The 144,179-nt window shown below is 34.8% G+C and overlaps 2 protein-coding genes across 3 annotated transcripts; one reads left to right on the top strand and one right to left on the bottom strand.

Annotated features, from left to right (window-relative positions):
- Positions 1–86,204: 86,204 nt before the first annotated feature.
- Positions 86,205–132,064, bottom strand: LOC138715168 (3 beta-hydroxysteroid dehydrogenase/Delta 5-->4-isomerase type 2). Of its 2 annotated transcripts, none has more exons than XM_069847731.1 (6): positions 117,505–117,576; positions 107,919–108,026; positions 107,146–107,310; positions 94,992–95,243; positions 91,780–91,938; positions 86,205–87,128 (listed from the first exon to the last, which is right to left on the bottom strand). In XM_069847731.1, exons 1-6 carry the CDS (start codon positions 117,542–117,544, stop codon positions 86,731–86,733), a joined length of 1,122 nt encoding a protein of 373 aa, XP_069703832.1. In that variant the 5' UTR covers positions 117,545–117,576; the 3' UTR covers positions 86,205–86,730. The 2 variants fall into 2 exon arrangements, with proteins under 2 accessions (XP_069703832.1, XP_069703833.1); XM_069847732.1 differs by lacking the exon at positions 117,505–117,576 and adding an exon at positions 131,926–132,064 and having other exon boundaries at positions 86,206–87,128.
- On the top strand, positions 132,034–143,620 carry LOC138715167 (transcription factor E2F5-like). Its single transcript, XM_069847730.1, has 9 exons — positions 132,034–132,188; positions 132,354–132,463; positions 132,925–133,036; positions 136,830–136,988; positions 137,485–137,634; positions 139,546–139,719; positions 140,392–140,560; positions 141,217–141,273; positions 142,947–143,620. Exons 1-9 carry the CDS (start codon positions 132,075–132,077, stop codon positions 143,060–143,062), a joined length of 1,161 nt encoding a protein of 386 aa, XP_069703831.1. The 5' UTR covers positions 132,034–132,074; the 3' UTR covers positions 143,063–143,620.
- The last annotated feature ends 559 nt before the right edge of the window (positions 143,621–144,179 follow it).

Raw genomic sequence — 144,179 nt, 5'->3', positions numbered from 1 at the left:
CACTGCGAAAATTCCGCCACTACTGCAGTTAACAACACTGTCGCCACTAAAACTACCATCATTATCGTCACTATTGACATTACTCTTATGCCACAACTGCCACCACCGATATTATAGTCATTAATATCACCACCGATATTATTGCCACTAATGTCACTACGAAAATGCCACCATGACTGCCGTTAACAACTCTGTCGCCACTAAAACTACCGCCATTATCACCACTATTTCCACAGCAGATATTATCACCACTACTGTCACGAATACCATTATCGTCACTACTATCATGTCCGGCATTATCGCAATTACTGACACTAACGACATTATTGCAACCACTGACACCACCGGTATTATCGCCATTATGCAACCATCGCTCTTACCGACACTACTGCTCCCACCGACATTATCATAGATAATACCACGAGAGGATCTGAGTTTACTAATAAATTCTCGACCTATGTACTCGTAGTTGCGAGAAAATTTATCTAGGAATTTCGGATTCTCGAGTAGCATTAAATTTAATAGAACTATTTTCCAAATGGGACGCGAACACTATAATCTCGATAGAATTCACAAAATACACTTAATGTATTACAATATTGTTAAACGTACATTCAAATACTCGTATGTGTTATTATAAGTCTAACATTATAAATATAAAAAGTAGCCTGATCATTCTCGTGATAATGATTGAATCTTTTACGGACCTATTTTGTAATATTAATACATATTAGTAGTTTTCTAGTTTTATTTTATTTTATTGGGTTATTTTACGACGCTGTATCAACATCGAGGTTATTTAGCGTCTGAATGATATGAAGGTGATAATGCCGGTGAAATGAGTCAGGGGTCCAACACCGAAAGTTACCCAGCATTTGCTCTTATTGGGTTGAGGGAAAACCCCGGTATCTTGCCCCGACCGGGATTCGAACCCGGGCCACCTGGTTTTGCAGCCAGACGCGCTGACCGTTACTCCACAGGTGTGGACTACATATTAGTAGTCCATTATGTTTACAACACAGTATCTTTATTAAATTAATACACCCGTAAACTACTCACTTAATTAATGTTCCTAATATGATACTGAACATTGTAATATTTTTACAATTTTTCAAGATAAAACCTTCTCATACAAATCCTCTAGAAGTGATCTACTGCGATAGTGGATTGCTATTCGTACAATGTAGTTCATTTTGCTCAATTAAAGGGATTATACCTAATAAAAAATCCCTTTAATTAAGCAAACTGAATTATACTTCACGAATAAAAATGTTGAAGTCTGTATCACTAGTTCACTATTGAACGGTAACGGATCAGACTTCTGACGCTGTAGAACTGTTTATAGGTGCATTTTATGTATTAAAAAACATAGTGTCTGTCACGTAGACCTACCTCATTACCAAGCCCCAAACTTTTTTGGTTTTAAAAAACTAAAATTAGTTCTTCTCAACCCATGTTTTAGGTTTTTTAGTATTTTAAATCTTATATTTAGGAATTTATATGATCACGTAATTGTGCTACGTCTGACTCTGATATGCGCCTTTGCTTTTAAAACTTGTTCGATGTTTCTACAAACTGCCATCCTCTGTATACATTATCTCCGAATCATAGGGCTTTCCTTTCAAAGAATGCCGCCTACAATAAGGTATATACCCGGCAATGAATGGCAATATTATATTTCAGCGAGTTTCACTCTTAATATAAATAAAATAAAGATACATAGGTTAAATAAACGAATTAGGTCTCTTTAGGTTCTGACAAGCAAAATAGGCAATTTTAGGCCTTAACCTACGAATTAGGTCCTTTTAGGTCCTATAAAATTAAAGAATAATATACTTCGTTGCTACATAAAACGAAAAAGAAACGGAGAGTAACGATATAGCAACAGAATAGGTTCGAACCTATTATTACATAGTTAGAGATGAGCTTAAACGATATTTTCAAGTATCTGTGACAACTGTAACTGTAACTGTAACATTAAAATATCTGTGACTTTTATTTGTGGTTTTGTCACACCGATAAAAATGATAATGAAATATTAACGAATAGTGAAATATGAATATGATTTCTTTATACATACATGCCCCCAGATCGGTGATTTATATGGGAAAACTCAACAAATAAATTATGTAGAAACACCATTAACAAATAAATACTTACCAATTTAACAATAAGGTGCCAAAAGGTAAGCTCATATACCAAGAAGTTAGGCACTGAATCAATTTATAAGCTTTAAATGGAGTTGGGTATGGAGAAATTGAGGTAATGTGATTATTTCTCATAGTTTTAAGATTCATCCTATTTATATATACAATATGGTGAAGAAATTATTATAAACAGTGAATCAACATAATAATATTGTAACATGTTGAGCCAGGATACATTTAATTAAACATAATTATAGTATTCGGAAAAACATTGGAAAACAATTGCAAAATAAAACACAGTTGTTGAGACAGGATTACACACAAGTAGGCCTACTGGTGACCAATGGTGTTATTATTTAAATAATTTAACCATTACATTACTTATAATAAGTTGGGGCTAAACTAGCACTGAGTTAGTTCCCTTCATATTCCGCTTCGTATACCTTGCATATACGAATTTGCAACAGATTAGGTTTGGTTAGTTTAGGCTCTTATTATGCCTTGTATGTATGATCAACTGCATCTCCAAAACAAAACTCCCTCATAAATTCAACGATTGTCACTTCCGAAATCATTGGAACTCATCAGTGCTAGTTTCAAACGACGTCAAATAATTTACTCGCCGTATTACTTACAATAAAAAAGATCCATTTTAAAACGATAAAAAATAATCACATAACCTCAATTTCTCCATACCCAACTCCATTTAAAAATTATCAACTAATTCGGTAATTATTCAGAAAAGCTACACCAAAGAAAGGCATATTTTTTTTTTCCTTCACTGTCTTCGATGGGATTTATATAGTGGTAAACACGTGGTCTTAGTTTCAACAAAAAAATCGTTTGAGACCTGTAATGCACCGTTGTAGCCAAATTACTTATTAATTATTATCAACATGACATGCGAGAGGTCAGACAAATTACTCTTGAGTGTTATATTTGTAGTCTATCAAGTAGGAGAAAGTGGGGGCTACAACAGTCCACTAGAATATGCCGGTAAGTATCAAACGATACTTACCAAACATATGGTACTGGGCAGTTCTAGTTAAGTAAACACATTTATTTTTATATATATATATATATATATATATATATATATATATATATATATATATATATGCACGTCTTATCTTATAAAATCGCCTGTATCTCGAAACTAAACTTTTATACATTCAATATGATCCATAGCACATAATTTTCATCTCATTGTCTTCAAATTTAGAACAACTTTAAAAGCAGCTTTAAAATATGGGGTTAGCTTGTCCATGTAGAATTAAAAATAGTCTCATAAATGGTCATTAAACATTGCAAAATGTCAAAAGGAAGTGAAATTGGAGAGGAGTACGTCAAGGATGTCCTTTATCATCTATCCTGCTCAACATCTACTTGGAGGATTTATTAAAGAACTGTTTTCAGAACATTGAAGGAGTGATAGTAGGAGGAAAAATAATAAAGTACATAAGATTTTCTGATGATATGGCGTTGTTAGCAGAAGAGGAGATGATACTAAAGGATATGCTACTGGAGTTAAATGACAGTTGTGAGCAGTATGGGATAAAGATAAATGCAAATGAGACGAAGAGCATGGTCATAGGAAGAAAAATACAGAAGATAAACTTGAGAATTATGTGGACAGCTTCAAATACCTGGGGTGTAATATAAGCAGTAACATGAGCTGCTGTCAGGAAGTCAAAAGGAGGATAGCAATGGCCAAGGAAGCTTTTAATGGAAAAAGGAGCATCTTCTGCGGACCTCTGAAAAAAAAATAAGGAAGAGACTAGTGAAGTGCTTTGTATGGAATGTGGTATTGTATAGGGCAGAAACATGAACATTACGACGATGTGAAGAGAAATGAATAGATGCATTTGAAATGTAGATATGACGAAGAATGAAACGTATGAATTGGATAGACAGAATAAGAAAAGAAGCTGTGTTGGAAAGAGTGGGTGGAGAAAGAATGATGCTGAAACTGATCAGGAAGAGGAAAAAGAATTGGTTAGGTCACTCCCTGAGAAGAAACTACTGAAGAATGTACTGGAAGGAATGGTGAACGGGACAAGAGTTCGTGGCAGAAGAAGATATCACATGATAAACGGCATTAAGATATATGACCATATGAGAAGACAAAGAGCAAGGCAGAAATAGGAAAGACTGGAGAAAGCTAGGTTTGCAGTGAAAGACCTGCCCTTGGGCAGAACATAAATGAATGAATGGAACATTGCAAGAATGAGTTTGAACTATTGTGTCATCCATCACATTCACCAGATTTCCATCGAACTATTACCTGTTTTCGAGCATCAAACAGTAATTTGAATATAAGGGAATTCGAGAACGATAATGATGTGACGGAAGTAGTGAATGGTTGTTTTCAGTCAAAACCTTCTGAATTTTATTTGGAGGATGAAAGAAGTTATTGAATCGTGCCAATAATTGTTTTGAGCTAGAAGGGGATTATGTGTTGACAATTTCATGGGTGTCAGTCAAATAATGTCGTTTTTCTGTGAATGTCCATAAATTGACTACCCCTCCCCTAATATGCTTAAGAGGGAGAATGCTGGATTATGTTGTGCATGGTCTTAAGACACAGATTAGCTATCGCGTCTAAGTCATGGCTTTAAATTTCAACGTCTTTAATATAAGTGTATCGCTTATCATTATCGCTCATGTTTGAAACGAAACTTGCTCATACGAGTCTTAGCAACGCGTGGACTAAAATATACTGCATGATGTTATTCTGCACTATAAATTTGAAATAGGTCAAGAAGACTAAACAAACAAATAGAAGCACCTTCAAGGATAAGATTTGACTTTTCACTGGAAGTATAACATTTGACAGTTTGTTCGCTGTGCTACCTTATTGTTTGGGATTCTGTTGCCCCAAAGTTCAGACTTTCGCGACTCCTAATACTGAAAATCTCTTTGTGTTTGTGTGGCTTGTCTGTCAAGCTTTCTCCTTCCACCATTTCTGGGAATTAACTGGCGTCATATCGGAAAACACACAGAGACATTCCAAGTTTACTGATGCCTAACACACTTGGGTCAGATCTCTTGCGAAACTTTCAACCGGCGGCGTAACAGAAACTTCATGCTACACAATAATTTTAGACATATTTGGAGACACGTTACAAAAAAATGTTTAATTTGTGAACGTAAAGTCTACCAGAAAGATTTTTTTCCATTTAACGTTCGAATTAACCTTCAAATTCTAGTTAAGAGATGATTATATTTACAATGACTATATAGCAACGATGAAAAGAAAATGAAAGGGAAAGAAGCAGTCTTATAAGCGCTTATACTGAATGAATGAATGAATGAATGAATGAATGAATGAATGAATGAATGAATGAATGAATGAATGAAACCACATAGCTCACATGATCTGACGTTTCTTTGGTGAGAAATCGTCACTAATTAATTGACTGGACTGACTGACTGGCTGGCTGAATACTGACTGACTGGCTGAATACTGACTGACTGGCTGAATACTGACTGACTGACTGGCTGAATACTGACTGACTGACTGGACTGACTGGCTGAATACCGACTGACTGACTGTTTGTACTGACTGGCTGAATATTGACTGACTGACTGACTGGACTGACTGACTGACTGGCTGACTGATTGACTGATTGCTGGACTGACTAACTAGCTGAATACTGACTGACTGACTGATTGGACTGACTGACTGAATATTGACTGACTAATTGAATGACTGACTGACTGGCTGAAAATCGACTGACTGATTGACTGACTGACTGACTGGCTGACTGATTGACTGACTGCTGGACTGACTGACTGGCTCACTGATTGGACTGACTGGCTGAATATTGACTGACTGATTGACTGACTGACTGGCTGACTGACTGACTGACTGACTGATTGACTGACTGCTGGATTGACTGACTGGCTCACTGATTGGACTGACTGGCTGAATATTGACTGACTGATTGACTGACTGACTGGCTGACTGATTGACTGACTGATTGACTGACTGACTGATTGACTGACTGACTGGCTGAATACTGACTGACTGGCTGAATACTGACTGACTGGCTGAATACTGACTGACTGACTGATTGGACTGACTGGCTGAATACTGACTGACTGACTGATTGGACTGATTGGCTGAATACTGACTGACTGACTGGCTGAATACTGACTGACTGATTGGACTGACTGGCTGAATATTGACTGATTGACTGATTTGACTGACTGACTGACTGGCTGAATACTGACTGACTGATTGGACTGACTGACTGACTGACTGAATATTGACTGACTGACTGCTGGACTGACTGACTGACAGGCTGAATACTGACTGACTGACTGATTGATTGGACTGACTGGCTGAATATTGACTGACTGACTGGCCTGACTGACTGGCTGACTGACTGGCTGACTGATTGACTGACTGGCTGAATACTGACTGACTGACTGGCTGAACACTGAATGACTGTCTGACTGATTGACTGGACTGACGGACTGACTGACTGAATACTGATTGAATTAATTAATGACTAACTGACTTACTGAATACTGAATACTTACTTACTTACTTACAAATGGCTTTTAAGGAACCCGAAGGTTCATTGCCGCCCTCACATAAGCCCGCCATCGGTCCCTATTGACTGACTGGCTGAATACTGGCTGAATGACTGACTGGCTGAATACTGACTGAATTAATTAATGACTGACTGACTGACTGACTGAGATGATAAACAGAGTGAGAAATGAGCTGGTTGGTTACCTAATTGGCTGACTAAGCTGAAAAATGTAATAATAATAATAATAATAATAATAATAACAATAATAATAATAATAATAATACAGCTTGAAATGTAGTATCATCTATTGGATCTATAATTTCATTTGTAGGTGTCTTAATATTTATTATCATTATATGAGAAAGAATAGGAACTAATCGACAAATCTTATTCCCAACACAGACAAGAAATTCTATTATTATTATTATTATTATTATTATTATTATTATTATTATTATTATTATTTTATACACAAAAATAAATTGAGAATTAGAAAGATTTACAGGCAGACAGGCTGCCAAGTTGAGGTTATTTTTGCTGGAGTATGAAGTTTCTGGGCTTTGTAAAATACTGCTTTAATCCTGAGTAATGAATAATTTCGGATAAAGCTATGCTTATGAGTGATTAAGCTAAGTTATTATTAGGTTAGCGATAAGTCGATCAGAGGCCAAAGAAACGGGATTCGTGCACGTCTTGCGGGCTGCATACTTAGTGCCGCGACGGAGTGTTAACACGGGCGAGGTGGTGTACGCGTTGCTAGGCAATGAATCAAGGGATGAGTGCATATAATACTCTCATCCACTTGATCTCCTGACACTGTCATGAAAATTAGTATATTCGCTCGAAGGCAATATATGTATACAATATATACACCCTTTTCCATTGACTCCCTCTGCCTCTCCTTCCTTCCACCCCTAAAACGCACCCCCTCTAACCAATCAATACCCATTTCATAATCCACCCTCCGGCCCACAGTTCGACGTGTTTATGCTATGAGAGAGATTGTGGAGAATGAGAGAGAGAGAACACATATATAGAGAGAATGGAGTGAAATTTTTACCGTAGCACACACTATTTTATGCTAATCCGTTATTGAACATGGCCTGCCCAATCCATGCCCATGGCATTCGGACAATGAAGTCTCCTAAAACCGACGTGTCATCCATCGAATAGACCTGGGCGGTCATCGTTTGCTGTGCATTGTACAGAGCGCATGGGGGATGGAAATTAGAGGGGCATTTATTCATTGAACCACCGGCAGTAGCAGACCAACCCCTTCCAATTGTATCTGTATTTCTGTTATAGTGTTGTGAGCGGTATATTGTAATTAAAGAAATGGAGTTATTTTTTGAAGTGAAAGGATGTGCAAGACTGGGAAGAACAACGAAAGTCGACGCGAGAAAATTATTTGGAATGGAACTACTTCAATATTAAACAATGACATCTGAAACGAAATGAGGACGTTTATTAAGAATTTAAAATATTTTGTGCGAGATCGTGCGTATTTGCTTGGCTTCCGCACAAAACCAATCCGCGGAAAGTCTAAAATTCCACATTCAGTATTCTCAACCTAACACACATAACAATTTCCCTCTTCTTACCGCTTAAGTGACATATTGATTTTACTGCTTTAGGCTTTTAACATATTATTTTTAGAGACGTTCAATATAGTAATAATTGTAAATTGGAAACTTACCACCGCAAATTCACCTAAATTGCACTGTTAATTATTGTTTTTAAATATTTGCAAAAATTAAGTAAACTCTACAACTCCACTAAAGTTACTGCATTCGTGATGCAAGTAACATTAAGGAAGCCGTGAAAAAATCAACAAGATTCCAGACATCATAGACTGAGGGAAAAAAAGACAGACGTATATCACGGCCTGCTGGAGTATAGTAAACATAGAAAATATTTTAAAGCAACAATGTTGAAGATAGATATTTTTGTTTTGCAAATTTGCCTTCATTGTACAGAAACCGAGATGGAGATTTCATTGCAACTAATTAGAAATTCCTCTTTCAGGTATGTAATAAACGATCTTCGCACAAAATAATGTACGATACACGAGCGGTATGTTTTCTTTCAATTCTCGGAAATTAAAAAAGCTCAACTACGTTTCGCTTTTTCAAACTTTTCCTCGAACATGAAAACTTCAACATACCGCTTTTGTAACGCATATTACTATTTAAATATATCTCAAAGAATGTCCAATTACAGGAAATAATTATTTCGAATAGAACTACTCAAGCATTAAATTATGACATCTGAAATGAAATTAAGACGTTTATTAAGAGTTAAAAATATCTATAAACGTCTCTAAAAGAATGTCCAATTATAAACTTACAAAAGAGAGAGACACAGGAAAGTCATAGAATCAAAGTAAACACGAGTACAAGTACGATTATTTAGTCCTGACAGTCGCCAGCAATGTGCGCCTGTGTCAGGCGAGTCCATTAAGTTACGCCAAGGGATGTTCAGGTTAGTCTGTCGCCTGCAGCCAGAGCGATCGGATGTCACGCATGCGGTAAAGCGTTGTGTTTCCAGTGCAGTTAAGCTGTACTGCATTCCTTTACTGACCGCTCGCTCTTATCTCTACTCTGGAACTCTCCCCACTACTCCTATTACTTCCCCTCTTTCGCGTCGCTGAGCTGTCAAGACTAAATAATCGGTCTGTACTAGAAGGAGCAAAAGCATAAAAAGATTAAGAGGTAAGTTAAAAAGCAAAGGGAGAAAGAGAGAAAGAAATTTAATGAAAATAAAAATGAAGAAGAAAATAAGTACAAAATGAGAAGGAAAAAGACAGAACTCAATATCTTATGTAAATTCCTAAAAACCTGGAACAAAAAAGAAATAAAAGTAAAAAAAAATAGACTTACAGGTAGTCTATTATAAAAGTGTCTTTCTCAGATGAAAACAGAAACAAGAGAAAAAAGAAAAAGGAAACGAAATAAAAGAAATGAGGAGGAGAAAATGGCTAATAGTTGAGAAACGAGAAGAGAAAAACATAAAGGAAAATTAACAAAGATGAAAGCTAAGAAAAAATAGCCCTACATGAGAGAAAAGAAGGTAAAATAGAAGATAAAAGAAGCGAAAAGTAAGATAAAGGAGAGAAAATGGGAGCATAACAGAGACGAGAAAAAGGGGAACGGTGATAAAGGAAACGGAAGGGAATAAAAGTGCGAAAATAAATACAAATAAAGATAATGGAGGAAAAAGGAAAACAACGAAGGAAAGAAGAAGACAAAATTGAGAATATGAAGAAGAAGGGCAGAAAGGAAAGAAAAAAGAAGGATTAGAAAAAACTGGTAATGATAGAAGAATGGAGAAGGGGATAACAAAAGTGAAGGAATACAAGGAAGAGAAATAAGAGAAGATCGGAAACAAGATAGGAAGAATAAACGGAAAGAAATAAGAGGAAATAGAAACTAAAGGGAAAGCAAAAACAACGAGGAAGGAAGAAAACGGGAAGATGGTGAAAAAATATGACAAAAAATGGAATATAGCAGATGGAGGAGTAAAAAGACAGTGATACAGAAGAAATTAGAGATAAAAATGTAGATCAAGAAAACGTATGTGAAAAAATAAAGGATATAAATAGAAAGTAAATCAAGACGTTAAAAATGTCAAAGGAATAAAATGAAAGGGAAAAAGGAATTAGAAAAACAGAAGAAAAAATAAAAGAAGCAGGGAAAAGAAAAGAAGATGAAAATGACGTCGTGGAAATAGTGTATAATAACGACAACGGCGGTAAAATGGTGCTATTTGTTTAAATAGTTCAATAATTTAGAAGTCACCCTCCGACACACAGTCTACGTAGTACACTTCAACTTGAACTTCATCTTCGAGTAGTTGGAGGAAGGATCTAGCGCTCTTCGACGTCACATAGCGAGTTGCGTGTACGGGTATGTGTGCAAACTGTACGTATATGTGTGCTCATGTGCGAAAGGGGAAAACTACACGGGCTTATAAGCCCACTAAACCGGAAGCCAAAAGGGAAATCTGCTCTCTCTACCGGAAGTTAGATTTATATTTATTCAGAAAGCGGATGTATTAGGCGTCTCTGGATCGCAATATGTAAGATCTGTGGATCGGAATGAGTCAGTATTATGGTTTGGTCTGTTCGGATGGGGAGCTTTGATCTGCGCTACTCTTTTCAGACTGCTTTGTCTGTACTGGGAAATACAGATTAAAGCAAAGAAAATGCAGACTGTTGTCAGCAACATGTGTTAGCAGGTTAGCCTATTTTATTACTGCAAAGTGGCTTAAATTTTTCAGTGAGATTGTGATTCAACCTCATGAACATATTGTCGGGTCTGATGCACACAGCATCTGTGACTATTTTCTAATTACACCCATTTTAATTGAAAATGACATTTTTATATAGCATCGTTCTATTACACATTTCTGAGATTCCTTGTAAAAAAAAAAAAAAAGAAATTTACGGGAATTATTAAATAAAGCAATGTACAATTGTTTTATTAATTAAATATGTACAATAAGACTACAAACACTTCATCACTTTTCAACATAGTCCCCACTACGTTCAATGTAAGTTTTCCTGTTATACTATGTTGAAAAGTGATGAAGTGTTTGTAGTCTTATTGTACATATGTAATTAATAAAACAATTATTAAGTTGAATAATTTCGAGGGAAAAACTGGTCCGGGGCCGGGCATCGAACCCGGGACCTTTAGTTTAACGTACCAACGCTCTACCAACTGAGCTACCCGGGAACTCTACCCGACACCGATCCAATTTTTCCCTCTATATCCACAGACCTCAAAGTGGGCTGACAACCGTCGAGCAACCAACTTCGAGTGCACACTAAATCCGTGTGACTTAAATTGTGGTTTTCTGTTAACGAACAGTGACGTGTATTATACAAATCAAGATTTCAGGTATAACTCCCTGTAAAGTTGATTTGAATAATTCCAAGGGAAAAATTGTTCCGGGGTCGGGCATCGAACCCGGGACCTTTGGTTTAACGTACCAACGCTCTACCAATTGAGCTACCCGGGAACTCTACCCGACACCAATCCAATTTTTCTCTCTATATCCACAGACCTCAAAGTGGGCTGACAACCGTCGAGCAACCAACTTCGAGTGCACACTAACTCCGTGTGACTTATTATTATTACAGGGAGTTATACCTGAAATCTTGATTTGCATAGTACACGTCACTGTTCGTTAACAGAAAACCACAATTTAAGTCACACGGAGTTAGTGTGCACTCGAAGTTGGTTGCTCGACGGTTGTCAGCCCACTTTGAGGTCTGTGGATATAGAGGGAAAAATTGGATCGGTGTCAGGTAGAGTTCCCGGGTAGCTCAGTTGGTAGAACGTTGGTACGTTAAACCAAAGGTCCCGGGTTCGATGCCCGGCCCCGGAACAATTTTTCCCTCGAAATTATTCAAATCAACTTTACAGGGAGTTATACCTGAAATCTTGATTTGAATTATTAAGTTACTTTTTGACTCTCCCTCATATTTTACTAAAAATTTCAAATTAATGTAACTCTGAAAATATTGAGATTAGGACACATGTCTATGTGAAATTTTCTGCTCAGAATATCTTCGGAAATAAGCTCCGTAAGTGGCGGTAAATCCTCGTGAATCACCCTATATATATTTGTGTACATGTGATGGTATGTGTATGTTTATATTTGTGTACATGTGAGAGTACTGTATATTGTGTATGTGTATATCTGTGTACATGTGAGAGTATGTACATGTGCATATTTTTGTACATATGAGTGTATGTGTATTGTAAATTTATATTTATGTACATGTGAGTAAATACATATGTATGTTATGTGTATATATGCGCGTGTAAGTGTATAAAATAAACCATTATTATTATTATTATTATTATTATTATTATATTTGTGTGCATGTGAAAGTATGTATAAACATACCAATATTTCATACAGTAGGAAGGAATGTGTAACTCCTCGATCTCCCAGCCTAACCTTTCTTGACTCCAACCTCTGGGAAACTTTAAAAGATAACGTGTAAAAAAGTAATCAACATAACCCGGAAGAACTGAAAAAATAGCATCCAGAAAACATCGATTAAATTTCACAACGGGATGATGCGCTATTTCCTAAACAGATGCGACAAATATTTGGAATAAAAACAGTTTTCAGAATTTCCTTTCTTAATTTGGGCGAGTAAATGATTTTTAACTGGTTATATTTGGTAATATTTTACATTAAATTTATAATGTGTCGAATAACTGATAATGCTCGGTGTATCACCGATAGCAAGGTCTCTGCATAACCGGAGTCAGCGAGAGGCTAGACCGAGAGGCGAGATGCCGCGCTGCATTTTTGAACAACCTAACTAGATGGTATTAAACCAGGCTAATAATAATAATAATAATAATAATAATAATGTATTTACACGTATATATAAATTTCATACCTCAAGAATGTAATTCCTTTCATTACTCTAAATTACATAACGATGGCTAAGAAGTGATACCTCGTATCTAAAAACACTATTATTATTATTATTATTATTATTATTATTATTATTATTATTATTATTATTATTATATTATGTTCACAAAATTGGATAGTTAACTAACATTTTTTCCTCAAGTAGAAGATCTTTCAAAGCAGAAACATACTGTATAAAAAGTTTGTTTATTTTGAGAAAAAGTAATTTTTAAAACTTTTTTTATTCACCTGCAAATTTACAGACACGAGGTAGAGGTCTATCACTTCTTAGCCATCTATATTTCGAAAATCATAGGAACATCATTTGTTGATGAAAGCCATCCCCACCTATCACACACAAAAATGTCACATGTTATGCAGTTTCCGTTGCTATTTTCGTAGTCAGTAGGTTCGATTCAGTAAAAATTATCTGATATTATCCAAATGGCAGACGAAAAGTTAATACTTACTCTAATTAATACTATTATGTGGAGGAAATCAAATTTTAATTTATTCCACTTTCTGCAAAGAACATCTCTGCACAAAACTGGCCATAAGCTAGAAAAGTTATGGAGCGATTTGTACCAGTGGCACTGCGTCAGTGGTTGTTTGATCATACTTCACTTGTCTTTCTTTATTGCAGCAACTTTATAAACAACAGCTAACAATGGGACACACACATTTTAGTGGCTTTTATTTGACGCCATTATTATTTAAAAGTAGCATTTACTCATCTGTTCGTGAGAGCGCGTGTTTGTACGTGTCAACCTTTGACTGCAAATTGCTACACGAATATACAATTTTGCGCAAAATGGGCATATTGCACTTCATATTGTACACAGATGAATTTTTCACGTTTAATGATCAGTTTAGTTTGACCTTAGTGTGCTCTCACATCTTTAGTAAATAAATTCGTAATTAAATAGACATCACACACTAATCACAAGAAAACATTACAAATACTTTCAAATTCCAAGTTTCGTACGATATTTACAATTTTAGTTTTATTTTAAAAGGCAGAAAATTTAAATTAAATTCATGAATTATAAAATCATATTTAAGATAGTATTATTATTATTATTATTATTATTAATTTATTATTATTATTTTTATTACTACTACTACTACTACTACTACTACTACTACTACTATAATTATTATCACCATCATCATAATCATCATCATTACAGATACTGTTTCGTAAGTAATGTCGGTTTTGGAGCAAAATATTAATTGGAGTCTTCTGAGAAAAAATTACTCTAATCTTTAAAGTAAAGATCATTACATCCTATGGTCTTGAGCTATCTTTCAGCGAGATTTGTTATTCCGCGACGATACCAGTTTCTGGTTTTTGTTGCGAAGAACTCTGTGATACCCATTTCAACAGCTTCCAAGTTTTAAAAATTTCTTCCACACAGGAAGTGGGCCATGGATCGAAAACATGGTAATCTGAAGGTGCAAGATCAGGGATAGATACCGGATTGATAGCAGTTCGATTCCTCTTAATCCTTGAATTTTGTCCAAGTTTTTTCTAGCTGTATGGCATATTACAGTCTTCTGTTGCAAGATAATTCTATTTTGATTAACTAACACCGGTTCTTTTCTCTCAAAACTTCATGAGCTCGTACTAGCTGTTGAGAATAAAGATCCATTTATAACAAACTCTCAGTGAATTACACCTTCATAATTCCACCAGACACATAGCATTACTTTGGGGCCGAAAAAATTTTGTTTAACGACAAGTTTGGCAGGCTCACGTGAATCAAGCCACTGTTTTGAGGTGTCAGGGTTGCGGTAATATATGGTTAGTACCCATTTTACATCATGTCACACTTCTCCTGATAAATTTACCATCCATGGGATTAGCAATAAGCTGATGACAGATATCCACTCTGCGACCCTGTTCAGGTGTCAATTCATGAGGTATAGATCTATGACTTCTGTATGATTTTCCAAGCGTCTTAATGTAGTGATGTATTGTACAGGGACATCATTTTATTTTCACTTCAATTTTTATTGTACCTGAGTTTTTTAATGTACTTCACTCCCACCCCTTCTACTAATGAAGTTCCAACTGTCCTCCACACAGAACCGAGGCCACATATAGTAAACAGCGCTGAGTTAGTGAGTATAGTACGTTCCAGAAATATGTTCGCGTTTTCCAGTGATGAAAGAGCTTTCAATATTCAATCATATTTTCGCACAGGTACTGTCCGTTTGCCTACATAGCATCCCGATTTCCCCCACCTACTTCTGCTCGCCTCTCTGTAAAAGCTGGGCTGTCTTAGCTCTTTTCTAAAAACATTAATTTCTGTTAGGAATTGGTCGTTTACGTAATATTATACAACTGTTTAAAATAACTTAAATAAAAGGGCCTCGTTAAGTAATTAACTGTCACGTGATTTCCTCCCTTTCTACGACCCTGCGGCATACCACTTGGACGGACAGTAGATAGCACGTCTGAGTAATTTTATCTGTGCGGGTCGGGCAGAAGTGAAGATTGAATTAACAGTACGTAAGGTACTCTTTTATAGAGTAGGTACAGAATTATTTCAACATGAGTTACTAGTACGAAGGACGAAACTGGCAATTGGAATTAGATGCAATAGTCTATAGTGCGATAATATGCACAAAAGAACTGAAGCCTATATCGAAATGAACGGTCACCATTTTAAAAATGTGTTTAAATATCCATATTATGATTATTTTTCAATTTAACTTCATTCTCTATATTGTACGCTAATGTGCTGTAAACAGTATAATATACACTGCACAATGAACACGTTCGCATGGATAACTCAATTCGTGAGTAAAAACACTTATTCTCAATACAGTACTGCATTTTGATTAAACAAAAACCTGATGAAAATTATCGAACTTAAAATCGCAATATTTCCTAGGTTACGTAAATGGATGAACTACTTTTCTTCCCTCCTATACCTAGTAAAGTGATTTGTTTGTGTTTTACGCCAGTATCATCGAACTACAGTCGTGGAAGGGGGTAGCAAACAGTGTTTCCGGTTCTCTAAAGGTATAACCAGGTTAATATTAAAAATGTTAGTAAAAATAAAATGATGTCCCTGTACCATTTGAAGCACCAAATTCTGAAAACCTACGAATACATTTTTGTGAGTTTTCTTCCAAAATCTGCGTGTATTCTCCATATTCTCTACCGTTAGGTCTTCCAGGATTTTATAAATCTTTAATGTCTCCTTCTCCATTATTTAAACGCTACAGCAATGGTTGTGCTACATGCTCACTAACAACACCTTCACTATCGATTTTACATATTACATATTATAATCTTGTTTCCAGTAGTGCTTTAGAAGGACTCTAATCTCGAACTTTATCACATCCATTTTATATTCTTTGTATTAACAATTGACGACTGTCACATGCTCATAATACGCAGTATCTAATAAATAACCATAGCGTTCTGTTCAACTGAGGAAAGTCATTAAATTATTGCAAAAAACAAACTAAAAAACCGACATTACGTATGAGACGACCTAATATTATTATTGTACTGATTTTAGCAAAGCTGTTAATGTTAATATCGATCTACTACAGGCTAAGTAAATGATTTAGGAACTGTGTCAATAATAGAAACTCCAGTATAAAATTCTTTGAGAGTCAAGTGGCCTTGAGGAGACCAAAATATTGTTTATTATATTTATATTTAAAATATTCTATGAAGTTTTATTAATAAAATGACATTTTTAAAGTCGTGTACTTTTAAGACACAAAAATATTTCATGCGTAGCATTTACCTCAGTGGTTTAAGAGACATTTTTGATTCGACAAGTTAAATTTATAATAATTAAATGTAAATCCTTCAATAACAGTCAAAATTTATTAGGCCTAATGATTATATAAATAAATTTAATATTATACATATTATTTTGTAATTTATACAACTCTGTTACGAATAGTTTTTTATTATGTGCAGAACGAAATTCACGTAATTTTGCAAATAATTTATTTTATGCTCGACCATGCCGAAATGTAGTAATTATTCACCTGGTAGCAGTCCTTTAATGCATGTCATTAAAGTACACCTATTCATTAAAGTTCAGGTTTTCGATTATTCTCGGATATGCAATCGAAAGACGAGGGAAACGTCACGGAGGCTGGAAATCCAATACTGTCGCAGAAGGTTATGTTCTGTTACTATAATAATTAGCGTTAATTGTAAATAATATTCAAATAAATTCAATTTGTCATCTCGTTTTTCAATTCTAAATCAATTTCCAGGTTAAATCAAAATTAGTTCATGTTATTCTCTAGATTAAATCAAAGTCAGTGACATTATTGTTCCCGGAAAAAAATCAATACTTTCGCGTCTGCGCACATCTCACAATTTACGAGCTATGCACAAGGTCACTTCCGCTCTCAGGTCAGATACGAATAAAACGAATACTTCTGAATAATTTCAAGTTAGAAATAATATGGTCGAGCATAAAAAGTCGTATGAAACTTGCCTATAATGGTAATTAAAACGCTCGTATGAAAATTATGAAACTCGCTTGCGCTCGTTTCATAAACAAACATACTCGCGTCTTAATTACTATCATTATAGGCTTGTTGCATAATGTACTATTAACAACCAAGATCTCTTGAAAAGTATTAATCGTGAAACACTAAGAACTTATGATACTTATGTGTGACAGAGTTAAATTTATAACTGGTCTTTTAGAAGATCATGAACTATTCATGTGAAAGTAAAATATTGTTTTCTAACCATAATTTTGATTAAGCAGATATTTATTTCAAACAATTTACAATTTCAGCTTTAATTTACAGCGTATCCCCCGGGGTAGACGAGATTGAAACAGTGGGGGAGAATGTATAGAGCTAATAAACCATACCATATTTTATATGGCAATGTTCTGCACTTTCACTTCATTATTGCTATCAGCAGTAGTATTAGGCCCTAGTAGTAATATTAGTATTACTACTAATATATTATTATAATATGAAAACGTCAACATCGAAATCAAAGTCCTGTAACTTAAAGGGAACGAACCCTTTCGTATAAAAGACGTAAATATAATAAAATGAAACAGCTTATCAGGTATCTAACTTTAAATATTTCGGCTATTACACTTGCTAAGAAAAGAACTCTAACATATAAAAAAATATATACCCTATAATTATAACAGATCAGTGGGAATTATTAACCAAACATTCTATAGTCCAGAAACACACAAGATTCAATGCCTACAACACCCGACACAGGCTTTGAAAGTTATTCAGGAGCGGATATTCATCATGGGTTGCTAATGGTAGGTCACTTCATTACTTCTTCTAAAATTAACAAAAGATGTAAAATAATTATAGCATATTATTCTGTAGTTCATCATATCATTCTATTAAATACATAAGTTAAATCCTATTTAATTTGTTTGCATTTCACCAAACTAATACGCATTTAAAATAAAGCCAATTAATTTAATCCCCAATTAAGTCATCACGGCCGTGCCTTGTTAATGTTAGCAGTGACCTTTGTAGCGAGTTCATTTGTTATATTATGACAATAAAATGACGCCATAAACAGAGGTAACCTCAAAACATAGTAAAATAATCGAAAATAAAAAAGATGAATTGATAGAATTTATAAGAAATCAAGAAAGATTGTAAATAAGTAGAAATATAATTCAATGAAAAAAAAACCTTATATCAGAGTCTTCATTAATATTTAAGACAAAACGAGATAATATGAAAGTGAGTACAAGGAAGTATCGTGTAACAGGCAAAATGGAAAGACTTGATGGATTTGCGCTATTCCAGTACCTTCAAATGTAATATTAGACTTACATGATAAATTTATTATTCATATTACTTTAGGTGCCGTATTTTAGGGAACCGAAGATAGAGTAAACGCTTCTTCAATAAATGTAAAATTTAAATAATATTATGAAGTACTTAATTAGCAGTTGGAAATTCTAAATCACCTTCTGTACTATTCAAAATATAGGCTACAATGTGTAAGTATGTTTTGCTTAGCCTAATCCTCGTTTTCAATTTTTTTCGTCCATTGTATTAAAATAATCTTCTCTTTCGTAAATTATCCTCGCCCGTCTTGGTAAGAAATCATAATTTTCAAATATCAAGTCCATCATTCTCCTCGCCATAACGAAAATTATCGTCGTTAATGCATGATTAATTATTTAAATGACAAAATATTGGCCAATTAATTTAAAAATAGTTTAATGAGAGCTTAAAGCCCAATTTAAAGTCAAATTTATTTGGTGAAATCAGCCCTTTGTATTAGAGTCATCTGGAAGCTAATTAGCTAGTCTCCTAAATCGAGACAATTCATCCTGTCTGTGGTTTTCCATGATTTTCATAAAGTGCTAAGAAAAATGTCGAGATGAGCACTAAAAGAAACAGGTCACGAACTGATATCCATCCATGCACACAAATTTCGGAATTTCCCAAAGTAAAGTATTCTGAAAACGAAGTCTTGACTTGAGCATATCGCCTTCGGTACTACTCTAGGACGAGTTTACTCGAGTGTCACTCCCACAGGGTAAGGGCTCAGACTCCTTCCATTGCGAGGACTGCAGCTCCCTCTCCTGCTGTGTAGGCTTTTTAACATCTTCGGCTATTCTGTTCTGTTGTTGTTATGTCGTGCTTCTTTCTCCCCACTTAATGCGTTAACTATTAGGTTACATTCATTTTCGGCTTTGTCCTTCAAATTTCTAATGTTCCTTCACATGAAAAGGTGAAAATTGGAGTGAGACAAGTGGCCAACAGTCTTAGAGCTCACATAGACACTTAATCTTAGTCTCAATTTCCCTTGCAAGGACGAGTTTTCATGTACTTTTAAATGTTTCCCCTCCCTTCTCCACCCCATTCATTCATAAGGAGTATCCCACAACAATGCGCCCAGCAGTAGACATCAGACGTAAAGATCGAGTTCAAATTCAATATCGATATAAGTGAACGGAGAAATGACCTACAGTGGAGTCCCTCCGTTGGAATCTTCTGTTATTGAAACTTCTAATTTGGAAAGTTAGCTGACTCCTCCCATTACAGGAACACCACTCAATACGTTACTGTTAAGACGATCGCTTTGCTCATGCTCGACGTTGACGTCAAAGCATACAGTAAAAAAGAAGAAATAAATTCATTTTCACTTATACTGTACATGAAGATACAAACTTAAATAAGAATCATTTTAGTATTTAAATATATATACATGCAAACATAAGGAGAAGATTTTTTAATAACACATACAATTATTTTCATCAGTATTTGTATTTTTTTGTATGTATGTACTGTATATGTGCTAACTGGTAAAATGGAAGAGAAGGCCTTATAGCCTTAATTCTGTCAGATTAAATAAATAAATAAATAATAAATAACAAATATAAGAGTAAATAATTACAGTGGTAACTCATCTAAATAAAATAATTGTTTTAACATTAACGACAAGAATATTTTCAAGTCATTTAGACTGATACCATTTGATAATACATTTACTCAGACAAAAATTAAGTTGAAACTTGTAGGGAATCTGCTGCGTGGTCCCTACAACGCTTAAAGACAAGTACATCATCCTCAGTAATACATAGTATTAAAACAGTAAATAGTGTTTGTACTCACCCGGTTGCTTACACGTTGCTTACACCGTCCTCTGTCTACGAGTCACTGAGTTCATTGCTCAGAAGTGATTGCATCGCCTAGGGGCGGGCATATAAGACCAATAACGTAGTACACAGTACGTACACATGTATTAAATGACCTTTGTTTGATTGGCTAACAGTTTTTACCCCCATCTATGAACAAAGAAGGGACTCCACTGTATATACTTTTATAGAAAAACAAAGAGTCAAATATGACGGTCCATTTGTTATGTAACAGATTATTAATTGCAAAACATGCAATATTTACACGTCCATAGGACTCTGCTATGTAGATAACTTAAGTTAACTTCATTAATGAGTTAGAATAATGATTGATGATTATGAATTACATGTAGTCAAGCTATCTCTTCCAATATTTATTTTTATATGAATTTATATAATACGTAAGTTTAGTGACAAAAATAACATTTGAGTGTCGTGTAATAAGCTCATATTATGTTTTTTAAATTAAAATAACACGATGCGCATAGTATAATAATTTATCAGTCACGATTTGTTTGTTTTAACAGAGAAGATAACTTTATTTTTGTTATTCTATCTTATTTTTTCACATATATTTTATAACTTCGTTTTACATTTGTATTATTTCAATGTGACAGTAGAAATAAATATTAGTACGAGTACATATGTTTAGAATCCATATCAATTTTGAATGCATATTTTTTGTTATAATAAACGTATTATCGTTATTTATTATCCAACATTCAGTTTGCACAGTTGCATTTATGCATAGGCTTAATTCATTTCAAACACTACGCTGAGAACATAGCCAGCTTTGAAGTAAATTTATTTGACGTATTTAGCTACACTCATTACCATAGTATTGATTGAGATTAGCACCATTTTGCATAGGAAACTAATACATAGGTTTGGTCATGACCTTTATCTAAGGGTCCAGCGTAAAAGAAAACTGTTTAGGTATAAATACCTGTAAGTTTGGTCGCCACAACTTCTTTAATTATTCATTTTACATATATTTTAAAATCAATAATTTGTGTGCCCATCATTTTCCTCCCGGATAGTACCCAACCTTATGTGGATTACCGGCTCTCCCCCTCCCCCCTCCCCGATAACGCATAACAAAATATCAATACGGAGATTGCTGTCGTCTGCGATAGAAGGAACATTTTAGTTGACTTCGAGTTCGTTTTTTTTTTTCGGTTATTATATGCTTATAGCATGGATGAATATATAATAAGATGCGAAACTTACTGAGTTTTCCGTAACACATGCTAGAAGCGCTAATGTAGAAACTGATCTTGCTGCCATCTGTTGAACGGAGGAGAACTTTTTACATCTAGCAGCGCACCAAGTAGCGAAAACAAAAACTAATTACTCCATGCATTTAGTAGCGCACCTGGTGACGAAAATGTTAAACTATGCAGAAAATATTCCTTCCCTCCCACTCTCATCGATATTCTCAACCCAATTTAAAATAAAACATTTATATTTTTATTTCTCACACCATCTTCCACTGAAAATTCTTACCGGAGCCAACAGGATGATAAAAGAGACGATCTATTTTACGCTACCCAATTAAAATATAACCAAACAGAGACAGAAAATAAAGCAAAATGTTAGATAATTGGGATTGTATTATTTAGGTATTTAGTGTACAGCGCAATGGAAAAGTCTGCAAAAACTACTTAGATAGTTCAATTTATTATATTACTATTACTTTACATGTACATTCAACAATACTATTTTTACAACGTCCATAAACATCACTGTTAACATACACTGCGTATACACACACTTAATATCACTTAATGTGCACTCATTATTAAGTTTCTGGCTGCCATCTTATCTTCTCGAGCATCGTCTGTTCGTCTCGAACGAATGGATAAATAGAGAACTCTGGGTAATCTACCCAACACGTAGTTCTAACGTTCATCACTCATGGCGTGTGGCCCTGATCATCTTATTTGAACCCCTTTCCGTCAGATGGTGCTGACCGCAGTTTCGCATCCTATTATATATTCATCCATGCTTATAAGTTGTATTAACATTTGCTATAAGGTTTTTATTATTATTTCATTATTGTTAATATTTATTTTATTATCATTAATTAATTAATTTGTATTACTAACTTTGTATTATCTCCGTCACTGTTGTTCTGTTATTATTATTGCTACTATTATTTCTATCATCAACATTATTATTGATGTCTGTAAAATTTATGTATACTCTACTGGACTGTATCAGAGCATGATCACATGTTCATTTCGGGTATCAACTCAAATGTACCATTTCAAACGTAAATTATGAATAAATTTGAATTTGAAAAAAAAAATATATATATATATATATTTCAGGAACACCGTTTTAGGAAACAAAGCGGTTGCTTATTTTAGAGATCCTGGTAACATCGTTGAAGTTCACAACTGTGGAGTAATGGTTACTCTGCCTGACCATGAAACGATCGGACCGGTTGGGACACGTTATCTGGTTGAGTTTTTCCGGAGTTTTCCCTCAAGAGCAAATGCTGGGTAACTTTCGGCGTTGGATCCTGGACTCATTTCGCCGGTATTACCACCTTCATTCATTCAGACGCTAGATAACCAGCTGATAAAGTGTCGTAAAATAACCCGCTAAAAAACATCGTTGAACCTCAGGATGTGTGTTTCATGCACGATAAAGCACTATGCTTTAAGGAAAACGCAACACAACAGCGGCATTGACTTCTTCGGGAACATAGAATGGCCTGGTGCATCACCAGTTCTTAACGTGGCCGAGCATTTCGAAGCAATATCGAAGGACGCAGTAGAGACTCTGATGATGCAGGAACAAGCACGTCATAGATATTCTCGGAATACACTATTGAGATGCAAATTAAAAATTTTATCACGCTATCACACTATACCCAGAAAGATTGCGTACTGTCCGGAAGGCAAATGGTGGGCACACAAATTTTTATTGATGTAGGATATGTGTAAAAATGAATAAATGAAATAAGTTTATTAACAAGCGTGTTTATATGAGTTTGTTTATACGTTGGACTCCTAGGCAAAAATTTTGACTTATGACTAGCCCGTACTTGATGTACTGTATATGTAGCAATAAAATTTCCCACAGAATAAATGCATCTACCTCACATCACGTATTTCTCCGTGTCAATCTTGACGTGTAACTATACGTTCGTAACCCGTCTTCAAGGACGATTCAAAGCAACCCATTTCCACTACCCATTCTGACAAGCCTGTTTTACAATGTCACAAATATGTTAGTATCAAATGTTTTATAGCTATTTATTGGCTCTATCACTAGCAAAGGCAAGGAAGGAAAGGATAGCCTGTTTTAGGACGATTACAGAAGTTTTGAGCTTTCATATTGTCATAGAAATAAAATCGCGTCAAAGTTTCGGAGCTGTGTGTAACGAAGGATAAGGAAATCCACCTATTGTGTTCATTATCAAAAGGATTAGTTTCTTAATTTCTTTCACCGTGTCGTAAATGTATGTGTGTATACACACATACACACATACATACATACATACATACATGCATGCATACATACATACATACATACATACATACATACATACATACATACATACATACATACATACATACATACATACATACATACATACATACATACATAGTGAAAGAGAACCTAATACTTACTCCACAGAGGTAATAGATCAAGTCACTGCAAATAAATTTTGTCAAATTAGTTTTTTGATACTTCTAACAGTTTCGAGAATACGAAATGTAACGTGTTGCACCGTTGCATAAGGTCATTGCTCCGCAGTGGGGTGAGAGTAATCCACTTCGTAAGACTTGCGAGAGGAGAATATAAACAAAAACGTCTCATCAGATACGTTTCGATCAAATTACGTTCGGTAACTATTGCGAGTAGAATCGTGATTTTTTTTTTCATATCGATAGAAAATCTAATAAATAATAATTTAATTTTCTGGCGTATTTCAATAGCGTGAACGGTTTTTAATTTAAAAACCCATTCATTTCAAGCCATTTAGCAACATTGTAACCAGAGAGAGGAGATGGGAGGAGTTCACCTAGATAGGCAAACCTGAGTACGTTGACGTACATCTGTATTACGAGAAGAAAGAAGAGTATGTTATCGGCGATATTGCCAGACTGCTGAAACTTCCAACTTAATTTTCTACTGAGGACTTTACAAAATTTTATTTATTTATTTATTTAAATTCAAATATACAGAATAAAGAAATATAATTACAAAAACAAACAAAGAGAAATATAAATAAAATAATACAAGCAATATAAAAAGAAGATACAGTAGTATTAACAAAATTTGAGACCGAATGAGCAGCGCTCGTGCTCGGTCGCAGTTCAGATATAATATTAAAATAAAAAATAATAATAATAATATAAATAAATAAGTAAAATAAAATAGAAACTAAAATATAATTACAGCGGCAATGGAATTAAGTATATAATATAATATTAACACTAGAGAAGAATAATATCGCACGTGAAAAGTAGGATTAATATATATTTCAAAATTATAGAATACAAATATAATATAGGTTGATTAATTCATACACATAGGCTATAAATTTATTTAATCAAATTGAAGATATTAACACGTTTCTAATTTTCTTGTTATATGTTAGTGGGTTACATGTTAGAAGTTCTGGGTGTAATTTAGTTAAAGCATTGTACAACCGAGGGCCAAAATTTATGCTATGCTTTAGACCAGCAGATGTGAGACATTTAGGTTCTACTAATGTTGAATTAATATTTCGTCTTGTGTCATAATTGTGTGTCTGTAATACAAACTTATTACGATTTTTATGATAAAATTTTAACAGCGTATACTTATAAATTTGTTCAATATTAAATACATTAAATTCAGAATAAATTAATTTAGTTGGATAATCGAAACGTTTCTTCAAACAAATTTTAATTATTCGTTTTTGTAGTAAATTTAACGGACCTAGATTTATTTTTGTACTTCCACCCCAAACAATTATACCATATTGAATGATAGACTGAATAATGGCCAAATAAACATTTCGTAAAACTCTAATAGGTAAGTAGCAGCGAAGATTAACGAATTTATAAATTGTTTTACGAAGCCTCTTACAAAGATAAGTAATGTGATGAGGCCATTTTAAATTCTGATCAATAATGATACCCAGATATTTGACATACGTGGCTTCTTTCAAAGGTGGACATTTACAACTTTTGGGATCTAAACAATTTTCACTGTGTATTATTAGTCTATATTTATCGCTAAATTTTAAATTTTGAACACTGGCAGCTGTTAACGAAAAAGGAACTAAAGTTGATTTAGATATATTTAAAGAAAGGAAGTTGGAATTAAGCCATTTTTTAACAATGTTAGCACCTATATTAGCATTTCTATATGCTTCCTGCCAAGAAAAACCACTGAAAATAACTACTGTATCATCCGCATATGAATATATAGATCCATTAAATGTTTCTAAATTTATATTTAGCAGATCATTAACATATATTAGAAATAAAATAGGTCCCAAAATTGTTCCTTGCGGTACACCTATATCAATATATTTGTATTCGCTAAATTGATCTTCAATTTTGGTCATTTGCCTTCTGTTACTAAAATATGATTGGAATAATTTTAAAACTATACCTCTAACTCCAATAGTATGTAGTTTGTCCAAAAGTAAATTATGATTGATAGTGTCAAAAGCTTTCCGTAGATCCAAGAAAATACCCAAACATTTGTTTCCGATATCTAGTTCATTGATAATTTTTCCAGTAACATTAATAAGAGCATCATCAGTAGAAATATTATTGCGGAAACCAAACTGATTTTTAGAGAGGATTTTATGTTTTTCTAAATAATTTATTAATCTATTCTTTAAACATTTTTCAAGCAATTTGGAAAATGTTGGAAGTAAAGATATAGGTCTATAGTTATTTAAATTATTTTTATCTCCAGATTATTTTTATCTCCATCGTGCATTTAATCACAAAGCGTAGGCTAAGTAATATAGGCTTTCTATTCATTATATACATATATATCCACTATGTAGTCAACCTGGTTAGAGAGTTGGTATAGCGCTGGCCTTCTATGCCCAAGATTGCGGGTTTGATCCCGGGCTAGGTCGATGGCATTTAAGTGTGCTGAAATGCGACAGGCTCATGTCAGTAGATTTACTGGCATGTAAAAGAACTCCTGCTGGACAAAATTCCGGCACATCCGGCGACGCTGATGTAACCTCTGCAGTTGCGAGCGTCGTTAAATAAAACATAACAACGTCCACTATGTAATGGCTCCATTATCACGGATATGTAGGATCAGTTCATAACAGCTAGTCTTCAGGACCGTTTTTTTAGGCATTTGCACTATGTCAGCTGCTTGGAGCAATCTATCACAAACGAGAACCAATTGCTGGGTCTCCAGAAGTGGTTAAAGAAAGTTGAATATGTATTTATATTGCACGATACAAAATCCAAAAACACCCATTAATTACGCTTTATATATTTTAATTTTGACGTAGAATTACATCTTATTGTTCAGGTCATATGACGAGTAGCCTATTCCGCGATACACACTGTCCGGCAAGCATGACGAAATCTTGTTACCGAAGTTTAATGGTCGTAACAAGAAAGAATGGGGATGCATTACATACGATTTGAAAGGTATCCGCGAGTACTAGATCGTGCAAGGGTTTTATTCATTAAAGTTGCGCAATAACATAATGGAGGTAACTTTCGGAAATTGGTATGGCATTATTAAGGGCTAAATCTTCAGAACGAGTGAACATAGCTCAACTAACCAAAAACAAAATCGTAGACCAGTGACGTCAAAGCATGCGCATTTTTCTGACCTTGACGTCGTGAGCGGGCATCAAGCGCTGGGTATTGAAGGAGGAATAAGCAGCCTGTTGGATTAAGATAATTGTGGTGCACAAACTTCAAACGGAACGTGAAATTTTATGTCGTTATTTTTATATGGCTTCTTTCTGTTTGATATTATCTATATTGTCTGTAAAACAAAAGTACTAACACCAATTTCTTAATACTGCAGTTGTGTTTTAAATCTTAATAACATAATAGAGAGTTAAGAAGGAATATTCACATAAATTCCATAGTAGTACAACTATACTCTACTAAGTGAATAAAACACATCATTCATAAAGAAAGTGGTACCCCAAAAAAAGAGATTGAAAATGACATGATAAGTTGGAAATGATATTGATGGTACCTTTAGCCTTATAAAAGTAATCAATAAACTAATCAAAACAATATCACAGTACAAAGCAAAGTTACCTATGTGTTGTATATGTTTTAAGTGTAACTAATATTCCATAACAAAACTCTTATTGCATTATGTTTTTTAAGGTGATATTGGTGAGCAACTTCCTATCATCACAATATTAAATTATTTTCTCGAAATGTGCTGAAGCTATAGAGCTGACATTTTTACAACACATGGGCACATATCTTTTGCTTATGATGTAACAGTAGTTGCTTTGTTAATTCACTTCTTACAAGCTATTACCATGTGAATATTTTTAAAATTTTCAATACACTATCTTCAGTAATACGTATCTACGGTATATTAGATTTAAGAAAACTTCTGTAAGGCTACTAAATAAATAGGCCTATATCTGAAAATTTTACTTTTCTATCAAAAAACTTGAGAAAATATTTCTTTTGAATAAAAAATCAAACTTGTGAAAAATGAGCAGTAAAATTACAACTTACATTCTTATAATGCACTTTTACTTCTCAGACAAATCTAAAAACTAACATGGATACAGTTTTAATAAGTTCTCTTCCCTTTATCTATTGAATCAGTGCTGGCCATCCCTGAATATAGCTCGACCAAGCGGCATATACGGACTTTCTCGTCTGTCTCTTTCCATTCCGCTGTAAAGCGCTCAGGCTCTCTGAGCTCTAAAGCGCGCGCTTACCCCTATGGGCATCAATTGACATGACTGTCGTAGACAATGAATACCTGTATCATTTGAATGCATATTATGAACTAAATTTCTTCTTTGTTTTTTATTTCTTTTAGTGGGCTCCAGCATCGATAATTACCCAGCATTTGCTGACATTGGATTGAGGGAAAACTCCGGGAAAACCTCAACCAGGTAACTTGCCTCGATCGAGATTCGAACCCGAGCCAGACTTGCTAACCTTTACTCCGCAGTCTTGCACACTCTCAATATAGCTAATTCCACTTTCTCACAATTTGTACACTATACACACATATCGGGAACAGTAATCTCATCACTTCGACTGCACTGTATAAGACGTAATTCTACGTAAAAATTTACGGTACTATGACCCGTCGCACAAATCGCTTTTTTAATACCAGTATTTCAAAGAATAGCTACGAGTCGGATTCATGTAAGTGGAACTGTAATAAATGTGCATGTACAATAACTCTCAAATAAAGGAATAAAACATATTTCGCATTATGATTATTATTTTATTTTAACTATAGTTATTATAAGCTTAGAAAGAAAACTATAATGCTTTCCTACAATTCCGACAGATTATATCCTGTTGTTTTATTTGAAAACCATGCTACAAAAACGAAAAGCAGAGTGATGTACGTTATGCCAGTCCTGCTCGCAGCTGTGTAATTCTCCATGTATGCCTCGTACATGTGTAATGAATAATGGTGGCTCTAAATCAAGCAATTATTTATTAATTCGGTATATACAGCGTCACCTAACTAGATCGAGTGCATGTACCAATAACGCAACAAAGCAATATTAGTGCTATGAGAAAGCAATAGTACAATATTTCGAAATTGCCCTCTCTCTCACCATCTCTTTCTCTCTCCCGTTTTTTACCGCCCTCATAAAGTAATGCATATAGCTCAATTGTGATGGGTTTTAATTTACATAGGGCCTTAATCTCTGTTTCAATTTTCTCATATTTTACGAGGAAATGGTAATAACCAAAAAACATTTGTGTTGCAAAACGACGTTAAACATTATACGATGCTCTTATTCCTTCATTTTTTTTATTCTGTGAAAAGGAATGATGGGTAATTATGTAGAATATGATCTTCTATGTTCCAATGCATTGTTTATGGAACTGGGTGCAGGAAAACCAACACAGGAACATAAATTTAAAATATTTCTGAAATGTAAAGAGAACTCAAAAACATTTACCCTAACAGTTATAATTCTGATATTTGATTCCAATTTATTGGAAGACAGATTTAAAGCACGTAAAATGATATTCTTCAAAACAAAAACAGAATACCTGTATAATCTTGGAACACAAGAGAAATAAGGATATTTTACAAAGTAGTAGCATTAGTAGTATTGAGTGGCTAGGGCGAATTAGGGACAATCTTCCAGCACGTCGGCTCGACAGTGGCCTATTGTGCACCCCGAATTATGGGATGAATGATAATGAGGTGTACTAGCCCATCGGCCGCATGAGACCCCACCTGTTCACCTCTACACTCCCCGCCTTAAGTTCATACCGCCAAGGTGACCAAGCAGCACAGAATACATTCTGACAGCCCTTCTAAGGTGTAGAGGAGCCCTCGGAAGTTAAAAATTTAAAAATTACGGTTTATTTAAGGACGCTCGCAACTGCCGAGGTTATATCAACGTCGCCGGTGTGCCGAAATTTTGTCCCGCAGAAGTTATTTTACATGCCAGTAAATCTACTGACATGAGTCTGCCGAAACAAGTGCTGTGCAGTAATGAAACTATCATCACTTTTGTAAAAAGCTTTTAAGCAAACGCATGTTGCATACCGCTCTAGTTTTCCAGCCTGTCTTTGCTCTGATTAAATATTACGTTGATAAACTTCAAAATTCTGGAAGTTTGTTTATGTTACGTTGTTGCTATGCCAACATTAAATCAGACCACATTCTTTGTTAAGGTTAATGATATACAGTCCTGAAAACACAACAAATATGTCCGGAGACTAACCCAACTTAGCCGAAATAAGGAGAGGTTTAAAATTGCGCATTTCTTTGGTCCACCTTGTACTAAGACCTACTTACTCTGACTGATTGTCGAGGTGATGATAGTAGTGGTGATGAAATATAATTTAATGGTATGTTTAAATTGTGTCGTATTTTACGAAGAAGTAACAGCAACCGAAAAGCATTCATTTTATTAAGCAAAGATAGACATATACGACGCTCTTGACCTGCCCATGCACCCGTACAATATTATTCCAGTTATGTCGCTTTTTTAATGGAAATGTGTGTAGAAAATCTAACAGCACGTAAATAAAGAAGATCATATTTCGCACATATATATACAGTAATATAATATATATATATATATATATATATACAATTAAAATATATTTTCTCCAACACTATGTTTCAAATATACTCACAACACAATTTTCAAGAAGTCTGAATAATAATTGTCACAAACGTAGACATATCTCAACAACAACAGCAAATAATAATAATAATAATAATAATAATAATAACAATAATAATAACAACAACAATAATAATAATAAATTTATATTTTCGGCTTTACATATGCATACACATTTTTCCGCAACTTCACACGCAATGTTTTTCTCGTTTGGTAGTCTTTGAGTGGTACAAATTATTAAAAAATGGGCACACTATTTCCACAAACCTCATATCCCGCGACTTCGTCAACGAACAGGAGATAGCATCATTGAAGATCTTGTCTTGTGAAAATTGAATGTGAAACAAACATGTGACAGTAAGACTCCGTTCCTTACCTGAGCTACACTTCACGTTTCAACCGGGAAAGGGGATCCAATGTCGCCGCTAATAATAGTGCGTAATGTAACCCTTTTGTTACTGCAAGCATAGACTGATATTTAAAACGGATAATATAAGCACTAACTTGTGATACGATAATTGTTGAAAATGATGTTCATCAGTAGCAACACATTTTCGACATCTATGCAGGAAATTACCGTTACACACAAGTTCCTCAGGTGTGATTAAAGCAATTTCTCTTCTGATAGGTAGGCCTACTTTGTATTAGTGCATCTATTATGTGAGGGTTATTCTTACAAACTTTGTCTTTTAGGTTTCCCTAAAAAATAAAAATCACACGGAGTGAAGTCTGGGCTACGGGTGGGTCACAATCCACTGCTGATAACTGTGTTGTCAAAAATCTCTGAAACAAGATCTAGTGATTCGTAAGCAGTGTATGCAGTAGCAGAATACTGCTGAAAGAAGGATTGCTGGCATTCATTATCTGTTAATTGTTTATAAAAGGTCTTAATATTTCTGCTTGATATCTTGCAACATTCACAGTGTCTTCACAAAATTAGGCCCTATTATTCTGTTTGCATTCAAACTACACAATACACCAATATTTTCATCGTGTAGTGGACCTTCATTAACAAACAGGTGGTTTTCTGAGCCCCAGTGCCGGTTCTTTTGTGAAACGACTCGGTAATTTATTCTAACCATGCTTTATCCGAAAATATGATTAATTCAGAAACTGCTTTGCTATCATCAACACTCTCCAGCATTCAGTTACAAAATCGGACTCTACTTGCGTGATCACGCGGTAGCAATTCGTGAACATTGTAGTTTTTCAATTTAAGCAGATTAGTGGCAATTCTTGCCAAGGATTTTGAAATTTCTGTTTCCTGATCAAACAGATGGAAAGATTTTTTGAGGGTATGTTCCAGTTGTTCACTTATTTCATTTAATTTTTCTTCCGCAAGAACTCTGCGACTGGTAACAGGTCTTTTTGTCGTTAAGAGATCCTGTTTATCGTAACTTTTTAACAAGTTGACCAACAGTTTCTCTAACTCGAAGAGGATTGCTAGGATACTTTCTTGCGAATCGTTTTATCGCTGTTCTGCATAAGTTTCTTTTTTTACATGCGTACCGTACATAAAACACTGTTGTTCTAGGCTATTCTTATGTCGTGACGTAACTAACTTACGTACGAACATTTTAACATAGATAACGAGTAAGTAACACATCGTGATTCGTATCTCTACTCATTTAACATCCATATACTAATTAAACGATAAGCCTACTGATTATTTCCACTTTGTCTTCTAACGCTTCTACACTAAGCAAAAACCTATTTGTTAAGGGTAAAGCTTGTTGTTAGTCATAAATATTTCCAATTGATGCAACAATTTTAGACAACTGATGACTTCATTCTCCTTGCAACTCTTACATCCAAATTTACATTATGGTGCAAAGTAGCAAGACATTACACTATTAATAAGTAGATACTCAATGTTCAAAATATTCACTATATTAACTCTATGAGAAAGTCATTCAGTCAATGAAAATGTAATATTTCTCTTTTCCAATATCTCTTCATGCGCTGTGACAATTGTCTCAGCTGTTGACTTATGAAACATTTGCGAATGTCATGTCGCTATTTCGCTAACTCATCGCAGTATCAGCTGCCTCAATGCTAAACATATTATCAAACGGTCGAAGTGATCAGATTTTCTACTTATTCGCAATGCATTAAATTTTAAAACGCGATGTTATTAAGAAGATTAAAGCTATGGAACAAATACGTAAAATTACTTCGCCCAAATAAATATATATGTTACAGTTAAAAAATAATATATATAATTATGTCACTCACCGAAATCCAACCTGCTCTGATTTTCTACAGATGCAATGTCTCGAGAAAATCTCCATTTCCAAATCCTGGCAGGGTTTACTGAGCCTGTAGAGAAAAATACGTACTAAAAATGTCTTTAAATTAACTTCGATCCGTATCAGATTGTGTTGGGAAATGTTTATTATTCCTCAACAATTTAGGTTACAAACCTAACAATGAAGCATCGCTACCTATGAATGTCTACTGATACTTATAATTTCCACAAAGATAGGCCATTGTTGACTGAAGACCCAATTCTTAGAAGTAAAATTATGATTAATCTATTATGATTTTAATAAAATATGAAAACACAATAAAGAGTAATAATTTAATTAATATGATATAAGTAGTACTAATAGCAAGGTAATAATAATAGTGGCGGCAGTAACAATTGCAAGGATAGGTTATTATTATTATTATTATTATTATTATCAACATCATTTTCTTAAGATTTATTTTAGGTCGCAGAACTGCTAGGTCTTTTTGCGACCACAATGTTCATATACAGAACAATACAAGACAAGCAATGAAGATTACAAAGTACAAAATATATTACAATGTATCTGGAGGTAAAAAAGAAAAAGAAAAATAAACAAAAAAAATGAACAGAGTATATGAACAGTATAAATTTTACAATCAAATCATATTGTACAAAGAAATTTCTTTAAAGAATTTAATTATTTGTGGATTAACATTTCCATTGTTGAGTGCTGTAGATTTGTGCTTTTTCCTTGAGGTCCGGTATCTTCGGCATTCTATGGTGACGTGTTTGATGCTGAGGAAGCAATGACAGGTTTCGCACCATTATTATTATTATTATTATTATTATTATTATTATTATTATTATTATTATTTATTCCATCATTTTTATTTTATGGCTACAGTTATGAGTTATAACCTTGTAATAATAATAATAATAATAATAATAATAATAATAATAATAATAATAATTTACACATAAATTTATAATTTGTTTAACGTCTGATGTTTTAACATTTCTCATTCACAGCCAACAAACATCCATTCCTGAGGTGGGATTTCAACACAGAGTTACAGCTTCCAAGCAACATTAAAACTGTGAATACACTGTAGCTTTCAAAACATCAATACATCCCTTTCATCTTACTAATCTTCACTTTTTATTTTTCTCTTCATTTAACCTTTCTTTTTCTCTCTTTTCCATCCCCTAATTTTCACTGTCTTCTTTTTACCGCATCTCTCTGATCTTGTTTTTTCTCTTCTTTTTTTTTTAATTTTTCGTTTTACTTTTATGAAGACATAAACAGAAAGAAAAAGAGAGATAGAAGGAAAAGATAAAAACAAAGATAAGAGTGAGACAAAATAGGAGCAGGGAAAATGACAGAGATGTACGTAAAATGATACAGTAATGGGTGTTTATCTTGTCATAACAAAAATATTTAATTTTAAGAACATGTAACGAAATTATTAGAGTCACTTGCTAGTACGCAAGTTTAAGTGCAACAGCAACCTGCAGAAAACATTTCCTCATTCTTGATAACACTCTTTTAACACTCATATAATCATTTATGAACTATTAAATTAAGCTTATTTAAATAACAATTTTACTGTGTTAATATTTAAATTATGATGTTATTTTACCTGATTGACTAGTTTCGATGTAATTTTCAACCTGCTCTGAATACTAGTCAATCAGTTAAAATAACACTATAATTTAAACATCAACATAGTAAAGTTGTTACTTAAATAGCTTAATAGTTCATCAGTGAGAAAATATTTGTAAATTGTGAGAAAGTAGTGCTCAGAAGTACTGAATAGATTTGGTTCAAGCGTTTCAGTGTTCTGAAGAAAATCTTCAGTAGACACGACTATCTAGTGTTGATATTGGAGTTCTGCAAACTGCATTGAAAAGAGAATCAATATCAAGCATCCGGTATACATCAACAACAATTATTGATCTTTCGAAATATACTTTTTTCTGTCCTTATGAAACCTTCAAAATTACGAGTAACTGGTATCGCCAAGAGCCATACGCCCCCGTTCTATAGGCCTATCAGGAGTAAAGAGCGACCTTCTGATCCAAGGTTGCGCACGGACGAGGATTTGAATCCCGCGTGGACTGATTGCTGACTTTGCTTTATCCTCGAGGTTTTCACCAACTGTAAAGGTAATGTCAGACAATCCAGTGCATTTTGAGTCTCATTTTGCTATATCCACTCAACCGACGCTAGATAACTTCGCAAGTTATACAGCGTCGATCATAACGAATTTCAATATACAAAATCTATAAAAAGAAATTGACGGATGCATAAGCGGAAAGACGACACCAATTAAGATTCACCATCTGCCAGCCAGTCAAAAATTGTTTAAGTAACTGCCTTTGGAAGAGTATCGTCACATGCTGAAAAGTTCATTTTACGCACTTGAGACAATACAAAGCAGTCGGTTATACAAAATCTCTTAACACAAGAGTCTGTTGTGGGTTTTTGGTGTAGTTCACGTTGGGTGGCTGATGCCAAATTGTATAGAGCAGTGGTCATCAGCACAGTGCACATTCGGGCTAGAGTATCTTACCCGCGGATAAGACATTGCACTGGCGTGTATCCGTGGCTGCTAGCGGGTATGCTTCCTCCCTCTCCCTTCTGCACGTTAGTGCATATTGCGATACACTTCTTACCCGTTACCCATTTCAGCGAGTGCTGACGACCACTGGTATAGTCGACACAGCATATGGTGAGGTAAAAAATAATCAAACATGGTTGCACTTCAGTGCTACCAACCTTGAACGTAAAGTGCTAATGCTAATAAATGTTCGTCGCTTAAAAAATCTCATTGTTTCTCTTATCCCGCCAGCAGTTACCGTACCGTTAGTTCTGAAATAACTAATTTCACAAGGTTGTATTATGTTAAGTGATGAAAACAGTAACTTCACGTACAAGTCGCCACTTTCTCAATATATATTGTATTATAATCGCGATATAAAATAAAATACACACACAATATTAAAATTTGTTAATTTTTTGTCGAATGTGATTTATCAGCCTGAAGAATTCTCCGAACGGAATCAATTGTGCCACTCCTAACAATCACAAAATGACTAAATATCCTGATATCTGTAACATGCGGGTGTTGGAGGAAGTGTTGGCAGTAGTGAAGTGAACCTGAGGGCTATAAAATACTAGATTTAAGCTGGTGATCAAGTAATGGGGGGAAAAATGTTGAAGTTCCATCTTAGTACTTCATCATATGTTACGTCGAGTAGGCTATATACTGTAGAGTAATTTTTCCTGTAATCGCTATCTCTAGATAGACTTGACAAGGCTCTACTCCTTCCATCACGTTTGACAAAGACAAAATTACACAACTGAAACATTAGGCTAAAGTTTTATCTGATAATTCTCATAGTTTAGATATTGCACCTTTTTATTATCAAAAAATGGCGAGCATTAGGGTAAGGTTTCACGTCAGATTGCTCATAATTCGGATGTGTACTTTTAATTGTCAATTACGACGTATTCCTATTATTATCAGTTAATTTTCTACGTGAATGGCGAGTACGTAATTTTGATGAGGCGCATAGGGTGTTACGATATTTTCTTTTCTTTTCAAGGTGAAATAATTATTTATCGTCAAATTGTACTACTAGCAGAAAGATGGCGGCAGCCTGACTTTACCTTACCTACTGGCTTTTAAGGAACCCGGAGGTTCATTGCCGCCCTCACATAAGCCCGCCATTGGTCCCTATCCTGAGCAAGATTAATCCAGTCTCTACCATCATATCCTACCTCCCTCAAATCCATTTTAATATTATCTTCCCATCTACATCTCGGCCTCCCTAAAGGTCTTTTGCCCTCCGCCTCCCAACTAACACTCTATATGCATTTCTGGATTCGCCCATACGTGCTACATGTCCTGCCCATCTCAAACGTCTGGATTTTATGGTCCTAATTATGTCAGGTGAAGTATACAATGCGTACAGCTCTGTGTTGTGTGACTTTCTCCATTCTCCTGTAACTTCATCCCTCTTAGCCCCAAATATTTTCCTAAGAACCTTATTCTCAAATACCCTTAATCTCTGTTCCTCTCTCAAAGTGAGAGTCCAAGTTTCACAACCATACAGAACAACCGGTAATATAACTTTTATAAATTCTAACTTTCAGATTTTTTGACAGAAGACTAGATGACAAAAGCTTCTCAACCGAATAATAACAGGCATTTCCCATATTTATTCTGCGTTTAATTCCCTCCTGAGTGTCATTTATGTTTGTTACTGTTGCTCCAAGATATTTGAATTTTTCCACCTCTTCGAAGGATAAATCTCCAATTTTTACAGTTCCATTTCGTACTATATTCTGGTCACGAGACATAATCATATACTTAGTCTTTTCAGGATTTACTTCCAACCCTATTACTTTACTTGCTTCAACTAGAATTTCCGCATTTCCCCTAATCGTTTGTGGATTTTCTCCTAACATATTCACGCCATCCGCATAGACAAGAAGCTGATGTAACTCGTTCAATTCCAAACCCTCTGTGTTATCCTGAACTTTCCTAATGGCATATTCTAGAGCGAAGTTAAAAAGTAAAGGTGATAGTGCATGGCAGCCTGACACCGAAGATAATTAATTTATTTCAAATAAATATCTGCTTTTGTTACTATTTACTTGCCTTAATGGTGTATTCAAATCTAAGAATTTGTATCAAAATAATAATAATAATAATAATAATAATAATAATAATAATAATAATAATAACAGAAACAAAAACAAGAAGAAGAAATGCTATAGAATCTAATTTATATTCCCTCAAACGTCTTCCTTAGAGGTTTACAGAAATATATACGCTATTATTCGTTTTGTAACTTAGCACTTGTGGCAACTAATGCAACAAGGAAGCCTAGAGGGCGACTATAAATGTCATAAAATGAATGACGTTTATTTCTCAATCGCAGCCAATCAAATCATAATTACATCATTCCCATCCCAAAGAGTGTATTATTTGTTTGGTGACAATTGGAAAACAAAGTCATATTTCACATAGAGACGCTCGATATTATCTCTGCTTTCAGAAATAAACAAAATCGCATCATGTTGGTATCAGTTTTATTAGGGGCTGAATGTTGTGGTTAACAAAATTGTAAATTCGTTACAGTTTAGACTACATTTGTTCCTGCATAAATTGATATAAACCATAACAAGTATAGATAATTACGTTAATTAGTCGGGGTGGGGTAGGGGATAGGATCTGCTTTGGTTTTCATTTTCAAGTAAATAGATTGGGGTTGTATTTATATTATAATCCCAAAATTATCATTATGATCAACATTTTAATCGTTACTGACAGTAATTAGTTATATTTTATACTTCCTGTTTTGTCATTCTCAATAATAATGAAATATTAGTGTAACCCTCACCAGTCCGGTGTAATCATATTTTCCGCGAGTTAAACATTTAATCAGCCGTTTAATCTATTAACAGTACCAAACATTCGGTCGCAATTTTTAATAGATTATTAATGGCATATCTTTGTTTGAGTGATTGTGGTGGCTGTGTGTTGTGAAAGCTTTATTGCTTCATCTACACGGGTTTGTGGTCGTTGTGTTTGTTGCTGTACAGCCGATCGCGGCCACATTGATTTCGCTTGCTCTTTTAATACGGTCCGCCATTGTGCGTTTCTATGGAGATCACGTCCAACTTGTACTGAATTTGTATATCAACGAAATGGCGTGCAGAAATGCTCAGTTCTAAAACAGCCTTAAGTCCAGGTTATAACTTTCAGTCAATATGTTTATAAAAATAATAACAAAACAGTAATAATAATAATAATAATAATAATATATTATCTACAAATTAAATCAAAGTTATACAACAGGCATCAAATTAACAAATGCAATAAAAATAAACACTCATTTTGCAGATGATCAGGATATACCTAAACATCACATCAGTAGATATTCATAGTAGTAATCGGGGTGCTCATAGAAGACATACAAAGCGATGTCATTTAATAGCAATAGTAGCTGGTGTCCTTCAGTTAGGTTGATCGGAAACAGCCGAAGTTGATCGAAATGTGTTCCCGGTGTAGTCGAGATCGACCGTGGCGAGTCATGCATGCTAGCTGATAACCGGTTTCGTACGCAAGTAAGTTATTGAGTGTGGTACTAGTTTGACACCTTTATTACCCTGTGCGTGGGTCATTCTGTAATATTGCGTAATATGGTTAGAAATCGATATAGGCCTAATTTAGAACAAAGAATGTTCATTTATGATAGTTATGTAAAAAAAAATTCTTACAGATCCTACAAGAGGAATTTCGACGTAATTACTCCAGGATGCACGTTACATAATCATAAACAATTTTTGAGTTAGTAGGAATGAAAACGTACGATGTTCTTCTAAGTAAAAAACTATACAAGGCATAGACCCAATCCTGTTTTAACAGAGGAAAAACTTGACGACATACGGTACCAATTACAAAGTGAACTTTGCGCAGTTTCCCACAATCTTTTGAACAGGATTGACACATGTTTAAAAGTAAAGGATGAACACATCGACCGTCTTATGCATTAGAGGGAAACATCTAATCATCCATAATATAATTAAAGTAAGTACGACAGTAAATTATGAAAACAATAACTAACACCCGAGTGGCGCCGATGGCAAAACACAGCAGAATAAACCCGACTGGTGAACACCTGTTACTACTACTACTACTACTACTACTACTACTACTACTACTACTACTACTACTACTACTACTACTACAACTACTCACCTGTTACTACTACTACTACTACTACTACTACTACTACTCACCTGTTACTACTACTACTACTACTCACCTGTTACTACTACTACTACTCCTCACCTGTTACTACTACTACTACTCCTCACCTGTTACTACTACTACTACTACTACTACTACTACTACTACTACCACTACTACCACTACTACCACTATTAGACTATTATCAGAACTAGTAGATTGTAGTAGTAATAGTAGTAGTCTGTAATGTTAGTAACAACAAAAATAATAAAATGATCTCGAAATGGAACAAAGTTGACAAAAACAGGCATACATTAACAACCACAGCGAAACTACTTTGTGCAGAATATCAGATATTAATTGCTAATTATGTGGAATAATTTACAGAGAGAAATATGTTTAAATTTCGAAATATGACAAACAATTTTACGGTGGATATTACTACTGGAAAAATAAAAATGTATGTAACATTTATAAAAGTAATAATAATATTAATAATAATAATAATAATAATAATAATAATAATAATAACAATAGTTATTAAGAATTATTATTAGAGCATCAAAATTATTTTCTCCAAATGAGATAAAATTGATCAGATATAAAACATTTTAATAAGTTTATCTGAGTACAAGAAAATATGGAATGAAATTGATCACTTCCAAGACAGTGTGAATACTTTCCTCTATATCAAAGTGCACTATCTACCATCTTTCTGTCTACAGAGTAGTGCCGGAGACCAAAGGGAGTCTTGTCGCTCGCTTGCATAGCCTTTTTCCAATAAAATAATACTCGTATAAAAGGCCAGCTAGGACTGTATTCTCAGAACCTAAAAAAAAACTATTTTCATTGCAAAAAGCTAAGTTCTCTTTCATATGCAGATGACAAAGAATTCAAACAAAAACTAAAACAATGGCATTCAGAGGAAAACAATGAGTGAGAAGTAGGGCAGAATAGATTAAAAGTTCATAACACAGGATGACCTTCAGTGTAGCACCTCTTCGAAGGATTCTTATTCACTTCCGGTAGCACCATTTCGTGCACTATAACTTCCATCCTGTTTTAAAATTGTATTGTATATATGTAGGCCTATAGACCCAGTGGTTGTCGTAGCCGTGGTCACATTCGTCGTACGCTAAATTAAAAAAGAACGGCAATACTGTAGTCTGAGTACAAGCTTTAATATAAAATACAGAGTGTCCCATTTATCTTGTGCACCTATTATAACTTTTTTGTTTGGATAGGTATTGGAATTTTTATTTTTGAGAGTTATGTTAGAATGAGGGGCTAACATGAGTGTAGAGATTTGGTGCATGTAACTACATTATTGTACGAGATACACGTGACGTCATCAATTTTTTAAACAGCACTACATACTTTAATCATGTTACATTGATTATACACAATAAGACGAGTTCAAAAACGCATCACAATGTCACCTTCTCAATCAATAACAACAACAAAATTCAAAATGAATGCCATCAGAATGTGCCGTTTGTTGTGGTGCCCCATTCATCTTGTGCATTAACTTACACAAAACTAAAGACGACTGACGTCCGTACACGTCGTGTGTTATGTGTTTGCTGTCTTAACATGTAAACAAACCACAAAAACTGTCGACACCACAATCCACGTGCAGTGGCCTGCACGTTCTCCGGACCTGTCGCCACTCGACTTCTTCCTGTGGAGAAATGTGAAGCACAGTGTGTACCAGAACATTCCGACAACACCAGACGACATGCAGCAACGCATTTGACAGGCTTGTGTGTCCATTCAGCCAGCAACATGCCGGGCAGTCATACGGTCTTTCGAGGAACGGTTTCGAATGTGCATTAATGTGAATGGTCACCATTTGTAACATCTTCTGTGACTCTGAAAGCATAACATTATCACATTGGGAGTACATTTTTGTTTCGTTTTGTTGTTATTGATTAGGAAGGTGACATTTTGATACATTTTTGAACTAGTTTTAATGTGTGTAATCAATGTAACATGATTAAAAGTATGTAGTGCTATTTAAAAAATTGATGACGTCACATGTATCTTGTACCATAATGTAGTTACATGCACTAAATCCCCACACTCATGTTAGCCCCTCATTCTAACATAACGCTCAAAAATAGAAATTCCAACACCTATCCAAACAAAAAAGTTATAATACGTGCACAAGATAAATGTGACACTCTGTATACGGAAAGGCAGTCTATCATAATTTCCGTCTACGTGGATGTTAACTAATGTAATAGTTAATTTTAAAATACTTAACTACCGATTTAATTGGAAAATATTTCTGTGGATCTGTTCGAATAATTTGGCTCCAGTAATATTTTTATTATTGACTTTTCACTTAAGTGATGTCTTCTTTTGAGAAGTTTTAGAATCGTGGAATTTAACATGTGGAAATGTTCATTAGAATAAATGTTATAACTCTTGCGAGATAATTTACCTATATGTATAATGTAATATCTTGAATTATTTTTTTTTCCATTATGATGAATGATACAGAAATGTCCGAACTTCCGCTGCAAGGTAAGGAGTACAAGAGAAAATATCGCTCAAGACAGTTATTTAGTTTTGCTGTAATCAGATCCTTTCAATAAATAAACTAACATATGGCCTAGTCTATACTAATAATAAATCTGTAGCCGAAATTTTTCTGGTAATTTTCGATTTTCCAAAAATTTTTGGTCCTAACATATAATTAACCACCCTGAAACCGAAAATCGCTTTTTTGAAATGTTTGTTTGTATGTCTGTCTGTCCGTCTGTATATTTGTTACCTTTTCACGCGATAATGGCTGAACGGATTTCGATGAAAATTTGAATATAAATTAAGTTCATTGTAACTTAGATTTCAGGCTATATGGCATTCAAAATACATTATTTAAAAGGGGGGGGGGGGTTATAAGGGGGCCTGAATTAAATAAATCAAAATATCTCGCTTATTATTGATTTTTGTGAAAAATGTTACATAACAAAAGTTTCTTTGAAAATAATTTGCGATAAGTATTATTCCTTGAAAAGTTTTGATAGGACTAATATTTAATGAGATAAATGAGTTTTAAAATTAAAATAACTGCCATCTAAGGCCGTGTAATGAATTAAAAAACAAATGACTTCGTCTATAAAGGGCCTTGGACAGCAACAATCGAAAGCTATGAAAGATAGCCTACAGAGAATGTTTCTGTGTTTGTATGAAGTAATATCGGAAGCTAAATTAACCGATTTGTATAATTAATTATTATTTCATCATTGGAAAGTGTAGTTTCTCTAGATGGACATAATGCCATAATGTTATTACAGTAACTTCTGATATAATATAATATAATATAATATAATATATAATATTATATAATATAATTTAAGTTATTTGAAGGGTTCAGAACCATAGTGGGCCAAGCGCCATTTACTGAATACGTAGAAAACAAGGGTTAAAATTAAGTTATTACCATAATTCAATGGAAACCTATAACAAGTAAAATAAAATATACACATTAAATCTAAATGATGTCAATCTTTATTAAACTATGGTTGCATGTAATAAAAATTAAGAAACATGTTAAAGGAATTGTCATTGCACCAAATGAGTGTCTCTGGACCAAAATGATCGCATTTTAATTATTTGGATGCAATTTAAATTAAATAACATATTAAACGATTTATCCTTCTATCAAACACGAATGTTCCCTGGATCAAATGTCCTATTTTAATTATATAATTACTTTATATTTATTTCTAACGGGTGCAGCGGAGCGCACGGGTACGGCTAGTATAAAAATAAAATTTCGATAGTCTCACAAAAAAAAAAGAAAAGTACTGTGTGAGCATCGTAATTTTTGCTACATTATCAAGGAAAATCATTGTCTAAAATTGCAAGTAAACTATCTACTCACTGAAATCCGATACGTCCTCAACAAAGACCAACGTACTAAAAATTGAAAGAAGTAATTTCCTTAAACTTACCTGATATGTCAGAAACAAGAGAGAAACATTTTTCTGTCGGGAAGTAAAAATTAGTTATGTGTACCCACGCACCTAATTATTTCATTCACTTTTCCTTGCTGTGATTCTAATTAGCCATATGTACATGTGGAGGTGTGTTGTAATTATATTCACAAAGTTTATTTCGTTTTATATGCATATACACTATAATCAGTTTATAATTATCTCATATGTATGTCACTATGGAAAATTTATTATTCAGTAGAAATTTCATCTCGTTATAATTATTTGAAAAGCTCACAATTATTATCAACTGTTTCAAACAACTCTGAAAACCATATCCGTGACATCATCAAAATTATCAGTCTTGAAAGCTGTTGTAGGAGAGGAGAAATGTTGTAAAAATAAGGAAGAAACGGTGTATAAGAAGTGATTACAAGGTATGTAAAGAGGAGAAAACGATGTATGAAAAGAGTAGGTGATGTAGTAAAAGAGGAAGGAGAACATATAGAAAAGAAGAAAAATATATAGAAATAAACGAATGAAATATGTAAGAAAGGAGAAAAAAATTAGAGAAATAGAAGACGATGCAAGAAGAGAGAAAAAAAAGATTTAAAAAATATGTAGAAGTGAAAAAAGGAAAGTTAGAAGAAAGTGGAAAAGAAAATGATGAGCAAGAAGAATTTAAACAAAGTGAACGAGGAGAAAGGATTTAAAAAGAAGTGGTAGGAGAACAAGAAAGGGAAATGTTGAAAATTGAAGATGAAAAAAATAATCTGCACTGTATCAGGACCACGCAGCGCCGACACGTAGAATACATCACACAGGTCAGGAATTAAACTACAGTTGTATTGGTTTGAATATTTCATTTCTGTATCTGTTTACAAATGGGGAGTAGGCCTATGGGTTTGTGATAAGAGAAGTAATTAATGAAAAGTATGCAATATATTTTCTCTTCATATGAAGCGACATTCCGAAATTAGTCCCAGCTCACAACAAATTGTTCACTGTGGTTCACTCAAAATGTATCATACGCGTCTATTATCACTTTAATACCGCGGAACTTGCGATTACAAATCAAACGAGTGTTGCAGCTGCTCTTGAAGCTGAGATCTTACTGAGAGAGGCTGAGCGACACGGTTAATATTAAACGTAAATTCAATCCCTTTATGTATGGGAAAATACGTTCAGTATTTTACTTCAAAAGTGAAACAGGAGAAGAGGGTGAAAAAGAAAGAAAGTGAAGAAAGAAAAGAGAAATAAAATAAAAGATAGAAGAAAATTAATGAAAAGAGAATGAACAAAAGGTAGAAGAAAGTGAAGGAGGAGACAGGGAAAAAGTAGAAGTATTTGAAGAGAAAGAATAAAGTGAAGAAGTTGATAAGATGAAGAATCAGGAGAAGATAGAGAAGAAAGAATAAAAGGAGCAAATGAACAAGGTCTTACATTAAGTCACTGTCACCTTCTTAGCCTGGTTGCCTTAAAACTTCTTTCAATAGTAGCCTACATAAAATAATACTGTATGACCATACAGATAAATATCATCAAATCGTTACTGTTCTTTTGTTATCACAAATGGATGTTAAAAATTCTGCAATAAGGAACATTAGACATTAATAATATTATCTATTAAACACACTGTGTACCGTACCCGGAGGCGAACTCACAACCTCTGGTACAGATGTCAGACATCATACCACTGGGCCACACACTGCTCATAAGGTTTACTACATTATAGACGGATGACTTTCAATGAAGAGACACCACAGCAATGCCTTGCAGTGGGTTACGTTTACACGAGTGAACCGCGCGATAGAACTCAGCATTTCTATCGACCAAGAGTCGGCCCATTCTTTTTGCCGTTAAGTGTACATACTCACCTGTCCAACTACCTCAATATCAATCCTTTCGTCCTTTATATACAACTACTTACCAATCTGCCTTTACCTACCTTTCCTACCCACCCATCATTTAACAACTCAACTAACGATTTACTTATCTATTCATACACAAAACCATCTACCTAGATATTTGTCCATCAAGTCAACTACTACTAAATCCATCCTAACCACCTATCTACTAATCCATCTATTTACCTACCTATCTATCTCTTGATCTATCTACATAAATATTGACATACCTCTCCAACTATCGATCTCTCTATCAATCATATCGATCTACCTACATATATACCTACCTTTCTACTCATTGATTAATTCATAATGTTCTGCACAATGACAGGTCTTTCACTGCAAACCCAGTCTTCTCCAATCTTTCATCTTTTCCACCTTCCTCCTAGTCACAGCATAGGTTCCTCGTATCTTAATACTTACTGACATACCTACTGTACATATTTATTTTCCTATCTGACTACCGATCTACTTGCCAACCGATATAGCTACCTCAATATAACTATCAATGTATCTATTTATGCACTTATTGACCTGGCTATCTATCGATCTGCTTGTATGCCTATCAATCGATCTATCTGTCTTTAAAGTATCGATCTACTTACCTACATATGAATCTACGTAACTATCTACCAACATATTACTTATCGATTTATTCGCATGTCAATCTCTCGAACTTCATATCTATTCATCTTTGTATGTTAGTAACGATATAACTACCTATACGCGTAACGATCTATCTACATATTTACGTATAGGTCTATCTAATTATTAAAGACCGTTTTCTTAGTCTAACAACATTGCAATGAATATAAGCGTGCACGGGATATACATTACGTCACGTGTCCTTCAGTAGACACCCTGCTCGCAAACACAACTAACGCGCACTACAGAGTCATTCTGCAACAGATTCCTTCCTTCTAAACAAGTAGACTATACTTCAGTTTAGCAATGTTTATGAAGTTAATTTTTACGGAAAAGGTTATTGTAATATAATTTAAGCATTTGATTCAGGGCAGTACTTGTGTTACAGTTGTACCAGTGTTTTAAATTAAAATTTTACAACGATTATCGTAATATGGGTTTAAACATTGCATTAAGAGCGATATCAATTAAAACTATTTAAATAAATATACAATGTTACGAATAATATTAAAACAATAAATTCTAAACTCAACAATGTAACAAGTAACACTTTAAGTTAAAAATTTTCATCAAAGTTTATTGTAATATAGGCTTGACAGTGTTAAGAGTAGTGATTCTGTTACAGTAACATTTTAAGTTATTTTACAACAAAAATTGTTGTAGTATAGGTTTAAACATTTAAGCGGGTCAAAAGCAAAGAGGTACAAGTAACATTTCTAAGAACATGCGTTAAATGCATCCAGGGCAAGCTAAACCATTTAAAATTTTAGTGGCACACATCACACACTAAAATTGAAATAAAAATTTCACGGAATTTACGAAATCTGAAGTACTTTCAACCACATTTTCTCACAAATAATTTAATGGACTTATATCCCTTTGCTTTTGACCCCCCTCATTTCATTAAGTCTAGTAACAGTAACATTTTAGGTTAAAAGTTTACAGCGAAGGCTATGAAATCTTCCTATACCTCTACCTGTCGATCATCCAGGACACTGCGCATACAGAGAGTTCCTATGAAGACCGGTCTCACTCCAAACTGTACTTAACAAAATCTGTTGGCGGATGGCGAGCGGACTGGCAGTCATTTCGGCACACAGTACACCCAAACACTCTCAAGCGTAGTTTCATTTCGTCCCACTCTCCGTAACGAGCTCTGGCTAAATGGCAACACTACAGAGTGCAGAGTTGCGGATTGTATCTGAGCTTGAGTTTGCGCTCTCAAACTGTGCTGCAACGTAGATAAAATAAATCAAATAGTTTTCATAACATGTACAACGAACTTGTTTTTACTCACAAGTAATAATTCCTCCTGTATTTTAGCTGACGGTACATTTAAATATGCACCTGACCATTTCCATCAAATGTATATAATCCATTCTTATGTCAATGGTCTTAATGTACCCTTAGTTACATGCTTTTTATCAGATGCTAAAACAGAAACATATAGCTGTATGTGCGAATACCTTAAAAGACTTTGCTTAGAATTATGTACAGTACTTACTTACTTACTTACTTACTTACTTACTTACTTACTTACTTACTTACTTACTTACTTACTGGCTTTTAAGGAACCCGCAGGTTCATTGCCGCCCTCACATAAGCCCGCCATTGGTTCCTATCCTGAGCAAGATTAATCCAGTCTCTATCATCACATCCCACCTCCCTCAAATTCATTTTAATATTATCTTCCCATCTACGTCTCGGCCTCCCCAAAGGTCTTTTTCCCTCTGGCCTCCCACTAATACTCTATATCCCATTCCGAGGCTTATTTGAACGTTTCGTAACAAGCTGTTTTTTACGGTGATGGGTTGTTAGCCCTTCGCCCAACCCCCAAGCTGGAGGGCCATCCCTCATCGGCTGTCCGCGACTGCTTATTCAATATATTCACAGCTACCCTCCATATCTGGAGGCCGTCTCCTCGATCCGCAACCTGAGGACGCGCCATGCCGTGGTGATAGGGACCCACAATACATGGGAATTATGTACAGTAGTGGCAAAAAAAACAGAACCGACCCTTGTAGCTGATTTCAGAGCCTTGTTCACTCCAGAGCACGATAGACTGGTAACTAAGACTTTGGTGGTTCGAATCCTGCCTGTGAAGGCAACTTTTTTTGTTCCTTATTCAAATTTATTCCCAATACTTTTCGATTGCAGCGATATTTTACTACTTAATTAACCTATTATTCCCACAACATGAATTTTACCAGCAATCGGAAAGTATTGGGAATAAATTTGAATAAGGAACAAAAAAAAAAGAGTTTCCTTCCCAGGCAGGATTCCCACCACGAAAGTCTTAGTTACCAGTCTATTGTGCTCTGGAGTGAACAAGGCTCTGAAATCAGCTACAAGGGTCGATCCGGTTTTTTTTTTTTTTTTTTGCCAGTACAGTACATCATCACTAAACTTCTCGATGCTTCTTCTGGACTTCAAAATAGCAGCATATAAAGCTGCTTTAATGCACTTACCCGAAGCAAATATCAGAGGATGAAGGTTTCATTTGGGCCAGAGTTGGCATAGAAATATTTAAACTGTTCCTAGACTTAACGAAGAATTTCGAAATAACTACTCCGAAATTCAGAAGTGGCTAAAACGGTTTTTTGGTTTATCTTACTTACATCCCGAAGAAATATCTGATGTCTCCGTGGAATTCGTTTCCGATGCACCTGTGCATCGTGAATGTATACAATTTATAGATTACATTTTGACAAATTATATTGACACGTCAATCTTCCCACCGATTCTATGGGCTGCGGCACCTGAAATTGGTAATGTGATGACTGCTAATGCGGCTGAAGCATTCTACAGCAAACTGGATTATGAATTTTATAAACATCATTCTCCCATTTTCACTGTAATAGATGTTTTTAAACAACAACATATTGTTACTACGCTAAAAAAAAACTCGTGAACTACAGACAGACGGTCGGGTTACGAAGCGTAGCGCCGAAAGGAAGAAGGAAAACTTCATCATACAGTATCAGCGGTATGTTAATGGAGAGTTGACACGTACCCAGCACCTCCTAAGTATCGGCCTAGATCATAATATATACCCAAATTGCTTGGCCTTACAGGTTTTGACGGTAACAACTTTTGCCAGGTTTACCATGGTGCCATCTAGTTATTACATAAGAAGTCACGTCATAACTCCCATTTGAATTGCATTAGCGATTGTACTACAATCGCGTGTTCGTTTATAGCGGACGGGTGGTGATCCTGGCGGTTGTTCTCTTCAAAGTGCTGCCGATTTTAACATAGAGATGAGCAATCTGTTACATTATGATATAGGGTATCGGATACAAAACTTAGGTAAGTACAAGCCGTCCTCACTGGTAGTCATTTCGGTACACATTATACTCAAACATCCTCAAGCGTAGTTTCATTTCGTCCCACATTTCCAATTGCTATTTTGTCAGATTCATTTGTGTGCACAATTGACATTAAATTTTAATCTAATTGAAAATGTGTCGAAATGATTCATAGTGTGCCTAAATGACCGGCAGCCGTGCACGCTTCCCTGTGCAGACCAGTTCCACTCCATCTCTTACCGCTTAGCTTCCTCGAACAGGTGTTTTGCACTACCGTCATTAAGACTACGGAACATTAGGGGAGACTGTTGTACCTTTAGCATAGTGTACCTTTGAACATTTTTTGTTTTTCAATTTTTTGCTGCTACCTAGAGGACTCAAACTGAAATAGAATGTAGAGAAAGACGCTAAGTAGCTCTGGCCGTAGTTTCGGTTTGATTTAATGTAAAGCGTGAGTTCTCTGAACAAAAGAATTTTTTAATACCAAAAGTAAACATTTCGTTTATTGATATATGTTTTATAACATAAAACCGGATTGAATTTGTTACTATCCATCAAGTACAATGTGTTCCATATCATCTGGTGAGCACTAACATATTTTAATTTCCATGATTTATTCGAATCTCTAGTTTTGGGAGCCATATTTGTTTAAAAGTGCGCCCTCTTGTACCTTTGAACACAAAACATCTTGTACCATGGAACATATTCCAAGGTACATGATACTATTGGTTTTTGTCTTTCTTTTATTTTAAGATCATGTCACGAAGTAAGTCTGGAATTAAGAGGCCCCCCTTGATCCGGATGCCTTGAAGAAAGCCGTTGAAGCACTTCTTGTTCCTCCAGGAAATAAAATCTAAATCAGAGACTCAGTTCTTACAACTATATTCCCACCTATATTACATGTGTTCCAACTTACAAGAGGGTATGTTCTAAGGTACATGAACTTGTTGTACCTTTGAACATATTACATTTTATTTTTTCCACACTTAATAGATGTGTAGAACAGGAAAATATATACAGGAAGTTGTAAAGGAATATTCAATAATTATTTAAAGCATTTTTTCATTTAAAAAAAGATTATTTCCCAAAATTTAAAAAAAATAAAATGTGAAAAATGTTTAAAGGTACAACAGTCTCCCCTACTACATTGGACCGGTCTTCATAGGAACTCTCTGAATGCCTATCGATCTTCCCACGTATCTATCGATCTTTCTACATATCTACCTCTCGATCTTCCTATTCATCTACCTATCAGTCGGCCTCGGTAGCGTAGTTGGTATAGCGCTGGCCTTCTATGCTCGAGGTTGCGGGTTCAATCCCGGCCCAGGTCGATGGCATTTAAGTGTGTTTAAATGCGACAGGCTCATGTCGGTAGATGTACAGGCATGTAAAATAATCCTGCGGGACAAAATTCCGGCACTCCGGCGACGCTGATATAACCTCTGGAGTTGCGAGCGTAGTTAAATAAACCATAATTTAATTTCTACCTATCATGCTTTCTACATATTTACCTGTCGAACTATATGCATAATAATGTATCGACATATTTACCTATCCAAAAATATATCTACCTACTGATATACCCGTTCATCTGTTCATGTATCCATCTACCTATACGAGTATAACAATCGGTCCTTCCGTTCGTCCATCCATTTCTCTGTCTACGCCATCTGTCACAATAATCAGCATTTCGACCCGCATACAGAACTCTTATCTTGGCTTCATTTTCCTCTCTGATTCGAGATTAGATCACGTGACTCTTAAAACTCTAAAGTTCCAGTCACAAAAGTGAAGTCCAGCAGTTTTTCAAAGTGAACGTATTTCAAAAAAAATAAAAACACTTTTGGAAAGAAAGGACGCGAAAAATAAAATATATTCGTAATACAGTTCTAAATTTAAGTAGAACAAAGACACTTTTTGTTTTAAAAGAAGACATATAATATAAAAATCTAAATGACGGTGTAAAGTAATTAAAAATTTGTGATAAAATACTTTTCGTACCCAAGGTCAACCTGTTAATTTTCTTTAAAGAAGAAGAGGATAATGGGATGGGAAACTCGTATTGTAAATAAAGCAGTCAGCATAACAACAAGTAAGGTAATGGGAGAGACTACGCTCTCTGAAAGCGGCTGTTTCTGATAATCCTAGTAAAATTTTAGGGGAAAAGAAACACATTTTTGTAACTAACGGTAATCTTCTGACATTCTTAAAGGAGAGAGAAGACGTTTGCAATATAATTATTATACGTAGTTACAAATTTAATAACATTTTTGTAGCCAAGGACGTAAATCTAAGTTAAAAACTTCTAAAGACATAGGAAATAGAACCGTTTGTAACCAAAGACTAAGTCAAATTGAAACTGCAGAAGCCAATAGTGATGAAAAGTCTCATTATGTAGCCAATTACATCGATGTAAGTTTAAAAAAAAAAGACAGGATAGGACAATCGGAAGAACATTTTGTAGCCAAAAGGGTATGTGCAGAAGTTAAAAAACCAGCTTAAAGTGGTCATAATAAAAAGTTTTTTAGTAGAGAATTGTAATCAAGGACAACGATCTAAGTTAAAAGAACAGCAAAAGACAATCGTAAAAAAACTCTTTTATAACCAAGGAAATAAGTCTAATTTTATAAGTAGAAGAAAATCGTGATTTAAAAACTCTCTGCAAACAAGGGCATCCAATTAAACAGAAGAAATAATCATATTTAAAAATAAGTTTGTAATAAAGGATGATCATCTAAATTTCTTGAAAAATCCATCTTCTTTTCCTGTGTGGTATTATTTCAACTTTTATTTTTAGGTCTTCCTAATAACCTATTTACTATGGGTGTGTATTGCCACAAAACCAATATGATTTTAATGTACGATGGTTATAGTTTTATAGAAAAAATACTTTCTAAACATTCTAATTCTTTTTTTTTTCGAGACAAGCAGACGGTGACCACAAAATAATTATAAATTTAGACAGGGAAAAACTTATAACTAAAGTTCTGGTAGAAAAACAAAAAATGTCCATAATTAATCATAAAATTTTTAAAGAGAAAGAAAACTTTTTGCCGGTAAGGAAATCTCCCAAATTTCTTTCAAAAGAGTGAAAGACGATCGCAATATAATCCAAATTCGTTACACGAAACACTCGCTGAAGTGGAACCCGTTCTGTTGTCGCTCCGCGTTCCAAGGACACGTGACACGTCTCGTCGAGTCCGATTGCACGTTTTACGTCCCAAAGATCATTGATTATTCAGTAGACCATCATGATCCGTCCAAGTGGTGACCACAACTCGTGTGTAACTTGGGGATATCAGAAGCTGTTGTTGCCAGCATTTGCTGTTTCTATTTGCAAATACGAGTCAATACGTGTTAGGCGAAGAGGAGGGGGTGGCGGCGGTGGTCTGGTATAATGACTAGGGGTGGTTCCTACCCCCTGTTTGCCAGCCAGCCTTTTCCCACTGTAACGGACCCTAGAGTCACATAGCTAATCGATAACACATCAATTCGATTGCACCCATATACCGCCCTCTCAATTAAATGGAAAGGTTCTGTCATGTGGTCAAGCAATATATATATCCAGGGGTGGGAATACTTTTTATCTATGCGGGCCAATTAAAAAATCAGATATTAAAAGATTCAGTAAAAAATTCTAACAGATATCAAATTACGCGACTAAGTACGAAAAATAACATATGAGTGATAGGATCAATCTTAAAAAATTATTGAATGGACGGGAAAATCTTAGCTGAAATACTGGACAAATTCACGCGCACTTTGGCGACTCATATGGGCTTATTGTGCTATTTTCAGAATTTAATTTTGACATGGGATAGAAATGTTCGGTAAATTTGCCTGAGACTAGGTTCTTTTACGTGCGACAGTCTGCAAAAAGTGCCTTCTCTCCCAATAGAAGCCGTGATAGTATAAGAATTGTATAACCATCGCTCAGGTTCGAGTTCACAGATCTCTCATTCCGTGACAATCATGGTAACGTAATAACCACTAGGCTATATTCTAAGGGTGCTATACATAGACATTTCGCTAGCCCGCGCTACGACCGTGCTAAACTAGCCCCGGCTATCGAGTGATTACTTGTACAGGATTCATATCATATCATATCGCTAGCACTGGTTTATGAATACGAAAGACGTTATTTCGCTGATCATCCACCGGAAGCCCGCGATAAGAATGTCTATGAATACGGCCCTAAAAGACTATATATATATATATATATATATATATATATCATTTATTTAACACAGATAAGATAACTTATTTTGGAGATTCGGTGTCGTACTAACCCTAAGTCCCAGATATTCCAATCCGTACAAATTCCATCGCAATTAATCGGTAGCGTGGTTGATATAGCGCTGGCCTTCTATGTTCGATGTTGCGGATTCGATCCCGGCCCAGGTCGATGGAATTTAAGTGTGTTTAAATGCGACAGGTCATGTCAGTAGATTTATTGGCATGTAAAAACATTCCTGCGGGACAAAATTCCGGCACACCGGCGACGCTGGTATAACCTCTGCAGTTGCGAGCGTCGTTAAATAAATCATAATTTAAATGTTTTCCATCGCAATTAAAGATTTTAAATTTTGTTTACCTAACATCATTATAATCTTTTTATTCGTGTTCTTTCAAGGCTTGATCTTGTGACTTGTTCAGGTCACAGAACAAAGAAACTTTGTCTTGGTCACCCCTGTTTTGAAGTGAATTCGTCTATAAGTTCGGTCCAATGCTGGGGTGCCATCCCAGAAAGTCGACCGACACATTTTTAGGCCAGTGTTGTCGCGCCTATAATTCTAAACTACACGACGTAATCCAATGAAGTAAACGGCGATCGACAGAAAAAGGATAAAATATGTATCCAACGTGATTTCAAATTGGAACGAAAGATTACATCTAGCGATACGCGGGAAGGGGAAAGTTGAGGGATGAATTGGCGGGCCGCGCAAGAGTCGAGGCAGTGTAACTCGAGAATAGGAACGACAGTACATTAGTAGTGGTGTCAAACTGTTTGTAACGAACCAGATTACAATCTAAATTGAGCAACAATCAGCAGCCGACAAGTTTAATTGGAAAAATTCTTCAGTAAAATTGAGTGAAGAGAGGAATTTCACGATTTCGAGGCATAGGCGGCACAAGTGGAAGCTGGCGTAGGTCTGTAAAAAGGGGTAGCAAACTACATAGCACGATGGTTACTATAGCAACGGATACGTTTACTCTCAATGCATACAAAAGGCTACTCTCGGGAGTGAAGATATACCGGGTTTTCAGGGTGTCTGGAAAGAAGAGATATTGAATTTTACGGCTGACATTTCCTTAACAGCAATTCTATCAGCGACATATTTACACAGTCTCCGATACAATTTACCCCGATTATTTTTATTCTTTTATTTGACATCAAGCGTAATTCCTTTCCAATTTTCTTCATTCTTTTAACTTGTAACAATGCTGATTTTGTGCTATCAATATCCGAATCGAAATTTCTACCTCGGGACTAGGAGAGATGGCGGTGCACAAGTTCCAATCACTAAATTATGCACCAATATGCCTGGGTTAAATCCCAAATTTCTTCGCAGCGCATATGAAGAGAAAGCATATGTCACTGTTGATAGAGATTCGTCCGTCGGATGGGAACGTTAAGCCTGATGGCTACGTACCGGCACCGAGTTTTCCCATCTCCCTTCCTCACCTTCATCATCATCCTCACCCATTCCCTACACTACACTTACACGAACACTTACACATACACTCACCCTAGTACATAACATAACTCTTCTCAGATACACATCATGCCATAGAGAACATAAAATCATTTCATTCAAAAATAGAAACCAACATTCCACATACACTCGTTACGGAGATAGCGTGGTTAGTATCTATCAGTCAAACGGGGCACATTTTCAAACACGTGGAAAAGTCATCATCATCGACAACAACAACATTTATGATTTAGACCATTAGACTCTTCAGTCTTCACATAAGTAAAATAATTATTTAAACTGGTCACTCCAACTTCTTCGTGGCCGTCCCACATTCCTCTTCCCTCTTAGTTTATATTTAGTTATTATTCGTGGTAGACGCGTTCTTTCCATCGTAAGTACATGCTCAGACTATTCCTTTGTATAATCTAATTCTCTATTTTTTCTAGGATACAAAGCATTTCCAGTTCTTCTGTAATTTCATTATTATAATTATGGTCCTTTAGGCTGTAGCCTACTATTGGTCTCAGCAGTTTCATTTCTGTAGCTTCTATTCTCTTTTTTTTTATCCATATAGCAAAGTCGGCACAGCTATCACTTTGTAGAACTTCAGGTTGTCTCCTTCCTCACTTTATTCTTTAATGTTCTTTGCTCATACGGAGATAAATTCTTTAATTTATATTTGTGTTTTATGTACATAATGGTTTTGTAATGCATATTTGTTTCTATTACATTTAATATGTATTTTTGTGATTTTCTTATTGTAATAGGTAATTGTAATAATAAATGTATATACGAGTATTTAAATTTATTTTTTCAAATACCCTTGCGGACAGGTTACAAGTGCCCTGTCATTTTGCTGCCCCGTTTGAATGGAACGCTCTTCAGAACACGCTGTCGCTGCTCATGGAGGATGTACCTTGCAGGATGTGAGGGGATATGTGATTCAACATAACGTCCCAACGCACTTCAACCTGGTTGTAGGAGCACATCTGAACAACATCTACGGGGAACAATGGATAGGGAGAGCCGGACCTGCTGCGTAGCCAGCGTGGTCACCCGACTTCACGCTCTTAATCTTTTTTCTTTTGGGACATGTGAAGTAATACACCACTCGAATTGACACCAGAAAACACACTATGCGAGTATTAGCTGTTTTTGATCAAATTCGACACAGGTCGATAACCACTGCTACGATGGTGTATTGAATGTAATCAGATTCAGGGTAGACACTCTGAACACCTGTAACTTGCCAGCAAACATACTTAAAAAATAATCCATTTCATAACTGTTAATGTCACTAAAAAGTGTTTTTTATCGATGTCGCTTAGCTTCTAAACAAGACATCGGAGAACATGAATTGTTTTACGCAAAATGATCCTCATTACGAGATCTACCGATCCCCAGAGTTTGTTGCAGAGGTCCTGAATCACCCTGTATACAGGTTCATAGACTTAGAAATTTCACTATGTGCTGAATTTTAATACCTTTAACGTTTCCTAACTATACATACAGATTCATAGACTATTGGATATTTCATCGTGTCCTGGAACATAACATCTTTAATATTTCCAAACTACATACAGGTTCATTATCAGTGTAAATTGATATAATCTGAAGGATCATTTCCTCTGCTGGGCTCGTTATGCCTAGCTACTCCTAACAGCGGCTCAGACGTGACGGACCCAACGTTCCAGCATAGGTGGAATACTAAAAAAATCTACTTCTGAGCACGATCACCGTGAAAGCCTAAAATTTCACAAGTAACGCAGAATGATTGACAGCTTCTGACTCGGGTAGATATTTTTAGAACTCAAATGCTCTGACATGATACTAAGGAAATATTTTCCTAATGAAGTGACAGTTCTGAAATTTTATTGCACTGTATTAGATATTTTATCAATGAATATGGAATACTAGGTTTACGAATGCATACTATGAAAGTATATCGACGGAAAATAAAATCAATGCAAGTTTTTCATTATTCAAACGAAATATTTGAATGTATAACATTGTCTTTGTAGCATTGTATGGGACAGAAACATGGAAACTACGACGAAGTGAAGAGAATAGACTAGAATCATTTGAAATATGAATATGGAGAAGGATGAAGCGTGTGAATTGGACAGAGAGAATAAGAAAAGTAGCTGTGTTGGAAAGAGTTGATGAAGAAAGAATGATGCTGAAACTGATCAGAAAGAGGAAAAGGAATTGGCTGGGTCACTAGTTGGGAAGAAACTACCTTCTAAAGGATACACTGGAAGGAATGGTGAACGGGAGAAGAGTTCGGGACACAAGAAGATATCAGATGATAGACGACATTAAAATATATGGGTCATATGAGGAGACAAAGAGGAAGGCAAAAAATAGAAAAAACTGGAGAATGCTGAGTTTACAGTGAAAGACCTGCCCTTGGGCAGAACACTATGAATGAATGAATATTGTCTTTTTATTGCTCTGAATAAGAACTTTTCCGGCAGACCACAAAAACGTTTCTAGCGTCTAAGTTTCTCTATCCCTGCTCTAAAAGACGGCGTCAATCCCATTGAATTTCTGCACTAACTTTTTTATAGACATATAATACGCATTTGCTAGTATTTTTGTTGAGCACATTTCCGTTCTTGTCACATTTTAGCTGTCTGCGTATTTTGTTGCCAATTAATGCATACCACGTTTCTAACCAGTTGTCATACACAAATGAGTTGCCCCAGTGATAGAATCAGCTATGTCCCAGAACACTGCACTCGCAGATGTTCACTTGTCAGTCTAGCCAGATCGAGGGGGCCGTGTAAAAATTATCCAGACAAACAGAACATGAGAGCGAATTCAGCACTGAAATCCATTTAGATTAGTTTAGTGTTCTAGGTCGAAGAACTGTTCTAAGATTAAACACATGAATATGTTGAAAACAAGTTTAAAAAACGAATGTCACAAAGATGAGACATAGCTTACTTTCTATCACATGTCTAACGCATTTCACAAAAATCCAATTCCATTATCATATTGCAAATGATTTGCTGCTCATAGTGTCTTTTGTTGAACTAAGAAGATCGAAGTCCGAGTGTATCAATCCCGCGAGCAAAATAAAATCATTTTTAACATGTGTATCGTACACTGTTTTAGACAGCCGTTTAATATTTATTAATAAATTAGGCCTATTTTTAGAGTATTTGTGTTACTTATTCAGTATGCTATGCGTTAAAAAAAGATGCATTGGTATTTACAGTAGTATCGTTTGGAGCGTGTGAAATGGACAGACAGAATAAGAAACGAAGCTGTGTTGGAAAGAATGGATGAAGAAAGGAAGATGCTGAAAATGATCAGGGAGAGGATCATTGGTTCATTGGTTGACAAGAAACTGACTTCTGAAGGATGTACTGGAAGGAATGGTGAACGGGAGAAGAGTTCGGAGCAGAAGAAGATATCAGATGATAGACGACATTAAGATAATATATGGATCATATGCGGAGACTAAGAGGAAGGTAGAAAATAGTTGAGAACTGTTATTTTATTTTTCAGTCATCTTAATACCTTCCAGAAGAATGGGAATTTTGATCACATTAGAGTCACATGCCCACTATTATGTACAGAATACAATTTATAAGCTGCATTCAGGATCTTTCAATAAGCATTTAATTGTCGGCATCTTTAAGTTCATCTACAGCTTTTTATATATTAAAGTACCCTTTCTTCAGATTTTACGGAAATAAGGAAAGCATCAAGAAGAGCCATTGCAAAACTACTCCAACTCCACATAGGCGAAAAGTCATGAGACTATCATCTCTGTACCAGGGCATACGATGAATGTAAAAACAAACCAAATCGGTATACATACTCTCTTACCATAATAGCGCAAACGATGTAATTGTTTCTTCACACATTTTGAACTAAAGGGTATGCGACTGTGTTTTAAAACTTCCACAATTTTATCTCATTCCAATTACATTTTAATCACCAATTTCTTCCATTAAGATTAGATGATATTTAAATTTTTAGAATTTTTGGTTTGTAAATTTGATTCATAAAAAATTGAGTAAAAATGCATATATTACCAATAAATCATGTTTCTAGTTTCATGGCTTAACATGTAGCTGAATGCTAGAGTAATGGAAGTGTGTATTTGTTTTTTATTATTTGTAGTTTGGAATAAAAATTACTGTTGAAGAACTTTTTAAATATTTTCTTAAGATCATGCGCAAAAATTATACTTGCTGTATTTTTGAAGAGAAATAAAATAATAATATGCATTTCCCTATAATACATTGTTTAAAATACAGTTAAACTTCCCTTAACGGACATTTCCCAATAGCGGACTCCTCTCAATAGCGGACATTTTAAAATTCCCCTGCAAAATAACATTGGCCCTTATGATAAAATTCTTCCAAATAGCGGACATTCTCAATAACGGACGCGGACACTGAAATGTATCTCCCAACAACAATTAAAACTTCCAAATAACGGACAGCGTGAAAGAAAAAAAAAGACGGTTGTAAATTAAACGGAATTCTAACGGAATTCCTTGCAACAATCATTATCGTGCATTTGAACGGGAGAAGGTAAGCAGCACAGTTGTTAGTTGTGATACAGTACGTGAGCAATCCGTGCCTTCTTAGTTTGTCAAGTTGAGTGTTCGAAAGTACAGTCACATTAGAAATGTCACAAAAACGTAAACGTTTGTCACTCAAAGAGAAAGTGGATGTTGTAAAGGATAGTGAGAAAGAGAAATTAAGTGTTCGTGAGCTGGCCACTAAGTTTAATGTGGGAAAAACTCAGATTAGTGAAATTTTGAAAAACAAGGATGTTATTTTAAAATCATACACTGAGAATCTCATTCTAGATTTCTTTGTGTAAGGTGAAGTGGTACAGTGACTGGTGTTTATTTCATTAACAAAACATTTATTGGTACGATTTCTCTCTGGATGAATACTGTAAACAATCTCACTGCTTACCGTACTGTACTGTAAAATATAGTATTGAATATGTATGAGAAATGTTAATGTACTGTATACATACTAACGATTTTCTAAATAGCGGATACTTTTCAATAACGGACATTTAATTTTTCCCCGGCGGTGTCCGATATTGGGAAGTTTCACTGTATGTGGTAAAAATGTAACTCCATTACCTTACTTGTTTTTCGAGAAATCAATTTCCTAGATTGAAAAACGTAAAAAAAAATCATACCCGGGAAACTACATTTAAAGATAACTAACAGACGGTCAAGTTAGCTTATGGCTCTTTAAAAGAAATAATATTTAGATCACCTACAACTTGAATAACGAAATGAAACTTTGCACAAATATTTCTCATAGACAAAGTGATTTTTGGCGGGAAAATTGAAAAGTGGCAAAAATTGAAATGTTTCATCAGAACTCATTAGCATATACATTTCGTAGCATTCAAACAGATTTTCATTACAACAAAAGAAATACATATTAATAACTAAATAAGCACGCTTTACTAACGAAAGAAACACGTTACTAACAAAATAAATACCTATGGGTAACAAAAGATGCACGCATTACTAGCAAAAGAAATGCATATCACTAACAAAAGAAACGCGTACTATTTTGACGAAAGAAAGAAGTAACCAAATAACAGTAAAAATCCATATAATATTTTAGAAATATTTCAGAAAACAAATGTAAAATATTGCACGTCTGTTATCAAATGACTAGCTAATAAATAATTAATATTAAACTGTTCAAGTCTCACATCTTAAAGGAGTCGCTTATCATGACGGTGACGGTGATTATGAAGAAACAAGGGAAAACCAACAAATACAAATAGGATACTTTTCTTTTTTTGCATAATGCAGAATAATTCAAGATATATCTACATTGAACATTCAACGAACTTTTCAAATGTACATCTTTTCATTATTGTTTGCATTTACACACTCTGATGCTTGATATGGGTACAATTTACATTTACTCTTGGTCCCTGTGGTGTAATTTTTATATTTATGTTGAAATGTGTGTCAGCGATAACTGTTATTTATTCATAACACACAATTCCCTTCGTCTCTCGGGCAATCATTTGGCCTTCGCGCGAGCATTCAATGTTTTGTGATGTAGCCCCTGACATCTAGCAGGTTAGGCAAACCATCAGTGTCCACAGCTGGGATCTCCTGCAATTCCTATTCAGAATGGGGTGATTTATTTTCGCGCCTGCTCCTATTCTATTTATTTAGTCGCTGTCCGTGATGTACACAACAGTTAGGATGCGGATTTAACGCTACATGTAAGCGCGGGTCATTGGTTCAAATTTCTTCTCGAATTTGAATGCATATTTATTAAGAATAAAATATTGTCTTCTCGATCGTCCTTCTGCCTAGATCAGTCATGTCAATTGATGCCTCTAGGAGCAAGCGCGCGCTTTAGAGCTCAGGAGAGCCTGAGCGCTTTACAGCGGAAAGGAAAGAGACAGACGAGAGAGTCCGTATATGCCGCTTGGTCGAACTATGTTCGGGGATGGCCAGCACTGATTCAGTGGATAAAGGGAAGAGAACTTATTAAAACTGTATCCATGTTAATTTTTAGATTTGTCTGAGAAGTACAAATGCATTATAAGAATGTAAGTTTTAATTTTAATGCTCATTTTTCACAAGTTTGATTTTTTTATTCAAAAGAAATAATTTCTCAACTTTTTTTAAAGAAAAGTGAAATTTTCAGATATAGGCCTATTTATTTAGTAGCCTTACAGAATGTTTTCGTAAATCTAATATACCTTAAATACGTATTACTGAAGATAGTGTATTGACAATTTTGAAAATATTCGCATGGAAATTGTTTGTAAGGAAATGAATTAACAAAGCAACTACTGTTACATCATAAGCAAAAGATACGTGCCCATGTGTTGTAAAAATGTCAGCTCTATAGCTTCAGCACATTTCGAGAAAATAATTTAATATTCTGATGATAGGAAGTTGCTAACCAATAACACCTTAAAAGCATAATGCGATAAGAGTTTTGTTATGGAATATTAGTTACACTTAAAACATATACAGCACCTAGGTAACTTTGCTTTGTACTGTAATATTGTTTTTATTAATTTATTGATTACTTTTATAAGGCTAAAGGTACCATCAAGATCAATTCCAACTTATCATGTCATACACAATCTTTTTTTTTTTTTTAGATATCACTCGCTTTATGAATGATGTGTTTCATTCACTTAGTACAGTATAGATGTACTACTATGGAATTTATGTGAATATTCCTTCTTAACTCTTTATTATGTTATTAACATTTAAAACACAACTGCAATATTAAGAAATTGGTATTAGTACTTTTGTTTTACAGACAATATAGATAGTATCAAACAGAAAGAAGCCATATAAAAATAACGACATAAAAATTTCACGTTCCCTTTGAAGCTTGTGCACCACTGTTTTCTTAATCCAACAGGCTGCTTATTCATACACACAACCCTTCCTCTTTCCATACTTAGCGCTTGATGTCCGCGCACGACAAGTCAGAAAAATGCGCTTGCTTTAACATCACTGGCCTAGATGAAGTAATTTTCTTCTCACTGAATTGACATACAGTATTATTTAGTAGTATCATATTTATAACTCTATCGCCAAGATATGGGGCGTTCAGAGCACAAGGGAATCGTCTGTAGGGGAAAGTCGGGTAGTATCGGACAGCGGGTAATATCGGACAGTGAGTTTCTTTCATCTACCACACGATGATAGTATCTGATTGGCATGGTTACGTTTCTGTGATGTCGCATAGAGAAACGTAACCATATCATTCAGGTACTACCATATGATGGTACATGAAAGAAACGCACTGTCCGATACTACCCGATGTCCGATACTACCCGACTCTCCCCTACATATCTCAGTTGAGACTACTTTCAGAGCATAAAAAAATAATATTTGAAGCTTTTCCTAGAGTTCAGATGCTTAAAATCACACTCACCTCTAATGGGTAATTAACTATATATAAAAGACTATAAGTCTAATTTTCTGAAAAGTTTATTTTTGTCACTTGACTCCCTTGTGCTCTGAGCGCCCCATATTCTATATCATGTACAGGGTGCAAAAGGACCTCGCCGACAAACTTTGAAGGATTATAAGTAGGATTCGAGACTTGGGACCCGATACAATAAGTTTACTGTGCATGTACTATAGGTTGTTGACTCGCTGCAGGTAGTGAAAGATAGAGATGTGTTGAGGTAACAACGTTGCTATTTAGAGTAGAGTACGGTAGTATGGGGAAACACACACACATGTACATTATGAAAGTAAATATACATTACACAATGACAATGTCAAAAGAATGTGACAAGCATTTATTCTCCTGTCTTTTATAAGCATTTGTGTTTAATTATACTCAGTGTTAATGGTGGAAATAAACATGTAGCAATTTTAATTTCTTCATTTATCCTATTGGTCGTATTTAGGAAGTGCAGTTACAGTACCGAATTGCAATGTACTACAAGATACATTCTCAGTGTCTCAAACGTAAATCTTTTTTCGGTTATCTGCCAAATAAAGTTTGTACTGCGAAAAGCTGCGCTCTACGTTGCATGAAGTGATAGGAGCGAAACGAAAAAACTTAACATCATTGGAGTCTCTAAGAGACAGTCCTTTATTCTCGGGTGACTCTCTGTCCACTAATGTGCTGTTTATATTACACAGTGTTTCATATCCGTTATTTTTACATAAAATTGATTTCCACTTCTGTTTTACACGTTCAGTAACCGGTGTACTTGGTGTCTCATTAATGCTCTGTGTCATTTCCTCAACTAATTTGAGGGCTTCCGGCATCTCTTGCTCTGACTTTTCTAACCTTGTAGTAGTTTCAGACACAGTTTGAAAATAGGTTTGTATGAAAACCAAATGATTCGTCAGAACCTTCAAATCCAGAGCGTTTTTCTTTGCGTATTTTTTGGCATTCATTCTTCAGTACCCCATCCACTGTACGCTTTACCACCATACCCAGTACGCCGTTATGCGGATTTCCCTCTGAACTGCTCGATTGGGTCCGAAGTCTCGAAGCCTAGATAAGTCACATTTAGAGGATAATTTTTGTTAAGAAACATATGTTCGGTGACAGGCCTTCATGAGTTAATGCGTTAATTTTAGAAGCTCATTCTGCATGGCACATATTGCATAAGTGTGAGCCCTAAGTCTTTATCATCTGTGTTGAACTGTTGTATTGATCTGTGTCGTGCTCGTCAGCCCGTCTTATAAGTCCTGTCTTCTGTGCCGCAAATAATACCCTTAAGATGATTAATATTATTTATATTCTTCTCTATTGTATTTATATTATTTAACTCTATAAATTATTTATCATGTATTCCAATGAAATTATTAACAGAAAAATATAATTAATATAAAAATTATAAATTGAAAATGATAAGTAATTTATGTTCAGTATTTGATCCATCAACAAGTATAATAAATTCAGTGAGCTTTCAGTCCGTCTTATCATCCAACAAATCCAGTACTACCCTGCCATACTTGAGAGAGTTTGGTCGATCAATGCTGCGAAGGTGTCAAAAAATGTCAAGAAGCGCAGGGCATGCAATTTGAACAGCTATTTGTAAATTGTTAAAACCTGCATGGAAACTTTGTGAGATAAAGTACTTAGATCTGACTTTTTGGACTAAGTCGTGTCCGGACTTTTTGTCACAACAAGAACGTACCGCGGACTTTTCGTCACAGTGTATTAAAATGTCATGTGGACATTATGCCACAATATTAATATTGTCACAGGTACAATACATCACACTAAAATTATGTCATATGGACATTATAATAATAATAGTAATAATAATAATAATAATAATACATAAGGAGCACTCGAAAGAGTATTAAGTATGTCTTTTGTATATATTGATCTTGTTTCACACATTAGTCACTGTAGTCTCTTATGGATTTTGTTCTTTTTCCACACGTTATTATGTGATAGCGTTCGCACTTTCGGTCGCACAGTGAGCAAATGCAGTCGTCGTCTGGATGGTGGAATCTTTGCGGCCTACATATCTTGTGGTGGAAGCCGCGGATAGCGAGTCTGGTTACCACGTGTCTTTGGTCCTGGCACGTCTCTGTCCACTTCCGGTCCGTCATTGCGCTTGTACAATAGAAGTCATTTTGCTTCCTACGCCGTGTCTCCAGGTGTGCTTGATAGTCACGATATTTAGATTTTCAGTATATATTGTATATTATATATAGTACGCAACAAAATAAATGGCTTCTATGATAACAACAAACTAAATGGCTTTTATAGTAACTTAAGCAAAATTCAAGTTAACAAAATTAAAAATTCGTGTAGTTAAATTTCGAAATGGCAGATGAAACAAATTTCACGGAATATTTTATAAAATATCTAATATTCGCAATAGGTTCACCTATTTCTTTACAAATTTCAATAAAGTTATACACTTTGTAATATTTTGTAAAATATCTAATACTCGCAATAGATTTATCTGTTTCTTCACAAACTTCAATAATAAAGTGCTATATTTTCAATTATTTTGTAAAATATCTAATATTCGCAATACATTTACCTGTTTCTTTACAAATTTCAATAAAGTGACATATTTTTAATTATTTTGTAAAATATCTAATATTCGCAATACATTTACCTGTTTCTTTACAAATTTCAATAAAATGACATATTTTGTATTATTTTGTAAAATATCTAATATTCGCAATAGATTTACCTGTTTCTTTACAAATTGCAATAAAGTGATATATTTTGAATTATTTTGTAAAATATCTAATATTCGCAATACATTTACCTGTTTCTTTACAAATTTCAATAAAGTGACATATTTTGAATTATTTTGTAAAATATCTAATACTCGCAATAGATTTACCTGTTTCTTTACAAATTTCAAATAAAGTCACATATTTTGAATTATTTTGTAAAATATCTAATATTCGCAATATATTTACCTATTTCTTTATAAATTTCAATAAAATCATATACGCCACATAGCAATATTTCGTTCGTTATGGTAGAGAATAAAATTATAGACTAAAACAATTCTCTAATACTAACACATTCCCTTTGTGTGTTTGTGTATATTTATTTCATATGTTTAAGATTGTGTATTTATTCCGTTTGTGTTTCTTTCCTATGCTCGCATACTTGTTCTGTATGTTTGTGTTGTGTGTTTGTCTTATGTATTCGTGTCTTTGTTTTGTATATTTGTCCACATCTATGTATGTTATTCCTATACACGGATATAATTCAATTGAACTGAAATCTGGTGATCTTGAGGGCCATGAAACTGTATTACCGCGTCCAAACCAAAACTGAGGTACTATTCATGCAGACGAAAGATATGTTGTGGATGTATAAATCATTTATTTTGTTTTATTACATTTAGTGGTACATTGTTAAGGGGATGTGGTAAGTATGCAGAAGAAAACTTGCTATTATTTCGACAAAAAGCAATTAATGATGACTCCCACATCTACAGGAATGTTTTCTCACACCTTATCCAGGAACAAGTACATCAAGTTTTCATACATAATTACGGCTAACCCTGTACAGGAATTATATACTTCCGTGTTCATCGATTAGAAAATGTTGTAGCCCTGAAACCCATATCTCGCTGCAATCTAGCGGGAGTTTGCAGAACAAACTCGATACTGTTTAGTGGTGTTGGTTGGGATGCATAACGTCCTGGCGCTCATATTGCAGATGTGTAATTGCGTAGTTAAGTGTGTTGATATTACAAGTAAATGTTTGTTGTTGTAGATGGTAATTTAAGTTTGTAATTGAGATTTTTATACCTCGCTTTTATCGTTCTTGTTTTCCCCTGTTAGTTTGCTTCATTACTCACTTGATGATCACGGTCTTCTTTACGACTGGTTTGGGGATACAAAACTAACTGTTGCTTTGGCCGGCATACGCTGCGAGCTTATTCTGAATTTCACTTTGACCAAGTTGTCACATCACTAAAAATTCATCACTTGTACATTGACTGCTGGCACAGAGTTCTCTAAACTGTTTAATTTACTGTCAAATTTATCTCCATTTTAATGTTGGTGTATATATGGAAGAGCGGGGTAAGTACTTCTGTCCAAATATGAAATTCGTCCCATTTCAGTTTTTTATGCTACAGTATGTTGTGTTATTGTATGTTAGGATATAATATGTTAAAATGTGGTATAGTATTGTATAGTATCGGATGTACGCCTGGAAAAAGGTAACCCTTAGTAAGGTGAAGTTCGAAAAGTGACAAGGGCAAATAGGAACCAACTTAGAGGTAATTCAAGGCGTCAACTTTCGGCAAAATAACTCTAGCGACTAATACATCTCATCACAAATGTAACTTAAACCTAACTTATAATAAGTGATGGAACTGCCGACCATCCTCTATAATACACATTTCACATCTTTTGAAAAGATTTCTAGGCTCACGCTAATTTCGTGTCTATCGATAAAATTGAATTCTACGCACATGCAATTTATTAACGACTGTTGTCTTATAAGGTTTTAGTCACTTTCTAGTCTAATGTCTTTGATACACCTTCCTGTTGAGTTAACTTTCTTAACGATTTCGGTGAGAAAGTGTTCTAGCCTACAGTTTGTTATCGAATTTTTTTAACTAGAACGTGATTATGCTATGCGGCTTATTTTTTATTTAGCAATAAGCTAGTTTCTTTAATTTAGTTAATAAATTCTGGATTTTTTTTCCTCGCTGTTATTTATACTCGCTTTAACATCTTTGGTCATATCGCGAGTTAATCTTTGGTTGAAATCCCAAGGCCTGTGTACTATTGTTGAGACTGGTTCTATTGTTGTGAACTAGATGGCGACTGTATATATATATATATATATATATATATATATATATATATATATATGACTGATTTGTTATGAATATGATTTCGGTGATGAATGAGGCCGGTGATTTTCAGGGATGTTGTGGCCCGAATTTCCTGGCATTTGCCTTACGGTTGAGGAAAAACCCTGAAAAACCTCAACCAGGAAATTCAACCCGACCGGGAATCGAACCCGGGCCCTCTGCGTAAAAGACCAGCATGCTGAACCCTACACCACAGAGGTGGTCAAATTCTGGATTGTTGAATCAGGTAGCTGTTGAACGTCAAGATATTTACGTAAAAATATAGGACAGCATTGCTACGAACTATATTGAACTTCACTGAATGGAAGTCAGCTGTATATTAGTGCCCCAATTTTGACGTCCCTTCAGCCTTCATTATATCTCTGTACTACGTAACATAAAACTTCCCACGCTCGGTCTAGTAGAAAATAAATGTACACATATTTCTTCGGCAGTCGCGTTCGATCTATATCAGTAAAACGTCGACGTCGTCTACCTAAGAGAAACCTGTTTCTTGACGAATACTTAGCGTACCTATCATACTGTAACATACTATGGCATGGTTATGTTATAATATGGCTTGGCATAGCTCTATATGATATGCCATAACATGGTATGGCTTGACATGATATTACATGTTATGTATGACATGGTATGACTTAGCATGGTGTGATACGGCATAAGTTGTGTTATGGTATAGTATGGTATGGTATGTTATGGTATGGTATGGTATGGTATGGTATGGTGTGGCATGGTATGGTATGACTTGACGTTAGAGCATGACATTGTAAGATGGCTTAGTATAGTATGGTACAGCATGGTGTAGTCGGTTTAGCATGATGTACTATTATACAATGTAACGATTTTGATTGCGATTTGTTATTAAAATTTTAATTATAAATAAATGTATATTTTAGTTTGGCTCTCAATTATGATTTTGCGTTTGGTATGTTAATTAAGATTTTATTACTGTGATATTGAATGGAAATATCAATGATATTTCTGTTGTGTTTCGTATTAAGGCTGGTCCATAATAAATCGGGAACGAGAACCAGAACGAGAATTGGAAACAGAGGACTTGAAAGTAAAGACATTTTATTCATAGTAAACCGAGAACGGAAACAGCTATGCATATCGATATGTATGTCAATAACGATATACAAAGTCGATATTACGCATTCTGATGTTACATGTATAAGGTGGGGCACAAATATCTCCCCATTTTCAACTGCACATGAAATGGAAAATATTGAAGTCAATATCAAATCTATACTGATAATAAATCTGTAGCCGAAATTTTTCTGGTAATTTTCGATTTTCCAAAAATAATTGGTCCTAACATATATAACTAACCACCCTGGAACCGAAAATCGCTTTTTTGACATTTTTGTTCGTATGTCTGTCTGTCTGTGTGGATGTTTGTTACCTTTTCACGCGATAATGGCTGAACCGATTTCGATGAAAATTGGAATATAAATTAAGTTCGTTGTAACTTAGATTCCAGGCTATATGGCATTCAAAATACATTATTTAAAAGGAGGGTTATAAGGGGGTCTGAATTAAATAAATCGAAATATCTCGCTTATTATTGATTTTTGTGAAAAATGTTACATAACAAACATTTCTTTAAGACTCATTTCCGATAAGTTTTATTCTTTGAAAAATGTTGATAGGACTGATATTTAATGAGATAAATGAGTTTCAAAATTAAAATAACTGCCATCTAAGGCGGTGTAATGAAATAAACAAATGAATTCGTCTATAAGGGGCCTTGGTCAACAACAATCGAAAGCTATGAATCATAGCCTACAGACAATGTTTCTGTGTTTGTATGAAGTAATATCGGAAGCTAAATTAACCGATTTGTGTAATTAATTATTATTTCACCATTGGAAAGTGTAGTTTCTCTATATGGACATGATGCTACAATGTTATTACAGTAACTTCGGAGTGAATTGAGGACAGGTAAGATTAAAATAGCTTCTTATGCACAAAAAACTTGATAGGCTATTCTGTGTAATCGTTTCCTGTATTTCTTAAAATAATGTTTATCTCAGAGAATTAACGAACCACAAGAGTGTATTGATTTAGTATGCAGTAATAATATGTTAGCTTAGCATTCCATTATTTTATAATCCAAATTTTAACTATGCTCAATTGAATCGTGTTAAAATACATAAAATACATATGCATTAAATGCAATGCAAAAAAATTGGGTAATGAGCCAAGCAGATTATGTTGCGCTGTTGTAAAATAAAATTTGTTCCTCCTGAGATTCAAGAGCCCCCATAACAAATTAAAAACTTACTTATCGATGTACATCCGTTATCAACACATTTTTATATAATATAATATAATATAATTTAAGTTATTTAAGTTATTTGAAGGGTTCGGAACCATAGTGGCCCAAGCGCCATTTACTGAATACGTAGAAAACAAGGGTTAAAATTAAGTTATTATCATAATTCATTAGCATATAGCAAGTAAAATAAAGTATACACATTAAATCTAAATGATATGTCAGTTTTCATTAAAGTATGGATGCATGTAATAACAATTAAGAAGCATGTTAAAGGAATTGTCATTGCACCAAATGAGTGGTCTCTGGACCAAAATGATCGCATTTTAATTATTTAAATACAATTTAAATTAAGTAACATATTAATCGATTTATCCTTCTATCAAACACGAATCTTCCCTGGATCAAATGTCCTATTTTAATTATGTAATTACTTTATATTTATTTCTAACGGGTGCAGCGGAGCGCACGGGTACGGCTAGTAGTAATATAAATTTATTCCTTATGGTATACCATTTTATCCTTCAGTTCAGTTCCGCAATTCAATTGTTTCGTACATGCATATTAAATTCATTGTTATCGTGCGCATGTGACTGAAGCAATATTTGTGCTATCTTTAGCGTTCAGATAAACAAATCCAGGAATTGTGCTTTCCGCATAGTTTAGTAAACATGGAACAGTGGACTGTACAACATCGTGCATATATTGTGGAACATTATTTTAAGACTGGCGAGTCTGTTGTAATAACACAGCGTGCTTTCCGAACACATTTTCAGATTCCACGTCAGGAACGTGTTCCTAGCCGCAAGATCATAAAATTGTGGATCGCGTCATTTCGGAATACCGGCTTCAGCACTAAAACAGAAACCACCAGGGCGGTCGTGCGTGACTTGTTTCCTGGTCATGTTGTGTCGAGAGATGATGTTCCGTGGCCTGCCCGCTCTCCTGACCTGTCTGTATGTGATTACTTTTTCTGGGGTTATCTCAAAGCGAAAGTGTTTTCTCACAAGTCACGCAACATTCAAGAACTGAAGGATATCATCCGAAGGGAAATTGCAGCTGTGCCTGTAAATATGGTGCAATGTGCGTGTAGAAACTTGCAGAGACGCTTGATAGAGTGTGTACAAAATCAAGGACGTCATCTCGATGGTGTGATATTCAAAACATAAGTACAGTGACAAAATGGCATTACACAAGAACTATTAGCCTACTACATAACTTTCACATATATATATATATATATATATATATATATATATATATCTGTACCCGAGCACGAGCATATGCTCATTTCGGGTATATATTCATATGTATTCATTTCAAATGTAAATTGTGAATAAATTTGAATTTGAATTTGAATTTGAATAAACCTCTTGAAGTTTCAAACTTTCAAAATGGGGAGATATTTCTGCCCTACCTTGTATATAATTGGCCAATTACTTTTTCTTATGAGAACAAACCAGCCAACATAAACACTGGTTAACCAACTTCAGAATTTATGAGACAGAATACTTAAGAATTCAATTCATGTGGTAATCTAGTCACATATACACGTAGCATATATTGAAAGTGATTCCACTGAATTTCCGAGTTACTTAGAAACGATGCATGAAGAAGAAATTATTATGGCCGTCTTGCTACAAAATATACGAAGATCAAACAGCTTTATCATGGCAACAGAATGAATCTAGTAGGCTGTGATCGGAAACGAGAATGGCAAAGTTTAAATTTTGGCAACATCACGTTCCCGTTCCCGGGCTCAGGCAAGCTTCTCGTTAATAATTATTGTGAATGATCAATTTAAATATATACATTTTAACCATTTTTCCGTTCTCGTTCTGGTTCTCGTTTCCAGTTTATTGTGAACCAATTTTTAGGGTATGTGTTTATGATTTGAATTATTAATTTGATATGAATTTTAATTATGATTTTTGACTCGTACTACCATTTTGTTTCAATGTTGTTTTAATTGTAATTGTGATTTGGATCAGTAAAATATTTAACTGTTATTTTAATTGTAACTTATTTGGATTGATACTTTTATTTTAATTTCAATTATAATTTTCAATGCCACTACAATTTTGATTTTAATTAAACTGTCACTATGACTTGAAATCGGTATATTTTTATGAATTTTAATAATGATTTTGACCGCTACTACAATTTTCATTATACTGTTATTTTATCGTGACTGACTTGGATACGTATTTTTATTTGAATTTCAATTATGATTTCGACTATTACTACAATTTTGATGTAACTAGTATTTTAATATTGACTGGATAGATAACTTTACTTGAATTTAAATAATGATTTTGACTGGTATTATAATAATGATGCAATTGCTGTTTTCATTGTGATTTTGATTCGGATCGGTATGAATTTCAATCATAATTTTGAATGCTATTAAAGTTTTCAGTTTTCAACCGTAATTCGAATCGGTATTTTTATTTGAATTTCATTTACGTACAGTTTTTTTTACTGCGACTACGGTATTGATTAACTATTAATTATTAATTGTGATTATGATTTTGATCGGTAGCCTATTTTATTTGAATTTAAATTGTGATTTTGACAGGAACTACAATTTTAATATAACTGTTATTTTAATTGTGACTGTGATTTGGATCAGTATTTTTATTTGAATTTAAATTATAATTTTGACCGGTACTACAATTTCGATTATAATTTTATTTAATTGTGCTGTGATTTGGACCGGTTATTCGTATAAGAATTTCAATTATGATTCTGACTGCTATTATAACTTTTAAGCAACTATTCTTTTAATTGTGACTTTAATTTGGATCGATATATTTACTTCAATTTCAATTATGATTTTCATTACTACCATTTTATGTAACTTTCATTTCAATTGTAACTGTGATTTGGATCGGTACTTATATTTTTATTTCAATTTTGATTTTGACTGGTAAAGAGATTGTAATATATATTTTATTAAATTGTGACTGAGAATGGGACTGCTATTCAATTTGAATTTCAATTCTGATTGATACTATTATTTTTATTTCTCTATTATTTGAGAATGGGAGTGCTATTCAATTTGAATTTCAATTCTGATTGATACTATTATTTTTATTTCTCTATTATTTCTCTATTATAATCTTTCAGTTGTTACCCTTAACAACACGCTGATCCCTTATTCATCTGTCGTAAAAAATCTTGGCTTCTTTTTTGATAATAATCTAAGTTGGAATTTTCAAATTAAAGAAACGATAAAAAAATCTGTTCCTCCATTCACTGTTTGAGTCGCTTGAGAAACTTCTTGCCCCAGCAACTAAAACTTACCCTAGTACAAACCCTAGTTGTTAAAAAAAAATGTTATGTTTTATTTAACGACGCTCGCAACTGCAGAGGTTATATCAGCGTCGCCGGATGTGCCGGAATTTTGTCCCGAAGCAGTTCTTTTACATGCCAGTAAATCTACTGACATGAGCCTGTCGCATTTAAGCACACTTAAATGCCATCGACCTGGCCCGGGATCAAACCCGCAACCTTGGGCATAGAAGGCCAGCGCTATACTAACTTGCCAACCAGGTCGACTACAAACCCTAGTAATGCCGCACTTCGATTATTGTGACGTTTTGTTAAGTGACCTAAGTTTTGAACTGTCAGTCAAGTTACAGCGAGCTCAGAATATGTGCGTCAGATACGTGTGCAACATCCGACGATATGATCACATATCACCGTCCTTCGCAAGTCTTTCGTGGCTCCGACTTAAAGAACGTAGAACTTTAGACTTTTTGTCTTTATTCTTTCGAATTCTGCACACCTCAACACCAAATTACCTTTCGTCTCGTTTCTCTTATCTATACTCTAACCACGACGTAAATACCAGATCATTTATCTGTGGCACGCTAAGTATACCTCTTCATAGTACAACTTGTTATTCATCATTTTTTACAGTATCCACCTCGCGTCAATGGAATTCCTTGTCACAAAGTATTAGGGGCTGCAAGACAATAAACACCTTTAAAACAGCTTAAAAGATAACCTTATTAGCATTTCACTCCAATCATACTGATTTAAACTATCACTGACTACATTGTTACTTCTTTCTTTAAACATCATCCTGATAGCGCTGTATTTTCAAAATTGTCTCATAATAATCTCTTTCTATTATCTAATATTATTTTAAATATATTAGCATTCTATGTATTTTAGATTAATTCTGCTACACAGTTTATTTCAGTGTTTAATTAATAGTTCATAGTATTTTGTTGTTTAATTCGTAAATAACTCTTGTATACATGTAACTCTCATCTAAATCAAATTGTTGAATTCTTTGTAAGTTCATGCATATGTATATATACTTTTTGCTGGTTGAGTGGAAGAGAAGGTCTTACGGCCTTAACTCTGCCAGCTAAAATAAATCATTATTATTATTATTATTATTATTATTATTATGAGATGTAGATAATTTATTTTTTTTTATTTTCGTTTAGATTTTTATTACGTATGCAATTATGATTCAATTATTATTTATATTTGGGACTGTGATCTACGTTAATATTTTGAATTTCTATTTTAATGGTGATTGTTGGAAAGATAACTGAATAATTATTGAGACTGTGATTGGAACTTAATTTGTAACTTTATTACAGTGATTTTAACGACGGTTGAAGCATATATTGCAGTTATGATTAACAGTGGAATTGTGACTGGCACTAAGCTCAGGATTAAATTTGGAATTAGAACCGGAATTATGATTAACATTGCTTTTATATTGGATGGATTAATGGATAGTTGGATGGAGAAAGAGGGTAATTTACAATGTATTAAAATGTCTTTAATTCAATTCATACACATAAATTTATGTTCTTGTTTATATTACAATTTCACGGACACAAAAACCTGATCCATTATGAGAACGTTTATTTTCTTTGTACCAACAGTTCACATTAGTAGTTATTAACTCAAGTAATAATATTCAATTTGAAATCCAAATGCTTACAAAAATATTTAAATTGTAAACTATAAACAAATCATGAAATGTAGATGCAACATGAAAGAGTCATAGTGAAGAAGGATAATACCAGACATTGTGAACATTTAAGATAATGAACAAAAACAAATGAAGGGAAATATTCTCACATTATTAAATCAAGTTTTAATTAATGAACTTTACAATTTACAATCAATAGAATCAGTCATTATTTTCTAAATCTGTTTTAGTGAAAACATAGACTATCGGACGAAATAGCTTCTATCCACAACTAAATATTTGTATACAAATAACCCACACACTGCGCAATACCAACATTTTTCAGGCACGATTAAATGACAACAAGGCTGGAATTGAGAAATAGTGGAATATCAGCTGCAGTGAAAACGTAAATTCGTAGGGAATTCATTCAATTTCACTTCACACATTACAAATAAGATGGGGAAAAAATATGTAATTAAAAGCTTAAGAATTAGTCACAGCAAGAATACTTGTGAAAGGAAACAACGAATAACAATAAACCCAATTTTGTTACTTTAGAATTTTGAATTGTTTATGCCTAAATTTAATTAACTTGTTTTGTATTATACATATAGCTCAATTTATGAATGATCGTTTGCGTTTGTAAATTTAATAATTTGATTGGCTATGTATTGTATACTTTTAGTAGAGCCATCGATGTAGCTCAGTCGGCAGACTCGCTGGGCTGCTGATCCGGAGCTGCGTTCGGGCTTGGGTTGGATGCCCCTTTGGTCTTTTGTTTCTTCCGAGGTTTTCCACAGCCATGGGACTGAAGCCGGATGGTCTATGGCGAGTCCTCGGCATCAACCCCTTTGATTTGATTACCTGGTTGGGTTTTTCCGAGGTTTTCCCCAACCAAAAGGCAAATGCCGGGTAATATTTTGGCGAATCCTCTGACCTCACCTCATCTCACTACATCTCGCCAAAATATTGTAAAAAATTTCACAAAATTGTAAAAATTGTAGAAAATTACTAAATTATAAAACCGTAAAAATTGTAATTGTAATATTGTAAAATTTTGACTTGTTCCACATCTTAAAGCTTCATTGCTCATGTAAGATCTATGGAATAAAATGAATGAATGAAAAGTATCTTACGTAAGCTAAACTTATGCAAATGACAAAGTACCTATACAAATATCAAAGAGTGATAGAGATTAGAAAGGTAACACTATTAAAATGAATGACACAAATATGGCACATATTTTCTTGTTTTATGTTTAGTTCTTTGATCGTGTTCCTAGTATTTCTTGTTTGTAGATAATTAGTTCAAATATCGTTTAAAATGCATGCGTAAATGAAATTATACGTTTGACTTCAATTATAAACCGTGAGACTTAAGTAGATTATATAGCCTAATTAATTGTACACAACTTCTCACAAAATAGCTATTCGTATATTGATATTTTCTGACATTTTGTATATTGGATTCCCTAACCATTTCAAATGTATATCATTTTACCTTTTAGGTGTTTTTCCAAATTATATGTAATACGCTTTGTCAAATCTGGCAACCTTTTCATAAGGGAAGCTAAATTTATATTTTGTATAATAATAATAATAACAATAATAATAATAATAAATAATAAATAATAATAATAATGGATAATAATAATAATAATAATAATAATAATAATAATAATAAAGTTTTTCTATTATAATAAAATATTAAATTCATTTTATTCATTTTATCTCTGGTAACTGTTAAATATATTTTTAATTATAATGACGTTATCAAACATATTTCAATGTCCGCTAAGAATAATATGATGGATCAATTTGTGAAATCAGTGGGCTGCATTAATCTCATCCTTGCCTCGACTAATGAGATTGATAATAATGACGAGAGATTGCTAGATATGTACATATCCTTATGAAATGGTATGCGACCTTTGATGTTTGAACTTAATTCTTCCTGTCTACATGTAAATCTCCTTTGTCCAATAGAACTTCGTAAATCTGTGATTAGGAAATTAAGAGATGAATTGAGAAATAGAGAATTCGAATCATGGAAAGTAATGCCTGGAAGAGGCAGAGGTGTAGAATTATATAGCGAAGTACCTAAAGCCAATGCCTGAATTTTTAATAAGTGTGAACTACTGTATCTTGAATGGGTAACCTGCTTTAAAATGAATGCCAATTTAGCAGCAGTTAGAGGAGTACCTGGTCGCTCTTTGGACGGATCCCGGTGTAGACATAGACGCCCGGAGACTGAAACCCTTGCCCACGTCCAAGGTCAGTGTAACAGAGGTTTACTCCTACGAAATGTCAGACACCATCATGTTCGATCCTTAATTGCAAATGCTTTGAAAAAAAAAGTCTTGGATAGTAGATGAGGAAGTTTTTTGCCTTGCTACTAATGGCTCCTCTAGACGCATTGACATCATGGCGTATTCCCGGATTACCAAGAAAGGATATATAATTGATCCTACCATAAGGATTGAAACGGGGAGTAGCCAGCCGGAGGATGTGATTCAAGAAAATATCAACATTTACCTGCCAACAGTTGATTACTTCAAATTAAAATACCAGGTTGAAAACACTGAGGTGATTGGTCTTCTTATTGGAGCTCGTGGCATGATTCCCAAGTTCTTTGAAAGCTTCAGGAAGACTTTTGAACTACCACAGGCACTTACTGCTGACATCATAACTTCAGTTTTGAAACGCTCTTGCCAAATTTTGAGTCATCATATTCTCGCTATTTAATTTTCTTCATTTTATAATTCATTATATAGGCCTACTGTATATGTTTATTTTAATTTTCTGTTAAATATATATTATCATCGTCACCAAAATCATGATGTTAATCCTAAAGTAATTTGGAATATAAAACGGATACTTACTTACTTATTTACAAATGTCTTTTAAGGAACCCGCAGGTTCATTGCTGCCCTCACATAAGTATCTTCGCTGTGGTCGTGCCAGAGAATCAGTCCCATTCCTAGGCTTATTGTATAGATTCGTAACAAGCTGTTTTTTACGGTGATGGGTTGTTAGCCCTTCGCCCAATCCCCAAGCTGGAGGTCCACCCCTTATCGGCTGTCCACGACTGCTTATTCAATATATTCGCAGCTACCCTCCATATCTGGACCTGAGGACGTGCCATGCCGTGGTGATAGGCACCCACAATACTTGGGATAAATACATAAAATACATAAAACGGATACACTGATGGTAAATGAAACAGTGTGGATCGAATAAGTAATAATGTGGAGTAATGCTCTAGCATTAACTGAGTTATCACAGAACATTAAACACGAAATCTGTTACTTCATATTTTTCTTATAAGTGTAAGAATCTGTTTGGCTATTCTTTCACTTGCGTCAAAGTGTATTCTTCATACTAATCTTACACAATCCAACGTTAGCTATATTTAGGAATCTCAAGAGGAATTACAAAGTGACAAATTATACCTGGTTCGTTTATGGCGAATGAATAAGTCTGAAAGGAATGATGTGAAAATTAAAATAAGCATCAAGTTCATATTTCAACTGTACTCCAAGCCCAGTCATTTAGTCATCAGTTTTTGTTTCCGGAAGCGTACAGTGCTTGACAATGGTCGAAACAGTCAATACATAACCGTAAACGATTCCTGTGTTGCTAAACAAGAGAAATTGCACTGAGCTAAACGTGCTGAAAATGGTATAAATTCGAAACGCGTTGGCTGCCAAAGGGTTAGAAATATAGAGGATGAAGTGCGATTTACCTTGGACATTGTGTCTATCACGTAAAACTCTGTACCCGTGTCAACAATACAGCGTCAGTTTATAGTTTAACGAAACAACGTACAGGTTTCCAAGACCTGAAATTCGCTTTATTTTTTTTTTATTTTTTAAGCACTTTATCTGGGTAACACGGTGACGAAACATTGAAAATAATTACTTAAAATGTCGCGTTAACTCGGTGATAAATTACATTTTCCACCATTATGCCGAACCTTGCAAAAATTCACTTCCATTCACAGACGAAATCCATGTTCACGAAAAAGCATACGCGCCATTTTAAACGTATTCTGAATATTTTCTATAAGAATTTACATAATTTGCTAATATACGCACCATTTTAAATGTATTCTGAATATTTTATATAAGAATTTACTAACATACGCGCCATTTTAAATGTATTCTGAACATTTTTATCAGAATTTACTAACATTACGCGTCATTTTAAATGTAGCCTATTCTGAACATTTTCCATCATCATTTACTAACATACCGGTATGTGCAAATTTAAATGTATTCTGAATATTTTATATCAGAATTCACAAGCATACGCGCCATTTTAAATGCATTTTGAATATTTTACATCTGAATTTACTAGCATAAGCACCACTTTAAATTTATTCTGAATAGGCCTATTTTGTAACAGAATTTACAGATTTTACAAACGCACGTGCCATTTTAAATGTACTCTGAATATTTTCTATCAGAATTTGTTAACATAAGTGCCATTTTAAATGTATTCTGAATAATTTCTATAACAATTTACAGAATTTACTAACATAAGCGCAATTTTAAATACATTCTTAATATTTTCTACCGGAATTTACTGCTAGCATACGTGTCATTTTAAATCAATTTTGAACATTTTCTATCAGAATTTACAAAATCTACTAATACACGTGCTACTTTAAATGTATTCTGAATATTTTATATCAGAATTCACTAACAAACTAACCTTTTCAAATGTAGGCCTATTCTGAATATCGTCTATCAGAATTTACTAACATACGCGCTATTTTAAATGTATTACGAATATTTCCTATCGAATTTATTAGCATTGGCTACGTGTCATTTTAAATGAATTCTTAATATTTTCTATCAGAATTTACAGAATCTACTAATCCTAGACGTGTCATTTTAAATGTATTCTGAATATGTTATATCAGAATTTACTAACAAACTAGTCGTTTTAAATATATTCTGAATATTTTCTATCAGAATGTACTAACATACGCGCCATTTAAAATGTATTCCGAATACTTTCTATAAGAATTTACCAGATACTTGTAATTGTAAATGAATTCTGAATATTTCTATCATAATTTACAGAATCTACTAATATACGTGCGATCTTGAATATTTTGTATCGGGACTTAGAGAATTTACTAACAAATGAGCCGTTTTAAACATATTCTGAATATTTTCTATCAGAATTTAGTAATGTACGCGCCATTTAAAATGTATTATGAATATTTTCTTTCAGAATCTATAGAATTTACTAACATATTTGTAGTTTACAACGAGAATTGGGATCAGTGATTTTGATTATTCTGCCTCGGATGGAAGTTAATGATATAAAACGAAGTGTTCCAAAGTCGTGGTGTCGCCACTTATTACAGTACCAGATTTTTCTCACTTCTCCTTAGTAGCTTCGGTAGCTTAGAGCTTAAATTTCAGACTGATAATAATTGAGAGATCTCGAGTCAAAGACTCATCCAGATTATTCTTTATTTCCCTTCTCTTCTCGTGTGATATAATTATTAATGCTGTACTTTATTTACGAGTCATATTCTTTGAAGACTATGTTTAAAGTAATACAAGAACTAAGTTACTTCTTCATTTTTAGGGCTTTATTGTGGGCGATATTACCTCTAACCAACAATTCAACAAATCATCTCATTAATTACTTTAATATTGATTTCTTAAAAATTATGTTTACGTCCAAAGACATGTATTTTTATTGAGGGAAGAAATATTGCATTGGAACATTCGGGTAGTTAAAAATCACGAATTTCCTCTATCCAAAGAAGCAGATCTAGTTGTGTTTTTAGAAATTGATTTCTTAGAAGATGATTTTACCAAAAAAGAAAAAGATGTGCCATCATTTTATGTCATACTGATGACTATTTATAAGTAGTAAGCTAAGTAAAAGTTTGACGGTTGTGGATAAGCAATAATGACAATGGTGATGATAGGCTAATGACGATGATGATAATAATAATAATAATAATAATAATAATAATAACAATAATACTTACTTACAAATGGCTTTTAAAGAACCTACAGGTTCATTGCCGCCCTCACATAAGCCCGCCATCGGTCCCTATCCTATGCAAGATTAATCCAGTCTCTATCATTATATCCCACCTCCCTCAAATCCATTTTATTATTATCTTCCCATCTACGTCTCAGCCTCCCCAAAGGTCTTTTTTCTTTCCGCCCTCCCAATTAACACTCTATATGCATTTCTGGATTCGCCCATATCTGCTGCATGCCCTGCCCATCTCAAACGTCTGGATTTAATGTTCCTAATTATGTCAGGTGAAGAATACAATGCATGCAGTTCTGTACTGTGTAACTTTCTCCATTCTCCTGTAACTTCATCCCTCTTAGCCCCAAGCATTTTCCTAAGCACCTTATTCTCAAACACCCTTAACCTATGTCCCTCTTTCAAAGTGAGAGTCCAAGTTTCACAATCATAAAGAATAACCGGTAATATAACTGTTTTATAAAGTCTAACTTTCAGATTTTTTGACAGCAGACTGGATGATAAAAGCTTCTCAACCGAATAATGACAGGCATTTCCAATATTTATTCTGCGTTTAATTTCCTCCCGAGTGTCATTTATATTTGTTACTGTTGCTCCACCTCTTCCAAGGATAAATCTCCTATTTATATATTAGTATTAGTAATAGTAGGAATAATAATAATAATAATAATAATAATAATAATAATAATAATAAAATTAAGCAGATTTCAAAGTTGTACTATCAATGCAATGTACCCATGGATTTCACGATTGACCGCATATGCAATATTTATCCACATACTTGTGAGATAACTGGTGAACTTGGTTCGATGGTCGAAGGACAAAGGAATTTCAAAATAGTCTCTCTCTGTGAATTGAACCTGGGTTCGCTATACATATTAACTGTGAACGGGAGCGCAGGACTGCAGGTATTGATATTACGTGTGAAAATGTTGAATGCATGTAGTATTTAAAGTTGACTTTAAAATTGTTCTGGAATTTCACTATTAACATACCCAAAATAACGGTAATTTGGCACATTCCAGGCATAACAATTAAAATTGTGAGCACATCATCATTATCATAAGCATTCGTTTACTGCGTGCCAAATGTTTACATTGCAGTATTTAATGTGCACGATCCTAATACAGGGGCATTCACACAGGAATCCCTTTAAAAAGCTATTTAATCTAGAACGGATCATTACCTTAATTACTAATTATTCGACCAGTGGCGGAATCAAGTCATGAGTTGTTCATACGATAGGAGTAGATGAGATAAAATCGGAATTATAATACAACTAGATTATATTAGGAATGAAACAGGTTATGATTAAAATATATTTCATTAGAATCTGAATATATGTGATTAGAGTTATGACTGAAACTATTAGGATTTGATTAGGATATAATTAGATTGCAATACGTCATAACTATGAGCACTGTACTATATTAGCATTAAATTTGCATAGATTTGATTAGAATTAGATTAGATTAAATTAAATTAAGAGTAGGTTGAATTAGATTTTATTACGTTTACATTATTAATTGCGTTTGGGGTGAGATTAGAGCAGGATAAAATAATGTTAGATTAGAATAGGATCAGATTGTTTCTATTAGAATTACTATTTTTGTTTTTTATTCAACTGTCCGAAGACAGGTCTGAACCTCACAAGTGGTACCAACAAGATACCACTTATGAGGCAACTAGGCCAGGAGATATTGGGGTAGGGTGGCCAGTTCATTTTCCCCTCCACTGCATACATCGCCGATTAGCTACATATTACAATAGTCAGACTTCAGATGTATACAAACAATTGTTCTTTCTCTGACACATATCATCAAGTGAAATGTACTGCCTGATAATAGATGTACATATCAGTCAGAACCTCAATCAGAGACAGAATTACGAGTAGTATTAGGATTGAAATAATTGATCATGCATTAAAAATAGGGATCAGGTTAGAATGATACAATTACATTGCAGTAAGAATATCTAGACGAAATTGGATTACGTTATAACTGAATTTGATTAGAATTCATATTATTTTAGATAGGACTAATACTACGGATTACATTACATTTTAGATTAGATCGCAATAAATTTAAATTAGAGATTTATTATAGATTATCCCATCTGTAATCTAATTACAGATTGCAATAGAATTTCACCTCTGGCTGAGGTTCTGACTGATAGGTATATCTAATATCAGGGAGTACTTGATATGTGTCAGAGAAAGAACATTTTTTTATATATCTTAGGTGTGATTAGTGAAAGGTACTAACCAAGATCATATAGTATAACAGATTGCTCATCCTTATGTTAAAATCGGCAGCACTTTGAAGAGAACAACCGCCAGGATCGCCACCCGTCCGCCGTAAACGAACATGAGATGGCAGTACAGTCGCTAATGCAATTCAAATGGGAGTTATGACGTGACTCCTTATGTAACAACTAGATGGCAGCACAGTAAACCTGACAAAAGTTGTTACCGTCAAAGCCTATAAGGCCGAGCAATCTGGGTATATAATGATCTAGGGTATATAATATGATCTTGGGTACTTGTCAGCGATGTATGCAATGGAGGGGAAAAGAAACTGGCCAACCTACCCCATTAACTCTTGGCTTAATTGCCTCGTAAGTTATGTCTTATTGGTGTCACTTACGATGTTCCAACCTGTCTTCGGACAGAAACAACAATTAGAGTTTAAATTATAAATTATATATCGTATATAAATTGGAATTATAAATTAGATGTTTTAAAAAAATAGCGATTTTCGAGCGAAGTGGCTCAGTGGAAAAACACCAGGCTCGCAAATCTCGAAGTCGACCAATTTCCTCGTGGTTTTAATTATTAAGAATACTAATTCGAAAGACTTGATTACAGTTTCACACAGTGGTAACATCTGCACACTACTTACATATAGCCTCTAGAATGCTATAATGTCGAGTACATTCAGGTTGATTGAAGTATAAGTCTGAGAACTGGCTCGTAGATGGAAGGAGAAATTGAAATCTAATGCATATTAACAATGTACCACTTCCAACAGAAAATCGTGATAGTATAGATTATACAGGGTGCTTCCGAGGTGGTGTTACAAACTTTCAGGGATGATGGCGAAGGGCACATGTATCAATTTGAGATAAGGAACCATGGTCCGGAAATGACTGAGTCGAAAGTTATAAGCAAAAATAGTTGTGTGGAAATGGAATTGTAATTTGGCACCATGTGCCCTCCTTCCCTTAACTTTTGGAACAGTCGTAGAAAAATGGTAAGGCCCGGAGTCTCCTACGTGGGTACTTGGCCCGATACAATCTGTGAGCTTGTCTACTGTTTCCATTGGCTCATCCGTATTCGAAAATCAGGTCTTCTTATTCCGCTCTCGTGTACTCCTCCACTTCACTAGGACTGATCGACTGGATATTGCATCTTGTACACATACACTGCTGTCTACAGACGTGCATATCGGGACCGACCATGTCCGTTACACATTACGCTATCTGCATTACTTTAGTGTAGTTTCCTGTCCCCATCCCTCAGAGAGCGCACTGATTGGAATACTGTAAGTAGACAACGTAAACAAGGTCAGATGAATACAGTATGTGTAAGATGTACAGATAAATACACATAAATAAGGTGTACAGAGGAATAAAATTATTTCATTTCCACAGAATTATTTTTGCTTGTAACTTTCGACTCTGTCATTTCCAGACCAGGGTTCCTTATCTCAAATTGATACCTTCGCCATCATCCCTGAAAATTTGTAACACCACCTCAGAAACACCCTGTATTATATCACACTATAAGAATTGCATTATAAATTGGAAATAATACTATTATAGATTAGAGATTGTTATATAGAGTATAACAGAATAACTATTCCTAATTTCTGATGTGATAGAGAACACGAAAGAGTGATTCCATGAAAATGTCATACCGAGGTGAATTTTTAAAAAGTAATGTGGGAATGTTTTTGTTGAAGAAATAAGTTTGTTTATAGTTTAAGTTTACTCATTTCATTAAAAAATGTTTCAAGTACTCTTTGTTTAGTCTATAACTTGCTGCAGAGCTTGTCACATTCCAAACACTTTAAAAAATCACGTAAGTAAACGTATGTTTCGTAGCACAATTTTGGACATGTAAATTTGTTCTATTTCAAGCCCTCTTTTTTGTATAAGCTTACCATATTTTGGTCTTTCCTTGAAGTACGAGTAAATATGAAAATAGTTGGCGTACCCTAAGGTTCTAAATAACTTAAAAACACTATAATTGTTTGTACTGTAAGTTACGTGAGTCACTCACAATAAACATACAAAAACTTTTCCACAAAGAACAATTGGATTGGATCTGATTGGAAGGAATTAGATTAATCAGAATGGATGCTGAGCTTGAGATTAAAATTGAGATTAGACTTTGAACAAAAATAACACTAAACACAAATATTTTCTTTCTCTTTTTTAACTTCGTATTACTAACATTGTTAACTCATTCTGTTGCTTCACGCAATGTTAAAGTTTTTGTAAAACTCTTCAGAACTTCATCAATGCAAGCAACTTCAGCTTGACTAACCGACAGAGACATTAGTTCGAGAAGTGGGAGATCATATAATATGCGAGAAATGTAGGGTAAATTTTTTTCTGGAGTCAGAAACAGATATTTTTATTTTCAGTAAATCTACTACACGTGATCCCAACTTCACTTTCCGCCCGAGAAAAGGAGGATCGATCATTAATTACTGTGTTTAATCGATTAATTATTATTGAATTACATATAAAATTCTGAATTCAAAGTCTAACAGAATGCTGTCGATGGAGAAGCTTAAAGAAAGAAACCATTATTTCGTTTTACACTACCAGAGCCTCTTATATAACAGAAAGAGGAATATCTCAATAACTAAAGTTTGGTTATCTATATGATTCTTCCTCTGTATTTCGAATAGTTAACAATTAAAGTGGTATTCATAAATCATTATATTACAGAAAATCAACTCAAAAATCTTTTGAATAAAAAATGGCAAAAAAATTAACCAAAATTCTAAGAGATATGGGGCGTCAAAGTTTCCGTTTATGTTTACATCAGTCTATAGCTTCTCCCTCGTGTAATACTTTTTGGCGCGAGTGTAACTTTCATCTGACTTGTAAAATGGAACATAGTCGAGGTGGATGGAAGCTCTCAGGCGATTGTAGAGTATTATAGAGCCCAAGTAAGAGACGATAGCTGTTGGCGGCGCCGGCATGGGGACTCCTGCCAACTCCAAAAGATATGCCACGAGATATGAGAGTACCGCCGGTATGAACCAACGAGAAAGGCGGCACCGAGGTGGCGAGTCGGCACGCATTGTGACCTTCTGAGTGAAGACCAGCAGGTCGTCCACTGGGGTATCATCAGTCACGAAAATTGGCAGCCCTGCTATGCCGCCGCCAGGACGGCTATGCAAAAGCTCGTCTTTTGCACGGAGATGAGCCCAGGCTGCGTTTCCTGCATAACAGATGTGAGGGGAGATCAGAATTTAAGATTCCTAAAACTGTAAAATGCATAGGCCTACCGTGTAAATTAAAATCGTTATCACAAATTGATAACACGAGTCAATGGATGATTTTGAGACGGGAAATTCATGGTCAAGAGAACATATCCGGAAATCACAACATTACGGATATGCAAAAATAGCACAGTCGTATTCTACGAAATAAACATGAAAAACATGCAACGACTGAGAAGATAATAATACGTGAGATAGTATCTTTGCGGACAAATCCAAGAAGGAATAATGCATTGTAGATGTTGCTCAGCATAAGTTTGGCCTAGGTACCTTTGACTTTTTCCATTCCTGGTGAGTACACAAAAATACACAAAGTTTCGCAGGATTGTTGTACCTTCGTCTTTAAGGGACACTGTAACTGAGCTTTGAAACTTTTAAAGTTTTTGTTTAATTTCTTTCTAATCCGGCAAGTTTGTTGTGCCTGTACGTTTAAATAACAGTACCAAATTTTATCAAGTTTCATTCATTAATTCCTTAGATATTAATTTTCACGCATTTTAACGATATTAAATTATGCGTAAATTCAAAACATCTCTGACGGCTTCAGAATTGTTTTTGCTTTTAAAAATGTTCTGTGAAGGACTTACATTTCATGATAAAGAAAACTGCGTACGGATTTTTAAATATGAGATTTGGTTCATGAGACAAAAATTTTCTTACAAATCATAATCTTTGCTTGATAATTATATTTAATTTTTAGGTGTTAAAATTTCATATCATGAAAGATTTTCAGTGAAGAGCTAATTCCATGCACAGCTTTGTGTATTGCAATTTGCTGAGAGTCTTGCAAAGTTCCATGTAAATCGGAGCAAATGGAAGCCTCTAGGAACTTTATTATTGACCAAAAACGTAGTTTTGAGAAAACGCAATTTTAAAAAACACCCTAGGCGGTGGTTAAATATAGGACATAATGTTAAACAAATGTATAAGGTAATTATTTATGTAAAAAAATTATTTTTGTCATTTTGGCCAAAAATTCAGTCCTTGTGTCCCTTAAATGAAGAAAAGAACAATATTCTCTTTTAATCGATTATTCAACGACGCTGCTTTAACTACAATGTTATTTGGCGAGATGTGTCCGAGGATCAGCCTTACAGATGGGTATTCGCCACAGTTTTTTCGCACTGTTGATAAATGTAATTACATCGGGGTTGAAACTGAAAGTGATTTTCTTTGTGAACATCATCATCCTTGCATATTTTGTACCTAGGAATCTGTTACGCTCTCTATCCAACGTCTGAAAGGTCGACCTAAGGATCTCTTGCCCGCTGATTGATAATTTAGAATTTGATGAGGTATTCTGGTACGGATTATTCTTCTTACATGAGATTTCCAATTTCTTCTATAGTTTTGTATATAATATATGATTGGTTCAATTTGTAGTTCTTTCATGACGTCAGAGTTTCTCATATGATCTGTTTTGAAGTAGCCTGCTGTACGTCTCATAAATTTCATTTTTGTCGCGGTCAATCTTTATATATCTACACTGTGGACTGTCCAGGCCTCACTGTTCTAGCATAGTATAGATCTGGATAATGTTTTGTAGATTTTACTGCGTGTTTTTTTTCTGTACTATGATTGGTTTAAAAATTTTATTAATAGTTCCCATTGCTCTATTCAATTTAATAATTTTTTGATTTGGGTCTTTTTCTTCTTCATATGCGATTTCATATCTGGGGTAATTAAGTTGTTTACTTTGGAATATGTATTATATGACTTTCTTGTGTTAAATTCTATCGTACCTGGTTTACATGTTTCGACCTTTCATGGGTCATCCTCAGAACTATATATTGATCAGATTATATGCCTTTTCTTCGTAATTAAATAGGGCCTACTGCAGAATATATTTAATGAATAAAAATATATAGTGCGTGTTTCGAATTTTACAGTTTTTACTGTTTACGTTTATGCTTAAGCATAAATTTTCACTGCGAATAAAGCAGCCTTTGACAAATAAATTCAAATGAAAAACAATTTGCAAAGAAAGCTGTCAATATAAAAAAAACCCAAACGTCTACTTTTTAAAACGTAGTACAACCATCTTTCACAATCTACCATTCATATCCATTTATTTACTCTAACCGACTATAAATAACCACTGTATATGATACAATGTTGCTAAACAAACGAATAAATAGTTGACAGCGACATGTCAAGGCAGGGCGGTATTAAATTGCTGTGTGGTGTGGTATTCCACCAATTACGTGAAACAATTTCCCTCCGCGCTGCCAAAATAAAAGTGCCATTGTGATGAGCTTCACAGTTTTTACGCGTCACCAAATAGGGTAGAGTCGGGATGAGGGGAGGGGGAACGACGAAACAAATTTGTTTTTGATATGTCAACCAAATCCTGCGAAACTAGCGACACTGTGGTGGGATAAATAATTAATCCCACATCATGCGTTTCCAACTCTCATGCGTCGAGTTAGTTGTACGGTACCTTTTTTTTTTTCACTACATGTGCGTTTTTCATGTTAGATTAACTAGATTTCCGGAATAAAGTTCTTATTACCGCTTACTGTCAGACTCAAACTAGGTCAAAAATTGTATGTTGCTTTCAAAGAATAATTCAGAATTGTTCATGTTTCTTAATTTTATTGTTATACTCTATTACTTCTTTAGATTACATTATTGCAACAAAGGCAACAAAATAACTATTTTTATCCAAAATTGGATTCTATACGTATATTTCTATGTAAGGACTACTGCTATGATCATATTTTCACATTACTCACTATGTCGTTTCATATGTAAAATTTCAATAGCAAAGAACTACGGCTTTCTGAAGAAATACGAAGAAAATTAAAATATAGCAATTTTGTAGCCGATGGCATCATTATTTGTATATTACAATAACTACAAGCCGAAAATGATGTTTTCTACGTGAAATATTTATGTCAAATGACAAGTTTTATTGCCGAGAGATTTCTATTACTGTATTGTAACATATATACAATTTATTCAACTGAAATCAGCAAATTCTGACTAATAGAATATGATAACAAGATACGATTTTTCTTGTGCAAAAAAATAAAATAAAACAGTTCCCGTTTCCGCTAAAATAGTGTCTATATAATGGATGCTGAAACTTCGAATAAATATCGTAATATAACATTATTTTTTATTTGTTGAGAATTGTAAATTCAATTTTTTCCGCTACAATAGTATCTTTATAACACACTGCAGAATTCCAAATAAATATCTTGATAGTGCCTTCAAATTTCTCACCATTACGTTTATGATGTTGGTATAACCTACTGCTTATATTTTTACTGCTGAGAGGTGCAAAGTCATGACTGCATTTTGTGAGCTGTTAAGAAAATATCACTAAATATTTTCAGCCTGTTCTAGTTTTGTGCTTGTCATAAATTAAGAAAGTTTTATATATTGTCCACAAACGTGAAGGGTGAGCAATGATTCTGTATATTTAGTTTTATTATAATACAAATATTATTTTAGATTATTAGTCAATAAATATGTTTGACACATCAGGTCAAAATGTTGTACCTGCTATGTCATTTTGCCCTGATCCAGCAATAATTAAAACCATCATACAAATAATGAAAATAAAAATAACATATTATTATTATTATTATTATTATTATTATTATTATTATTATTATTATTATTATTATCAATATCTCTTACAGAAAATGGTTTCCAAAATAATATAAACGTAAATCAAATAGACAATCATGGTCAGAAGTAAGAATCCAGAATTCCATTAAAGTTATAGAGAAGAAAACAATAGCTTCGCTGAGGGCTTCAAAAACCTTTGGTGTGCTTCAAGTGACATTAAGACGTAGATGTCTTATTGGGTCACTTAAACTAGACCGGTACGATGCCACATTCAACCCAGAAGCGGAAAAGGCATTGGTGCAGCACATTCTGGATATGGAGTCTCGACTTTTTGGTTTAACTGCTACTTAACTTGTCTATGAATTTTGCACATGAAATGTATTTCCTGACATCAGTTAAACCATTTTTCTATGTTTCTCTTGTTTTGATGTCTTATAACCAATGTTTAATTTTGGTCTATGATAGGCCTATTTAAAATAATATTTAACTGTATTTATTTTATGTCATATTATGTGTTATTATAGAAAAGTTACTTGTCTTTCTTTGTAAAGTATAATTTATTGATAAGCTTAAGATTTTGGGAGAAATAAACATAGGTTTATCATTTCGCCCAGACTGTTAGCCCAAAATGACACACTGTCACTATTCTCAATTTTATATCATATTTAATTGATGGTCTAATTCTGAATGTTTTGGACCATGGGTTGCAGATTACATAAGAAATAACAAATCCCTGAAGAAGTCTGAATTCATGATATCTCAAAATAAGCTAAATATCACTGCTTGAAGTTAGGGTATGTCATTTTGCACCAACCTCCCCCAAATGTTTCTATTGCCGCTCTAATACTTGTAGAATTCCAGGCAGTTATTGTAACCTACATAATATTGTTTTATGGAATATATCAAATTTAATTATTTATCTTACAAGTAGAAGTATATCTATACAGTAGTTCCTAGAATACTCTACAAATATCGCAACATCAGTATAATTATGTGAATGTACAGGCTTACCGACATAAGTGAGCTGTTGTCTACCTCCTGATCCTGCAAAACGGGGCAACAACCCATCCAGCTTGTCTGAAAGACGTACAATTCCGGTGACAACTCGAGGATCCTGCTCCCCGTACAAGAGCGTGGGGCGAAGTGCCGCTGTGTATAAGTGTCCACCACCTGAAATAAAATTACAACATAAATTACTATATCGTGGTGCATATCATTAATTAGACATTGTTATTAGCTATTTTAAACCGTGACGCGACAGTCTATCAGTGATCAAGGCCTACTAGCCGACTTCTGGCCTCATGTCCACATGTCTCGGTAGAGGTGAAAGATCATCCAATTAGTATGGGGGTAACATTAAGTATTTATTAGTATTTATTTATTTAATTTGGTAGAGATAAGGCCGTCAGGCCTTCTCTGCCCCTCTACCAGAGATTCCAACTATAATATGAGGAATAAATTTACAATTAGTATTAGATTTACAGTTACAATTACAAATAAAATTACAATATTAAATTTACAATTACAATTACAATAAAAATCAAAGTACGAAAAGATTACCTGAGTAATGAAAGCTAGATAATTTATCATAGAAAAACAAAGAATATTTTATATTTACTGAATTACAAATTAAACCTAGAATAACAAAATTGTATAGTGATGAAATTATCGGATATTGAAATATTTTGTGATAGATTAAGGAAACTATTTACAAGAAATCAATTATTGACCAAGTGCCTATTTAGTTTGCGTTTGAATTCAATTTTATTTCGACAGTCCCTGATGCTAGCAGGTAGCGAATTCCAGAGTCTTGGCAGGGCTATTGTGAAAGAGAATGAGTATGAGGATGTGCGATGAGATGGTATTGTTAGTATTGTTTCATGACGAGAGCGTGTGTTCAGATTATGGTGGGAAGAAAGGTAAGTGAAGCGAGACGACAGGTATGAAGGAATAAAAGAGTTCAAGATTTCGAAGAGAAAGAAAAGTGAATGTAAATTTCTTTTCTTATCTAGTTTAAGTCAACCTATTGCTTCCAGGGATGGGATGATATGATCATATTTACGAACATTGCTTACAAACAAATTGCTAACATGTGGTCAGTACGATGATCTTCCAAGCCTTATAGCTGGTTTGGGAAACCGGATTTAGCTACTCACTGTAGCTCTCCAAGTTTATCACAAAGCTGGATGGAGATCGTCCCCTACACTGGCCGAAATTTCATGAGAAAATGTCTTCCTCCACGAGAACTCGAATCAGCGCTCACTTCGTGTCCCTTGTCTGAAGCATGACGCTTTAGATCACATGGCTGAGACGCGGCGTGGACAGTAAATAAATGTTATTACGTACTCAAATTTGATTAATATTTGGTTTGCATTACCTCCAAACATGATCAAACGGAAATCTCATTGAACTCTTACTATGCCACCGGCGTAACTCAGGCCATAAGCGCGTTTTCTTATGATTCACGGTTGCTTTCGGGCGTGAATTCGATTCTCTAGTCGGGTTTTTTGCAAAGGTTTTCATTACTGTAAGGCGAATGTCAGGTAATTCATGGTGGATCCTCAGCCTCATCTCGTCAAATATCTTGCTATCACGAATTCCATCTATGCAAATGCTAAATAATCTAGTTGTTGATACAGCGTAGTGAAATAACCAACTCAAAAATAAATAAAAACTCTATCAGTAAGGCGGTGTGGAAATTCAGTTCTGAGGTGTGACAAACACGCGCACTTAGGCCATTCATATCCACCCAATGTGCTATTTCCAAAGTTGAAGTTAAGCAAGAAAAGAGCCGGTAAATTTTTCCCGGATTCCCTCATTTAACTACAAGACTTGGATATTTGAGAAAATGTCTACTTTATGTATGAATGAAATTTCTAATCAGTTATACGTAGATTTTCATTTTTTTTTCAGAACTTCACAAATTAAGTGCCGATAATAGTCAAGTCATTCAAAATTAAAGACGCCTAACGGATAATCATCAAAATTAGAAACATGCCGCAACACAAATGTTCATTTTTTAAAAAGTTATTTCTTCCGAGTGCGATGATGTGTAGCCTATGCTACATTTATTCATTCATTCATTTATTTATTTATTTATTTATTTATTTATTTATTTATTTATTCTAATAATTATTGTAACATAAAATATACAGTAAATAAACAGAAAACTTTAGCTCGCCCCTAAAAGAGTAGAACTCGTGCTCAGGGGCAGATTCCTGAATTAAAATTAAGAAGTAGGGATGAATGTAGAGTATCCAACGCCCACTGAACGAATATTTCACTTTTATCACTGCCAATGTTGCGCTGTAACCTATATATGCAAGGTAGGCTATAACAAAAACTTAAACTAACCAAACCTAACCTGTCAAAGAAGCAACAAGTTATACTAAATATGTGTAAAATTGGCCTATGTCTCTATAGTGGGCGGGACATAAGTAACATTGACCGAAGTAGGCTATATAATACAATTTGTCTTATGTCTACTACGCAATAAGAATATATAAATTTAAATTTACAATTTTTCAATTTTTAATAAAATCCATACATAACTTTTTATAGTATATATTTTTATTAATTTGTCCTACAGAATAATGTCTGTAATATTGACAATTAATATTTGAGGAGAAAAATTACGTCAACATATATGCCTAACTTGGAGTCAGGCCACAAAGGGAAACATTGAAGGAGGAGGGTTCGGTCCGGTACTATGAATTGATTTCGGCGTAGCTTAGTGGTCAGAGCGCTTGGTACGTAGAACCAAGGACCCGGGTTCGATCCCCGGCACCGGAGAAAATTTTTCTCCTTAAATATTAATAACTTTTTATATTTAATACTAGAACTATTAGAATTGACAAGATTTGGATATTTAAATACAAATTTGTTATATATTCTTGGGCGTAAATTTTTAAAACATAAAGATACAGCGGTATCATATATTGAGTATATCTCCACCTACAAATTAATTTTGTCCGACAAATGTCACAAATTTAAGCAAACATCTTGAAAAGGCTTTAATTATATTACAATTCAAACTATGCAAATAAGAATAAAAAAGTAATCGTGTGCTCTAAAAGCCTCTGACAATCGTAGTGTATGTACAGTAAGAAAGTGTAACATTTTTATATTTTTGACGTGTTTCTTAGATAACATACCTGAGTTCAATGCTTAAACATGCAATTTCTGATCAAAGTACAGACAAAGCTTTAACAATGATTACTCACCGCCAGCGAGTGGAGTACCGTTGGCTTCCAGGACAATCTTCTCAGAGCGCAGTTTGGAGGCAGCATATTCCGATAACAGACGCCCACGTCCCGTGTCTTCCAGATTGGGTGGCTGTGCCCTACGTTCCGTCTGGTTCAAGACTAGCGAAAACATGCCCCCCAGGTAGGGTGTCAGCGTGACTTCGGAGGTACTGCAGAATACGAGTCGGGCCACGCCCATCTCCACACATAGTGACACAACGTTTCGAGTCCCTGAAACAATTCCACAAGTCGTAACTTTTCTCACTGCGTATTTAAATCACGTATAATGGTGTCCTCCTCTTTATTTAAACGTTTCAATCTTGTAAGATCGATGGTTTTCTCCCGAAACGGATTGAGCGGAACTGTACAGAAACCGAAAACGTCTCCCAGCTTCTGAAGATGTCCGAACTTTGTAACTAATTTATTTCACAATCATCTTAAGAGGAAAAAATGTTCGCTAGAAGCGAGAAAAATTTATTACCGTTGGATCAAAGTCGATGAGTTCAAACCCTTTCAAGTGCAATTAATTACCTTAGTATGGCTTTCTCCGATAGAAAAGTAAAGTTGCAGGGCTCACTAAATGGTACATGGAAGAACACTATGTCTGATACGTAGAAGGCTCGAGGCAAAATTCGTCGGCCATTTTTCGCACACGTTGACTTTCGATTGTGAATAACTTCTGCAGCTGAAAGTGCCGTTAAATAAAATACTACATTCTAGTATATTCCACTAGTCTACAGTATTTTGCTTTATCTGTTCTACTGTATTCTATTTTATCCTGCTATATTCAATTTTATTCTCCTTTATTCTATTGTATTCTACCCTATTCCATTGTATTCTATTCTATTACATTCTACTCTATTCTATGACATTTTACTCTATTCTATTGTATTCCACTCTACTCTGCTGTATTCCACTCTAGTCTATTGTTTCTACTTATTCTATCTATTCTATTGTCTTCCTCTCTATTCTATTTTACGCTATTTATTGTATTCTGCTCTATTCTATTGTATTTTATTCAATTTCTATTGTATTCTTCTATTTAGGTGTATTCTATTCCACTGTATTCTTTCTATTCTGTTGTATTCTACTATATTCTATTCCAATGTATTCTGTTCTATTCTGTTGTATTGTTTTATTCTATTGTATTCTATTCCATTCTATTGTATCCTACTCTATTCTATTGTAATCTACTCTATTCTGCTATATTCCACTCCATTCTATTGCATTCTGCTCTAAACTATGTTTATTGCATTTTCTATATTCTATTGTATTCTACTATATTCTATTCCACTGTATTCTGTTCTATTCTATTGTATTCTACTCTACTCTATTTTATTCTGCTATATTCTATTGTATTCTACTCTATTCTATTGTGTTCTACTCTATTCTATTGTAGTCTACTCTATTCTGCTGTATCCTACTCTATTCTATCGTATTCTACTCTATTGTACTGTCCGACCGAGTGGTTATGTCGCATCTCGGTTTCCCCCACCCGTTTCTGCTGGTCCCTTTGTAAAAGCTAGTGACTAAGTTGTTAGGCTTTTCCTGAAAATATTTGCTTTACAGAATTAGAATTTTACATAATATTATACAACATTTTTAAATAATTTAAAGAAAAGAGTCCCGTTAAGTAACTGTCACGTAATTTCCCCCGTTTCGACGACAATGCGACATAACCACTCGGTCGAACAGTATTGTTATTCTGCTCTAATCTATTGTATTCGACTCTATTCTATTGTATTCGACTCTGTTCTATTGTATTCTATACTATTTCTGTTATATTCTGCTCTATTCTATTATAGTGTACTCTATTATATTCTGCTCTATTCTTCTGTATTCTGCTTTATTCTATTGTATTCTACTCTATTCTATTTTGCTCTATTCTTCTGTATTCCACTCTATTTTTTGTATTCTATATTATTTCTATTGTATTCTGCTCTATTATATTGCATTCTGCTATATTCTATTACATTATATTCTGTTCAATTCTACTCTACTCTCTATCCTATTCTATTGTATTCTGCTCTATTCTATTGTAATCCGTTTTATTTTATTACAATGCATTCTATTCTATTACATTGTATTCTATTCTATACCATTCTAATCTATTCTAATACCATCTGTTTCATTCTATTCTATGGTATTGTCTTATTTTATTTCAATGTATTCTGTTCTATTCTATTCTAATGTATGTTACTCTGTTATATTCCTTTTTATTCTGTCCTATTGTATTATGTCCTATTCTATTCCATTCTGTTCTATTCTATTGCATTCTGTTCTTTTCTATTCTCTGTATTTTGCTATATTCTGTAATATTTCATTATACTATATCGTATCATGTTCTGCGCCATAGTATCATGGTCTATAGATTTGCAGAATGGGAGCTGGCTTGAATCCTCGTAGGAAAATAAATTTTCTGCCAGTGTATGGGACTGGTGTCTACCGAGAATTACGACAAATTTAGGGACTACAGTAGGTAACGAAATCCGGTTCCGCGAGCCAGCTGTAGCGGTATATTTCATATGCATTATCCCCAAATGAATTGACTCGTAGGCACTGAATATGAATAAAATCCGGAGGTTAGAACAAATCGCAATATACAGATGCCATGTTGGACAGAAAGGTATCGGGTATGCTAAAAACTTGTATTTCAATTAAAATCTCCAAATATATTATTTGTTGCATCATATGCTTTCTTTTAATCTTTTGTATAGTGAGAAATAGAAAAAACCTGTCCACATGAATATCGTCCTATTTTTCTTAAAAAAAATAAGTCAGCAAGTTACTACAAATTCGTGGATTCGTGGAGCAGTATTGGCACCCCTGTTCTGTATTCTAGGTCAGCGCTGACCAAGCAATGCATAAGATATGCAGCGAGCGAATAGAATGAATCGTTATAGAACATTATTATTCCATTCAGTTATTTCTCTCTCAAGTCATTCTGGATTTTATATCTAGGATTTACAGAAATTGGTAGTAGAGAAATATGTGATATTGCGAATCGCCAACAACCAATGAAATCTGACAAACAATTCCGAACATGTTACTTTAAAATTATATTTATGTTTTTTTTTTTTTTTTTTTTTTCCTCTCTTGCTTATTCATAAGTACACCTAACATTACTTCCATTTTATTACTACAAAAATAGAGTAAAAAATGATTTTGTAATGATGGAAAGAAATTGCACGTACACAATCTGGAAATCAAGGACTTCGACCTCGAAACAAAATACAATATTCATACACAGTGAACCGGTTTTAGTTCTCACGTGTTTATATACACATAATAAGTATTCATTTTATCACTCTTTCAATCATTCATTCAAGCAACAAAAACAATCATCCATTCGTTTATTCATATGTTCATTCCTACATTCGTCTATTCACCCGTTTATCCATTCATTCATCCATGCATTCATATTCCCGTATTTTACTTCACAGTTTATATGGTCATTTGCTTGTAAGTTTATTTATTGATTCCTATTGTTTAGTTATTTGTTTCTAATTATTTATTTCTCTGTTATCTAACCGAAGTTACATAATATATGATAAGAGCGCAGTTTTATCATTGCGTGGAAGCCACAGCATGGTTTCGAATCTCGATTAGGACATGGATGTTCGTCCGTTATCAGTGTTGCCCTATTTTGTCTCAGGAGTAGGTCGCGGTGACTCCATGTTGCAGATCATCAAAGCACATCTCTAGTATCAGATATAAAAAAAATACAAAGGGGAGAATAATGATTTTCAAAGAATATAGCAACATTGATTTATTTATTATTTATTTATTCATCTATTTGTTTATTTATCTGTTTACTTATTTACTTTATTCATTAATTTCTTTTTCATTAAATTCTGTAATTAGTTTTAATGTGTTAATACTTCTGAACAAGTCAAATTACTGTATCTAACATTAGATAATAAAGTTGATTGATAAAAACATCTTGGTGACATTTATAAGAAATTATCTAAAGTGGGTTTTCTACTAAAAAAAACTAAGAACTACTTTTATTATGATTTTTCCATTAAATTTTAATGGGGGAACTCCCCTTTTGCGATGAAAGCCTTTATTTGGCAAAAGAAAGCTATAAGATGTACAGTATTCAACGACTCTCTCAAACACATTCTAGTAGGACAGTTCTTTACAAATTATGACATTGCCTTCTTGTTTATTTATTGTGATTTGGTTTGTCAAGGAACATAAACAAGAATTTTTAACGCTCTCTTTATCATAATAAGATTATGAAACTAGAAATGAGCATGATGCATAAATATATCACAGTTTAGGTTTAGTGAGACAGCTAATAATCATAAATATTTACAAGTTAAATTATTTAACAATGTTTCAAACACTGTAAGAGAATTACCGTCAAACTTATTTTGTAAAATAACTTCCAAATAGAAACAAAACCTTATGAAAAATGAATTTCTGTTATGTAAGATTCCATCCACAGAACATGTTTCAAAATTGAAATTATATTATTTCTATGTATTATTGGACAATGTCTATTTCTTATCTATGTATATGTATGTACGTATTTCATTTATTTATAACCGGAACTGGACTGATAACTTCGGAATTTCTTTCCGCACCCCGCCACACAACGCTTTCAGATATTTTGTTGAATTACTCCCGCTGTTCAAATTGTTTTTAGAGTTTTTACATACTAAGGTAACTATTCTGAACATTTTATTTTGCCACAGCGTAATAAAGTGGTGCCATTGGGTGGAAAATAGCAGTACTTCTTGAAGTTTAAGTTATTTCAAATTGTCAGTCACAACACCTCTGTGACAGAAGACTACCAGTAAATATGAAATATCAATCCTTACTCCCCACCGCCCGCACCAACCATAAAGGCACATTCACAATAAAAATTAAACATAACCGTAACATAAACACAGAAGTTTGCACCCAGGTTACCAAATAGGATCATTGACAATGATTCACAAAAAATTTGTCATAAACATTGCCGTTAGACATTAACATGAAAGTTTGTAAAGGAAATGTCGTTATGTTTCCATGGTTACCAAGTATCTTTGCAGTTATGTTTATGTTCCCATCGTGAATGTTCTTGATTTTACCGTAACGTTTACATTCTTAAGTTAACGCTTACGTTATGTTTAATTTTCATTGTGAATGAGCCTTAAGGCTGGGTCTTAAAGGGAGAGTAAAATCTCTGACACTAGATCTCAGACACCTAGTCGGCCAGAAGAACAGCGCCGCTGTCTTAACACAGAAACTAGATGTCTGAGATCTAGTGTCGGACATTTTACTCTGCCGTTAAGGCCCAGCCTTAGACAAGTATTCATTGTAAAACAGTATGGTAAGAGAAGTGGAGTCGACCTGGTTGGCTGCCCTTCTATACCCAAGGTTGCGGGTTCGATCCCGGGCAAGGTCGATGGAATTTAAGTGTGCTTAAATGCGACAGGGTCATGTCAGTAGATTTACTAGCATGTAAAAGAACTCCTGTGGGACAAAATTCCGGCACAACCGGCGACGCTGATATAACCTCTGCAGTTTCGAGCGTCGTTAAATAAAACATAACATTTTAACGAGAATTGGAAATGTGATCAGACCATGTTGCCACATTCCTACATGTTCCAGTTCTGAATCGAGAATAAAGAAAAGAGGACGTGAATGAAAAAAAAAGTTCAAAACTAAAATATAAAATCTGGTCAACTTCATTTAAAAATTGGGAGAGCACATGACTATGTCACCATATTGTAGAGCCGCTACAGATGATATGCAGTAGTTTCTTTTTGCTACTGCACCGATGTTGAGTGATTTTGAATTATTGAGAAATTATAGAATCATGGTAGTGCAAACGAAAATACTCCAAGAACTTGTCCAGAAACCGTATTTGCCCAGCACATATCATTAACCTTTGAACCTCTAAAATCTGAACACTGGTCTCCGAAGTAGAAATTCGACGCGCCACCAGTTCCATTAATCGTGTGTTAGATCGGGTGTAGACAAATGAAATTTCATGCCCCTGGAAGTCTGTCTCATATACATTTTTCTTTCGGCACTTCCATTATTAACAAGGGAAACGTTTGAGGTCACATTGGCAACAGTGGAGGACTTGGTCTCGAAATTGATTGAGCTGTTGCTTAGAACTTTGCTTATCATTTATTTCCGTGAAGCAAATAGTGAAGATGAAGCCAATCACGTAGACAATTCTCCAGAGATAATCCACCATGAACAAATAGGTATTCGATCACGTTGTGTAAACTCCGTACGACCCAGTTAGGAACTGATAGAGGAATCAGTTGAGGTATTAGCGCGTGCAAGTTCAGATGTACACTTCCGGATACAAAAAGTAATCTATTCTGGTGGCTAAATGTCTGGTGACATTTAAAATTGATTTGTCCGCTTTAAGCATCATATTGCTTATTTTAGATTTTTCTGTGCGTTGAAAACTACATAGATATAATTCTACCATTATACAAGCAGTTTGAGGTCTACAAGTCACATATTTTAAGCTGGAATACAAATGAGAGAAAAAAAGAATAGGCAAGGAAAATACGAAGGAAATGAAGTTAAAAGAATAGAGAAAATATGAAAAAGATGTAGGATGAGAAAAAGGAGGAAAAGATGAAAGAGTGGAACAAGAAAGATTAAAGAGGAATAAGAAATAGAAGAATATGAATAGGAAGAACAGAAAATGAGAACGAAAAGAAGATAGAAGGAGAGGAGGAGAATAATGAGATAAGGGAAATAAATTTGTAATAAGGCGAAAACGAGATGGAGAAGAGTGTAAAGGAGGAGCTTAAGAATGAAAACGAGAGGAATAGAAAAGGAAAGGAGAAAGAAGTTAGGAAGGTTTGGAAAATGGATAAAAAGGAGGAGAAAACAGAAAGAAGAGGGAAATTAATAAAAAAAGAATGGAAGGTACAAGAGACAGAGAATAAGAAAAGTAGAAGGGAAGGAAGGAAGATAAGATGAAAAATAGAAGAGATGAGAACAGAGAGGAGAAGAAGCAATAAGAGAAGAAAAGGAAATAAGAGGGGAAGAAGTATAAGGAAAGTAAATAAGAGGAGAAGAAATTAAAGAAAAATAAAAGGAGCAAATAAGAGGAAACAATAGAATAAAGAGAAGTGAAGAAAATAAGAGGAGGAGAAATAGAAGAGAAGAAGATAATAAGAGAAGAAAGAAAAGGAAGGGAAATAAGGGGAGAAGAAATTAAAGAAAAATAAAAGGAGCAAATAAGAGGAAACAATAGGAGAATAAAAAGATGAAGGAAATAAGAGAAGGAGAAATAGAAGAGAAGAAGATAATAAGAGAAGAAAGAAAAGGAAAGGAAATAAGGGGAGAAGAACTATAAGGAAAGAAAATAAGAGGAAACAATAAGAGAATAAAGAAAAGTGAAGGAAATAAGAGGAGGAGAAATAGAAGAGGAGAAGATAATAAGAGAAGAAAGAAAAGGAAAGGAAATAAGAGAAGTAGAAGAAGTAAAAGGGAAGGAAATACGAGAAGAAGAAATAGAAGAAAAAAGAGGAGGAAAAGATAAGATGAAAAGAAACAGAAGGGAAAAAATAAGAAGAGAAGAAAGAGAAGGGAAGAAAATAAGAGTAAATGAAATAGAAGGAGGAAGAGAAGAGAAGGAAATAAGAGGAGAAGAAAAAGAAGGGGAATGAGAGGAGAAGTAGAAGTAAGAGAAGGAGAGGAAATAAGAGAATATATAGATGAAGAGAGAAGGGAAGGAAATAAGAGAAGAAATAGAAAACGAAAGAAAAGGAAAGAAAATAAAAGGACGAGAAATAGGAGAAGAAAGAAAATGCGAAGTAATAAGGGGAGAAGAAAGAGAAGAGAATGAAGTAAGAGGACAAGAAGTAGGAGAAGGGGATATAGAATAAGGAGAGATGAGAGGAGAAGAAAGAATAGAGGAGGAAGAAAAAGAATAAGAAAAGAGAAAAAAGACGGTCAGAATAAGGAGCAGAAGAGAAGTAAAAGGAAAAGAGCGGGGAGGGAGGTAGGGAGGAGCAAAAAAGGCGAAAGAAAGACAAAAGAGATAAGTTGCGCACAGAAAGATACGAGTTATACCGACAGACTCGTCGCGATTCGTCGCTAGTATGAGAAATTCTAGAAACTGCGTGTGAATGAAAATATGGAAATAATTTTCTATTTTCATTACTGCATTTTATCCTTACTGCGAAGAGAAAATAAAAATACAAAAACAAATTTAGACGTAACATTTGAAGAGAGTTAAGTTCTGTTTTTGAAATGTAATATTTGCTTAAGTTTGGGAATATCTGAAGTCGCAGCCTCATTAACATCAAAAGATGAAAGGCGAGAGGGTGTGGTGGGAGTGGAAACAATCCAGGCTAACAATCACCCGATGGAAACGTTGAGGTTGTCACAAGACGTTACAAGTTGCAAACGCTGCGTCCTGCCAAAACGTCTTCCTTCAAGTTGGAAGTTTTGGCTACAATAAGCATCCTTACTTCATTAAGGATAAAACGGTCTTGGCTTAGATCCACAGAAGGAGGCGCTCTCCGCTCAGACACTTGTCTTTCTACAGGAGACCCGACCGCCTCTTCTTCTATTTCTAGTCTCAAACTTTGTTTATTATCAGAGTTCATCTTTACTCCAGTCTGTTGGGCTTTTTACCAAACAGGGCACAGGTTACATCTCCTGCAGATTTTGTAAGATTTGATGGTTGACAAAACGTCTGTGGCACTGATATTTTCGAGTGATTTAGATTTTCTTTTTGTTCTTATTGAGCTGTCTACATTTTTTTTCTCGGAATTTTAACAATGTTTCTCTGCAAAACCTTCCGACTAACGGTGAGTCTATTTGCAATATTATACAATGCCCAAGTCCATTATTTTGATGGAAAATTTCTGAGTCATTCAGTTAGTCCAGTCTAGTCATTCCCAAAATAAAAAAATGTAAATAAATAAAAAATAATTACTTTATATTCTGTTGTTCCCTCTCAGTCACGCAGTTCGTTCGTTCGTTCGTTCGTTCGTTCGTCCGTCCGTCCGTCCGTCCGTCCATCATTTCTTTCACCGATTTATTTCTTTGTTTTACACAAGCGTTTTTCTTTCAACTTATTCTTACTTTCTGTCATTAAATGTTCACTCACCATTTATTTATTGTTTACTTAATTTATTTTCCCCATTTTATCACTAATTTCTTAATGCTTTTATAACTTTTATTTTTTAATTCTTCTTGCTATACTTTGTTCTTTCTTTTCTTCCTATTCCTCCTTTCTTTGGTTTCTTTTTAAAATATTTTATCCGTTATACTTACAGTCTTTGAAAAGCCTTGTGTAACATGTAGATTGTAGACTTTTTGAGATATACTAATTAGATAAGACAAGATTTGCCGCCAATTTAAGGAAGCGGGGGTCTTCACATTTTCCTTTGTAAGATACTCTGAGTGAAATCGAGTCTCACTATTAAGCGACAGGTTGACATCCTACTTCTAGAAAGGAGGGAGGGAGGGAGGGAGGGAGGGAGAGGGGGAGAGGAGTAGGTAGAGACGGGGAGAGAGATAGGGGAGGAAAATTAGTGGAGGGAAGGAGGGGAGGGAGATAGGAGGATGGAGAGAAAGAGGGAGAAAAGGAGAGGGAGTGAGGAGAGAGAAGGATGAGGGAGGGAGGAGGTGGTAAGGAGTGGGGTGGTTGAGGGGGAGGGAGTGAGAGAGAGAGGGAAGAGGATGTGGATTGAGAGAAAGGAATGGGAGAGAGAGACAGAACTAGAGATAGAGGGGAAGCTGGAGGGGGAGGTGGAGGGGAAGAGGAAGGAGCGAGGGAGACAGATGGGGAGGATAGGTGAATGGGGATGGGGAGGGGAGGGGAGGGGGAAGGGGAGAAGGGCGAGAGGGCCGAGAAAGGAGAGGGGAAGAGGAGAGCTGAGAAGGGGAGAGAGAATAATATATAGGGAGAGGGAGAGCGAGAGAAAGAGTGTGTGTGAGAGAGAGAGATAGGAGAGGAAGATAGAGGGAAAGAGAGCGTGCGCGTGTGCGTGTGAGAGAGAGAGCGAATAATTATTTTGTTATGTATTTAAAAATTGCAAATATATTTTCTTCTTATATTTTTAATCTAGGAAGGATGTATTTAATCATCTCTGATTGGTTGATGAACAAAGCTTTTTATGATTAATTCATTCATAATGTTCTGCAGAAGGCAGATCTTTCACTGTAAACCCAGATTTTCTCATCTTCCCTATTTTCTGCCTTCCTCTTTGTCTCCTCATATGATCCACACATCTTAATGTCGTCTATCATCTTATATCTTCTTCTGCCCCGAATTCTTTTTCCGTTCACCATTCCTTCACCTTCAATGGGCAGTTTCTTCTCAGCCAGTGACCCAACCAATTCCTTTTCTGCTTCATGATCAGTTTCACCATCATTTTTTCTTCACCCACACTTCACTGTTACTGATTATAGTACACCCCAAGTATTTGAAGCTGTCCACTTGCTCCACTGTCTCATTTAGAATTCTCAAGTTTACCTTCCTATTTTCTTCCTATGACCATGGTTTTTCGTCTTATTTGCACTTGTCTTCATCCCACAATGCTCACAGCTGTCATTTAGCTCCAATAGCATATCCCGTAGTATCATCTCCTCTTATGCTAACAACGCCATATCACCAGCAAATCTTATGCACTTCATTCTTCTTCCTCCTACTATCACTTCTCCCATGTTCTGAAAACAGTTCTTCACTAAATCCTCCATGTAGATGTTAAACAGGGTAGGTGATAAAGGGCATTCTTCACGTATTCCTCTCCTTATTTCACTTCCTTCTGACATTTCTTCTCCATCCTGACTTTGACTCGTTGTTTCATATAAAGATTAGTGAACAGCTTCCTCTATTTCCAATCCACACCAATTTTCTTTAGGATCCCCATCAGTTTATTCCAATTCACCTTGCCGAAAGCCTTTTCTAAGTCCACAAATACTACATACTACTTGCTTATTCTTCTCTAGGTATCTTTCGCCGATTGTTTGTAGCAGTCCAATTGCATATCTCGTACCTTTTACCTCCCTGAAGCCAAACTGCTTTTCTTCCAACTGTTCTTCCATCTTAGAATATAAACGTTGATTCAGTATTCGCAAGAGAATCTTCGCCGAGTGCGATATCAGGCTGATAGTCTTGAACTCGTAAAATTTCTTGGAATTATTTTTCTTCGGTATTGAAAGCAACACTGTCTCGTTAAAATCTTCAGGCCATTCTCCTTTCTCATAAATTTCGTTGCATAATGATAGAATTTCCTCTTGCCTTCTCTCAAGCATTTCACTAATTCAATGGGGATTCCATCAGCTCCTGTTGCTTTCTCATTCTTCATTTCCTTAAGCGCTAGTTCGAATTATTCCCTTAAAATAGTAAATCCTTTTTCATCTTCTGATACGGCTGCTTCATCTTCTATAGCTAAGTCATCTGGACGATTCCCCGTTTCATACAACTCTTCTAGTATTTCTTGTTTGTCTGTTATTTCATTTTCGATTTCGTCCTTTATCAACCACATGGATTTTCTGTTCTTATTTGTGAAGTCCAGACGTTTTACTTCGCGGTACATGAAATCATGTCTTCCTTTTCTCTCTAGATCCTCTATTTCTTCATATTTCTCTTTCATCCAGTCTTTTTTCGCTTTATCAGTTTCTCTTCTTAGTTCGTTGTTTAGTTTCCTGTAGTTTCTTCTACCTTCTTCTGTGTTGATGTTTTTTTCATTTTCTCCTCCCCCCCCCCATCTTCTCCAATGTTGTTTAGTGTTTTTGTTGTTTATTGTCCATTTTGTCTTCTGCTTGTTTAATTCATCATTCTGATTATATATAGTCTAAAGTTGACTTTGCTGATTGTACATATTTGTGCTCACAGACTGTAATGAAACTCAATAAATTCAATAATTATATGTGTGTATACTTGTGCGTGTGTGGGCGCCCGCGCATGTGTATGTGAAATTAAATATAGAAACGAGTATTTTAAAATCATAGTGCATTTTATTTGCATTTTCATGAAGGAGTATACTTAGTTTCTTAAATGTTTGCATACATATTACATTAAGTTACATCATATTTGCCAATAAAATAGCCTTTTTCGAAGAAAAATAAAATCGCAGCATAACCCCCATTTATAAATGAAGAGATGTTTGTACCTACGCGATGATGGTAAGTATGGGAAACTAACCTGTGACATTGATGCGGTGCAAAGCATCATGGTCCGGCGGAAAGCTATAGCTGACGAGAGCTGCGCAGTGGATGACGCAGTGAACTCCTCGGAATGAATCGCGAATCTCCTCCATGTTGGTGATATCTCCCACAAAGGACTTCAAAGGTTTCGATTCTTCATGATCTTCGGAAACAATAAATCAAAATAAGCAGTACGACAAATATTACAATCAGCAAGAACAAAAGCATTTTATAATATCTGCAAAAAAAAAACATGAACAACATCCAAACATTGAAATCAGCAAGAATATAAGCATCTTACATCCTTAACTTTATCGGCGCAATAAGACTGAGACAAGTGATCAATTGGCTTGGAGCCCACGTAGTTCAAATCAAATTCCTGGCACAAATATTCCTAAGTCATTTTTCCACACTTTACACTTTAAATAGGCTACATTCTTCCCAATGATCAATGCTTTTGCTATGATTAATAAGAGATGTATTTTTAAAGATGAGAAAAAGAATTTTTCCGTCCCTTTCTTCGGAACGAAAGCAAAGTCAGAATTCAGTTTCGAAGATTTAAAGCAAGTATAAAACTCCCAGGATCTCAGTGAGAATATAATGCTAAAAATTTGTCGGCCATTTCACGCACAGTTAAAATTCAAATTCGTTATTCATCCTCGTCTAACACTCTAACTTCCGGCAAAGTGAATTCCATCTTTGAAGAGTCCATACTTTAGAAATATCATTTAAACATGACTAAACTAGCATAATCTAACTTTATTTACTTACCAAGAAGATTAACATAAGGCTTTAAATCTAAGACACGAATCTCTCCCACTTTCGAGTCATTTTCTTGCAACAGTTTGACAATGTGTTGTCCTAAGAATCCACTGCCTCCTGCAACAAGAAATATCTGAGAGTGCGACATAATGTCTTGTTGCTACGTACAGTCGTCCCAAGAAAAAATGGCCGGACACTTGTTCAAATCAAAATCAAATTCACTCTTGTTCGAGTCAAAATCAAAGTTCTAACGCACGGTTCACTCGTCGTTTCAAAGGAAGACGGATATGTGATGATCTAATCGATAATCACTCATTCAGTGTTACACCTAATTGAATATTCGTCACTCGGATGATATTCGTATCTCCATCTATTGTCTAATCAGTCTAATAGATAGAACTCTGATCTCATATGCAAACGATTGGAGTTCAATCCCGGATGGAAAAGTTTTATCGTTGCATAATTTTTCATTCTCTGTGAATTATCGTTTCTAAGTTTACATCTTTTTTTTATTGTATGGCACACCATGAACATACGACAGTTTTTTAAGAAAAACTCTATAACTAATTTACACTGATAAAGTATTTTCAAAGGCAGGACCATTTATTGAAATGGCTGTATATACTAAAATGCTTTCTCCTCAACGAATTGAAAGAACTGGCCATATGCACTCTCTCCGACCGCCGATGAATTATGGCAGAAAATTCAGAAAATCCATAGAACCTGAAAACTCTGTGCGTGAACTGACAACGCATTGTATTGAACGCCTTTTCATCATCACCATTATTATAATTATGAACCCTGCTACTCCGCCATAAAAGTATAAATACATCAATTTCAGAAAGAAGTCGCGCTGAGTTTCGAACACTGCTTAACATAGGTGGAGTTATGAGGGGTATAGGGTAGTGCCCCACCAAACTTGTCTGAACTCTTTCTTTTCTATTAATGTTAGAAAATATTTAATTCAAAAGATTTTCTTTGCTTTTGTTTGTGATTAACTTTCTGTGCTTAAATTGATTAAATAATGTCTTCAGATCATGTGTCTGGACTATAATATTTATGTTTAATTTCTGAATGTATAAGAATTTCTATACCTCATTTGAGGAATGGAAGCACTGTAACAGCCTGTACTCGTGTATTAGAAGTCTGCAGGTGTTCAGGCCGTCACTTGGAGAAATATGAATAACATACTGCACAACAATGCAGAAAAAAGAAAAGTGATCCCAGTATAATGTATAAACTTAAAGACGAGATTAAATAAAATAATCAGAGTTTACATTTCATATGATACAGTATCTTCAAGCAGGTAAACTTCATATAAAGAGTTTCTGTTAGCATGTTACATAGTTTTATTGATGTATGCATGTGTTTCTGTACGAGAGACAGAAAAAGAGGGAGATTGTTTTAAGTTAAGCCATAATATAAATTGTAGTAGACCTACAGTTCAAGTCCTATACAACTCGGCCCGAAACATCGCGGATGTCGATGTAACACTGTAAGAAACATGCCCTCGAAAATGCCTTTATTAAATAATTATATTCCCATATACTGTATCATGGTCAAGCTATAACGGGGGAAGATAAATGATGTCTCTCATAACCCTATTATATGGGGATTCTATGGTTTTGCTTTGCACCCCCAAGGAAACTGTTCTCTCTCCACCTATGCCGCTTAACGATGCAATTAAGATGTATTAAGATGGAGGAAACACAACACACAATAATATTCGCCTACTGCACTCTATCCTAAAGACCAAAATCCATTTGATGCCTTCAAAATAACTTAAATAAATATTGATGTTTGGACGGTTCTTAGGTATGCTAAAAATTATCACTAAATTAATACAATTGTATAACAGAGAGATGCTAAAGAGAATTAAATAACTACCATAATGCGGACTCGAACTCATGGCGAAAAAATCACAAAGCCAAACTTCTGGCTTTAAGCCACTCTGTAGTCTCGCGGACACTCACCTAAGTAAATTAAATCAACGGCAGAGGGCATTTCGGACCCACTATAACGGGCAGTTTATTGATATTTTAACCACTATTCACCTTTGTTACAATACAAAATCTTGGAAAGGAATTATTTACCTCTTATTGGTGTATAATCTAGATTGAAATTATTAAGACATAAACCCTTTAAAAACATATTATATTATGAACTTAGCACAGACCTTCCCGCGTATGCGCAAATCCGCTTTTCTGAGCCAAACAGTTGGCCATATTGGTGGGGAGGGGGATCACTTTACAGTAAGCTGCATTTAATTACCAAATCGAAAGAAGAAACTGCAACAAATTTGAATAACGTTCAAGAAATGGCCAACCACGCATGTTGTTTGTGCACTCATAGCACTCCATGGCAGTTACATTCTTTGTTCGCATCTGCTATGTACTTTCACGAGAACGACAGCCGATAATAATGCTGTCTACACTATAGCTACCGTCATTAATTTACTCAGTTATCGGATCAATCAAATAAACAATCGTCAATTCATTCGCTTCATTTATTTATTCATTCACTCATATTTATTTAAATGAATACTTGCCCGTTAGAGGATACAATGATAGTTTCTGGCCCTAATTTCCGTATTAAAAAATAATAGTAATTTAAGTAACTAGTGTATAATCGTGATAACTATGACACGAGTGGATGTTTTGCGCGCTAATTTCCACGAATGTTTATAATGAAGATTATACACGTGTTGCATACGTTTTATGCTATTCTAGCATTAAAATATGTAGAAAAATCCATTAGGCTTATAAATAAATGTAATGTTATGTCGTAATAGGGACATGAGTACCAGATATGACGTAATACATTGCATGGTTTCTAAGACAATGTTATTTTGTAGTTGTTTTGAAGCTTTTTCTTACAGATACGTTGTATAAAATTGCGTTGTGAAGGAGGTGATAATGTCATAGAATACTAGTTGCTGGGTAACCTGTTCTGGCACCAGTGCCAGAATTAGACCAAAATGTGCACGATTTATAGCGTCATAACAAGAGTGTTTGCTAGGATTGCATAAATAGCCTATTACTTTTATTTCTTTATATTATTAGACCCTTACAATAATTATTTTTCCCACTATCTTCGTACAAAACTGGAATTACTCAAAAGAAATCTTTTTGATTTGACTGAGCTATTCAATTGTTTACCGAGAATTATTTCACTCAAAAATAGAGTATTATGAACCACCTTTATCTCCGCCACCCCTGTCACTTTTAAATGCCGATTTTCATAATATCAAAAGAATATTAAAAGTCGTTACAATATGTGAATAGCTATTCTGTGTGAAAGTGAAAAATTACTCACATCTGATTAAACTGTATGTCCGTAAATGAATTCAGATATCTTACTTTTGGGGATTATTATAAACTTATTTTAGTATTAGTATTAGTATTTATTTATTTAACCTGGTAGAAATAAGGCCGTCAGATCTTCTCTGGCCCTCTACCAGGAGGTGCAATACACAAAACAAAAGTATATTCACATATATTTAGATGCACAGTAATTGATTTAATTTATGTGCTTGAAATAACAGATAAAGAATATTAACTACAGACTAGTAAATTATTTTTTTAATTCATTATTATAGGCATCCAACAAACAAAACTCAGTGCGCAGAAACCAGCGGGCGTGACTGTCTCGCGCAGATGACGTATGCTCCCATTCCCAGCATGCTCCCCGTTTCCAATCACACCACCGACACTATGCGCATGCGCACCTATTATCTTCTTGTGCTGAACTGAACACGTGTTATTGTTACAGAGTCAGGGAGTCACATAGCGTTTTATATTAAATATTAATTTAATTTAATTTAAGTTCCAGTGAAGATAGATACAGATTGTGACCTAGAACAAGACGATGTTGACATCTTGTAATGTTATATTCACTTAATTGGTTATTGTTCAGATGCTCTTTGAGTGCACATGTCCGCAACCGTAAGCGTTACAGCTATACCAGTAGCCGCTTATTAAAGAACCCGTCTACTACAGGGGGTAAGAGGGGTATAGCATGAGCGGCGCGAGAAGTCTGAGCTGAGTTTTGCTTGTAGGATACCTATAACTCCCTAGCATCTATTAGTGCTTTCTGGTTGCGCTCTTAGACGACGTTACATGCCAACAATGTAACTTTGAAACATGTCTTCATGTTTCTGTCCAGCGCCAATGCTGTTATACAAATTTTGCTTTATTTGAAGAATGGTTAATTAATATTCCGGCACATTAACAATCACACTCGCATTCATACAAATTTTCAAATTATAGACACTCCGGGAACTTTTCTACTATTTATCTATTAATGTTTATATCCTTATTTAGTTCTTCTTTTAATTAAACACTATTCATTTTAATTTGTTTCAGAACGCTTTCACACCGCAGTGGCACGTCGAATGTGACATGCCATGTGACATGCCATTTGGAAACCAACAAATCAAAAATAAATTAAACCTTCCATACAGGAGTGGTATGGCTCGTCACATCTGCCACATGTCTCTTTGAAGCCATTCGCATATCGGACCGGATTATTTTCTTTCGAAAGTGCAACTTGTCACCTGAGTCGCGTATGTGCAGTGAGTGATCCAAGTTCCAACCCAGTTATGTCAGGTGGAAGAAAATTTCCCGAAAAACGGGACATTCATTTTCCTAGAAATATAAGGGAATTTTTATTGAAAAGCGGGAAACTTGTATTGAATTACTATGCGCATACCTACTATTAGTCCCACGCCGTGGCGTCGTGGTCTAAGGCTTCCTGCCTAGGACTAGCGTTAAGGAATACGCGCTGATTCGAGTCATGGAGGAAGAAGTTTTCTCATAAAATTTCGGCCAGTGTATGGGACTGGTGCCCACCCAGCATCGTAATGCACTTGGGGAGCTATGATAGATAGCGAAATCCGGTTGCGAAAGTCAGCTATAACGGCTGGGGGGATCATCGTGCTAACCACACGTTACCTCCATTTTGGTTGGATTTTTTTTGTAGGTTATTTTACGACGCTTTATCAACATCTCGGGTTATTTAGCGTCTGAATGAGATGAAGGTGATAATGCCGGTGAAATGAGTCCGAGGTCCAGCACCGAAAGTTACCCAGCATTTGCTCATATTGGGTTGAGGGAAAACCCCGGAAAAAACCTCAACCAGGTAACTTGCCCCGACCGGGAATCGAACCCGGGCCACCTGGTTTCGCGGCCAGACGCGCTGACCGTTACTCCACAGATGTGGACTTTTGGTTGGATGATCGTCCACCTCTGCTTCGGCATGTGGACGTGAGGCCAGCAGCCTGCTCGTTGATTTATATTATTATTATTATTATTATTATTATTATTATTATTATTATTTCACAGTTTTATTGAATATTAATAACAAATAATATGAAAATATTTTTTAATTTACTCTTGCCACTTCACTGAAGTATACTAGATACACTGTATAGCTCAGTGTAATCATTATTTACAAAGTGGTTATGGATGCGATTTTTTTATAGTACGGAATTCCGTAATACAAATTAAGTTATAAATATCACATTAGTAATTGTTATTAAATGAATGACAGAGTCATATACATATCAGAATATAACAACATTTCATATGAGTTACACAGATCCATGAAACTTGGTAATTTCTAATCGAAATATTCAAAAAGTCATGTTTCCTTAGATGTGAAACTCTACAATAAATTACCTGAAGGATTAAAAATTGTACTAAAGTTAATCATTTTAGACGTGTTGTAAAGAATATTTTTATACTGTTTATGATTTTTTTTAAGAATGTAATGCTATGTTAGGCCATTATCTTTGTTACATATTAAAATGAATAAAATGAATTATTACTATCTTATGGCTTTTAAGGAACCCGGAGATTCATTGCCGTCCCTATATAAGTCCGCCATTGGTCCCTATCCTCAGCAAGATTAATCCAGTCTCTACCATAATATCCCACCTCCCTCAAATCCATTTTAATATTATCCTCCCATCTACGTCTCGGCCTTCCCAAAGGTCTTCTTCCCTCCTGTCTCCCATGCATTTGTGGATTCGCCCATACGTGCTACATGCCCTGCCCATCTCAAACGTCTGGATTAAATGTTCCTAATTATGTCAGGTGAAGAATAAAATGCATGCAGTTCTGCGTTATGTAACTTTCTTCATTCTCCTGTAACTTCATTCCTCTTAGCCCCAAATATGTTCCTAAGCACCTTATTCTCAAACACCCTTAACCTATGTTCCCCTCTCAAAGTGAGAGTCCAAGTTTCACAACCATAGTACAGAATAACCGGTAATATAACTTTTTATAAATTCTAACTTTCAGCGTTTTTGAGAGCAGACTGGATGATAAAAGCTTCTCAACCAAATAATAACAGGCATTTCCCATATATAAAATGAATTATTATTATTATTATTATTATTATTATTATTATTACTTACTTACTTACAAATGGCTTTTAAGGAACCCGAAGGTTCATTGCCGCCCTCACATAAGCCCGCCAGCGGTCCCTATCCTGTGCAAGATTAATCCAGTCTCTATCATCATATCCCACCTCCCTCAAATCCATTTTAATATTATCCTCCCATCTACGTCTCGGCCTCCCTAAAGGTCTTTTTCCCTCCGGTCTCCCAACTAACACTCTATATGCATTTCTGGATTCGCCCATACGTGCTACATGCCCTGCCCATCTCAAACGTCTGGATTTAATGTTCCTAATTATGTCTGGTGAAGAATACAATGCGTGCAGTTCTGTGTTGTGTAACTTTCTCCAGTCTCCTGTAACTTCATCCCGCTTAGCCCCAAATATTTTCCTAAGCACCTTATTCTCAAACACCCTTAACCTGTGTTCCTCTCTCAGAGTGAGAGTCCAAGTTTCACAACCATACAGAAGAACCGTAATATAACTGTTTTATAAATTCTAACTTTCAAATTTTTGGACAGCAGACTGGATGATAAGAGCTTCTCAACCGAATAATAACACGCATTTCCCATATTATTATAGAGGTGAAACAGTAGGCCTGCATGTTTAGACCTCCGAAGTAGTTTAGTTTAAAATTCTGCCTTCGAAAACTGTTTTAAAAATTTGGAAGTAGTGATAAAAGTTTTTGTATATACGGTATTAAGATGGGAAATTTTTCTCAAAATCGGGAAATTTTTAGAAATTTGAAGGGAAAATTCTTTCGCTGAACCTGACAATACTGTTCCAACCAGAAAGGATCTTATGAGTTCAGTTCCTGCTGGGTTCAGAGTCCGTTTCCGTAAAGTGCAGATGTTGAATATTATTATATTAGATTTGCATTTACTGCATTAGATTTGTTTCAATGTTATTAGATCCGCAACAAGTGTTATGCAATTTTAATTATCTAAATACTTTCATTGTTATCAAGTACTGCATTATTAACCAGGATCTTTTTTAATACTGCATTAGGACACAGTAGCCTTTTAAGTAGTCAGAAGTGTCGTTAATCCGGAAGTGAAATAAAGTTAAGTTTCTGCTGGTGCGCGGTGTTTTATCTGTTGTTAACATGGCTCAACACATGCCTCTTCCAGAAAGTGAAACCTTCAACATTAAAGGCTGGTTCACAATAAACCGGGAACGGAAACGACAACGAGAATGAGAACAGAAATAATGTTGAAATAAATGTATTTAAATGTGAGCATTCACAATAGTTAATTGTGAATGCTCACATGTAACCATGTGGTTCAACAATTTTCCTCCACAAATACCGAGGATAATATAGGGCAAGGCAGTGTAATTTTGATACAAATTGAGATGAAACACCAAAGTCCACTGTAAAGCTCCTGAAATTTCTCTGAATGCATCTTTAGTTGCCTTGAAGCTATGTAAGTGATGTGCATATCTACATTGGCTCTCAAATATGGATGTACACAATACCTCCTCTTACAACTTCTTCTGGCGATTACAACAGCAGTAATTATATCATCGTCAGAAAACATCTTGAGAACTAAGAAATAAGCAAAAAGGAAACATTTGCCACTGACAACTGCCACATTGGTCTGTAACCTTTATGCCATTTGTCACTTGCCACCTGTCACCTATCATCTGCCACTTGACATTTTTGTGTTAAAGCCCCCTTAGGGTCTACAGTGAAACCTCTCATTTACGGACATCGAAGGGACGTAACAATCTGTCCGCATCTGGGAGGTATCCTTTATTGGGAGGGAGGCTCCCCAATCTAACAGTAAATTCATAATATGCATTATATATCCCTTCACTCTTTAAATGAAATGTATTGCTGTAGTTTAATTCTAAATATGGTCTACTGTACTACAGTAAATTCTTTGCAACTTTGAACTACAGTAGATAAGATCGAAAAAGGAAAATACAGTACTGTGCCACGCAATTTTATCCTAGGACTACAGTTATGCAGTACTGTAATTTACAGTTTTCAAATTAACTTTTACGTTCAGGTGCCATGTCTCTCGAAACAGAACAACTGATTGAAGTGAAGAGAATAATCCTACTAACTCTGTCATGTGTCGAATACAATTTCACGATCGCGGAAACCTTGGACCCATCAGACAGGTTAAATTTTATGACTCTGTTTATTCAACCGCTTCCTGCTACAACAAGAGGTATCTGGCTGAGCTAGTGGTAGCCTACGAGACCCCTATTGTCTTCTTTCATGACAAGGAATTTCTGTACAGTTCTCAAAACTAAATTTTCCATTTTTGTAACACATTAAGTTTTGAAATCCAAGTTCTGTCCGCAGTCAGGAGGAAAGCAAGCTTTAGGACTGTAAAGCAGCTGTTCGTGTCCGTGTCCGTGTCCGTGTCTGAGTCTGAGAGTGTCCGTAAACGAGAGTTAAATTTATCATTATTTCTATATTATTTCAGTTGGAACATAAAAAAATCTGTCGTATATGAGGAGTGTCCGTAAGGAGAGGTTTCAATGTATTTATTATTTTTAACGGCAGCTGCATTTAATTCTTTCCTCCTCATTCTTTTCTTTCCTTGTTTCATTTTCTTCGGTCGTATATCAATATTCTTCATGCACGTCTTACGTAGTAACTTACAGCTCACGTTTCTTAAAATCTTAGCATTTCCAAGTAAACGCATACGTAATTATTTACGAATAAAAAGTTATCATACTTCAATAATTTAAACCTCTAACTTATTTTTCTACAGAAACATGAAATTTCTGTATTAATGAAAATAAAGGAAAGGTCCCCAAAAGGCCTTTAGTTTGAAAGCATATTAAGACTCCTACCTTTAGACAATCGACATTAATGGCAATAGAGATATCAGTACGTGCTGGCCGTCTTTGTCCCTCTCCCCAAGGGAATGCCACTGGGTAGGCTACTCATTTCTGTAAAAGGCTGAGTGAACCTCAGAGCCATAGTACGGTCGAAATAATTAGATCAAAGAAAAAAATCCAGTACCTCATCGAGAATCGAACCCCGCCACTCCAGCTTGCAGCGCAACGCATTAACCGCGACACTACCGCGCGCCCCCTATCAATGAAAGATGTAGAAATACTCGTATTTGCGCATTATTGTAATCTGAAAATTCATCAAAAGTTTTGAATACTAATATAAATGATGTGTCAATGTTTTGGCATGAGCAACAAACGAAATTGATGAAATATGTATTACCTGTAACAAGAACAACTTCAGAGGTCACCGAGTCGGCCATTACAGCTAGTTGACATCCACTCCTTTCCAATGTCTAGCGTATTGTGATTACTTCTACAAGGAAACTGAAAGCATGTGTAAATAGCTGGAAGACATAAAGCTATTTGCGTACAGTCCTTCATAACAAGAGAAATTCGTCGTTTAGATAGAAATATGCGCGCTCTCTTCAACGTGATGAAAATCACAGAATGCAGTAAACTTATAAATGTTATTACTGACTATGTTTTTGGCCCATGGTTCGGGTCACGAGTCAGCATATAATCAAGTATTACTTGAAGCTAATTTAGTGAGCATCGTTAATCAAAAGCGTAGATAATCGAGCTTCTGTGCCAGAATCAGTTTTAAAGTCAAAGTCAAGTGTAATTTATGTTTAAGAAACATAAATGAATATGCATAAAAATTGAATAAAAAAGACACATGTTTTCCTATGATTTTTATGCGTTTTATAACAATTCAGTTTTGCAGGTCTCTCTATATCTCTCGCCGTAACCACGCGTTCTAAAGCGGTGAGTCTCCACCGAGGTCTCGGCCCTCTGGAGGTCCGAAGATTAGTTAATGTGGCCCCAAAAAACAAATAATAATAATAATAATAATAATAATAATGAAATTCTAAAAGTTGTCCTATGAAAATGTAATCATCATGTAAACCACATATCCCCTCGACTCTACATCACTGTAAGCATCACCTCTACGCAGACGATTTACAAATCTATATCCATACAACCCCTGACTCACTCAATGACGCAATACAAAATCTTAACGAGGACCTTGAATCTATATCTGCATGGGCCAGAAAGTTTAGTTTGAGTCTCAATGCAAGAAAATCACAAGCAATCCTAGTGGGACATCAACGTCTATTATGCAATATTACTCCTGCTCTTCCAGTCAAGTTAAAAGACACAATAATTCCTTTTGCTTCCTGTGTTAAAAACCTTGGAGTTTACTTTGATAAGCATTTAAACTAGAATAACCAAGTAACCCATACTACCAAAAAATTGCTTTCCATACTACATTCCTTAAACAGCATTCGAAAATTCCTTCCGCTATCACTCAAGAAAATACTAGTGGAAACACTAGTAATGCCCCACTTCGATTATTGTGATTTTCTACTGACTGACCTCTATGTCAACCAGTCGCAAAAATTATAACGTGTTCATAATTCTTGTGTTCGCTTCGTCTGCGATGTCCTGACCACATTACCCCATCCTTCCAAACTCTAAACTGGCTACGGCTTAACGAACGTAGAAATTTTCATTCTCTTGTTCTCCTTTTCCAAGCCCTTCACACTTCTACGCCTACCTACCTTGCCTCCCGTTTCAGTTACCTGTCATCATATCATAATCTCTTCACACGCACGCAAAATAGCCTCATTCTAGCCATACCAACACATAAGACATCATCGTATTCATCATCATACACAATCTCGCTCTCGCGCTTGTGGAATACCCTACCCAGTGACATCAGAGACTGTCGGAATTTAGTAGCGTTCAAAAGCAAGCTTATTAAGCATTTTCTTACTGCATAGAGTAGGTTTAATTTTTACTTAATCAATAAAAGAAATGCTTCCCTCTTCTTAACTTTTACAATAAACTGTCCAGCTTTTATTAATCAGTTAATCTTTTAGTACTTTGATTTTTATTGTATTTGTAAATTTAATATTAATTGTAATTATAATTGTAATTGTATCCTTAATATTGTAGTTGTAATCCCCTGGTACAGGGGAAGAGAAGGCCTGATGGCCTTATCTCTACCAGGTTAAATAAATAAATAAATAAATAATAATATTCTCCTATTAGTACATAACTGTATATTCTATCTCAAGTGAATTCGTCATCATCTAAATTGTTTCTATTCTCATTAAGTATTATATGCGTCTCTTATTGGTATAATATACGAGAACTGAATCGAGTTTATCTCGCTCACTTTATATCTAATAAATTGTATATATTCTCCTTATATTATGCAACTAACCTTGAATACATGTAATTTTCTACTTTATTTTATGTAATCTCTAAGGTATCTTCTTTTGTGTTGTTTTGTATGCTATTGTATTTATATATTTCATGTATATTATTCAAACCTGGTTGAGTGAAAGAGAAGGTCTTATGGCCTTAAATCTGCCACGCAAAACTACTGCTGCTGATGCTACTGCTGCTGCTGCTGCTACTTTGCGTTAAGTAAAAACATTCTTTAACTAAATAATTGTTTTATTTTTAAATTAATAATAAATATCACGTTACTATGTTCTTACATTCTACTCTACACCTCAAGACAGGGGACCAACTAAAGTAATGTGAGGAAAGGTAAGGCTCATTATCATTGAGAAACACTGGTCTTAAGGCACCATGCTTTGGACCGGCGATACGGATTACGCGCTAGTTTCAGTCTTCATATACGGGACCGGTGCCCACCCAGCGTGCCGGTATTCCATCCAGGTGACCCTGGTTCGGTCCTCGGTCAGGTCGTAGTAGAATAATTTGTGGTGTACATAGCAGATGTTGCAGAGGGATTGTCTCGGGATAATCCCGTTTTCCTCTATCATTCCACCAACACCCTCCATCTTTCCTTCATTTCATCTGTCATCCGCAACAGTAAAAATAGGCTGAGGTGAAGTTCTAGCTGATATAAGAAGGACTCCGGCCTCCGGTTCATCAGGCTACTCGCATGCGGACGGGATCTGGCTCTGTCAGGGGTTGAGGTAGGATGGCCCACCTGTCAGCAGACGATGATAGGAAGGACTTGGGGCTCAGGTCCCTGGCGCTTATCAGGCTACTCGTCCGTGAAGTGTGACCTGGCGCTATCAGGGTCTGAGGCAGGATTGCCCAACTGTCGGCGAATGCCACCAAGGTAGCCTGGCGGACTTTGACAATCATCGCATACAAGGGTGCACAAAGGGCTAAATCGTGCCTGAATGTATGAACCCGTCTCGGGTCCAGCCGTTGTAAGTCCAAGCCAAGCCAAGAGGTAAGTAAATGCATGCGGTAAGTAAAATTGTGTGGATTTTTATGCAACGTTCATATATAAACAAATAGTTAAGGACCATCATGAATCAAGTCAATTCCAGAGGCCATGACCTCGTACACATAATGAGAAGTGCAAAGCTAAAGTGTATCAAGTCACAAATTTTCATAAATTGAGTTCAATTCATTTTCTGATTATCTGAAATTGGTTCTCTTCCGAGCAATAATGGATCAAGTCTTAATTCCAAGCATTCGGCGGTAGGCGACACCAGTCACTTTTGGCTCAGATTATTTGTTCACGATATTCTGAGTCATAGTGGATCAAGTCACCAAAGCATTGCATCAATTAAAATCACAACTGTTTATATTTTATAAATCTAGAATTTGAGAATGGAGCAATAAAATTATTGCTAGTGAAATTAGATAATCCACTAGAGCAAGTTAACTTTAAGTCCTATTATCTCAAAACTACGTCTCATGGACTTGATACACTTTAGCTCTGAACGTCTCATATGTGCAATCCGTCATGGGGTATTCCAGTGGTCGTCAGCACTCGCTGAAATGGGTAAAGGGTAAGCGGAGCAACATGATTTGCCCCGTCGTGCAGCAGGAAGAGGTAGAGAGTATACCTGCCAGCAGCCACGAATCCATCCTGGTGCTGTAAGAGACCTGCGGGTAAGAGACGCTAGCCCGAGAGTGCAGAGTTAACGACCGCTAGGGTATCACGTGTGCATTCCATATTTTAAGTTCATAAATCCTATGAATCAATGTCATTAAATATAATATACACTGTGCAAAAAATAATATGCAATACACTGCGTTAAGTGCGTAACATAATCTTGGAAACAGAAAACTTAGCTTCGCCTCGTTTTTTCCAAACTCTTTCCTCGATTCTGTCACGTTGCATTTACCGCATACGTATCGCAATATACTAATGCATCCAAAAAGAAGATCAACTTTCATGATTGCATTGTACACAAAAGCATTTTGTACACTCCCAAAAAATAAACTATAGAATTTAATTTATTAAGCAGGTATGGTGTAAGCAGGTATTGTTATGTCATTAATTTCTGTAGGGTCACATAAAATAGTTATTCGAATATTGTAACAGTTGTTTTTTATTATTTTGAGAAAATTCACTTTTAAAATTTATGGAAATGTTTGAAATTCTGGCAGCTCAGTTGGTAGAGCAACTGGCTACGGACTGCAAGGTCCTGGTTTCAATCCTAGTTGGTGACGGACTTTTATCGTTGCCAAAACTTCCAGAGGATCACTCAGTCTCCTATAAAATTTGATAACAGGACTTTCCTGGAGGTAAACGACCACACCATCTCATTCTAGTGCCAAGGTCAAGAAAGTACGGAGCAGGGCCGCTCATAGAGGAGACACCACTCAAGTAGAGGGGCCAGAGGGTCGGAGGACCCAGCCCGAATTTTACATAATTATTTTTTAGGGAGAAGAAGACAGAAAACATTCGCAATTTTTTATGAAAGATTTTTATTGAACCACATATGAAATAATAATTACAGTCAACTCCGGATAGTGAACCTCTGCGGACTTGCATATTTCGTTTACTATACCCGATGTTCACTAAATCCGAAGTGTCTCTCCCCTGACCTTAAATGACAGGAATGAATGAAATTGTGAACAAAAAAATAAAATACTATACAGTAATTAAAATATTTCATTTTTGTGGAATGGATTACACTGTATATACTGTATACTGTTAGTCACAGTTGATTTACTTAAACTATGCTGTCGACCCACGTCCGCTTGCGAAAGACCACGTTCAATGTCACTTAAAATATACGTCTTATCTTCCAAAGAAAACACTTTACGTTTCGACATTTTTATACAGGACATTCACTGTTCGAACACTAGAAACAGACTGATCAGGTAGAAATGACAAACGCTGTTATGGTGTGACTGTGTACTCAGCCTTGGAAATTCTCGGGTCACTTAATGAAAACTGGGAGGGGGTTGATGGGATTTGAAAGCCATCGGTATCTTACCTTCATTTATGCTCCAGACATAATGTCTGTCCACTTTTAATAAAAGAAGGCAATTTCATTTTCGTTGTTTCGATGTTATCCGCCATAAAGGAAATGTTTCCGAGGACAAAAGGCAGCCCTTTGATTGTGGAGGGTTAGAAATAATAGGTTTCTAGTAGAGTTGTGTGCCTGAGAGTAGAGGCGGTGTAGTAGAGGCGGTGTAGTGAGGCAAGGTCGTCACGCGTGTCCTAGATTTACATTACAGCTCATTGTCTAGGAATCACTAATCCTACCTTTGTCCTTTGACTAATAGAGTAATACTAGTGACAGACTACAGTCGCTAATCGCGATTAGTATTATCGCGATTACCGAAAATGTGTTGACACACTAGGTCACGCTTGGTCCCGTCTGATCAACAGTTGAATTACCATAGAGGAAATAATTTTCTCTATGTACATACTTATATCACAGTCTAGTATATACAGTCACGAAGCTTGAGTTGTGAGGATGCTAGGAACAATAGACTGTGCAGGTACTATTTCGCATTGTCTATAATGAGGTGATCGTAGCGATCCTAGTGGTTAGCAACTATCTATGGATGCATATTTACTACGTATTGAGCTTCGTGACTGTATATATATATACTAGACTGTGCTTATATCACAGTCTAGTATATACAGTCACGAAGCTTGAGCTGTGAGGGTGCTAGGAACAATAGACTGTGTAGTTACTATTTCGCATTGTCTGTGTAGTTACTATTTCGTATTGTCTGTAATGAGGCGATATTAGCGATCCTAGTGGTTAGCAACTATCTATGGATGCATATTTACTAAGTATTGAGCTTCGTGACTGTATATACTAGTCTGTGCTTATATGTTTGTTTACCTTCTGGACAACATCTGAAATTACTTGTTATGATGTTTGTTCATTGTTTTTTTTTCCTTTTTTTCTGTTGTATGTTTCTTGCAGCTTGATGTGGGAATTTATTTGTTAAAATTTTTACATATTTTACAATCTAAATTGATACAATTTATGCCATTACTATTATTTTGGAGAGATATTTTATAACCATAAAATTTATATCATTAAGCCTAAGATTTATATTATTTTGTAATAAAACATATTTTTTAAATGATTCCTAACCTCAACGATATCGTAGTAATGGAGATTGAAAAAGAAATCAGTTCCAGTTTGTAATCCATTATTTATTGAACTGAGACATATTTCAACAGACTTCTATTGCCCTCCATATATGAATAATTCGTCTGCCATTTGTTAATACATTTCTTTTTATTTTTCTCACATATGCATTAAATTTCTCCAATACGTCTAATAGTGGCCAAATGTCATTTTCTAGCCATTCATTTTCGTTTCACCAGTATTAGAAACTTAAAATGTTGTTCTCAACACAGTCTTTCAATTTTATACAAGAAGGTCTGACTTCAAATAAGAATTTTGTCAGAATAAAATTCTTGTAACTTCAACTTTTAAGGTTCACTATAACCGAATTGACTGTTCACTATAAACGGAAATATTAATGTACTTTTTAATGTATGCGGGTTGGGTCCAACGATTTAGGTTCACTATAGCCGGATGTTCACTATAACAGAGTTCACTATATCCAGAGTTGACTGTATATGTTCAACAAGTTTTAAGAAGTAGGCTACTATTGAAAGGTTATTTCATTCTTTGTGGAGACATTGTAGGCCTAATAAAGTTTCCTTAGCTTGTTGTATTTTTTTTCTCTCTCTTGTACGGAGGAGGTACCCGAAGGCTTACACTGCAGCCTGAGGCTTATTGTGCTTACCAGTCCTATTCTGTGAATGACTGGGTAGACGAACGGCCGCGCTCTTATACAAGTACAGCACGCCGCACCATAAACTTAACATGATGGACGATGATAATATGTGAATTAATTATGGCGAAATGAGTCCGAGGTTCAACGATTAAAAGATATTTTAATTTATACGTGTATTAATAATACATCTTGACTACACAACTTTTAACACTGTATCACTTCGGAATATGTATTATAAGACTTTCTTTTGTTAAATTCTAACGTACCTTGTTTACATGTTTCGACCTTTTATGGGTCGTCCTCAGAACTGGTCGTTGTTGGTCTTAGCGCCTCTTCTTTTGTTTCTTGTGAGAGTGTGTTCGTGTGGTGTAATGTAGAGTCAAAGAGTGTGTGTTAATAATAGTTAATAATAGTTTTACAGAAGTAAATATTATGTTACGTTATAAGTTTGAGAAGTACAATATAACAGAATTAGGAGGGGAAACAACAGTTGATTTTTTTATTTCCGAGCTTCTGTTATGAATACTTAACAGTCATGTAATGAGTATTTTGCAATACAAAATATAAAAGGGTTAATTTGTTCAATAACATGTTTTAAGAGTGCTACAGGATTACGCCGAAAGCTACCCAGCAATTCTGCTTCAATTAGTTGAGGGAAAACTCCGGAAAAAACTCAACCAGTGAAGCGATGACCCACTATATTAATAATTCATTGGGACCTTCAATAAATTCGGAATATGAAGTTTGTATCAAATTTATTTCTGCCCTTTTTTAAGCAGTCACATCCTTTACATCTGTTTGAACAACTTTAAAAAATTGACAACAATATCTTTGGATTTAAACAGTAACTGTAAAATTAGAACTCAATCTTTTAGGATTTCCTTAATCTCATATCTCATCACAATTTGCACATGATCCTTAATACTCTTATCAGTCAAATCATAATCTATACGAACCGTTACAGCATACAGACATCCGATGTAGCTTCATTCCAGCCTAGCACAATCCTGTATACCATCACCAATCTCCAATCATTGGTTGAATATCTCGTTACCAAGCAATATCAAAGCCCCTTTCTATCTGAGCTGAACGCTCCGACCATCCTCAACTCCCCACTCGCTCCGCCTCCACCATCCAGGGGGGGGGGGCGAAAGGCGATCGACGCATGCGCATAGAAACGAGAAAACGTCAGAATTTGCTACATCGAAAGTCCTTCTTTTCTGAACACACATATTCAAAGATCATAAAGAAACACCAGCTATACATATGATTACATTCTGCCGGATTACCAAAAAAAAAAAGAAAAAAAAAACATACCGTCACACCAGGTAACTTATCCCAACCAGAATTTGAATCCGGGCCCACTCGTTTCATGGCCAGACGTGCTAACCATTCCTCCACAGCAGTGAACAGCTTGTTGTCTTAGTATTGTATTTAAATTGTAGAATTTCAACATTCTTTAAAATATTGGTAAGAAGGGAGAGTCCTGTGAGAGAGCCACAATTCCCTGGATGGCCCTGCATGGAGCTCTATCTTTATGCCCCTCCCCCCAGTGCCCTCAATTAGTATAAAGGAGATGAGCCTATGTTCATCCACAAGTTCTCAATTACCTACCTGGCAAATAATTTAAGCAGTATTTGTTACGCTGAATGTAGTCCTTTTTAAAAGCATATTTCTTCCATTTAACCCGGCTATTCGTAACTTAAGAAATGCCTTTATAGTCCCTTATTCATAATTAATAGTGTTCTATCAGGTAATACTATTATGAACGTTCGTAACAGAAAATACAATGGGATCTGAAACGTTGTGAAAGTAATTATAAGTTCAGTATTTAAATAATCGTTTCGTAAAAAGTTGCGAATTCAGGGACAGGAAAAACCTACAAAAATGTTAGTAAATAAAGAGTTGAATGATATTTTACGTGCCTATAAATTAATTAAATTACTCACCATGATTAGTTGTCTGCTACCTTTGAGAGTTTGCGAGATGACTTGGCGGATTTACGAGAATTAACTTCGGATTTTCTTTGTCCTGAAGAAGAATCGGCACTTTAAGTAGACTAATTTAGTAATAATATCCATGATATGTTCTCTGCAACAACCTGCTTTCGAAGACGGATCGAAAGAGCGTCAATGGTGTCGAGATAAAAGATGTCATCCCACACTGCACTTGCTGAGCTAATATTTTCTTTAATTTTCAATTATGTTTGAATAAGTACATCATACACAGCTTGGGAGGGATGGGTTAAAAAAACTGACGTTCCTACCTGATCGGGAGTCTTTGATCTGGGTGAAAGCTGCAAATGTTTAGAGTTTAGATCTATTACATTCCTGTCGAAGGGCACAGAGAGCACACGCAATAAACTTACAGGAATGATTTACTACGTAACCGGCCACATGATATACTAAACATCTGTCAATCAACGCAGCAGGAGTCATACTATTTCTACTGTATACTACAACCCGGAACAAAACAGTACGGCATTTTTGTAATTATTTTGTAAACCACCACACAATATTCCTTTGTCACCGGTTAATTCAAAGCACAACAAATTTAAGACATCTATACTTGTTTTCCTTAAAGATGGGACATGACAGCAGCCGAGCTTGGAACTACAGTGCTATGTTGCCAATATGGACTACCATGCTGCCAGCTGATGGAAGCTAGCAATTGACATTAAGATGGCTGACGTTAAAACATCCATTGACAATTGACGCGAAGGTAAGAAAACAATACAAAAATCGACAGAGAATCAAACACGAAACGTACCAATGCTAACATTGTGTGCACAATAAATGTCGCCAAGAGAGCTATTAAGCACTTGCCACATGGGAACGGTACGTTTGGCAACTCAGCCGTTGTTACCATAGCAACAGGCCTACCACGCTATGTGACATTCAGTTGTTTTTCAGATCGCAACGTTCCTGTCATGTCCCATATTAAAAAAAAAGTATAGGCTATAACTCTCAACAACAAAGCACATTAACAACCCCTAGCAACTTTCATCATTAAAGGCGCGAGAAATATATTTACGAGATGTATGACTTCAGACAACCGATAGATCTTAGCGATCAAAGCGCCACTAGTTGTCATGTCTGCCACAGACAATGGGAAAGCATAGGAGTGCGTACACTATTTCTTCTATTCGTCCTGATTTAAGCAATAGTAGACAAATGACAAGTATATCGTATTTTTAAAATATTGGACTCTCATAGGACCGACATTGGCAGTACTTTTTGGTTTTCATAAGATTTATTATGGCAAGGGAAAAATAAACGTTTTGAGAGCACTGCTCATAGTTTCCTGTAAAGCAAAGCTCAGTTATTTTTTGAGTAGCCAACATAACAAGTTCGACATAGTAGGTGACTCTTCATGTCGCATCTACTTGTATTTTTCGTGATACTAAAACCTGTATGTAGTTCCGAAACGTTAGGTATGTTGAGCTCCAGGACACAGTGGAATAGGTAATCAAAAGTCTATTTCTGATCGCTCATTCTTTCTTACAATATATGTATAACTCAATTGGTTGCGGCTTTCAATGAATTCCATGATTCCTTTTACTTCATTTTCGACTAGGTACCTTGTAAGTTACCTGTAAACCTCTTCATTATCCCCGGACATTTTTTTTTTAGTTCAAGATTCTCACTAAACTATTACTTGGAAATCCTTTGAAATTTCCGTGTCATCACTATAAGCCATAATCGTAAACTAATCACTGCTACCAAAAGCAGACTAATGTCATTGTATTATTTAAGAACGCTTTCAAATCGCTTAGTTACACTCGGGAAAGAGATTAACTGGAAACCTGCTTCACAGCCGCTTTGTCCACCACAAAGCTCACAGGATCTGATGGGAATCGAATTCGAGTCTCTATGATGAGAAACAGTCAGCTGTCGCAGCCACGGTAGAGCTCTATAGTATGCACCATGTCCTGCATATGAAAAACGCTAATACAAAATTTAAAATATCAACAGAAGTCACATGACAACTTAACTCCATCCACACGAGAATCTGATGTTTACAATATGCAGCGAACAAAATTCAAGGTTTCGGAATTATCTTCAAACACTTGTATTGATTCAAACCAAAAAAAATCATTACAAACAAATCAGTTTTTTACGAATTTCAACACATCAGATTTTGATAGAATACCAACGATAAAGTCGTTTTTTGTGGAGTGCTTTGCTGCTGTCAGATTTCGTCGACCGGCAAAAGTTCAGGATTATACACTAATAAGCAGTAAATCATTCCTTTCCAACATTCTGTAGGCCTATTGTAACAAAGCTGAATAGTGGTTTAAAATATCAATAAACTGCCAATTATAGTGGGTTCAAAATGCCCTCTGCCGTTGATTGAATTTCCTTAGGCGAGTATCAGAGAGACTATAGAATAGCTTAGAGCCAGAGGTTTGACTTTGTGATTTTTTCGCCATGAGTTCGAGTCCGCATCGTGGCAGTTACTTAATTCTCTTTAGTATCCCTGTCTAATATAGGCTAATGTGTAAATTAGTGATATTTTTTTAGCTTACCTAAGAACCGTTTAAACATTCAATATTTATTTAAGTTATTTTAAAGGCATCAAATGGATTATGGTCTTTAAGACAGAGTTCAGTAGGTTCTGCTGTGTTGCATACATCTTAATACATCTTAATTGCGTCGTTAAACAGTGAAGTAACATGTGTTTGAAACTCAGCGCGATTTCTTTCTGAAATTTATGTGTTTATACTTTTATGGCGGAGTAACAGGGTTCATAATTTATAATAATGGTAATGATGAAAAGGCGTTTACTACAATGCGTTGTCAGTTCACGCACAGAGTTTCCAGATTCGAGTCATTTGCATCTATGGATTTTTCTGAATTTTCTGCCATAATTTATCGGCGGTCGCAGAGAGTGCATACGGTCAGTTCTTTCATTTCGTTGAGGAGAACGCATTTTAATAAAACGAACTGTGGAAGTCATTTGAAAGAATGAGAATGATAACTGATTGGCCGGGAAACTCTCCGGACTTAAATGTCATTGAGCATTTGTGGTCTAGACTGCAGAGCAGTATGTTTAGACAGCATAGACTACACTCTAGACAAAAGCTTATTGAGAGTCAAGGAAAAAAGGACATTTGGGGCCGTATTCATAGACATTTCGCAGCACGCGCTACGAGCGTACTAAGCTAGCCCCGGCTATCCATGGTTACTTGTACAGAATTCAAATCATATCCTATCGCTAATACTGGTTTATGAATACGAAAAACGCTGATCATCCACCGGAAGCCCGCGCTGAAAATGTCTATGAATACGGCCCTTGTTGACCAAGAAAAAACTATGATTTTGGTGATGATCTTCCGAAAACGCATTTTGGAGTGCCACAGCAACATTGGACGTCATGCAAATTACTGAAAATCATGGTAGATCATCAAATGATGTATCTTTTCGACGCTTCAAAAATAAATGTCATAATTCTAAATTTAGACCAGTTTAAAATATTAGCACAGTCTAATAGATACAGTCACGCAACTCATACGTATAAAGTATGCCAACATTTGACAGCTGGCGCGACAGTAGCCCTCTAGCGGCAGGCAAGTTAAAAGTGTGCACACGACATATAACACATCAGAAAACGGGTTTTGCGTAATTTATTTTATATGTTTATGCTATACAATAAGTGTATATGGTTCTAATTAATTCTACTTTAGAATCCTGGAAGAATTTCACACGCAGTTAATCTACAAGTTTCAGAAGCTGGGAATAAACGTAATTCTTTCTGCTCCTTACAACTGAATCATGGCCCTGATCGCGTATCGTGGTTTGAAATAATATAATTGTTCGTGCGTGGTCGGTTAATTCAATTCATTCCTAAATATATTTATGAATCATTGGAACTTTGTATTTCCTGTGAGAAGAGTAAAAATTAGTATCTTCAAAATTGTAGGGCATATCTCGTAGGGTACATCGCGTGGTGAACGCCTCTCCCTATTTCCTGAGAAATTATCGATTTTGCATACCGCAAATTGGGGTAAACTCGGCCGCTGAAGTAAACTTGAAAATAAAGAAAAGGGGAGGATTTAAAAATTAATATGAAGTTCATTATTTTTCCATTTCTTAAGAACCGGTATTTTCTTTATTATTTTGAGTCACAAATAGTGCTGATGTTATGGTTTAAATTTTTATGGTAATTTTACCGCTTTTTACATTACATTTCCAGTTTTCACACATAATGCCTAATTTCAACTTATCCTACCTATATAATACGTAATTTACATGCACTTACTGTTAATATGACGTAGGTGAGAACAAATAAATGAACACACAATTTTGTTGAAAAAATTGTAACTTCAATTAACTCAGAAAATGTAGGCCTAATTTTATTTTCAGAGCAGAAGTGGTGTAAGTCAAAAATGGGTAATGAGGGGTTAAAGTAAACATTGTGTAAAATACAGCGCAAAGTGGCAGTTAATATTGAATGTATTTAAACTATTAATTGTCAGTGAATAGCACGAAGGATATATTAATTGCTACTTTGCACTGTATTTTACAGAATTTTTACTTTAAACATCATTACCTGATTTTGACTTACACCACTTCTGCTCTGAACGGCTCAAATAATCACTGGGAATGTAAAATCAACACCAATAATAGTCATGCAAATTATTACAGAAAAGATTGCTTTTTATATTAAATTTAAAAAGGCTCTTTTATTTCTTGAGAACTTAATAAGTCTGGCACATGAATCTACACCAACACATCAGAAATTTACCGACACAGTCTGGATTTATTCAAGAAGTGAATATTTTGCAAAAGGATTATTATACTCCATGAATTCTTGCAAAATTACCACCATGATATCTACTTGAATGCTATATAACATTCTTAAATAATATAAAGAAAAAAACACGAATACAAAAATTATGAAATTACTTGCATTAAAAACTGTAGATATATTATCCAAAATCGGAATGGTTACACATTTACACATATGATCTCTGCAAAAAAATAATATACTGTAACAAGTATTTACTTTGTTTTTATTTAAACTCTCCTTCCTGACATACAAATAGGTAATTGATAAGTAATAAATGTTTTATAGAACACAATACGTAGGCTACCTACAACGTGGATTATTGGTTATGACTGAGTTATGATTTTCTCTTGGTCTTTAGGGAATCTGAAGAACGACAAATTCGGAGATTTAAACTTGTTCTTACTGCAATTTTCGTCATTGCACACATTGCCTTTATTCCGACGCATGATTAAAATGTTATTATAACATCTCGCATCCCTTTAAAGCACGTGCTGGCTGTATCAACCCTATGACCAGTGCCTTGCCTGCCACTTGGGCGCTAGTGTCGCGAATGTTGGCAAAAAAAGTGTTGAAGTTGCGCGACTGTAAGTATTAGACTGTGATATTAGTGTGAGAAACTTTCGGACCACTCTGTAGCAACAACCATGGCTGCTTTGTTACCCGTACCTGCATTATCGACCGACCGATTGTCACCGGCAGCCATGTTTGTCACTCGTTTACAAGTATTTATATGTCTATATATCGTTGTGCATGTGAATGTCTCATACGAAACACAGAAATATTTCACAAGTGTTTGTACTTACTTGACTCCTTCCCGTAAGAAAAAGTCCAAGGCACTTACCTTCAAAAGTGAGTGATATTATTTCCTTTGAGGTTAAGCACCCTCCTCGCTGTTATTCCATCATAAGATCTCTGTATTTCCTACTAGTTCTCGCAGAATGTATGTAGCGATTATTCCCTTACACGAAATTTGAAGTTTGACAACGGTTTATGAAGATGGCTGACAATCAACAAAGTAGATTTGAAAAGTCCTTGGGGTTATTAACAACACGTTTCGTGTCTTTATTACAAAAAGCAAGAGATGGTGTACTCGACCTGAAAGTGGTGAGTTTCTATTGCAATATTAATAAAAGGTTATATTTATTCAGTAGTTACGAATCCACTGTCACGATGTGCTTCGACTACTCACATGGACTAACGGTCATTGTATTATGTTTACGTACAAATCCCTAACTTCTTTTTGATTTGCAATTTCTTCCTTTATTTCAGGCAGCTGATATACTAGCTGTGAGGCAGAAGAGAAGGATATACGATATCACTAACGTGTTGGAAGGCATCGGTCTTATCGAGAAGAAAAGCAAAAACAGTATACAATGGAAGTAAGTGGCACAAACGGATAGCAAAGCCATGTGTTGCAATTTCTTATACCCTTTCACTGCCAATAAAACAAGAACTAACCCTACATCGATGAAGAATGAAGTGTAAATAGAGAACATTTAAGTTCATAATTATTTCAGAATGGCGAAAATATGTTCTTTCAGTCCTTTTAAATATTTACCTAGGTGATGAATTATTGCTCCCATTCTTTTATATGATCTGAGCAATCAACCGAACCCTTTTCCAGAGTAATATTGTCTTTTTAAACCATTTTACTGCTATTATTAAATTGGGTTAAGGGAGTTGTTAGTTGTCTGTATCATATAGATATATTCTAGACTTAAACTTTCATTGTACATAATAGGCCTAATCTGTTTTTATGTGACTATACACAGAATTTACATGAAGTTGTGCAATTTATAACACCTCAAAATTATGCAATTATACCTACTACATTGTTCAGGGGAGCTGGACCAGGTTGCAACACCCAAGAAATGACAGAGCGCTTAGCGGTACTGAAGAAAGAAATCTCGAAGTTGGATGAACACGAACAGAAATTGGATTTACACAAACAGGTTAGTGTAAAACTATTTCGGAGATGAGAAAAATGTAACTTAGTTCATAGTACAGTAGCAGAACAAGTTCACCTTTTGGCTAATTTGTATCAATTGTCAGACTAGGCCTACTCAGAATTTGGTTAGATTGAGTAAGGTTAGGTTACTTTAAAATTGTTAATGTTCTTTTTCAGTGTAGTATAGGCCTATAATGTTAGATATTTTTTGTCGAATACTAAGTAAAGTCTTCACTGGAGTAAGAGTGATTGTGGAGTATTGATGGATTGATGATGAATTATAATGGTGAAGGAGAAACAGAGAACCCCGAGAAAAACAAATAAATCAAATGTAGGTTTGGGAACGAAAAGGAAGAATAGACCGGCAGCTTGTAAATGCTATCGTCTTCAAATATAATAATCATATCGATGCTGTTCAGGTAAAAGGGCTTATTATCCCACAAAAGAAATTTTTTTCAGAAACAGCTGTAATTAAATTTTAACACATTATTATTAGTTATTTTTTTATGAAGGAACATTATTATAGTTACTTTATGTCATAATTGTCAAAACATATTTTCACATTTTGTAATTAAATTTTGACTAATTACATTACTTACAGCAAAAAGAAGTCGCATTTAAAAATGAGGGTTAAGCCCTTTTACCTAAACACCGTCGATATAATAACAGGGCCCCAACATGCAACTAATAATAGAGTTTTAAAAATAATCTCCTTAGACATAAAAATTAGAGTTTTAACATAGGAAGATATAAATAATGATAAATAGGCTACTTGGGTTAGGCATGTGCACAGAAGAGGCTTTAACACAATGACGTAAAACTAGTAGATCTAAGGATTACAAACACTAATCATAATAATAGAGATACAAAATATAACTGAATAATAAAGGTAACAATTATGGTAAAAGGGGGGGGAAATATATTTTGTCAGGTGGGGAAGAAGCAGTATAGGCCTAAATAAAAAATGTTGAACCAACTAGAACAAACCAAAAAGATGGTATTATATACTGATGCATCCCTGTCGACAAGCCAAAAAGCTAGATCAATGATCTGTCACTCTGAAGGCAGCAGACAAGACAATTGCAGAAGTTGATTTAGTCATGACTAAATCTAAGATTTCGATGAAAATGCATGTTATTTATTGGTATGTAATATTTAAGGCTATTGATCGGTGAAAATAACGAAGAAAAAAAAAACATTAAAAATGAAAATTTTGTTTTTAACTCTAAAAAAATAAAATATTTCACTTTTCTAAATCTGTGCTTATTTTGACCCTGTGACAATTTAAAGCCCCTCAGGACGAATTTAAAGGGACCAGCACGTGCTTGGAGCTGCATCCCTTGAAACTGACACTCAGCTGTCATTCTGACAGACTTTGTTCTTCATTCTAAGTAATTTTACTTTTCACTGAATTCATATTTCGCGCTGTTATGTAGGAAAAAAATGTGTGTGGTAGACCTGTATGGGAAGAAAGAATATTGATAATATATAATCATATACATGCTGTACTTTGATATTAGCTTTCTCGATTTTCCAAATTTCAACATTTTGTACATTCAAAATGCTCTAATGAATGCAGTTTTTCTCCAATCTCAGTGAAATTTTGTACAGAAGTACACAAAAGCATGTGAAGTAAAATGACACATGTTTTCTTGTGCTATTGAAAGTATTCAAATCACCATGTGTTGAGGATGTGATAAGTTTAAATATATATATTTGAAAAATTAACAACTAAAAAGGTAATTTTTTTTTTTCCTCAAAAAGTAATTGGAAAAATATGAAAAGCATTTTACATCTTTCAGGAATAAATTAAATATAAATTTAAGGAAAAATTATGTAAACTTTGAGAATTGGGACAATTATAATTAATTATTAAAAAAAATTAATTATAAGTAAACTAAATGGAATATGTCAAAGTGAAAATTTGTATACTGCATGTCCACATTGTAAGAAATATGTGTTAAAAGTTCTCAGATTAATTGGTATAAAAATGTAGAAGTTAGAAATTTCACAGATCCATAACCTTAAGAAATACCGGTACTCACAATATCTTTGCATTTTGAATGAAGAATAATCAAATAAGACCAATTTTATTTTAGCTACATATTGTACATATTTCAACAGTTTAGGTGGAAAATTCATATTTAAATTTAATATTACATAATTGCATATTTTGCCCATTTTTATGTTGAAACTTTAAAAATGTCCTTAAAGTACGAGGGATGATTGTCACAACCACGTTCAAGTAATTTGTGACTGATAGGGATGGCCAAACATTCCATTATGTTCGGTTATTTATGCATTTAGTTTGAACCACTCTAAGAGAATGATAAACAGATTATTAACAGTTCAGAAATGGACTTCTTAAATTCCAGCGAGTAACTATAAAGAGCAGGACACTGGTCGCCTGGTCTGTAACACTATTTGAAGGGTAAAAAGGGAGTATTAATTAAGAAATATATAGGACAAAGTGAAACTATATAAAATATCCCATTCAACTTGAATTGTAACCAACTTTACTGATAGGTATACTTAAAAAATTTAAGTTGTATTTGATCGTTTCGATCCTCCTGATCCTATGAGGAAGTAGTACAAATATGTATCTCTACCATGTAAGTAAATGGAATAATTAAATAATTGTTGGGAAAGTTAAAAAAAAATTTCTTCCTTCCCCACTCCAGTTGGTCATGTCACTGCTACCCTACACATATCACGAATTAAGTCAGTTGACCTGTTTTGGTTACAAGCTGTTTTTATTGTGAATAAAATGGGAATTACAGTGAAACTTCTCCTTACGGACACCCCTAAGATACGGACACTCCTCATATACGGACAGATTTTTATGTCCCAACTGAAATAATATAGAAATAATGATAATTTTAACTCTCGTTTACGGACACACTCAAACACCGATGCGGACAGCTATTTCACAGTCCTAAAGCTTGCTTTACCTCCTGACTGCGGACAGAATTTGGATTTCAAGACCTAATGTGTTACAAAAATGGAAAATTTAGTTTTGAGAACTGTACAGAAATTCCTTAACATGAAAGAAGGCAATAAATAAGGGTCTCGTAGGCTACCAATCCTTGTCATCTGGAAGCGGGTGGATAAACAAAGTCATAAAATTTAATCTGTATGATGGGTCCACGTTTCCGCGATCGTGAAATTGTATTCGATACATGATAGGGTTAGTAGGATTATTCTCTTCCCTTCAATCAGCTCTTCGGTTTCGAGAGACATGAGCATGACACCTGAACATAAAGGTTAAGTTGAAAAGTATAAATTACAGTACTGCATAACTGTAGACCTAGAATAAAATTGCATGGCACAGTGCTGTATTTTCCTTTTTCGGTCTTATCTACTGTAGTTCAAAGTTGCAAAGAATTTACTGTAGTATACTGTATTTAGAATTAAACTACAGTAATACACTTCATTTAAAGCATGAAGGGATACATAATGTATATTATAAATTTACTGTTAGATTGAGGAGCCTCCCTCCCAATAAAGGACACCTCCCAGATGCGGACAGATTGTTACGTCCCTTCGATGTCCGTAAATGAGAGGTTTCACTGTATATTTCTTTAATTTCATGTGATAAATTTTATTTTCATTGGTGAATCTGTGCATACTTGATTATAAAAATAGGTATGAACTTACGGAGAACTCATGTGCGTGCACTGATATTGATACCAATAGGTTGAACTAGCGACTTTGATGTGAATCCTGTATTTTACATTTATTGTACCACTTGGTTTAACGAATCTAGAAATCTGTTAACTAGTGGTATTTTCTTTTAGTGGGTACAGCAAAGTATTCGTAACATAACCGATGATGTTGAGAACTGTCACCTGGCTTATGTAACCCATGAGGACATCTGTAGGTGCTTTGAGGAAGACACAATGCTTGCAATTCAAGCTCCAAGCGGGACAGAATTAGAGGTGCCATTAGTGGAATCGGTAAGAGTAATGTAGTTAGAAATGAGCACTTGATTCATTTCCTGATTAAATTTCAAATGTTGGTAGATGCAGAAAAGATGCGAGTGCGATAAGAAGTAGCTTTGATGGACTAATATTAACCCATATCCACCATTCTGCCCACTACTTACAAATATTAAAAGTATTTTTCTTCACTGTATCCTAAGTCCTAATAGTTAAATTATACGATTAAGTGTTTAACTTTGTATTCATAAAAAATGCATAATAGCTATCAATAAAATTTGCACACATTGTGATATGCTGTTGCTTGCTATTCACTGACCTTTATGTGATATTTTTCTCACTTTCTTGCTTTGGACTTTTCTTTCAATATTTTGTCTCCTTTTCTGATTTTTATGTGAATATTAGAAATCGGTATTAGAGTGACAATTATGAGAGTTGGTTGACTGCTTTCACATTTGAAATAACAGTTTCAGTTGTCACATTGTTATATGATCTGAATGTTGCATGTTTTCAGAATGGCAGCAACAAAAAAAACTATCAAATCCATCTCAAGTCATCATCCGGCCCAATATATGTCCTGCTGGTTAACAAGGACATAGATTGCACAAGTCCTGTAGCAGTAGAAGTACCACCTCCAAAGACTGTCTTAGAATCCACTATAAAGGTTTGTGTATGGGAATTTCTCATGTTCGTGGAAAGAACTATAGATATGGAATGCAACTAGAGATGGGTTAGAATAGTTCTGGGCAATTTCAGGGGCTCTTGAAATGTGAAGAATTTATTACCGTATCTCAGTCTAGCTATATCAAGGAATGTAACCTATAATTTGTAATGTGTGTTAGACCTTACAAAATCTTACATATATAGCTATAAAGTCTCACTGGCCTTATTATAAGGCTAGTTACTTCGATATCAGGAAAATACGGAGATATGTGAAAGTCAAACAATTCTACTATCCTCTTTTGCTTCTAATGAGTAATGCCTTTTTTTTTCCTCGAGTTCCATGCCACAGTTTGAGATGTCATACCTTCGACTAGCATTACAGAATGAGTGCTGGTTTGTTTCTTCATGGGAGAAGAAATTTTCTCATGGAATTCCCACCGTTGCCCATCAACATCGTAATGGATTTGGGGAGTTACAGTAATAATAAACATTCGGTTTCCAAGTTGGCTGTAAGGGCTGGGAGGATCATCCTGCTAACTTAACCACCAGGGTTGCTAGATATCCTGGATTTCCCAGGATTGTTCTGGATTGAATTATATTTGTCTCGGAATGTCAAAAAGCTTGCAAAACTACAATTCTTTCCTCATTTCTGTAAAATTATTTTTAAAACGCCTTACTCATTTTTTCAAGATCCTGTCTAACCTATTTTCAGTGTTGTCATTGCCGTCTATGGGTTGTATTGAAATAAAAACAATAATACTATAGTATATATTATACAGTATCTTTGTTCTTTAATCACTTTGGAAGTTGATTTATTATTGATAGGATTTAAATGCAATCATGCATTTTTTCTGTGTAGATCAGACTGTAATATGACATCATTTTTCCAGACTATCAATAATCCATAGGAAATTTCATAATCTAGAAAAAAATGTAACAAAATTAAAAGTTTGGGCCCTACATAATTAGTTGAAATACATAAAAGAAATAAAATAATTGAAATGTGTGGTCACGTTAAGGTTATGCAGTATCATCACCTGTGCTGATTAGATGAATGGATGATCGTTTACCTTTGCTGAGGCATGTCAACATGAGTCCTGTAGTTGGCTGGTAGGTCTTGGCCCTCTGTGGGCTGTCACGCAACAGATTCCTCACCCCTCTCTCTTTTGAACAAGAATATAGAATGAGAAGTATAGGAGAAGAAATTTGATGGACTATATAAAAATACATGATGAACAAATAATGTAAATAGTTTTATTTTAGCATTCTAAAGTTTTGCAAGCTATAGATGAAATTATCCTATGTTTCTATATCTTCTGTGTAAAGACAGCATTAAATATATCACAGAATTGCTCAAACAACTCAAGTGTTCACATGAATACTGCATCTAGTTTTCTCATTCATATAGTAGCATGGTTGTGTATGAACTGGGGGAACCAATGTGTTTTCAAAGGATAGTAAATCCTTGAACAGTGTGGCCACTCCACTCGGCAGTACTTACACCCTTCTGTGTTGTAGTCTGTGGCCTTAAAAACTGTGACTGAATTCACAGTAAAAAGTTAAAATTTTCAATTTATGTTAACATAAAATCCCCTTAAAGGCCGTGGAAATTTTAACCAGTTTCAGATCCTTACAATTTTTAGTAGTATTTCTTACTTCTGATTTATAATACTGACATGGTACCTCCTGAAACATTATGAATCTCATTAATATGTTACATGTCAGGTCTCTTTCACTAGTCTATATTTGATATTTGCATTTTGTGCACATATTTTTTGAAGGGTACTGTGTCTTTCACAGTCAAGTCAGTTTCTTTCAAGGTCAGTTCATGCTTAATAATGTCCTTAGAAGATAATTTGTACTATTTCAGCACGAGTTTCACTTGTAAAATAAAAACTGTTTGTACCTGCAGCAGGAGGAATCTGACGATCTGGATGTTGAGTCAGAAGAGAATGAGAAACTGTCAACAGTTGCAGCACCCAGCCCACCTGCCACTCGCTCCACCAGGTCACGAAACAACTCTCCACAAAAACCTTCAGGCTCGCTGTCTCCACGAATACCAACACGACAAGCTTCCACATCCCAAGTCAGTAAAAAATTCGTGCAGTATTATCTGAAAATTAATTTTGTTATAAGCTGAATAATATAACAGACAACAAAGTAACAAAGCAAATTTTTTTCTTACTATCTAGTTTTAAAAGTGCTCTCACCAGACTACATATATATATATATATAGTGTAATAAATACTGCCTTCAGATTTACTAAAATACATATCACAAACATTGATTATAATTAATATAGTTAAATGCTAGTCATTTGTGAATAAATTTGCCTTATTCTATAACACTGTGCTATGGGAATGAATAAACCCAGGATTTTATAGTTTCTAAAATTCTATTTAGGCTTTCATAGTTTCCTAGAGAGAAAGAGATGCTTGCAGTATGTTGTTATGTTTGAAACAATGTTAGTGTGTTACATCTTCAGATAGACATTTTCACATTCTTACAACGTAATGAAAACATTTTGATATTTATTGCAAAAGTCAACCCACGACAGTCTCAAAGTAATTTGTTGTGAATTAAAACATTAATTATCTCATAATCCATTTCTTTTAAAATAAGTATTTTTAAAAATGTGAAAATGGTCAATTAGGAACGTTCATATATGAAACCCTCAATTCTTTAATGGCAATTCCATTGACAATTCGACAATAGGGCCAAGAAAGAACAGTTTAGAGGAGTGGTCTGTTACTTCCAGGTTGAAACAACACGCCCACAGAGCCCGTCAGGGTCTAGCCTTAAACGGCGACGTGGTCCAGGACGACCACCAAAACAGCCACGAATTGATCCAGAAATAGATCCAGAATCCAGCCCTATCTTAGAGCCAGATATTATTCTCAGTGATGTTGTTTCTGCAGGAAGTGCAGGTGAGTCATTCAGATCACATAAATAATACGTAGTTTTTAAAGGAAAACATTGTCTCATTAAGTAGTTTTAAGAAATCACTGTACAAGGATGCCATGCCCTAAAGAAAATAGCAAGAGGGATGCTAAAAATGTCATATTTTATATAATTATAAAATAAAAAAATGCTCCATGAGTAGTGTGATAATCCAAATATTAATTCCAATATATGACATCTCATAAGATGACCCCAATATTATGTAAATTAATTACAAATCATATACTAATTTAACAAGTTTCCCCACCCTCTTCCTTCAGATTGCTAATAAAAGCAAGGGAGAAACTGACAAATTATAAATTCAAAAAGTAAATTATGAATGAGAGACTGTAAAGTTGAGATTTCATAAAACAATGACAGTATCCTGTAATTATTTTCTTATTTATGAGTCACGAAGAATATTGTCTTGGGTACCCTGGTTTAAGGACTTGTATTTATTATCCTGTTTGTATTAATCCACATAGTAAGATTATTTTTAAGACATTATTATTTTAAACTGTTTCACCTTACTTTGTCATATTGGCTGCATGGTTTTAAATTGTTTTAAAAATATTAATTTTATTGTAAGTAATCTACCAATATTTCATATGATGTGTTAATAACTAATATGCTTTTGTTATAGATGTTCCCATGACAGAAGTCGACGGAGAGCTTATGGAAGAACTTATCTCAGCTGAAAGTGAGTATAATTATTGAAGAACATGTTAAAGCGAGTCAAGAATGCACAGAGAGAATGATAAAATGTCATCTTTTAGAGGAGGACTTTAAATTGTATGTATTTTGTCCACAGAAAATAAAAATTCCAATATGTTGCAAAAATTTTCTCGTTCTCTCAAGATAGGCCTATGATTAAGAAAACATTCTGCTATAGTTACACGTTTTTACTCATATTGTTTTGCCCATAAAACATAAAAATGATGATTTCAGTATAACAATAAACAATAAAACACTAAACAATCAGAAAATACTCTCTATTTAGAAATGCAGCTATACTGTTTTCCATAATGTATGACAGCCAAAGTAAACATTGCCGGCAGAGGAAGGGAGAAAGATAATTGCTACTCAATCAATGTCAGAGATCACATTGCAGACTTATCTTGAAGTTGGGCAAAGGTAGAACGCTTCAGACCGCCCAACTTGAAGATAACTCTTTGAATTATTATTGTTACAATATTGTGTTGTTCGTGGTAATTTCATTACCTGTAATTTGTCGTTTGAAGAAAATGTTATTATAATATAAACAGCAAATGCTCAAAAATACAGTTCTGATATACATACATATACACAATGATACAAAACAGCAAATGTAAACTTTCTTTACATGGTAAAATAGCAACTTAGACGCAATCCTGTAGCACTCTTAAAACATCAGTTATTGAACAAACTAACCCTTTTATATTTTGTATTGCAAAATACTCATTACATAACTGTTAAGTATTTATAACAGAATCTCGGAAATAAAAAAAATCAACTGTTGTCTCCCCTCCTAATTCTGTTATATTGCACTTATCAAACTTACAGCGTAATATAATATTTATTTCTGTAAAACTATTATTCATACTCGTATAAATTAAAATATATTTTAATAGTTGATCATTCGTAATAGATTTCACAATGAATACATCATAGGATCTATCCCTCTAACCATTTAGAGTTGCAAATCTTCTCAAATGCTCTCTTGATTTATAACAGTTCTCGTATACAGAGATAAAATTATTTCGGGGACTGCATTTGTGAACAAAAAAACAAAGTAATAATTTTCAGAAGATTAAGATTTTTAAGTGTGGGGAACCAAAATGTAACAGTTGAAATCAAGTATCTTAACTTTAAACCCCTGATTTTCTTAATAACTTTATATGCACACACACATACACACACAATTACAGCTAAAAATTTGCATAAATAAGAATGATTGTGTAATAATCATAAAAGTTTTTGTTGCATTATATTGTTTCACTGTAGAATGGTCTCGTGACCACTGTGACAGTTAATTATAAAACACAATGTTACATGGATTTGTTTATATGCATTTTCATTCCTAAAATGAACAGATATTAGTGCCTAACAGTGTATTTCACCTTCTCTCTCCCCCTCATGTATGTGCTTTAGTAGATTCTGTCCTCTTTTCGATTTTATTTACACCTCCTACTCTTCAAATTTAAGTTCCTTCAGTAGCATGGTAAAACCCAGAATGAGACATGTGGCCAACAAGCTTAGAGTTCACATAGTTTTTGAATCATGAGACCCATTACAAGGATGCGAGTTTATGTATACCTTTCTTCTCTCTTTAATTTTCCGTCTTGCCATTGTCAGTAAAATATATTGCATAAAAGTAATTGTTTTCTGTTACAGTCTTTGGTCCCCTGGTCAGGCTCAGCCCACCACCCAGTGAGAAGGATTACTTCTTCAACTTAGGGGACACTGAAGGTGTCTGTGACCTGTTCGACGTCCCCATGATCTCCATGTGAACACTTAAACACGAAAAAAATGAAAATCCGTCACATAGGGTGATTCCAAAGATAAATGATACCATAAATGGAAGGACAACGTTTTGTGCTTTTAGAAAATAGTATACTTCATTTCCGTGCTACCCAATCGTTACTTTTTTACTTCGTCATTTTTCAGTTATTATTTAGTAAAAGGAACAATCATTTACCAGACAGTTACATTTTTTAATAGAAATGGGGAAAAAGTGCAGTTTTTCAAGTACCTGAACTTTTGCAACCCTTGTAAGCACTTTAGCCTCATGCACTTTACAATAATTATGAGTACCAACATATTTTGTATTAATCAGTATTCCGGCTAACAAGTTGAAAAAAAAAAGAAAAAGAATTCCATTAGATTGTAGTCAACACAACAAGCAAGTTGTACGTATTGCTTAAGGAGCATTAGTGTGATGTGTGGATGTATGCTGTGTCACAGGCATGAGAGAGTTACTTCTTATAAGTAGTGTGCAAGATACTTGATCTCCTTTTCTCTATCTTGTGTTTTCAATGTTTTCAATAAAGGCAGCAAGAAAATGTGAATTGAATTTTTATTACACTTCATACCAGTAGCATTGAACACGGAAAAATAATTGATGCTGAAATACAGAGAGGAGCATTTATTGAGATCCGATGTAGTGGCCTGTTATCTTAGGAGTGGCTAGACACTAGTACGAGGTATGGACACACACATTAAATCACATCTTTGTTATCTATGTATTTGTCATTACCAACAATCAACATTTTCAGTTCTAAACAGCTGTTTGACAGCTTCTCGAACCATGACATATCGGTACTGTCAGTTATGTTTATTACATGACTTACTGGGGCAGTGTATTGAAAAAAAAAATTCAGGTTTTTCATTGTTGTGGCATCTGAACTGAGTAATGGTTGGAAAACAGGATCTTTGTGAAAGTCAATAATTTCATAAAAAGACTTGAACAATGTATTGCAGCAATTGTGACCTGGGTAAATACAAATTCTACAACCGTATTTTATCAGTACTGGGGATACAGGTATGCGCCTTGCACAAAGCAGGGTCTGGCACCACCTATCTCCGATCACGACAAATGCTCCTCACTGTAAAAACTAGAAGGACATG

This window comes from Periplaneta americana, chromosome 15 (genome assembly GCF_040183065.1).
Source record: "Periplaneta americana isolate PAMFEO1 chromosome 15, P.americana_PAMFEO1_priV1, whole genome shotgun sequence".
Classification (NCBI taxonomy): domain Eukaryota; kingdom Metazoa; phylum Arthropoda; class Insecta; order Blattodea; family Blattidae; genus Periplaneta; species Periplaneta americana.
This window is presented reverse-complemented; position numbering and strand designations above follow the sequence as displayed.

Bases quoted from the DNA above. Each gene is read 5' to 3' on its own strand.
- LOC138715168 (XM_069847731.1), bottom strand. From the start codon at position 117,544: ATGGCCGACTCGGTGACCTCTGAAGTTGTTCTTGTTACAG. The intron at 95,244-107,145 runs GTTAGTTTCCCA...GAATTGTTTCAG, and splicing joins GCACCGCATCAATGTCACAG to GGACTCGAAACGTTGTGTCA. The intron at 91,939-94,991 runs GTGAGTAATCAT...ATTTTATTTCAG, and splicing joins CGGTACTCCACTCGCTGGCG to GTGGTGGACACTTATACACA.
- LOC138715167 (XM_069847730.1), top strand. From the start codon at position 132,075: ATGAAGATGGCTGACAATCAACAAAGTAGATTTGAAAAGTCCTTGGGG. The intron at 133,037-136,829 runs GTTAGTGTAAAA...ATTTTCTTTTAG, and splicing joins AATTGGATTTACACAAACAG to TGGGTACAGCAAAGTATTCG. The intron at 136,989-137,484 runs GTAAGAGTAATG...GCATGTTTTCAG, and splicing joins AGGTGCCATTAGTGGAATCG to AATGGCAGCAACAAAAAAAA.